The 106,102-nt window shown below is 44.8% G+C and overlaps 1 protein-coding gene, 1 long non-coding RNA gene, 1 other non-coding gene and 2 pseudogenes across 4 annotated transcripts; 3 read left to right on the top strand and 2 right to left on the bottom strand.

Moving 5' to 3' along the window:
* The first annotated feature begins 5,078 nt into the window (after positions 1-5,078).
* LOC110141059 (branched-chain-amino-acid aminotransferase, mitochondrial pseudogene) lies at positions 5,079-8,255 on the top strand (annotated as a pseudogene).
* Positions 8,256-23,578: 15,323 nt separating this feature from the next.
* LOC139030057 (small ribosomal subunit protein eS17-like) lies at positions 23,579-24,078 on the bottom strand (annotated as a pseudogene).
* Positions 24,079-29,676: 5,598 nt separating this feature from the next.
* On the bottom strand, positions 29,677-70,605 carry LOC139029928 (uncharacterized). Of its 2 annotated transcripts, XR_011482248.1 has the most exons (7): positions 70,317-70,605; positions 65,623-65,885; positions 61,169-61,271; positions 52,950-53,019; positions 35,051-35,125; positions 34,076-34,205; positions 29,677-29,899 (listed from the first exon to the last, which is right to left on the bottom strand). It is a non-coding gene; the product is annotated as an uncharacterized lncRNA (long non-coding RNA). The 2 variants fall into 2 exon arrangements; XR_011482247.1 differs by having other exon boundaries at positions 61,169-65,885.
* TRNAE-UUC (transfer RNA glutamic acid (anticodon UUC)) lies at positions 38,141-38,214 on the top strand. Its single transcript has one exon. It is a non-coding gene; the product is annotated as a tRNA-Glu (tRNA).
* A 135-nt stretch (positions 70,606-70,740) lies between the features above and the next one.
* Positions 70,741-104,979, top strand: GPT2 (glutamic--pyruvic transaminase 2). Its single transcript, XM_020899797.2, has 12 exons — positions 70,741-70,868; positions 71,102-71,365; positions 78,340-78,429; positions 80,522-80,630; positions 84,704-84,837; positions 86,972-87,215; positions 91,855-91,934; positions 93,645-93,781; positions 98,447-98,621; positions 100,111-100,266; positions 101,253-101,365; positions 102,505-104,979. The coding sequence occupies exons 2-12, from the start codon at positions 71,123-71,125 to the stop codon at positions 102,593-102,595; spliced, it is 1,572 nt and encodes a 523-aa protein (XP_020755456.1). The 5' UTR covers positions 70,741-70,868; positions 71,102-71,122; the 3' UTR covers positions 102,596-104,979.
* Positions 104,980-106,102: the final 1,123 nt, after the last annotated feature.

Genomic DNA, 106,102 nt, shown 5'->3' with positions numbered 1-106,102 from the left:
ACCCAATTGACAAGTCAATTAAAAATGGGCAATGAGGGCTTCCCTGGTGGCTCAGTGGTAAAGAATCTGCCTGCCAATGCAGGAGACACGAGTTGGATCCCTGATCCAGAAAGATCCCACATGCTGCAAAGCAACTAAGCCTGTGTGCCACAACTATTGAGCTTGTGCTCCAGAGCCTGGGAATCATGACTACTGAACCCACATACTACAACTACTGAAGCCCATACACCCTAGAGCCCGTGCTCCACAAGAAGAAGCCACCTCAAGAGAAGCCTGAGCACCACTACTAAAGAGTAGCCCCTGTTTGCTGCAACTAGAAACAAGCCTGTGCAGCCAAAAATAAATAAAATTAATTTTTTTAAAAAATGGGCAATGAACCTGAATAGATATTTCTCCAAGGAACAAATATAAATGACCAAGAAACACATGAAAAGATGTTCAATGTCTTTAATTATTAGCAAATTGCAAATCAAAACCACAACGACATCCCAGTTCACATGTACTAGGATGACTATTCTAATCCCACCTCCCCAAGGAGAAAGGACTATTTGTCTCTTTTATTCACTGTTTTATTTCCTGAACTAGAACAGCCTCTGACACAAAGCAAGTACCTAATAAATATTTGTTAAATTAATAACAAGCTCTAGGAAATTACATTTCAGAGGAGCCTCCAGAACTAGTATCCATTTTTCTCCATTGCTGGATTTGGTTAATCATTGTAAAGAGCCAACACTGCAGCTTAAAGCTTTTTGAACATGACAATTTTCTCTTCTTATTATTTTTTTTTGTGTGTGTGTCAAACTATACTACTTCTTTTAAAAAATGAAAAATAACAAGTATGGGTGAGGATGTGGGAAAATTAGAACTTTCATATGATGTTGGTGAGAATATAAAATGCAACAACTCCTGTGAACAACAGTTTGACAGCTCCTCAATAAGTTAAATGCGGATTACAGTATGATCTTGCTGCTTCACTCATGGGAATATAATAAATGAAAACAGATGTTAAAACAGAACTTGTGGGAGTTCCCTGGTAGTCTATTGGTTAGGATTCAGCACTTTCACTGCCATGGTCCAGGTTCAATCCCTGGTTGGGGAATTGAGATCCTACAAGCCATGAAGAGCAGCCAAAAAACAAAATTTGAGTAGTAATGTCCTAAAAAGAATATGTTAAACACACACATAATTTGGACATGAATATTAACAGCAGCACTATTCACAATAACCAAAAGGTGGAAACCACCAAAATGTCCATCAACTGCTGAATGGATTAACAAAATGTGATATATCCACACAATGGAATGTCATTTGGCCATAAAAAAGAACAAAGTACTGATATACAGAACAATATGGATAAACTAAATGAAAGAAGTCAGATATCAAAGGACACATTGCATGACTCCATTTATATGAAATATCAATAATAGGCAAATCCACAGAAACAGAAAGCAAATTCGTAGTTACTAGGAACTAGAGGGAGCATGAATCAGGAAGTGAGTGCTTAATTGAAAACAGGGTCTCATTTTGAAGTGATGAAAATGTTCTAGAACTAGATGGTGGTGATGGTTATACCATATTGTGAATATATTATGTCATTGAAGTATATATATATTTTTTAAAGTTTTATATGGTGAATTTTATATTTTTGAATAAAAAAATCAATTTTATTTCTATATATAATTAATGAACATTGATAAAATGAAAATTTTAAAATAATTCAACTTATAGTAGCATCCAAAAAATTAAATTCATAACAAAAAACTTAACAAATATGTACAAAATCTATACATTGAAAACAATAAAGCACTGCTGAGAGAAAGTAGAAGCAGTAAATTTCTCTTGCTCAGAGGGAAAGTAAAAAAGAATTTTAAAAGAAACATATATTAAGGCCTGCATTTTGGCATAAAAAGATGTCGTACAAATAGTTTTAATTGAGAGAACTTGAAATGAATACTTTTTCTAGTTAAAAATAATAAAATTTTACACATATCAGTTCAGTTCAGTCGCTCAGTCGTGTCCAACTCTTTGTGACCCCAGCACACCAGGCCTCCCTATCCATCGCCAACTTCTGGAGTTTACTCAAACTCATGTCCATCGGATCAGTGATGCCATCCAGCCATCTCATCCTCTGTCGTTCCCTTCTCCTCCTGACCCCAATCCCTCCCAGCATCAGGGTCTTTTCCAATGAGTCAACTCTTCACATGAGGTGGCCAAAGTACTGGAGTTTCAGCTTCAGCATCAGTCCTTCCAATGAACACCCAGGACTGATCTCCTTCAGGATGGACTGGTTGCATCTCCTTGCAGTCCAAGGGACTCTCAAGAGTCTTCTCCAACACCACAGTTCATAAGCATCAATTTTTTGGTGCTCAGTTTTCTTCACAATCCAGCTCCCACATCCATACATGACCACTGGAAAAACCATAGCCTTGACTAGACAGACCTTTGGTGGCAAAGTAATGTCTCTGCTTTTTAATATGCTATCTGCTGCTGCTGCTAAGTCACTTCAGTCGTGTACGACTCTGTGCGACCCTAGGTTGGTGATAACTTTCCTTCCAAGAAGTAAGTGTCTTTTAATTTTATGGCTGCAATCACCATCTGCAGTGATTTTGGAGCCCCCAAAAATAAAGTCTGACACTGTTTCCACTCTTTCCCCATCTATTTCCCATGAAGTGATGGGACCAGATGCCATGATCTTAGTGTTCTGAATATTGAGCTTTAAGCCAACTTTCTCATTCTCCTCTTTCACTTTCATCAAGAGGCTCTTTAGTTCTTCTTCACTTTCTGCCATAAGGGTGGTGTCATCTGTATATCTGAGGTTACTGATATTTCTCCCAGAAATCTTGATTCCTGCTTGTGCTTCATCCAGCCCAGCGTTTCTCATGATGTACTCTGCATATAAGTTAAATAAGCAGGGTGACAATATACAGCCTTGACGTACTCCTTTTCCTATTTGGAACCAGTCTGTTGTTCCATGCCTGGTTTTAACTGATGCTTCCTGACCTGCATACAGATTTCTCAAGAGGCAAGTCAGGTGGTCTGGTATTCCCATCTCTTTCAGAATTTTCCACAGTTTATTGTGATCCACACAGTCGAAGGCTTTGGCATAGTCAATAAAGCAGAAATAGATGTTTTTCTGGAACTCTCTTGCTTTTTCGATCATCCAGTGGATGTTGGCAATTTGATCTCTGGTTCCTCTGCCTTTTCTAAAACCAGCTTGAACATCTGGAAGTTCATGGTTCACGTATTGCTGAAACCTGACTTGGAGAATTTTGAGCATTATTTTACTAGCGTGTAAGATGAGTGCAATTGTGCAGTAGCTTGAGCATTCTTTGGGATTGCCTTTCTTTGGGATTGGAATGAAAACTGACCTTTCCCAGTCCTGTGGCCATGCTGAGTCTCCCAAATTTGTTGGCATATTGAGGGTAGCACTTTCACAGCACCATCTTTCAGGATTTGAAATAGCTCAACTGGAATTCCATCATCTCTACTAGCTTTGTTCATAGGAGTCAGTAAAAAAAATTTTTTCCATTGGGTTACATATGACACATTAGTAAAGGGTAAACAAAAACTCCATCATGAGAAAAAAATACCTTTGGTCACCTTTCTGTCACTCTGACCCTGTTAACCCAATAAAGATGGAATGGCAGCAGTGTTACTAAGCAATACTGCTTAAAGTAAAACTGACCCTTTGTTGGCATCTGGACTGGAAGGCTCCTGGTGAGAAGCCACAGTTTTGGGTTTCGCTAAATGCAGTATAATCATTCCATTCTCTGCAAAACCTTGGAAGTTAAGGCTTTGCTCATGGGCTAAGAAACATGAAATTACCAAGCCATGATAACTTGCAACCACTGGCATGAGCTTTTTTTTTTTCTTCTTCTTTACACCTGGACTGTCATTTAAGGAAGCAGAGAAAGCCTCAGGAATGCTGTGAGGATCCTTACTGACCACAATTCTGATGCTGTTCTCATCACATGCAGTGTTTATTGTCATAGCTGAGAGCTTTTAAGTTTAAATGTCAATCTGATCCCCAGATCAACAGCAGTCATAAAGCCACTTCATGACCTAATGAATTTAGTTTAGAAAGCAGATATTGAAAGTTCAAGAAACCACATAAGGCAAACTCACCTCTTAAAAAGTTAGAAGAATATGCAACATTATAGAGAACTCAGAAAAATAGGACTTTAATGGGGTCTTAGTATTTTAAAGTGTTCTACTAAAAACTAGACCAAATTAATGACTATTGATACTATGCAAATTATTTAAAAGCATATAGATCACTAATTACTTAAGTCCAAAAGGAAAGCATCATTACACTGCAGGCCTTATTTATTATCACATTTAAGCATCCACCCAGGTGGCGGGGGAGAGAGTTTGAGGGGTCCACCGTACACATTTGAAATGGAAACAAAGCAACCCTGACTGGCAGGAGGGGGATTTGGGAGCCAGGAGCCCTGACTTGGGAGTTTGCACATCAGGCACTCTCGTCGGGGCAGCAGGGGGCTGGGGGTCCGTTCTCGTCCACTTGGGCCGCTGCCCCACACTCCTGCCGCTGTCACCGGAGCCGGACAGCTCCTCGAGGAGGCTCCGGACAGGTCGCCCCGTCTGCTCAGGATAAACCCACGCCCCCTCTCACGCAGCCCAGCCACAGGGCAAGACGTTCGCCCGTCTGACCGCCGCCAGGTGGACACCGGCCGGGCCGCGGCTCCGGGCGCTTTCCCGGCAACCCCTCGGCTCGGCCGGGCCGGTTCGGGGCTCCCGCGGTGGCCACAGAGCCCGAGGGCTGGCCCACTCGCTCGGCCGCCGGGACCCCGGCGAGGCGGCCTCTCCACAGCCAATGGCCACGGGCAACGACCGCCTGCCCGCGCGCACCCGCTCCGCTGGCCCGCGTGTTCGGTGCCCGGCTCCCGGCGCCCACCTGTTAGTCACACTCGGGGCAAGATTTGGTGGCCATTTTCACTTTCTTGGCTCAAATTGCAGACACGCTTTTTTCCGAAGGCAGCGGCGGCAGCAGCGGCTGCCGCGGCTCAGGCTCCGCCCCTCGTACCTCAGCCGCCCAGCCTCAGCCCACCAGGCCCAGGCTAGCCAGACCCAGGCTCTGACGGGTGAGAGAGGGCGCTCTCACTCAGAGCCCGCGGGCCGAGGGGGCGAGGCGCGACGTGCGCCGGCTCTGAGGGTCTGAGGAACAGGCCCCCATTCACACCGATCAGCTTCTCACAAGACTGCTTGGCCTGGATCTTCTGGCGCAACAATGGGTACGCCCCCTCTAGGCCGGCATGGGGGCGTGGCTTGCCGCGACTCCACTGTGAAGGGCGTCGGGTTCGACCAATGAATGGGTCGTGGTATTGAGCACAGACAGGATCATGGTGCTGAGCATGCCCGCTCTCTGAGAGGAAGAAGAGAGAGTGAAAAGCAGGTGGACAGTGAGTTGCTTGGCACAGATCCTCATGTTTGATAAACTTCAGTTTCGCAAGTCTAATCATTGAGGAATTGGAGTAGAGATGTCATTAACGCCCTGGACCCAGCGGTGGTGATTAAAAATTCATTCGTTTAACGAATAATCGCCTAAGGCCCTATCGGGCAAATCTGAATAATATGCAGTTGGTCTGCCCTCCAAAACCGTCTAGCTGTTTAGATCTGTTACTACTTGAGTCCACAATGATAAGACCAGTTTGTTTTAAATTCATCATGTATTTTTAAGAAAAAAAAATTACTCGTAAAATGAAGTGAAAAATATAGATACAAAATACAAGTTTATTTATAAATGTGGAATTCGACAGCCATAAAATTACACTTAAAAAAATTACACTTCAACAATCGGAGCAAACAAAGAAAATAATTTAAGAAAGTAAACTTCATTCTGACAAAATTTGCCAATGAGCATTTATTACAATGGCTATTGCACTGATATCTGTTCTATAATTTTAAGGAAAGCAAAGACATTAGTGAAATATCTATTCTACATGTTAATGCCTGTAAGCACACTTTGAATGAAGACAAAGTATATAAATATTTAAAGCTTTCAATGTGACAAATAAGGTTGTTTCTTGTTTAGTCATTTACCTAAATGAGTTTGGATTGATAAAAGCACGACTTGTAGACAAAAATTTACGTGGAAACCGTCTGTGGGTTCTCGTGGCAGGAAAACTATCTTAAACCATTAAACTATGTTAATGGTGATGGAAGAAGAGATTTTAAAGCAATTTTAGTAAATTCATGATTCATTCTTACCCTTTATCCAAAATGAACTGATGATGTAGTTTCATAATTCATATTCGGAGGAGGAGGGGCCCCCTCAGAAAGGAGCACGAGGCTTTAGAGGGGATGAAGGGAGAGAGATTTGGACCCCAAATTTTCTCCCTGTTCTTTGGCTTCTGTGTGGTCCCAGACGATATGCCTCATCCAGCCTCAAAGCTGCTGACGGGCAGCTGGAAATGACACAGGAGCCGCGAAAGAAGCCTGACCCCTGCTGTTCAGGAAGGCGTTCACCGATCACATGCTGATGGTGGGACCGAACAGGGAGAAGGGCTGGGGTCAGCGCCAGATCCAGCCCTTCCAAAACCTCACTCTGCTCTCCACTACTCCCTGCAGCTCTTTGAAGACCTGAAGGCGTTCAAACGCGGGGAACCAGCGCATGCGCCTCTTCCGACTTTGGCTCAACATGGAACTCAGGCTGTGTTCAGCCCTGCGCCTCTGCCTGCAGTTTGGACAAAGCTGAGTTGTTGGAGTGCATCTGCCAGCTGGTGGAAGAAGACAAGGACTGGGTCCTGAGGACGTGGGCTCCAGCCTCTCTGTGAGGCCGGTGGTAATCCGGAAGGAACCCTCGCTAGGTGTCTGCAATCTTCCCTGGATAGGCCTTGAGCCCTGTCTCCCTCCTGGCGGATCCATCCTTCATCTGAGCCTGGGTAGGTGGGGTCGGCGACTGCAAGCTGAGGGAAACTTAAGCGCCCACCGCGTTCGTGCAGCAGGAGGCACAAAAGAAGGCTGCGAACAGGTCCTCTGGCTATACGGGCCTGACCTCCAATTCACCAAGGTGGGCACCATGAACATCTTCGTCTTCTGGACCCACGACGATGGGGCTCTGGAACTGGTGACTCAGACACTGGACCGTGTCATCCTGCCTTGACTAGTCCGACAGAGTCTGCTGGACCTGGCTCGGACCTGGGGTGAGTTCCAGATGGTGGAGTGTAAGATCACCATGAACGTGTTCCTGCGGGCGCTGGAGGAGTCTATGCTTCAGGAACTGCTTGTCAGGTCTGCCATGAGCATCAAATCCTGTACCAAGGCAAGCATTTCCACATTCCCACTAAGGAAAATGGGGCTGAGCTTATCCTCCACTTCCACAAGGAGCTGAAGGCGATCCAGTACGGATCAAAAGCCCACAAAAGGATGCTTCGGGTGCAATGCTGCTGGCTATGCCGGACCACTCACTCCAGGGACCACCCACCTGTAGCATCCACCCCGGTTGGACCTTCACCTCCATACCAATGACTCACCTGAAGTGATATGAAATAAAAGACGGAGGAAACTGGGTCTCTGGTGTGCCCACAGTACACTCCCAAAGTCATAAGGGCCTGACCCAGGCATCTTGGCCTCTAGCCCTGCCACTCAGGCCTTGGGGATCTGTACTGCCCTCTGCTCTGTACTGTGTGGTCGAGGACTGTGGGGTCAAGATGTTTAGGAAACACTTTGACCCCAAATCTGCATCTCTGTTTTCAGGCTGGATCTCCCCAGGGCTGCCATTGATTTTTTTTTTTTTTTTCCTTTAGCTGCAATTTTGAAAAAAAAAAAAATGCCAAGGAACAAGGAAAGAAATTCATATTCAGTCTTAATGAGTAGCTAGAGCTAACAATTTATCCAAGAGTAATGGTTAGAATTTAAAATGTCTTTCAATGAAATAAATTGATTCCAGATCCATGATTTTCCTGTATGGGGATCTTCTTTTGAGGGTAAGTGCAATTCAAACGGTTCTATAACATTTGTATAATATTTAATTATAATTTTTCACATATGTGCAATGTCAAGTTCATGGTCTCTTTCACTGATAATTTTTGTTGGAATATGAAATAACAATACATGAAACTGTTCTTCCAGCTTTCTAACTTAAATTTTTGTTCTTCAGTCTTAACTGCTGTACTTACATTCCTTCCTTCCACTGATACATTAAAATCCAAAAAGCTTCCCTGGTGGCTCAGATACTAAAGGATCTGAGACCTGGGTTTGATCCCTGGGTCAGGTAGATCCCCTGGAGAAAGGAAGGACTACCCACTCCAGTACTCTTGCCTGGAGAATTCCATGCACAAAGGAGCCTGATGGGCTACAGTCCATGGGGTTGCAAAGAGTTGAACACAACTAAGCTACTACCACTTGCACTTCACTACTTTCATCCTTCACAAAATACTAACAAACCAAATTTAGCAACATATGAAAGGTTTATATGTCATGACCCAAATGAGATTTATTCTCAGAATTCAGGGATGTTCAACATACAAAAACCATTCAATGGAATAAACCACAGGGGTATCAGCAACAAAATGGTGAAATAGGAGTTTTCTACCATCCTCCCTTCAAAGAACACTAGTTTTGACAACACGCACAAGTGAAGGTATCTTTGTGGAAATCCAGGAGTCCAGTGAAGAAGTTCTAGCACTTCCTTGGAGCAAAAAGCAAATCCAAGACTGGACACATTAAAGAGGACCAAAAAAGCAGTTTTACATGATTTGTCATTCCTCCCTTGGTGTAGCACATCTCAGAGGAAAAAGAGACCTCCTAGGACTGGAATTTCTTTCACAGCAGCAAGTGAGAGCATGTGAGTGAGTGCCCAGTTTTTCCCCCAGCTGTGCAGGACACTCCCAAAGAGGCCCACTTCTTCCTTACCCTATCCAGAATATGAGGTAAGTTACACAGCTAAGAGTGAGGAGAGGCTGGGAACACAGCAGGCAGTGCTTGGAATGCGTCAGAGAGATGTGAATTCTTCTGTTTTGCAGACTGCATTAGAGGATCATCCACAGACCTTATCAGCAGGTCCCCCCAACTGGCCCAAAGGCATTCCCAACACTCTTCACACCTCACCCACACAGTCTTCTGCCTTGCAGCCAGCATCCTGTACCCTTGAGGTGGCAAGTATAAGCATTGGCAGAAAGCTTGTGAGCACATGCAGAAAGCTGGCCCAACTCTGCAAAACTGTGAGAAAGCAAACTTCAACATTCCCTGATAGCTCAGTTAGTAAAGAATCCACCTGCCATGCAGGAGACCCCAGTTCGATTCCTGGGTCGGGAAGAGCCCCTGGAGAAGAGAAAGGCTGCCCACTCCAGTATTCTGGCCTAGAGAATTCCATGGACTATACAGGTCACAAAGAGTCACAAGTGACTGAGCTATTTCCACTTTCTTAGGAAAAGTAAAATAGATTTTGTCAGTACAAGGTCTAGACTGGATCATGAAGAAATTAAAAATCTGAACAAACCAGTAACAAGCATGAAGATTGAATTAGTAATTTTAAAATCTTCCCAAACAGAAAAGCTTAGGACAAGATTGTTTCATTAGTGAATTCTACCATTTAAAGAATTAATTCCAGTCGTTCTCAAATTCTTGCAAAAAACTGAAGGCAAAGGAATACTTCTAAACTTATTTTAGAAGGCCAATTACCCTGACATCAAAACATGAAAGGAAAACTAGAAAATAACAGTACAATATCCCTGAAAAACATAGATGTAAAAATCCTCAGCAAAATATGAGAAATATGAATTCAACAGCAGAGTAAAAAGATTATATGATGATGATCAAGTGGAATTTAACCCTGAGATTCAACATATACAAATCAATAATGCTAATACACCACTTTAACAGATTCAAGGATGAAAATCATATGATCATCTCAGATGAAGAAAAGGCATTTGCCAAAATTTATCATTCTTTCATGATAAACTCTCAACAAATTAGGTATAATAATAATAAAGGCCACATATGGTAAACCCATAGCTAATAACTTTGTTGCTGTTATTGTTGAACTGCTCAGCTGTGTCTGCCTCTTTGTGACCCCGTGGACTGCAGCACACCAGGCTTCCCTGTCCTTCACTAGCTCCTGGAGTTTACTCAAGCTCATGTCCATTGAGTCAGTGATGCCGTGCAACCATCTAATCCTCTGTCATCCCTTTCTCCTCCTGCCTTCAATCTTTCCCAGCATCAGGGTCTTTTCCAATGAGTCAGTTCTTTGCATCAAGTGGCCAAAGTGTTGGAGCTTCAGCTACAGCTTCAGTCTTTCCAATGAGTATTCAGGGTTGATTTCCTTTAAGGATTGACTGGTTTGATATCCTTGTTGTCCAAGGGACTCTCAAGAGTCTTCTCTAGCTCCACAGTTTAAAGCATCTATATTTCTGTGCTCAGCCTTCTTTGTGGTCCAACTCTCACATTCGTACATGAATACTGGAAAAACTACAGCTTGACTATATGGGTTTTTGTCATTCCTCTTTCCCCTGGGTCCTGGTGCCCACTTTTGTTTGTGTCCTCCAAAAGTCTCTGTTTTCACCAATCCTGTGGAAGTTCTGTAACCAAATCCCATTGACCTTAAAAACTGGGGATTCCCAGTCTTTTGCCTTAGTTTGGGAAGTCTAATGTGGGGCCTAGAACCTTCACAACCATGTGAGATCTTCTTTGGTATAACTGTTCTCCAGTCTGTGGGTCACCCACCCAGTGAGTCTATGGTAGGACTAATGGTGACCTCTTCCAAGAGGACTTATGCCACCACTCCACGCATCCCAAGACTACTGCTACCAGTGCCCCATCCCTGTGGCAGGCCACTGCTGACCCATGCCTCTGCGGGAAACCCTCAAACACTCACAGGCAGGACTGGTTCAGTCTCTTGTGGGGGTCACTAGTCCCTTTCCTTGGGTACTAGTGCGCACAAGTCTTTATCTGTCCCCTCCAAGAGTCTCTGGCAAGTATGAGGTTTGATTTTGATGTGATTGCAGCCCTCCTACCATCTTGTTGTGGCTTCTCCTCTGTCCTTAGACATGGGGTATCTTTTTTGGTGGGTTCCCTTGTCTTGACCTGATCTTAGGGGAGAGATCAGGTCAAGACAAGGGTGCCCACTCTCACCACTTCTATTCAACACGGTACTGGAAGTCCTAACCAGAGCAATTAAATGAGAAAAAGATATATAGCCTACGTAAGTGGAAATTATTTTTGGAAAATTCTTAAAGAGATGGGAATACCAGACCACCTTACTTGCCTCCTAAGAAACCTGTATGAAGGTCAAGAAACAGCAGCTGGAACTGGACATAGAACAAGAGACTGGTTCAAAATTGGGAAAGGAAAACATCAAGGCTCTATATTTCCACCTTGCTTATTTAACTTATATGAACGTTATATAAGTTAACATGTATAATATAAACTTATATAAGTTATGTAACATCATGCAAAATGCCAGACCAAATGAAGCACAAGCTGGAATCATGATGCCAGGAGAAATGTCAACAACCTCAGATATGCAGATGACACAACCCTAATGGCAGAAAGTGAAGAGGAACTAAACAGCCTCTTGATGAAGGTGAAAGAGGAGAGTGAAAAGGCTGCCTGAAAATGCAACATTCAAAAAATGAAGATCATGGCATGTGGCCCCATCACTTCATGGCAAATAGATGGGGAAACAATGGAGACAGGGACAGACTTTATTTTCTTGGGCTCTAAAATCACTGCAAACGGTGACTGCAGTCATGATATTAAAAGAAAACTCCTTGAAAGAAAAACTTTGACAAACCTAGGCAGCTCATTAAAAAGCAGAGGCATCACTTTGCCAACAAAGGTCCTTATAGTCAAAGCTACGGTTTTTCCAGTAGTCATGTAAGGATGTGAGATTTGGGCCACAAAGAAGGCTGAGCACCAAAGAATTGATGCTTTCGAACTGTGGTGTTGGAGAAAACTCTTGAGAGTCCCTTGGACGTCAAGGAGTTCAAATCAATCAATCCCAAAGGAAATCAACCCTGAATATTCATTGGAAAGACTGATGCTGAAGCTGAAACTCCAATACTTTGGCCACCTGATGTGAAGAACTGACTCATTGGAAAAGACCCTGATGCTGGGAAAGATTGAAGGTAGGAGGAGAAAGGGATGACAGAGGATAAGATGGTTGGACGGCATCACCGACACAAGGGACATGCATTTGAGCAAACTCCAGGAGACAGTGAAGGACAGGGAAGCTTGGCATGCTGCAGTCCATGGGGTCACAAAGAGTTGGACACAACTGAGTGACTGAACAACAAAAGCAAATAGTAAAGGAAGAAGAAAAATTGTCTCTGTTTGCAGATGATACGATCTTTTATAGCTAGAACTACAACAACAAAAGTCATTAGAATTAGTAAATTAATTCAATAAAGTTACAGGACAAAAATTTCAATATGCAAAAAATCAATTGCAGGGGACTTCCCTGGCCATCCAGGGAAAGTCCTGTGCTCCCAATGCAGGGGCCCCAGGTTCTATCTCTAGATAGATGTGGGAACTAGATCCCACATGCTACCACAAATATTGAAGATCCCATGTGCCACAGCTAAGACCCAGCATAGCCAAATAAATTAATTAAATAAATAAATATTTTTAAAAATCAGTTGTATTTTTAAACACAAACAATGAACTACAGGAAAGATAAGTTAAGAAAGCAGCTCCATTGACAGTAGCATCAAAAGTAATAAAATATTTAGGAATAATTTTACCCAAAGAGGTGAAATATCTCTACATTAAAAATTATAAGTGAAAGTGTTAGTTGCTTATTTGTATCTCACTTTTTGCAGTCACACCATAGACTGTATCCCACCAGACTCCTCTGTCCATGGAATTCTCCAGGTAAGAATATTAGGATAGGTAGCCGTTACCTTCTCCAGGGGATCTTCCCAACCCAAGGATCAAACCCAGGTCTCTTGTATTGCAAGCAGATATTTTACTAGTTGGTATAAAAATTATAGGAGTTTCCTGGTGGTACAGTGGATAACAATCTGCTTGCCAAAAATTCACATGCAATCACAAAAGATGTTGAATGGCCAGATGAACCCAGAAAAAGAAGAAAGCTGGTGACACTGGGGAAAGGGGAGAGGCAGATGCAGATGAGAGACAGACGGCATTGGTGGGTGACTCCATGAGCCCCTTTCCCAGGGAGGGAATGCAGGGCCAGGAGATGGTGGTTGTATGTGCATGCCACCATACTAATCCATGCCTGGGTCCTCCACCATCACTGGCACAAGCGTGGGCCAGGGGCCTGGTCATCATTGGCTCTTGCTCTCTTCCTTTCCATAGTGCAGGTCAACCAGCAGTCCTGGCAGGCTTGGGCTGAATGTCCCAGCAGACTGGCTAAACGGTAACAAAACAAGACATATATATATGCTATCTATAAGAGACCCACATCAGATCTAGAGACACATACAGTCTGAAAGCAAGGTAATGGAAAAAAAGTATTCCATGCATACGGAAATCAAAAGAAAGCGAGAGTAGCAGTACTCATTTAAGACAAAATAGACTTTTTAAAATAAAGACTATTACAAGAGACAAAGAAGGACATTACACAATAATCAAGGGCACAATCCTAGAAGAATATATAACAATTGTAAATATATATGTATTCAACATAGGAGTACCTCAATATCTAAGTCAAATACTAAGAGTTTAAAGGGAGAAATGGACAGTAACACTGTAATAGTGGAGAACTTTAGCACCCTACTTCATGAATGAACAGGTCATCCAGACATAAAACCAATAAGTAAACAAAGGCATGAAATGACAAATTAGATCAGGAGGACTTAATGGATATTTATAGAGCATTCCATCCAAAAGTAACAGAATACATATTCTTCTCAAGTACACATGGAACATTCTCCAGAATTGACCATATCCTGGGCTAAAAAGTGAGCCCCAGTGAACTTAAGAAAATTGAAATAAAATCAAGTATTTTTTCCAACCACAATTCTTATGAGATTAGAAATCAAGAATAAGGACTTCCCTGATGATGCATTGGATAAGAGTCTGCCTGCCAATGCAGGGGACATGGGTTCGATCCCTGGTCTGGGAAGATTTCACATGCTGCAGAGCAGCTAAGTCTGTGATTCACAACTATTGAGCCTGAACTCTGGTCTGTGAGTCACAACTACTGAGTCATCCTAAGGCCCACTTGACTTTGCATTCTAAAATATCTGGCTCTAGGCTGGTGATCACACCCTTGTGATTATCTGGGTCATGAAGATCTTTTTGTATCGTTCTTCTGTGTATTCTTGCCACCTCTTCTTAATATCTTCTGCTTCTGTTAGGTCCATACAGTTTCTGTCCTTCATTGTGCCCACATTTGCATTAAATGTTCCCTTGGTATCTCTAATTTTCTTCAAGAGATATCTAGACTTTCCCATTCTATTTTTTCCTCTATACCTCTATACACAGAAGAACTATAGAAACTATACAAAAAAGATCTTCATGACCCAAATAATCATGAGGGTGTGATCACCAACCTAGAGCCAGACATTTTAGAATGCAAAGTCAAATGGGACTTAGGAATCATCACTACAAACAAAGCTAGTGGAAGTGATATAATTTCAATTGAGCTATTTCAAATCCTAAAAGATGATGCTGTGAAAGTGCTGCACCCAATATGCCAGAAAATTTGGAAAACTCAGCAGTTGCCACAGGACTGGAAAAGGGCAGTTTTCATTTCAATACCAAAGAAAGACAATGCCAAAGAATGCTCAAACTACTGCACAATAGCACTATCTCACATGCTAGTAAAGTAATGCTCAAAATTCTCCAAGCTAGGCTTCAACCATACGTGAACCATTAGCTTCCAGATGTTCAAGCTGGATTTAGAAAAGGCAGAGGAACCAGAGGTCAAATTGCCAACATCTGTTGGATCATTGAAAAAGCAAGAGAGTTCCAGAAAAATATCTATTTCTGCTTTATTGACTATGCCAAAGCCTTTGAGTGTGTGGACCACAAGAAACTCTGGAAAATTCTTAAAGAGATGGGAGTACCAAACCACCTGACCTGCCTCTTGAGAAATCTGTATGCAGGTCAAGAAGCAACAGTTAGAACTGGGCATGGAACAACAGACTGGTTCCAAATAGGGAAAGGAGTACGTCAAGGCTGTATATTGTCACCCTGCTTATTTAACTTATATGCAGAGTACATCATGAGAAATGCTAGGCTGGATGAAGCACAAGCTGGAATCAAGATTGCCAGGAGAAATATCAATAACCTCAGATATGCAAATGACACCACCCTTATGGCAGAAAGCAAAGAACTAAAAAGCCTCTTGATGAAAGGGAAAGAGGAGAGTGAAAAAGTTGGCTTAAAGCTTAACATTCAGAAAACTAAGATCATGACATCTGGTCCCATCACTTCATGGCAAATATATGGGGAAACAGTGGAAACAGTGACAGACTTTATTTTATTGGGCTCCAAAATCACTGAAGATGATGACTGCAGTCATGAAATTAAAAGATGCCTGCTTCTTGAGAAAGAGCTATGACCAACCTAGACAGCATATTAAAAAGCAGAGACATTACTTTGCCAACAAAGGTCTGTCTAGTCAAAGCTATGATTTTTCCAGTAGTCATGTAAGAGAGTTGGACTATAAAGAAAGCTGAGCACCGAAGAATTGATGCTTTTCAACTGTGGTGTTAGAGAAGACTCTTGAGAGTCCCTTGGACAGTAAGGAGGTCAAACCAGTCCATCCTAAAGGACATCAGCCCTGTATATTCATTGGAAGGACCGATGCTGAAGCCGAAACTCCAATACTTTGGCCACCTGATGCGAAGAACTGACTCATTGGAAAAGACCCTGATGCTGGGAAAGATAGAAGGTGGGAGGAGAAGGAGACAACAGAAGACAAAATGGTTGGATGGCATCACCGACTCAATGGACATGGGGTCGCAAAGAGTTGGACACGACTGAGCGACTGAACTGAACTGAACTGAACGCCATGATCAAGTGGGATTCATCCAAGGGATGGAAGGATTTTTCAGTATATGCAAATTAATCAATGTGATACATCACATCAACAAATTGAAGAATAAAAGCTATATGATCATCTTAATATAGAAAAGGCTTTTGATAAAATTCAATACCCATTTATAATAAAAACTCCAGAAAGTGGGTATAAAGGGAACCTATCTCAACATAATAAAGGCTATATATGACAAACCCACAGCAAACATTGTTCTCAGTGGTGAAAAACTGAAAACATTTCCTCTAAGACCAGGAACAAGGCAAGGATGTCCACTCTCACCACTATTATTCAACATAGTTTTGGAAGTCCTAGCCAAAGCAATCAGAGAAGAGAAATAAATAAAGGGAATCCAAATTGGAGAAAAAGAAGTAAAACTGCAACTGTTTGCAGATGGCATGATACTATACACAGAAAATCACTAGAGCTCATCAATGAATTTGGTAAAGTAGCAGGATACAAAATTAATACACAGAAATCTGTTGCATGTCTATGCACTAACAAAGATCAGAGAAAGAAATGAAACAGTCCCCTTTACAGGTGCATCAAAAGCAATTAAATACCTAGAAATATACCCACCTAAGGAGGCAAAAGACCTATACTTGGAAAACTTTGAGATACTGATGAAAGAAATCAAAGATGACATGGACAGATGGCGAGATATTCCATGTTCTTGAACTGGAAGAATCAATATTGTGAAAATGGCTAAACTACCAAAGGCTATCTACAGATTCAGTGCAATTGAGTTAAATTACCAATGCCATTTTTCACAGAACTAGAACAAAAAAAAAAATCTTTTTAAAATTTGTATGGAGACATGAAAGACCCTGAATAGCCAAAGCAATCTTGAGAAAGAAAAACAGAGCTGGAAGAATCAGGCTCTCTGACTTCAGACTACACTAAAGCTACAGTCATCAAAGCAGTATGGTACTACCACAAAAACAGACATATAGATCAAGGTAACAGAATAAAAAGCCAGAAAGAAACCCACACACCTATGGCCAATTAATCTCTGACAACAGAGGAAAGACTATGAAATGGAGGAAAGGTAGTCTCTTCAACAAATGGATCTGGGGAAACTGGACAGCTACATGTAAAGAAAAATGAAATTAGAACATTCTTTTACACAATACACAAAAACAAACTCAAAATGGATTAAACACCTAAATGTAAGACTGGATTCTATAAAACTCTCAGAGGAAAACAAAGACAGAACATTCTTTGACATAAATGTTGACACTATATTTTTGATCTGTCTTGCAGAGTAATGGAAATAAAAACTAAAATAAACAAATGGGACCTAATTAAATTCAAAAGCTTTTGCACAGCAAAGGAAACCATAAACAAAATGAAAAGACAACCCACAAAATGGGAGAAAGCATTTGCAATCAGTGTGACCAATGAAGGATGAGTCTCCAAAATTTACAAACAGCTCGTGTAGCACAATATCAAAAAATAAATTTTTAAAAAAGTCCAAAAATGGGCAAAAAACCTAAAGAGACATTTCTCCAAAGAAGGCATACAGATGGACAAGACACACATAAAATGAGGCTCAACTTTTAGAGAGCATTGCTAATTTTTAGAGAAATGCAAATCAAAACTACAATGAGATATCACCTCACACCAGACAGAATGGCCATCATCAAAAAAGCAGCAAATAGTAAATGCTAGAAAGGATGTGGCAAATAGGGAACCCTCCTACACTGTTGGTGGGAATGTAAATTGGTACAGCTACTATGGAGAACAGTATGGAGATTGCTTAAAAGACTAAAAATAGGTCTACAATATCATCCTGCAATCTCACTCTTGAGCATATATCTAGAGAAAAACATGGCTTGAAAGGATACATTTACCCCAATGCTTATTGCAGCACTGGTTACAATAGCCAAGCCATGGAAGCAACCTAAATGTCTATCAGCAGTTGAGTGGATAAACAAGATATGATGCAGATATATGATGGAATATTACTCAGCCATTAAAAAGAATGAAATAATGCCATTTGCAGCAACATGTATGGACCTAGGGAGGGTCACACTGAGTGAAGTAAGTCAGACAGAGAAGAATAAATATCATATAACATCCTTTATATATGAAATCTAAAAAGAAATTATACAAATGAACTTATTTACAGAACAGAAAGAGACTCACAGACTTAGAAAGCGAGCTTATGGTTGCCAGTGGGAAGGGATAGTTAGGGAGCAGGGGATGGACATGTACACACTGCTATATTCAAAATGGATAACCAACAAGGACCTATCATATAATACATGGAACTCTACACAATGTTATGTGACATCCTGGAGGGAGTGAGGTTTGGAGGAGAATGGATACATGTATATATATGGCTTAGTCCCTTCACTATTCACCTAAAACTACCACAACATTGTTAATTGGATATACCCCAATAAAAAATTAAAGTTTTTTAAAAAAGAATGAAATAATGCCATTTGCAGAAACATGGATAGACCTGGAGATTATCTTACTAAGGGAAGTAAGTCAGACAAAGAAATGTCTTGTGATATCACTTATATTTGGAATCTTTTTTAAATGATACAAATGAACTTATTTACAGAACAGAAAGAGACTCACAGACTTAGAGAAGGAACTTATAGTTACCAAGGGGAAGGGTGGATAGACTGGAGTTTGAGATTGACATGTACATTCTGTGATACTTAAAATGTGCTTTCCCATGAAAAAAAATTTTAATAAACTATATTATAAGGACATAGTAATCAAAACTGTAAGGTTCAGGAGTTCCCTGGTCTTCCAGTGGTTATTCCAGGCTTTCACTACTATGGTCCATGTTCAGTTCCTGGTTGGGGAACTGAGATCCTTTAAGCCAAGCAGCATGTCCAAAAATAAAACAAAACAAACAAAGAAACCAGTATGGTATGGCCATAAAAGTAGGCACATTGATCAATGGAACAAAATAGAGTGCCCAGGACTTGCCTGGTGATACAGTGGATAAAAATCTGCCTACCAATGCAGGGGACACGGGTTTAATCCTTGGTCCAAGAAGATTCCACATGTCCATGTCACAGAGCAACTAAGCCACAACTTACACAACAACAACCACAACTACTGAATCCTGAACACTCTAGGGCCAACAAGCCACAACTACTGAGCTTGTGTGCTGCAACTGAAACCTCTGCACCTAGAGCCTGTTGTCCATGACAAGAGAAGCCACTACAATGAGAAGCCTGTGCACAACTTGAGAGTAGCCCCCTCTCTCCACAACTAGAGAAAGCCTGCACACAGCAATGAAGACCCAGTGCAACCAAAATAAAATAAATTATTTTTTTAAAAAATAGAGGGCCCCCAAATAAAGCAACATATATACAGTCACCTGATATTTGACAAGGGCACCAAAGAGCATACAATTGGGAAAGGATCATCTCATCAGTAAATGGTGTTGGGAAACTGGATAGTCACATGCAAAAGAATGAAACTGGACCCCCAGACTATGCCAAACATCTTGATTTTAAACTATACTACAAAATTATCTTGAGATGGATTAGACACTTAAATGTAAGACCTGAGACTGTAAAACTCCTAGAAGAAAACATAGAGGGAGTTCTCCTTGACACTGGTGCTGGCAGTGATGTTTTGAGGCATCACACCAAAAGCAAAGCAACAAAACAAAAAATAAACAAAAATACATCAAATTTGAAAACATCTGCTGCACAACAAAGGAAACAGTCAACAAAACAAAAAGGCAACTGGAAAATGGGAAAAAAAAATTTGCAAGCTATATATCTGTTCAGTTCAGTTCAGTTGCTCAGTCATGTTCTACTCTTTGCGACCCCATGGACTGCAGCACACCAGGCCTCCCTGTCCATTGCCAACTCCCAGAGTTTACTCAAACTCATGTCCATTGAGTCGGTGATGCCATCCAACCATCTCATCCTCTATCGTCCCCTTCTCCTCCCACCTTCATTCTTTCCCAGCATCAGTGTCTTTTCAAATGAGTCAGTTCTTCACTTCAGGTGACCAAAGTATTGGAGTTTCAGCTTCAGCATCAGTCCTTCCAATGAACACCCAAGACTGATCTCCCTTAGGATGGACTGGTTGGATCTCCTCGCAGTCCAAGGGACTCTCAAGAGTCTTCTCCAACACCACAATTCAAAAGCATCAATTTTTTGGCGCTCAGCTTTCTTCACAGTCCAGCTCTCACATCCATACATGACCACTGGAAAAACCATAGCCTTGACTAGACAGACCTTTGTTGGCAAAGTAACGTCTCTGCTTTTTAATATGGTATCTAGTTTGGTCATAACTTTCCTTCTAAGGAGAAAGCATCTTTTAATTTCATGGCTGCAATCATGATCTGCAGTGATTTTGGAGCCCAGAAAAATAAAATCAGCCACTGTTTCCATTGCTCACCCTTCTATTTGCCAGGAAGTGATGGGACCAGATGCCATGATCTTAGTTTTTTGAATATTGGGTTTTAAGCCAACTTTTTCACTCTCCTCTTTCATCCTCATCAAGAGGTTCTTTAGTTCTTCTTTACTTTCTGCCATAAGGGCGGTATCATCTGCATATCTGAGGTTGTTGATATTTCTTCCAGGAAACTTGATCCCAGCTTGAGCTTCATTCAGCCTGGCATTTCATGTGATGTACTCTGCATATAAGTTTAATAAGCAGGGTGACAGTATACAGCCTTGTACTCCTTCCCCAATTTTGAACCACTCTGTTCTTCCATGCCCAATGCTGGCTGTTGCTTCTTGACTTGCATACACATTTTTCAGGAGGCAGGTAAAGTGGTCTGGTATTCCCATCTCTTTAAGAATTTTTCAATCATGGAGTACTAAAGTCCCCTATGATTATTTAAGGGAATTCCCCTCAATTATTATTATATCACTGTATATTTCTTCTTTTAGTTCTGTTAGTATTTGCTTTACATATTTAGGTTCTCTAATATTGGGTACATCAAAAATTAAAATTTTGGTATCTTATCAATGGATTGATTCCTTTGTCACTATTGAAAAATTCAGTCTTAAATTGAAAAAAATAGGGAAAACTACTAGGCCATTTAGGTATGACCTAAATCAAGTCCCTTAAGATTATACAGTGGAGGTGATGAATAGATTCAAGTGATTAGATCTAGTAGATAGAGTGCCTAAAGGACTATGGACAGAGGTTAATAATAGTAGGTAGTGACCAAAACCATCCCCAAAAAAAGAAATGCAAGAAGGAAAAGTGGTTGTCTGAGGAAGCTTTACAAATAGCTGAGGAAAGAAAAGAAGTTAAAAGCAAGGGAGAAAGGGAAAGATAACTGAATGCAGAGTTTCAGAGAATAGCAAGGAGAGACAAGAAGGCCTTCTTCAATGAACATGCAAGAAGTAAAGGAAAACAATAGAATAGGAAAGACTAGAGATCTCTTCAAGAAAACTGGAGAAATCAAGGGAACATTTCATGCAAGGATGGGTGCAGTGAAAGACCTAACAGAGGCAGGAGAGATTAAGAAGAGATGGCAAAAATACACAGAAGAACTATATAAAAAAGGTCTTAATGACCAGAATAGTCATAAAGGTGTGTGTGGTCACTCACCTAGAGCCAGACATCCTGAAGTGTGAAGTCAAGTGGGCCTTAGGAAGCATTGCTACAAGCAAAACCAGTGGAGGTGATGGAATTGCATCTGAGCTATTTAAAATCCTAAAAGATGATGCTGTTAAAGTTCTTCACTCAACATGTCAGCAAATTTGGAAAACTCAGCTGTGGCCACAGGACAGGAAAAGGTCAGTTTTCATTCTAATTCCAAAGAAGGGAAGTGTCAAAGAATGTTCAAACTACTGTACAATTGCACTCATTTCACATGCTAGTAAGTTTATGCTCAAAATCCTTCAAGTTAGATTTCAGCAGTATGGACATCAAGATGTACAAGCTGGGTATAGAAACAACCAACTAACCAGGGATCAAACATTCTTTGGATTGTAGAGAAAGCAACGGAACTTCAGAAAAACATCTGCTTATGCTTCATTGACTATGTGAAAGCATTTGTATGAATCACAACAAATTGTCAAAAATTCTTTAAGAGATGGGAATACCAGACCACATTATCTGCCTCCTGAGAAATCTCTATGCAGGTCAAGAAGCAGCAGTTAGAACTTTACATGGAACAACTGACTGGTTCAAAATTGGGAAAGGAGTACAACAGGCTGAATAATGTCACCCTGCTTATTTAACTTATGTGCAGAGTACATCACATGAAATGCTGGGCTGGATGAATCACAAGTTGAAATCAAGATTCCTGGGAGAAATCAACAACCTCAGATATGCAGATGATACCATGTTAATGGTAGAAAATGAAGAAGAACCAATGAGCCTCTTGATGAAGATGAAAGAGGAGACTGAAAAAGCTGGCTTAAAATTCAACATTCAAAAAAAAAATTCAACATTCAAAAAAAAAAATTCAACATTCAAAAAACTAAGATCATAGCCTCTAGTTCCTTCACTTCATGGCAAGTAGAAGAGTGAAAAGTAGAAGCAGTGACGGATTTTATTTTCTTGCATTCCAAAATCACTATGGATGGTGACTGCAGCCATGAAATTAGAAGATACTTTCTCCTTGGAAGGAAAGGTATAGCAAACATAGAAAGTGTACTAAAAAGTAGAGACATCACTTTGCCAACAAAGGTCTGTATAGTCAAAGCTATGGTTTTTCCAGTAGTCATGTATGGATATCAGAGTGGGACCATGAAAAATTCTAAGCACCAAAGAATTGATGCTTTCAAAAAAAAAAAAAGAACTGATGCTTTCAAATTGTAGTGCTGGAAAAGACTGCTGAGATTCCCTAGGACAGCAAGGAGAACAAACCAATCAATACTAAAGGAAATCAACCCTGAATATTCATTGCAAGGACAGATGGTGAAACTGAAATTCCAATACTTTGGCCACCTGTGCGATGAGCCGACTCATTGGAAAACACCTGGATGTTGGGAAAGACTGCAGGCAAAAGAAGAGAGCAGCAGAGGATGAGATGGTTAGATAGCATCATTGACTCAGTGGACATGAATTTGAGCAAACTCCTGGAGCTAGTGAAAGACAGGGAAGCCTGGCATGCTGCAGTCCTTGGGATTGCAAGGAATTGGACATGACATAGCAACCGAAAATGACCTTTTGTATCTTTAGATCATTTTTAGCTTAAAGTCTGTTTTGTCTCATAAGAACAGCTACCAAATAGAAGGCTAATAGGAACCAGCAGTATAGCACAGGGAACTCAACTTGGTGTTCTGTGGTGCCCTGTATGTGTGAGATGAAGGGGGATGAGAGGGAAGTCCAAGAGGAGAGGATATATGTATACATATAGCTGATTCACTTCACTGTATACCAGAAACTAACACAACACTGTAAAGCAACTATACTCCGATTAAAAGATAAAAATGAAAAAGAGGCCTCTCCTTTGGGGTAGGCCTGTCCTCACTCCTCGAGGGTATACTATCCTTTTTTTGCCAAATAAAACTCTGAGCTGTAACCGAGCTGTAACATAGTCCATGGTAAAAAATAAATAAACAAAAATAGAAAAGAATAGTTACCCCTGCTTTCTTTTGGTTACTGTTTGCTTGAAACATCTTTTTCTATCTCTTCACTCTCAGTCTATCTACATGTATCTTTATTTTTTTTTTTTTTTTTTTTTTGTTGTTGTCCGAGGTTTATTGAAAATATTACAGCACAGCAGAAAGACTCAAACAGCTCCACGTGGTGTTTTGAAGTTCATCCCAACTGCAGGCTGAGTGACCTGCAGGTTGGACAGACTGCCAAAGTCCAAGAGCTTCAGCATTTCCTTAGTGTCAGGATCTACTTCAATGATTTTCTGATCCAGGGCTGAGACCTCAGGGACGTAATTGTCTCTCCTCTCTCTCTCCTCCTCCTGCAGCTTGATGGAGATACCTCTCACCGGGCCTCTCTGAATCCGCTTCATCAGATGTGTGAGCTAGCCTGCGATCTTATTGCGGAGCTTCTTGCTGGGAATAATGGCGATTTCCTCGCACACCCGCTTGTTGGTGTGGAAGTCATTGCCCAGGCGCGTGTAGTACTTCTCAATGATGACCCGGGCCGCCTTCTTTACGGTTTTGGTGCGAACTCGGCCCATGTTGGCGGGTCCTTGGTAAAAGAGTACATGTATCTTTAAACTAGATGTCTTGTAGACAATATTTCCTTGGATCATCTTTTGATTGGATAGTTTAATCCATTTATGTTTCAAGCAATGATTGGTAGGTAAGGACTTCAGTTCAGTTCAGTGGCTCAGTTGTGTCTGACTCTTTGTGGCCCCATGGACTGCAGCATGCCAGGCTTCTCTGTCCATCTCCAGCACCCAGAGCTTGCTCAAACTCATGTCCATCGAGTCGGTGATGCCATCCAACCATCTTATCCTCTGTCGTCTCCTTCTCCTCCTGCTTTCAATCTTGCCCAGCATCAGAGTCTTTTCCAGTAAGTCTGTTCTTCGCGTCAGGTGGCCAAAGTATTGGAGTTTCAGCATCAGTCCTTCCAATGAATATTCAGGACTGATTTCCTTCAGGATTGACTGGTTGGATCTCCTTGCAGTCCAACGGACTCTCAAGAGTCTTATCCAACACCACAGTTCAAAAGCATCAATTCTTTGGCACTCAGCTTTCCTTATAGTCCAGCTCTCACATCCATACATGACTACTGGAAAAACCATAGCTTTGACTAGACAGACCTTTTTTGGCAAAGTAATGTCTCTGTGTTTTAATATGCTGTCTAGGTTTGTTGAAGATTTTCTTCCAAGGAGCAAGCATCCTTTAATTACATGGCTGCAGTCATCATCTGCAGTGATTTTGGAGCCCCCCAAAATAAAGTCTGCCACTGTTTCCATTGTTTCCCCATCTATTTGCCAGGAAGTGATGGGACCAGATGCTGCAATCTTCGTTTTCTGAATGTTAAGTTTTAAGCCAACTTTTTCACTCTCCTCTTTTACTTTCATCAAGAGGCTCTTCAGTTCTTCACTTTCTGCCATAAGGGTGGTGTCATTTGCATATCTGAGGTTATTGATATTTCTCCTGTCAATCTTGATTCCAGCTTGTGCTTCATCCAGCCTGGCATTTCACATGATGTAGTCTGCATATAAGTTTAATAAGCACGGTGACAATACACAGCCTTGACGTACTCCTTTCATAATTTGGAACCATTGTGTTGTTCCACGTCTGATTCTAGCTGTTGCTTCTTGACCTGCATACAGATTTCTCAGGAGGGAGATGAGGTGGTCTGGTATTCCCATAATATTGCCATTTTGTTAATTGTTTTCTATTTTGTGGATCCATTACTCCTTGATTCTTATCTTGCTCTTTTTATGATTTGATATCTTTATGTAGCAGTATGCCTTGACTCTGTTACCATAATCTTCTTGTAATTATAACGGAGTTTCCTTTGTGGTTACCATGAGGTTTACATAAAATATCTTACATTTATAACATTCTATTTTAAACTGAAGACAGCCTAACTTTGATAGCATTCCCAAGCTTGACATTTTTACTTTACACTTGGGCTTCCCTGGTAGCTCAGCTGGTAAAGACTCTGCCTGCAATGCAGGAGACTCTGATTCAATTCCTGGGTCGGGAAGATCCCCTAGGGAAGGGCTAGGCTACCCACTCCAGTATTCTTGGGCTTCCCTGGTTGTTCAGTTGGTAAAGAATCCGGGACACCTGGGTTTGATCCCTGGGTTGGGAACACCCCCTGGAGAAGGGACCAGTTACCCACTCCAGTATTCTGGCCTGGAGAATTTCATGGACTGTATAGTTCATGGGGTTGCAAAGAGTTGGACATGATTGAGCGACTTTCACTTTTATTTTAAATTTTAGGTTATTGATTTTATAGTTTACATTTTTATAGTGTGTATTCATAAGCAAATTATTTTAGTTATGGTTATTTTTAATATGTTTGTTTTTAACTTTATTTTTCAGGCCATGCTGTGCAGCATGTGGGATCTTAGTTCCTTGACCAGGGCTCAAAACTTTGCCCCCTGCATTGGGAGTGTGGAGTCTTAATCACTGGACTACCAGGGAAGTTGCTGTTTTTTAACTTTTAAACTAGAGCTGTAAGTGAATTACACACCACCATTGCAATATTAGAGAATCTGACTTTGACCTCATATTTACTATTCACAATGAGTTTTACACAACTACCTTCATGTATTTTTATGATGTTAGTTAGTGTCCTTTTATTTCCACTTGAAAAACTTTCTTCAGCATTTCTTGTAATGAAGTTGTAGTGGTAAGGAACTCCCTCTTGCTTATTTTAGAAAGTCTTTTATCACTCCTTCATTCCTCACAGGCAGCTTTTCCAGGTATAGTATTCTTGGCTGATGTTGGTTTTTTTTTTTTTTTTCTTTCAACATTTTGAATATCCCATCCTATTCTTTCTTGGCCTAAAATGCTTTTGTAGAGAAATCTTCCAACGGTTCTGTGGGATTCCCTTATATGTTTGTGATTTGTCACTTTTCCCTTGTTGCTTTCAAAATTCTCTCTCTCTTTTTTTTTTTAGGTAAGAAGTAGATTTATTTAGAGAGAACACACTCCACAGACAAGACTGCAGGCCATTGCATAGGGTGGGTACAGCCCAAAATTCTCTATCTTTGACTTCAAATAATTTAAATCTAGTGAGTCTCTGTGGTCCTTTTCCATTCAGTTTTGAGGTATTCTTTGGACCTATTTTGGATGTCAGTTTCTCTTCCCATGTTAAAGAAGTTCTCAGCCATTACTGCTTTAAATATATTTTTGGTCTCTTTCGCCTCTCCTAAGATTCCCATAATGTGAATGTGGTTTCTCTTGATAGTGTCCCATAAGTCCCATAGGCTTTCTTAATTTTTTTTGCATATTTACCTGATTCTTCAAGGTCCTTGATTCCTTTTAATTGGTATAAGCCCATTTGTGTAAACTCTCTCCTCTTTCAGACTTCACAGATATGTTTTGGCAGAGTCAGTTCTTCACCAGTCAGCTTAACTTGGGGTTCCAGATGGGTCACTTGGTATTGTCCTTGAGAAGATTGGGCATGCAAAGCTTTTATGGGCTCAGAAAGTAATGGGGAAATTACTTCCACAGTATTCTGTTGGTAACACAGGGCTGGGCCATATTCACTGTGAAAGGAAACTACACAAGGACATATCACTAGTTGTCATTATTTGCAGTATTTAAATTCTCTAAGTTTTGTAAATTAACTATAATTAACTAAAGATAAATTTAAATAAATAGATGAGTTCAACAAAGTCACCATGAACACTGAATTAGTGAATACTGAACCATTGCTTCTAGAGGAAATATAAGGTTGGGTTCCTGCAAGCCTCTGGTCACAGTATTTTTGTCTACTGATTAATCCATAACCTATTTTTATGTTTGTTTCCTTTTAAAGACACCTTATTTACTATATATTGTTGATCCTTCTGCATTAATCTAACAGTCAATGGCACTCTAACTCATACCAGAACAAAGCTTTTCTAATACGCTTATTTCTTCCATAAGACAATCACAGACTTCTTGAGCTTCAGCACTCAACACCAGACAGCACTTCAACACTCTTCTTGGGGACTACCAGACTAACAAAGGCCATCTCTAATCTACTTTTAGTCTCTATGAACTTAGACCTTTTCTGATTACTTTGTATAAATGAAATCATATAGCCTGTAGTGTTTTCCAACACCCCTTCTGGTACCAAGGGTGAGGGGAGTTTTTTTCCCCACATTAACCAATTCCTTAGCTCACTAGACACTATGGGTGTCCTACAGTTATACGTTTATTCTTTTTGGCCACTCTGCACAGCTTGCAGGATCTTAGTTCCCCAACCAGGGATTGAACCCAGGCCTTTGGTAGTTAAAGTGTAGATTCCTAACCACTAGACTACCAGGGAAGTGGATAGGACAATACATTTCTGACACTAACATTTCTGATGCTAACTGGAGTTAGCACAGAACCCACATTTTAAGAACTTAGTCCCATAAGACTACCCCAGCTTTAGATACCAGTTGCAAGTTTCTGTACTTCTGACCAATCCACTATAAATCCAGAGTCCCCATGATCCCCTCCAGAGTTTCAGTTATTTTCTAGAAAAGCTCACAGGACTCAGGAAAACATATCACTTACTATTACCAGTTTGTTAGAAGAGGATACAGCTCAGTAACAGTTAAATGGAAGAGATGCATAGGACAAGGTATGGGGCTATGGGCACAGGGCTTCCATTCCCTCTCTGGGCACACCACCCTCCTGGTACCTCAATGGGAAAGCTTTCCAAACCTTATCATTTAGGGTTTTTTATAGCGGTTCCATTACATAAGCAGACTGATTAATTCATTGGCCATTGGTGATTGAACTCAGTGTTCAACCCTCTTCCTCCCAAGAGGTCCAGAGATGAAATGAAAGTTCCAACCCTCTGATTCATATGTTTGCTAATGCAACCAGCCTCCATACTGAAGCTACCTAGAGCCTAACCAAGAGATATCCTACTAGCATAAAGCTTGGTATAGTCAAAAGGTGCTTATGAATAACAAAAGCTGCTCCTGTGTCGCCCTTATCACTCAGGAAATTCCAAGGGTTTTTGAAACTCTGACAGGAACTGGGGAGAAGACCAAATACAATTCTTATTGTATCACACAGAGTGTATTGTCTTTTATGACTATCTTCTTTTATGTAACATAATGTTTTCAAAGTTTTTCTCTGTTGTAGCAAGTACCAGTGTTTTGTTTCTTTTTAAAGCTGTATTACATTCCATTGTATGGGTATTCCACATTTTGTTTATCCATTCACAGTTGATGGGCATCTTTTGTGATGGAAGGGTTGTTTCCACTTTTTAGTTATAAATAATGTTGCTATAAACATTCAAAAGCTCCTATGTAGACATGTTTTCTCTTCTCATAAGTATATACTTCAGTTTGGAATTATATGATAATATGGTATCATATAATTATGATTATTATCATATATTATGAATTATCAATTGATAATTGATATTATCAATTATCAATTATCATATAAGATAATATGGTAACTTTATCTGGAGGAGGGCATGGCAATCCACTCCAGTGTTTTTGCCTGGCGAATCCCCATGGACAGAGGAGGCTGGCAGGCACAGTCCTTGGGGTCACAAAGAGTCAGACAAGACTGAAGGACTAAGTACACATGGTAACTTTACATTTAACTTTTTGGGAACTGCCAAACTGTTTTTCAAAGCAGTTCAGCTATTTTTCTGTTGCCTCTTTAATTCAGTAATCTTTCTTTTGAAAGGTTATTTTGATAAGAAAGGAAGATTTTGTAACTATGTATGGTATTGGATATTAACTAGACTTATTGTGGTGATCATTTAATGATTTGATATTTAGTAGTATTTACAAAATATCAAATCATTGTGTTGTATACCTGAAACAATTTGTTAATTGTACTTCAATTTAGAAAAGATTATTTTTATTTTTAACTTATTTATTTGCATTTTGTTTGTATATGCTATTTAAGTTTTGACAGTTTCATTGTTTCATTGGTCAGTATACCTCCACAAATAATACACCGCAGCCTTAGCTCTTAACTGTTAAGTATGGCATATATATGGACAAAAATAACCCAGAAATAATAAAGTTTGTTTTGATACATTAGAAGTGAAAATAAATAAATTTTCCTTCTCTAATTTAGTTAATGGTATCAATATTAAACTAGATATGTAGATTTAAGACTTAATTAAAAGCTTAAATGACTATAAATTTGTGAGCAGCTTAACCACATGGTTCTGGCACAGAATGTCTCATAAGGAGGTGGCAATCAAGCTGTCAACAGAGCTCCAGCCATCTGACTTGACTGGAGCTAGAGGATATGCTTCCAAGGTGACTCACATGTGGCTGTTGGCAGGAAGCCCCCGTTCCTCACCTCGTGGTCTTATCCGCAGGGATATTTGAGTACCCTCATGACATGTCAGCAGATTCCCTCCAGATCAAGTGATCTAAAAGAGAGGGCTCGGGTCAAGTTGCAGTTTCGCTCACGACCAAGTCTCAGAAGTCACAAACTATCCTGTCTTCAATATTTTATTTATTAGAAGTGAGTTGGGACTTCCTTGGTGGTCCAGTGGTTAAGACTCTGTGCTTCCATTGCTGGGAGCAGAGTTTCAATCCCTGGTCAGGAAACTAAGATCCCTCATGCCACAGGGCATGGCCAGAAAAAGAGTTGTAATTCTTACCTTCGTTAAAATACTGTGGTGAATAAAAATTCCATGCCCATTAGTTTAGGATACAAAAAAAAAAAAAATGCTCAAAATAAGCAAAGACAGTATAACAATGTAAATAATTATTTTAAAAAGAAGTGAGTTAATAAGTCCAGTCCATACTCAAGAAGGGAATTAAGCTCTACCTCTTGAGAGATGTATCAAAGAAATGGTGAACATCTTTTAAAACCACCACACTGGCTAATGGCAAGAAGCCTCAGTTCTTGAAAAGCCATGTGGACTTCTCCATTGGGTGCTTGAGTGTCCTTATGACATGGCAGCTGGTCTTTCAGTGTGGAAGTAGGTGGAAGAACAATAAGGAATCCACAGTATCTTTTATGGTCTAACTTCAGAAGCTACACTCTGTCATTTCTGCAGTTTCCTATTGGTTATACAGGTCAGCTTTATCCAAGGTGGCAAGACTTTAAATGAGGGCATGTATCCCAGGAACATGACTAAGAGCCATCCTGGGTGCTGGCAACCACAGGGATCCAGGAAGTAATAACTAACTCTGCCAGAAAATTCTGGGGTGGGCTTCATAAAGAAATTATATACAGGTGGGCTTTTGGGGTCTCACAGATACTGAGAAAAATGAGAAGGATCAGTAAAGGTCATCTGGTTTATCCCTGACTTAAAGACAGAAAGTAAGAAAGAACTAGGACAGATGGCAGAGAAGTCCACTTTCCTCTGGCTTTTGTTGTTATTTCTAACTTTGTTCAAGATCTTTCACGTGTGCTGCTAAAATACCTGTAGTTGCTTTAGTCTCACGATATGCAATTAGACAGTCAGAAGCTTCTTTAATAATAGGTATTAAATACTTGATGAACCAAAATGGCTATTCAAAGCCACTTTTTGTTCGCTCCTGTAATTAGGACATGTGCTTCCTCAGGGAGATTGGGAGAATTGAGATGTAACAATGCCTTCTCTCCCCAACTCCTGTCATTGTTTTAACATTCAGAACACAAAATCTCTACTGGGGAGTCAAAGTTTTTGTAATTTTGGTGGGAGATGAGAAGAACAGTAGGAAACTCAACAGATCTTTAAAATATAAAATTTCTTATTCCTCTTGGAAAACCAAAAATAACTCGAGTTATAAATTATAGGTCTTTGTTCTTTCTTGGTTTTCCCCCCTAAAGCTTTGGTATCATCACAACACTGCAAAGGTAGTCATTTCATATTTATTCTTTTTATTTTGTTATAAACTTCACATATTTCCACAAAGGAATAGTCTACAAACAATAATAGTAACAAAAATAAATACAGAGAACTGTCCATATAAAGAAAAAGAGAGTGAGAAGACTCTCTCATCTTGTCCTGAAAGAGAGCTTTTCTTTTCTTCCTATGAGGCCAGTAACACACTGAATCAGGGAGCATTCACTGCAGGGAAGTCACAGGCTCGAAGCAACTTAAGAGACCAGCCCTGTTTTATAGCTGAGTACCTCTGGAAAGTGCAAGACAGGTACCAGCCTTTGCTGAGCACCGAACTCAGCCCACTGGCCGGCCCTGGACACAGAGGGCCCTCCAGAGGTGTCCCTGCCTCGCTTTGCCTCCTTTTCCTTTTTCTCTGATAGTTTTAAATACTATTTGGGGACATCTATTCTGCGCCTGTGCTTTTTCATTTGTTGTCCTTCTTCCTTCTCAAACCCCAAGTCACATTTTACAGTCAAGGAAAGTAAAGCTCAAAGAGCATATTAATCAGGAAGTTTTCTTTTGCTGAAAAAGAAAACCCAAGCTCAAACTGGCTTCAGCAGAAAGACTGTTCACTGGTTCACATAACTAAAAAAGCCAAGCATGCGACTGGACTTCAGGTATAGCTGCATTTATGTACTCAAGTGAGCCACCAAGACAACATTTCTCTCTGGGCCTATTGTTTCTTTTGTTTTCTTTTAGTGTTTATTTATTTCATCTATGTGGCTGTGCTGGGTCTTAGTTGCAGGGCATGGGATGTTTTTTGTGATGTTTGGGCTTCAGTTGTAGCATGTAGACTCAGTCTTAATTCCCTAACCAGGGGTCGAACCCATATCCTTTGCATTGGCAGGCAGATTCTTAGCCAGTGGACCACCAGGAAGGTCCCTCAGCCTTTTGTTTCTCTATTCCGTGCAGGCAAGCTCTTCTTTCCTGATGTTGAGGGGGTGGCTGAGACAACAGAAACACCGCATTTGATTAAGTGTGGCAGCTGAGGGAGTGCTCCATTTGGACCTCCCTTGTAAAAGAACTTGCCATTCGGCCACAAGGAGCACCTTTATCCAAGAGCCTCCAGTGGTACCACCTTCAGGATCCGTGCCCTTCCCGGTTGGCTACCAATCAATTCCTGGACATGCAAGGGGTATGAGGGCCTGGTCACTTCTGCCCACTGCATAATTCCTCTAATGGACAATCTTTGTTTTAGAGTTTCCATGGGATTGGCTGAGAATGTCAGCTCAGACTGTGTTGAGGCCCCCCTTTATCAGGCATTACCCTCTCCCCTAAATAAACCTCTTGTACCCCAAATCCATCACAGTGTCTTCCTCCTTCAGGAGTTAACTAAACCATCATGTCTCACTGACTTAATCCCCGGTAGAAACAGATGCTCTTGCTTCACACAGATCCCTTTGGATGACTTTGTAGTGATTTTCAGCATGCTCTTCTAACACCCAGAACCTTCAGCTGTGCCCAGGTGGTGCTCTCAGAGCCCCGGAGTTAGCGCTTCACCCTAACTGAATATTTAGACGGTCCAGGTCCTATGTAATGCCCTGCTTTCTCATCCCCATCCACCTGACCAATGACTGCAAGTTAAGAGTCTCAGTGCCAAGCCTCTTTGCCTCCAGGCAGACCTTCCGAGAAATAACCTACCCCTCAAATTTCCTCTGAGGGGTCAGGCTAACACCGTCATGCACAGAACTCTGCCTGAGAGAACATCCTGCTGATCTCTCCTTCTCTGCCCCGCTTCTGCGCCCCCACCCCTTCCGATCTGCCCAGGGATTCCTTATCACACTGCTTTCATGTGACTCCTCCTCTAAGGGCGTGCTTCCCAACCAAGAACCGCAGCTGAGGCCACAGCAACTGCTGAGTGGCTCTCTCCCTGGAACAGTCCTTCTGGGCCCTCTGATGCTTTTGCTCCATCTGGCCTATGAGTGCTGGCTGCTTCCGACTGTCACTAACTCTAGAGTACTTTCCTGGTCTTGATTGTTTCCCTGAGCCCTTTCCCATCCTTTCTGACCAGCCCTTTCATTAAACTCTTCCCAGCCACCCCTTTGAAGTGTGCTACCTGTTTCTACAAGACTCCTGAATCATAAATGTGACCATTCCAGGATTTCTTTATAAAAAAGATTATCTATCATCTATGAAATTCACAGTAACCTAGAGGTTTGAAATGAGACACAAATTTTATATTGTAGAATGATTGCCCTTTTATTCCATCCAATCAGTTTGATTCTGGACTGTATGTATAATAAGATAAATTAGAGATAATATCAAAAGCCTGATTTTAAGTTCTTCCTGATGATAGAGGTAATGACCTCCTACCTCCATTTGGCTCCCAAAATGCCCTTCAGCTGGAAACAGCAAGTAAACAACTTGCAGAAGGTGACATCTGGCACTAGATGGCAGTCATACCCACTGGTGCTGCTGCTCACGGAAGCCACTGACAGTCCAAAGCTTCCTGGCCCTGCAGGTTCGATTCACACAGTCCAGCAAAAGCCAGTTCGCCTGCCAGCTCTCCACTCTTAAATCAGGGTTATTCCACATTCCTCCAACATAGAAGCAGCTTGTGGTTTTTCAGAACCTCGGGCCAGGGCCTGGGAAGGTTCCTATTTGCATCTCCTTCTATCAGCCCTCCCTCAATACATCCATCTATTGCTAGACCCTTGTCTTGTATCTCACTGTTCGCTGAACCCACGGTAGGCGAGGCGAGAGTGGAGAAGCTGGAAGAAAACTCACCTGACTAGCACCGCAGCTGTAGCGGCAGACATGCTGTACTCTCCCACAGTGGACCCAGCAGACGCAGCCATGATGCAGCCACGAGGGCTTTTCAGGTGGAGCTTATATAGGCAAACAGAACAGAAGCGACCTGTGGCCAAGTGAGTACATTGTGATGCACACATGCAGTGGTATAAGTGATCTCAACCGTTACATAACCACGTGTTTACAAAACGTGGGGCGAGAGGCTGTGGGGTGAGAAAGCCTGACCACCACTATCTTGGCTAATTTGCTGTTTGCTTTCAACACTCAAGGGCTTCCCTTGTGGCTCAGCTGGTAAAGAATCTTCCTGCAGTGCAGGAGACCTGGGTTTGATCCTTGGGTTGGGAAGATTCCCTGGAGCAGGGAAAGGCTACCCACTCCAACATTCTGGCCTGGAGAATTCCATGGACTGTATAGTCTATGTTAACATTCCCTCTTGCCATTTCCTGCTTGACCACTTCCAAGTTGCCTTGATTCATGAACCTAACATTCCAGGTTCCTATGCAATATTGCTCTTTACAGCATCGGACCCTGCTTCTATCACCAGTCACGTTCACAACTGGGTATTGTTTTTGCTTTGGCTCCATCCTTTCATTCTTTCTGGAGTTATTTCTCCACTGATCTCCAGTAGCATATTGGGTACCTACTGACCTGCGGAGTTCCTCTTTCAGTGTCCTATCTTTTTGCCTTTTCATACTGTTCATGGGGTTCTCAAGGCAAGAATACTGAAGTGGTTTGCCATTCCCTTCTCCAGTGGACCACATTATGTCAGACCTCTCCACTATGACCTGTCCATCTTGGGTGGCCCCACATGGCATGGCTTAGTTTCATTGAGTTAGACAAGGCTGTGGTCCGTGTGATCAAATTGGCCAGTTGTCTGTGATTGTGGTTTCAGTCTGTCTGCCCTCTGATGCCCTCTCTCAGTGCCTACCATCTTACTTGGGTTTCTCTTACCTTGGATGTGGGACATCTCTTCATGGTTGCTCCAGCAAAGCACAGCCACTGCTCCTTACCTTGGACGTGGGGTATCTGGCAAGATGACAAGAGTGAATGTCAACATTCTAAGAATCAGCGAACTAAGATGGACTGGAATGGGAGAATTTAACTCAGATGACTATTATATCTACTACTGTGGGCAGGAATCCCTTAGAAGAAATGGAGAAGCCATCATAGTCAACAAAAGAGTCTGAAATGCAGTACTTGGATGCAATCTCAAAAATGACAGAATGATCTCTGTTCATTTCCAAGGCAAACCATTCAATAATATCATGGTAATCCAAGTCTATGTCCCAACCAGTAATGCTGAAGGAGCTGAAGCTGACGGTTTTTGAAGACCTACAGGACCTTTTAGAACTAGCAACTAAAAAAGATGCCCTTTTCACTACAGGGGGCTGGAATGCAAAAGTAGGAAGTCAAGAAACACCTGGAGTAACAGGCAAATTTGGCCTTGGAGTACGGAATGAAGCAGGGCAAAGGCTAATAGAGTTTTGCCAAGAGAATGCACAGGTCATAGCAAACACCCACTTCCAACAACATAAGACAAGACTCAACACATGGACATCACCAGGTGGTCAATACCAAAATAAGATTGATTATATTCGTTGCAGCCAAAGATGGAGAAGCTCTATATAGTCAGCAAAAACAAGACCAGGAGCTGACTGTCGCTCAGATAATGAACTCCTTAATGCCAAATTCAGACTTAAATTGAAGAAAGTAGGGAAAACCACTAGATCTTTCAGATATGACCTAAATCAAATCCCTTATGATTATACAGTGGAAGTGAGAAATAGATTTAAGGGGCTAGATCTGATAGACAGAGTGCCTGATGAACTATGGACGGAGGTTTGTGACATTGTACAGGAGACAGAGATCAAGATGATTCCCAAGAAAAAGAAATGCAAAATAGCAAAATGGCTGTCTGAGGAAGCCTTACAAATAGCTGTGAAAAGAAGAGAAATGAAAAGCAAAGGAGAAAAGGAAAGATATTCCCATTTGAATGCAGAGTTCCAAAGAATAGCCAGGAGAGATAAGAAAGCCTTCCTCAGCGATCAATGCAACAAAATAGAGGAAAACAACAGAATGGGAAAGACTAGAGATCTCTTCAAGAAAATTAGAGATACCAAGGGAATATTTCATGCAAAGATAGGTTCGATAAAGGACAGAAATGTTATGGACCTAACAGAAGCAGAAGATATTAAGAAGAGGTGGCAAGAATACACAGAAGAACTGTACAAAAAAGATCTTCACGACCCAGATAATCACGATGGTGTGATCACTCACCTAGAGCCAGATATCCTGGAATGTGAAGTCAAGTGGGCCATAGGAAGCATCACTATGAACAAAGCTAGTGGAGGTGATGGAATTCCAATTCCAACTGAGCTATTTCAAATCCTAAAAGACGAGGCTGTGAAAGTGCTGCACTCAGTATGTCAGCAAATTTGGAAAGCTCAGCAGTGGCCACAGGACTGGAAAAGGTCAATTTTTAGTCCAATCTGAAAGAAAGACAATGCCAAAGAATGCTCAAACTACTGTACAATAGCATTATCTCACATGCTAGTAAAATAATGCTCAAAATTCTCCAAGCCAGGCTTCAACCATATGTGAACCATGAACTTCCAGATGTCAAACTGGTCTTAAAAAAGTCAGAGGAACCAGAGATCAAATTGCCAACATCCGCTGGATCATCAAAAAAGCAAGAGAGTTCCAGAAAAACATCTATTTCTGCTTTATTGACTATGCCAAAGCCTTTGACTGTGTGGATCACAGTAAACTATGGAAAATTCTGAAAGAGATGGGAATACCAGACCACCTGACCTGCCTCTTGAGAAACCTGTATGCAGCTCCAGAAGCAACAGTTAGAACTGAGCATGGAACAACACACTGGTTCCAAATAGGAAAAGGAGTATGTCAAGGCTGTATATTGTCACCCTGCTTATTTAACTTATATGCAGAGTACATCATGAGAAACGCTGGGCTGGAAGAAACACAAGCTGGAATCAAGATTGCCAGGAGAAATATCAATAACCTCAGATATGCAGATGACACCACCCTTATGGCAGAAAGTGAAGAAGAACTAAAGAGCCACTTGAAAGTGAAAGAGGAGAGGGAAAAAGTTGGCTTAAAGCTCAACATTCAGAAAACTAAGATCATGGCATCTGGTCCCATCACTTCAGGGAAATAGATGGGGAAAGAGTGGAAACAGTGTCAGACTTTATTTTGGGGGGCTCCAAAATCACTGCAGATGGTGATTGCAGCCATAAAATTAAAAGACGCTTACTCCTTGGAAGGAAGGTTATGACCAACGTAGATAGCATATTAAAAAGCAGAGACATTACTTTGTCAACAAAGGTCTGTCTAGTCAAGGCTATTGTTTTTCCAGTAGTAATGTATGGATGTGAAAGTTGGACTATAAAGAATGCTGAGCATCAAAGAATTGATGCTTTTGAACTGTGGTGTTGGAGAAGACTCTTGAGAGTCCCTTGGACTGCAAGGAGATCCAACCAGTCCATCCTGAAGGAGATCAGTCCTGAGTGTTCATTGGAAGGACTGATGCTGAAGCTGAAACTCCAATACTTTGGCCACCTGATGCAAAGAGCTGACTCATTTGAAAAGACCCTGATGCTGGGAAAGATTGAGGGTAGGAGGAGAAGGGGACGACAGAGGATGAGATGGTTGGATGGTATCACCGACTCAATGGACATGAGTTTGAGTAAACTCCGGGAGTTGGTGATGGACAGGAAGGGCTGGCGTGTTGCAGTTCATGGGGTCACAAAGAGTCAGACACGACTGATCGATTTTCACATCTACAACACTCAAACACTGATGCAGACCCAAGGGTCTGGGTCCATGGGAAAGAGACTGTAGAACATACAACCTGAGGAGGACTCCCTCCTGGTGCAGGAAATATTGGTGTGTTTGGGTTATGCTCTTCCTGGCTCAATGACCTCCTCAATTGCTTTAGCAGGCCTCCCCTACTACCTTTGGATATAACAAACAACTGACATTAGTTAAAATCATTGTATTAAAAAAGACACTTTAGAGAATTCCCTGACAGTCCAGTGGTTAGGACTCTGCACTTTCAGTGCTGAGGGCCCAGGGTTCAATCCCTGGTCAGGGAACTAAAATCTCCACAAGCCACGTGGTATAGCCATAAAAAAAAAGAGAGAGACACTTTAAGTTGCAAGTAACTGAAGCCCTATGAATATGAGCTTAAGCCAAATAAAGAGAATTGTTTAGTCAATAGACTTAAGAGCCATACATATATGAATTTAGTCACAGCTGTATCTACATGAGTTTCAGGCATGTCTGGATTCAGGAGGTGCTAAAGAAAAGAATTATCAGTAATCTGTTTGTCTCAATCCATCTTTTCTCTTCTCTTTTGAGCAGAAACTCCCAAGTGCTCAAAGAAAGAAATGTTTTTCTCCATAGTTTTGCCAAGATCCCTAGACTAATCACATGGGAGAGGGCCTGAGAGATGACATATCCAATTTGTTTAGGTCAAGTACCCATTGCTAGAAAGAGTCATAAGTCAGGATGAAAATGAAAGAGGCTTGGATTTCCAAGAAAAAAATTGAAGTACTCTCACCTGAACAAGGTACACAGGACAAGCCAAGTCAGCTTGTCCTATGAAGTTCCCTTTCCCCTTCACTCCCTCACTTATCTATCGACTCATCCAGTACACCTGCTAACTTTCCCTCTCCATTCCTGCCAAGGTGAAAGTCCTGAGTATTCAAGGACTCCTACCACACAGTCTTCTAACATCCTGTTCTTTTCCTTCAAAGCACAGGTCAGTTCAAGATTATATAGTGACATGTATGATTATTAATCTTGTATGTATCTTTCCTCTAGATTTTGGTACCTGTAGATCCTCACACAGTGACTGACACATAGTGGGTACTCAGTAAACTTGTGCTCATTCATTGATTTTATATTTTCTATTAGGGGACAGTAAGTCCAACCAGCATGGCCCCCACCTGGCTTCTATCCTAATAATGGAGACCGACAAGTCAAGCAGTGTTCACAGTCCAATTGCAATGATTTCTGCAAGAGTGGTGGACTCAAGCGAGCCTGGGAGAGGAAAGTCTGAATCAGAGTAGTCCAGGAAATTTCCCTGAAGTCATCATGTTGAGTTAACTTTAGAAAAATAAGAAGGCATATGCAGCAAGGTGAAGATGCCCTCAGAAGCACATTAGAAGATGAGAAAATGTGACATAGTCTGATGTAGTCTCAGTCTCAGAGCACTGACCCTTCAGAACAGGGAGTAATCAAATCGGAATTATCTCTTTTAGCTAAACCAACCCCTTTTTAAAAAAGAAAGAAAATAAAAGGGGGTAGAGGATGACATCAAAAGCAGAATTTTTTTGGACAAAAAACTAGCTTAAAAGAATATGGAGAAGCCCTCTGATTATAATAGCATCTGGCAGGGCAACTGCCAACGGTAGGCCCTTGATAAATATGTGATTACCTGGATGAAAGTCATTTTAATTGGTATATTTACCTGAAACAGAAAACAAAACCAACCATGGGATATGGCACGTAAAGAATCCAAGCAAACTGCTGAATGAAATAAAAGGCAAAAAAAAAAAAATACTGTAAAACAAGATTTATATAACCCTATCTGTGTGGAATAAAAATGTGCCCAGTTTTACATGCCGTTTGTTTGCTGCCAGGATCGGAGACTGTTGCTGAGAAAGGGGTGGGAGGAGGCTGTTGGGGGAAATCACATGCCAGGCCAAGAAACAGGGACAGAGAATTCAACGTTTAGGGGTTTGAAAAGAAGGCTTGGAACACAAGCCTCTTTTGTTCCTCAGGCTTCTCTTAATTGCCATGTTTGAGATCCGGGATTTATGATGGAAGCACTATTCAAAATGACACTTTCCACTTCATTACAAAGAAAGTTCAATCACAGTCCCGTCTCCCCTTAAGTTGTGTTACCCTAAAACCAGTGGGTGTCCAGCCAAAAGACACAACAAAGCCAAAGACTTGAAGAAGGAAGGATTTATTATTGTTTGCAGCAAGTAAGGAGAACTTCAGGGCTCTTTCCCAAAGCAGTGTCTCCCTTAACAGCAAAGTTGGGGAAGTTTTAAGCTTAGGGTATATGCATATTCATGAAGGGGCTTGGGAAATAAGCAGAGTCCAAGTTTCAGTTGAATGAAGTCACAAGGGTTAGAAAAGGTCAACATCATCACCCCTCAGTTTCCAGTTTATCTGGGGGTTGAGTGCTTCAGGCTAATTTTTACTATTGAAACAGAATTGGGAGTCTTTGCAACTGATATCTTTGCTATTGCCAAGATTCTCTTGCCAGATAACAGTTGTTTGTTTCTGCATTCTTTTGTTCTCTTAAGATCATTAATTAGAGATTTGTTCAAGGACAAGCATTGTGGCCAGAATTAAATCACAAAATGTGTGTGTGTGTGTGTGTGTGTGTGTGTGTTCAATCATGTCCTACTCTTTGCAAACCTGTGGACTGTAGCCCGCCAGGCTCCTCTGTCCATGGGGTTTTCCAGGCAAGAATACTAGAGTGGGTAGAGTGGATTGCCATTTCCTGTGCCAAGGCATTTTTCTGACCCAGGGATCGAACCGGTATCTCTTGCATCTCCTGCATTGGCAGTCAGATTCTTTACCACTGCGCCACACAGGAAGCCCATAACATAGCAACTTAGGCCAAAAATGGTTTCCCTTGTGTCAAAAAAGCCATGCCTGGTTCTCTTTCTCCAGGGAACCCTCCATCAGCTTATAGTTGCAACCCAAGTCATTTGTGGAATGGCTGTGTTAAGAGGAGAGGAGAATTATAAATAAAATCAGTGTGTTTTGTCACAAACTGAAGCAGTTGCTGCTCCCCAGGCTGGCAGCAAAATCATGAATCAGAGTCTAAAGTTTAGAACAATGTTTGTGAATTGTCTCACTCATTGCAAATCCCATAATGAATTGCTCCCCCTGGCATTCAGCAGTTAGGCCCTTACCCCCAGATCTCTGTGAACCACCCCCAAGTATACACTGAACCTGGAAGCTCCTCATTCCAAACTAAGCTTTTGAAAGGGACCTCTTCCAGTTACTGTATCACAGCCTTGGGCCAAAGAACCCTACCCTCTTTGTTTAGTACTTGCTATACAGAGAATTTTTCTTACTCTCACCTCCAGATCATTAAATCTCTCTCAGTAATAGCAAAGGCTTCTCTGGATCTTGTCCCAAGCCAGTCACTCTTGTAAGTGTTGCTGCTGTTTTGTTGTAAATTAGTTGCTCAGTCGTGTCCGACTCTGCAGAGATCAAACCCGGGTGTGCTGCGTTGCAGGCAGATTATTTACCAACTGAGATACCAGCGAAGCCTCTAAGTGCTGTGTGCATAGTTAATTAATTTGATGTCACAAAAATCTTGTGGGGGATGTGCTATCATCCCCTACTTTTCAGATAAGAAAGCTGAGGCCAGAGGTTTGTTAACTTGCCCAAGGTCATACAGCCCTTAAATGGCAAAGCCAATATTAGAACCAGAGTCATTTGACTCCATAGCCCACATTCTCAACCACTGTGATACCTCATAAGAAGGGGTGCAAAATAAGCAGAGCTGAGCTAGCCTTTGTCATAACCCACTCTGTTAACCATGCCTGATTCCCTTCTCCTTCCCTCATCACTCAAGGGATTCTGAAGAAGATGCTAACCTTGACCAGGCATGAGCCAATCATCCACGTTCCTGCCTCAGTGACTGGCTCAGGGCTGGTCCTGTGACCGAAACAGTCAGTGAGTCTTGACCAGATTTTCCTGAGGCTTGGAAGGGAGGCCTTTAAGGGGGAGTCAACAAACAGAGAAAACAGAACAAAGAGGGACCCAAAGCACAGGACTCCAGGGACACTGCCAGAAGCACACAGTGTTGGTCTCATGCCACACAATATAATGAGGCCCTCCAGAGCTGGCAAGGCATATTGCCAAAGACCTGATTTGAGCCCTGAATCCAGTGACTCCTGAAGTGCCAAGTACCTCTACAGTTTTTAGTTCCATGAGTCAATATGTCCCTTTTTAATAGCCAGTTTTTTTTTTTTTTAAGTAATGGACTTTCCTGGTGGAAAGTGAAAGTGAAAGTCACTCAATCTTGTCCAGCTCTTTGTGACCCCATGGATCATACAATCCATGGAATTCTCCAGGCCAGAATACTGGAGTGGGTAGCCTTTCCATTCTCCAGGGATCAAACCCAGGTCTCCCTCATTGGGGGAGGATTCTTTACCAGCTGAGCCACAAGGGAAGCCCAGGAATACTGGAGTGGGTAGCCTATCCCTTCTCCAGAGGATCTTCCTGACCCAGGAATTGAACCATGGTCTCCTGCATTGCAGGCAGACTCTTTACCTACTGAGTTATCAGGGAAGCCCTTCCTGGTGGTCCAGCCGTTAAGAATCTGCTTTCCAATGCAAGGGACATAGGTTTGATCCCTGGTCTGGGAACATAACACAAGTTATGGGCTTCTAAGCCCATGTGCCATTGCTACTGAGACTGCACTCTAGAGCCTGAGAGCCACAACTCCTTTAGTCTGTGCACCCTAGAGCGGATGCTTTGCATCAAGAGAAACCACCGCAATGAGAAGCCCCTGCACTGCAACGAAGAGTAGCCCTGCCCCACTCGCCACAGCTAGAGAAAGCCTTCTTGCAGCAACAAAGACCCAGGGAAACAAAAAATAATAAACAAATAATACACACAAAAAAATTTTTAATGAAAAAAATAAAAGTCAATGGGGGACTTCCCTGGTGATCCAGTGGTTAAGAATCTGCCTGCCAATGCTCGGGACATGGGTTCAGTTCCTGGCCTGGGAAGATTCCATATGCCACGGGGCAACTAAGTCCATAGGCCACAACTTCTGAGCCTATGCACCATAACAAGAGAAGCCACTACAACGAAAAACCCGAGCACTGCAACTAGAGTAGTCCCCCTCACACCTAAAGAAGCCTGCACACAGCAACAAAGATCTAGCATAGCCATAAAGAAACATTTTTAAAATAAAAAGTCAACCTGAGTATGATTTTCTGCAACTTGAATCAGAATGCACTCTAATTTAAACAGTCTCAATAAACCTTATGATGGCTAGGTCAAAACGTCCAATAGTTACCAATGCTATGATGAAACAGTAGTCTTGCTGATCAGAGATGAATCATGCCTCAAGGTGCCCACCCTGCTAGACAACCGAGAAAAGGCTAAATTCCTAACATTCCCGACTGTTCTCAAGTTTTACATTTTTGTACAAATGGAGGACAAGAGCAGCTCAAATAATTCTCCAAAATAGTTGTTAATGGATTCACTTTTCTAACTACATTTAACTCTGGTTAATGTTAAAATGACTTTAAACTCTCTTCAGCAAGGCAGAGAGTCATGGATCAGAAGTCTGTTGAAGAAGGGGCAAAGTCAACCAGCCATCAAGAAGAAAAAGCCAGGAGACTCGTGTTGGTGAGGAGTGTCCAAACAGGACTTTAGCCTTATGTATGTGTTGATCTCTTATAAAGGAATGCATTTGTAAATTATTTGTTCATAAATAAAAATTAACTTTAAAATAGATAGGGTTATGGACTTCCCTGACAGTCCAGTAGTTAAGACTCCACACTTCCACTGCAGGGGGTACAGGTTTGTTCTCTGGTTGAGGAAAGAAGCTGCATGCTGTGCCATGTGGCCAAAAAAATTTTTTCATTAAAAATTTTAAAAAAAATAATAAATAGGTTTAAAGGACAAGTCATGTAATTGCATGATCTTAGATGAGTGTTTATGTTTTTTCTTTTTTTAATAATGGGACTCATCAAATGAAACATTACATGAAACACTGTAGTGAGCATCTGTTGGGTTTCTCCTTCTTTGGTACAGAATTTTAAAAACGTGATAGTTTGTCTTCTGGGAAACACCTCCTCTTCACACCTAAATGTGAGTCAGGTACTTGGTACTTGGTCCTGGTCTGGCCTGAGCTCTCCTGGCTTTTTTCCTCCCTAATACTGGAAAGACAAAGCAGCAGTGTTGCAGGAAGGGGGACCCCTTCCAGGGCCCCAAAACAGACTCTCGTCTAACACTGGAAATGAAGTGTCTGAGGAGACACATCTGCTGACAAAGCAACAGACTTTATTGGGAAGCCATGCCCATGCTGAGAGCAGCAGGATAAGGGAACCCAGAAGAACTGTTCTGCCACATGGTTCAGAGTCTCGGCTTTTATGGTGATGGGATTAGTCTCTGGGTTGTCTTCGGCCAATCACTCTGACTCAGGGTCCTTCCTGGTGGTGCACACTTTTCCCAGCCAAGATGGACACCTGCAAGGATTCTGGGAGGTGGTAGGACATGTGGCCTCTCCTGTTGACCATTCCTGAATTCTTCCTGTAGGTGGTGGCTTATTAGTTCCATGCTCCTTACCAGGACCTCCTGTTGTAAAATAACTCATGCAAATGTTACTGTGGTGCCTGGCCAGGTTGGGCAGTTTCAGTCAGTGTGCTTCCCCTAACAGTAGCATAGTTTGTAAAATCTCCCTGAATCTTCTCCCCAACAAAAAGAAAAGAAAAGAAAAAAGCAGACAGAGCAACTAGATGGTAAACCCCAAACCTATGGACAGCATCTACAACAAGCCCAGGTGGTAAGGTTGAAGTCCAAAATACAAGAGAGGGAGAACAACCGCTACCACTGAAACCCTGCAACTCAGACTGGGACTTGAACCTATGGCTTTTTTGTTTTGTTTTTGTTTGTTTGTTTGTTTTCCATTTATTTTTATTAGTTGGAGGCTAATTACTTTACAATGTTGTAGTAGTTTTTGCCATACATTAACATGAATCAGCCATGAATTTACATGTGTTCCCCATCCTGAACCCCCCTCCCACCTCCCTCCCTATCCCATCCCTCTGGGTCATCCCAGTGCACCAGCCCCGAGCACTTGTCTCATGCATCCAACCTGGACTGGCAATCTGTTTCACCCTTGATAGTATACTTGTTTCAATGCTGTTCTCTCAGATCATCCCACCCTCGCCTTCTCCCATAGAGTCCAAAAGTCTGTTCTCTACATCTGTGTCTCTTTTTCTGTCTTGCATATAGAGTTATCGTTACCATCTTTCTAAATCCCATATATATGTGTTAGTATATTGTATTGGTCTTTATCTTTCTGGCTTACTTCACTCTGTATAATGGGCTCCAGTTTTATCCATCTCTTAGAATTGATTCAAATGTATTCTTTTTAATGGCTGAGTAATATTCCATGGTGTATATGTACCACAGCTTTCTTATCCATTTGTCTGCTGATGGGCATCTAGGTTGCTTTCATGTCCTGGCTATTATAAACAGTGCTGCAATGAACATTGGGGTGCACGTGTCTCTTTCAGATCTGGTTTCCTCGGTGTGTATGCCCAGGAGTGGGATTGCTGGGTCATATGGCAGTTCTATTTCCAGTTTTTTAAGGAATCTCCACTCTGTTCTCCATAGTGGCTGTACTAGTTTGCATTCCCACCAACAGTGTAAGAGGGTTCCCTTTTCTCCACACCCTCTCCAGCATTTATTGCTTGTGGACATTTGCATAGCAGCCATTCTGACTGGTGTGTAATGGTACCTCACTGAACTTTTGATTTGCATTTCTCTGTTAATGAGTGATGTTGAGCATCTTTTCATGTGTTTGTTAGCCATCTGTATGTCTTCTTTGGAGAAATGTCTGTTTAGATCTTTGGCCCATTTTTTGATTGGGTCATTTATTTTTCTGGAATTGAGTTGCAGGAGTTGCTTGTGTATTTGTGAGATTAATCCTTTGTCTGTTTCTTCATTTGCTATTATTTTTTCCCATTCTGAAGGCTGTCTTTTCACCTTGCTTATAGTTTCCTTTGTTGTGCAAAAGCTTTTAAGTTTCATTAGGTCCCATTTGTTTATTTTTGCTTTTATTTCCAATATTCTGGGGGGTGGGTCATAGAGGGTCTTGCTGTGATTTATGTCGGAGAGTGTTTTGCCTATGTTCTCCTCTAGGAGTTTTATAGTTTCTGGTCTTACATTTAGATCTTTAATCCATTTTGAGTTTATTTTTGTGTATGGTGTTAGAAAGTGTTCTAGTTTCATTCTTTTACAAGTGGTTGACCAGTTTTCCCAGCACCACTTGTTAAAGAGGTTGCCTTTTTTCCATTGTATATTTTCACTTCCTTTGTCAAAGATAAGGTGTCCATAGGTTCGTGGATTTATCTCTGGGCTTTCTATTCTGTTCCATTGATCTATATTTCTGTCTTTGTGCCAGTACCATACTGTCTTGATGACTGTGGCTTTGTAGTAGAGCCTGAATCAGGCAGGTTGATTCCTCCAATTTCATTCTTCTTTCTCAAGATTGCTTTGGCTATTTGAGGTTTTCTATATTTCCATACAAATTGTGAAATTATTTGTTCTAGTTCTGTGAAGAATACCATTGGTAGCTTGATAGGGATTGCATTGAATCTATAGATTCCTTTGGGTAGTATATTCATTTTCACAGAACCTATGGCTTTTTAACTGAGATCACACACCTGGACTCAGAACTAAAAGCTCAGGTGCTTGATGTCTCATTTCAGAAAGTAAAAGACAAACTGATAGGTAAGAAGTGGACTTATTTAGAGAGAAACACACTCCACAGAGTATGGGCCATCTCCCAAGGTGAGAGAGTGCCAAAATATGGTGTGATTAGTTTTGTATGGGCTGGGTAATTTCAAAGGCTAATGAGTGGGGGGGATTATACCAACAATTTTGGGGAAGGGGGAAGAGAGATTTCCAGGAATGGGCCACCACACATGTTTTGGTCTTTTATAGTTAGCCTTGGAACTGTCATGGCACTGGTGGGTGTGCTGTTTAGCATAGGCTAATGTATTACAGTGAGCTTACAATAAGGATCAACAAGGTCCATGGAAGGCCAATCTTCCACCATCTTGGATCTAATTGGTTCTAATCAGCTTTTGTCATGTCCTATGTCTATGTCATTCTTTTGAAAGGTATGACAGATCCCTTTCCCTCCTGTTTCACCAGCACTATAAGATCTGTGGGTATTTACATTTATGCAGAAGAAGCACAGGGCAGAAACAGAGCATCTGAGGGGCCAGCAAATGGGTATTCACATGAAGGCAGAATGGGCTGATTTGAGCAAAGCAGTTGAAGCAACAGGCCTTTTGCCAGCTCCAATATTGAATGAGTACAAAGGGTCTCTGATTCAAAAGATACAAGATATCAAAAGTTAACATAAGAACTAGAAAATTAGAGCAATTAAGCAATAAATCTCAGGAAAAATTAAGAATAAAAGTTATCTCAGGAATGAAACTAAATAAAAAAGAAAACAAGAGTGAATACATATCATAGATATTGCCTTATGGGAAGTAGAAAGTGAAAAAAGTTTTTAAATTAAAAGAATAAAAGAAAAAGGATTCAAGAGACAGTGACAAATATTGAAACCACGTAAATGAGATCCAACATATTGTAACAGGGCTTCCCTGGTGGCTCATTTGGTAAAGAATCCTCCTGCAATGTCGGAGACCTGGGTTCGACCCCTGAATTGGGAAGATCCCCTGGAGGAGAGCATGGCAACTCACTCCAGTATTCCTGCCTGGAGGATCCCCATGGACAGAGGAGCCGGGAGGGCTACAGTCCATGGGGTAGCAAAAGGTCAGACACAACTGTGCGACTAAGCACAACTCTGAAAGAAAATGAAACAACGGAACAATATGACAAGTACTAAAAACTGTAATTCAAGAAAATTGTCTTGAATTGAAGAGGCACACCTTTACCTGAAAATATTGACCCAGAATGACCGACTCCAAGAAATATTTTAGACCTTAAAGGAAAAGAATTAAATTGCCCCCCCCCTTTTTTTTGCATCAAGGCAAGAGGGCCAAGTGAACTTTGATGGAAAGAAAAGATTTTCATTAAACTTTCAACAACAGTGGTTTATGCCAAAAGAAAATGAAAAGTCATATATATAAGATAATCAAGGAAAGAAAACATGAGTCAAAGGCTTTGTATCCAACTGAATTGAGTATCCAACTGGGTAAAGGGGCAAAGAAACGAAGAACATGCTATCAACATGCAAAAACTCAGGGAATCTTGCTTAGATTTCTGGTCTCTTTGAAGAAGCGGTGTTTGTGATGGAGATGAGTCATACAGATGACTTCTAAGGAGGCCAGCAAAGTTTTACCTCTTTTCCCTAGTGGTGGCTATAAGAGTATTCATCTTACAATAATCACTAATCCATATGTATGTTTGGTATAGCTTTCCGTAAATGTGTTTTAGTTGCTCAGTTGTGTCCGACTCTTTGCAACATCATGGACTATAGCTCGCCAGGCTCCTTGGTCCATGGAATTCTCCAGGCAAGAATACTGGAGTGGGTTGACATTCCCTTCTCCAGGGGATCCTCCCAACCTAGGGGTCTAACCTGAGTCTCCTGCATTGCAGGCAGATTCTTTAGTGTCTGAGCTACCAGGAAAGCCCATACTTTTCACTTTTCAAATGTGGTTTATTTTATAATAAGGTTTAAAAAAAAGAAAATAAAATAGATAATTACTGTTTGAGAGATTTTAATATGGGCTAAGGAACTATTGGTAAATTTTAGGTATGCTATATTAGTACTGTAGTTATGTAGTAGAATATTCTTATTTTTTGAAGATGCATGCTGAAAAATTTACTGTAATTTACCTTAAAACATTCTAGTAAAACAAAACTGATTATATGCAATTTGTTACTTTAATTTTTAATTGAGGTGTAAAATAAATTATATATTACATAAAGACCTTAAGTGTTACAGTTACATGAGTTTTGACAAATGCCATTACTCTATCAAAATACAGAATATTTTCCCCAGAAAATTTTCTCTTGGCTCTTCCCAATAAATCCCCTCTCCTGCCCCCACTGAGGAAACCACAGTTCTGATGATCGCTTTCACCATAGATTAGTTTCACTTGATCTAGAATGTCACATAATGGAATTATACAATACATACTCTCTAGACACACTTTTTTTTAACACTTTTAATATCCCTGAAATTGGAATGTATCTTAGAAATTGGTAGTGTTTTAACAATTAAATGGCAGTGTTTTCTTCTTTTTATTTTTTTTTATAAAATAATGGAGTATCTTATAGTCAATGTCACCTTCAATCTGATGAAGTGTATTATATACAGATGAAGCAAATATGGCAAAAATATTAACAGTTGTTGAAGCTGGTTGGTGGTATATATGGGTGTCCTTTTCTGTGAGTCTGAAAATTTTTATATAAAAGAGTTTACTGAATAGATAAGCAAATGATACCACAATTGTGATATCTTCCTTTGTCCATGGAGGAGGAGAAGGTGACTCCACATGGCATATATCACTTTAGCCACTAGCAGAATTACAGCTATGGTCACATATTATTAAAATATCTTTAGAGTTGAAACTATTTGGTGTCATTTCTGGGCTCCGAAGAGCTTCAATACCATAGTCCTTTATGTCTCAGCATGGAAAATAATTCAGCAAGGGGAAACCTACAGAAATAGGTTTTCAAAGGGAAGTTCTGACTCTGCCATTAGACAAACTATGTGGCCCAGAAGAAATCTGCAGCTCTTCCACTCCCAGTTGCCTCATCTGTATGACAGATTAATAGCACCCATCTCTCAGGGTGGTTGAAAACTGAGTAAGAAAACAAAAGGGAAAGCATTTAGCAGAATGTAAAATTACTTTCAATGTGAGCAGTTAACTATTTCCTGAGAAGCGAGAGAAAAACATTTGTTGACTGAAAAATAAAAACTCAATCTAGGAGGTAAGAATTATGTTTTATTTGGCAGACAAGACTGAGGACTTAAGCCTGGAAAACAGCCTCTCAGATAGCTCTGAGGGACTGCTCTGAAGAGGTAAGGGAGGAATCAGGATATATAGGAGTTTCTGCAATAAAAAGCAGGTGGTTGGAACTGTCCATGGGATTCTCCAGGCAAGAATACTGGAGTGGGTAGCCATTTCCTTCTCCAGGGGATCTTCCAAACCCAGGGATTGAACCCAGGTCCCTTGCACTGCAGGCAGATTTTTTACCATCTGTACCACCAGGGAAGCCCATTAAAAGATTACTGTTAATTAAAGAAAACAAGACATCTCAAGTTAATGAATTTAGCGATTTTCTATGTTTAGGAAGATGCAAGAGTCTGGGCTCATTGAAATCATTCCTTTCATGGGCATCTTAACTATCTAGTGCCAGTGTCCTGCTTTCTCCATTCTGAATTCCCTCAGGGCACACAGTGGGAGGTGACTGCGGTGGTTACTAGTTTGATGGATGAAGCATGCTTTGCTTACTGATCTGGGAGATGACATTTTTCGTTCACACACTTTATCTCAGATCTCAATTGGCTCATGGTATGGGGTGGGGGCGGTGATAACCCTCATTGGCCCCTATCTTCATGGGGGTGGGGACTGGATAACCCAAGGCCCTTTCGGTTCTGACATCCTGGCCTTCTCTAAGTATGGAGGATTTATAGACACCAACTTCGTGGTGTTTTTACCAGGGCCCTGGTTTGTCCCACTTCACCTGTTACCTACCTAGTGGAGCCCACAGGGAATTTGCTATGGTCACATAATATTAAAAGATCTTTAGAGTTGAAACCATTTGGTGTCATTTCATGGCTCTGAAGAGCTCCAGTACCATAGTCCTTTATGTCTCAGCACAGAAAAGAATTCAGCAAGAGGCAAAGTGACAGATAAGAAATGATTTATTAGAATAGAATGCTTGTGAGGCTAATGAGCAGGAGGGCAAGAGGATGCTGTGCCCAGGAACTTACTGTGCTTACAGTTTTATAATCAAAGGAAAAGTCAGGGGCAGAAAAATCTTTGTCTCTCTTGAGTAGACATCATGCTTCCACCATCAGCTCCTCCTCCTGGATGGGCAGAGGAGTTTTCTTGTCCCTACATGTTCAAGCTAGGTCCACAAATTATTGCTTTTTATGTGTGCAAAGAGCATGCCCTAGGGATCATTAACTTATTGAGCTCATTGGGCAGGATGCGGGTCTCATGCCACCATTGTTTTGTGGTTTGGGAGCATGTTTCATGCTTCTGTTGCATGGTTTTGTACCTAAGCAAGCCTGCTTGGTTTCATGGTTAAGCAAACCTGTGGTCTTTAGTAATCATTAACTTACAGGGGTGTCCCATATTTTTTTACTTACAATCCTCTAGTGGGATTAACTATTTAATCACCTGTTTTTATCCATTCATTCTGTTTCATCAGACTGACATCAGCAAGACGGTGGATGAGTAGGCTCTAGGCCCTTATTTCCCCCCATGCAAACATTAAATCAACAATCAGAGATTGGGTAAACTAGCTTAATAAGAGCTCTCCACATCAGTCCAAAAAGCCACATTCAAAGTATAAGTTTTATGACGTTTTTTACTTGTCCCTGCGCCACCCTTTCCTCATCATAGCAGATAGTGGTTTAGGGAGTAACTACCCAGTCCCCAGTTTTCTTCTGTGAACTAGAGAAGGAAGAGTGGACCTAATTTTCAATATTTTAACCAGTGTGGGAGCTGTCTGCTTGGTCTCTGTGTTGCCTAACTTGAAGCTCAGATGAACAAATATGGCACAGCTCAGATCTCAGGTTGGGAAACGCTGTGGGAAGTAGTGGACTTGGCTCATGAAAGCCACAGCGGGACTACAGACCCACACACTCCTGGAGCAGAAGATTACTCATTGAGAAATTCAAGAGACCACGTAGATCCCCTTAGGGCTTCCCTCAAGGCTCAGAGGCTAAAGAATCTGCCTGCAGTGCAGGAAACCAGGGTTCAGTTCCTAGGTCAGAAAGATCTCCTGACAAAGGGAATGGCAACCTACTCCAGTATTCTTGCCTGGAGAATTCCATGGACAGAGGATCATGGAAGGCTACGCTCCATGGGGTCGCAAAGGGCTGGACACACCTGAGTAACTAACACTCACTAGAGCCCCTTGAAAAGCAGAGTGAGACACTTAGGGAAATTAAAACATTTTAAAGCTACCATATATATGGGAGAATTGGGAATCAGAGTTTTCTGGTAACAAGGTGGCTCAACATGAGCCATTAGATGGTTTCAAGAGAGGAGCTAGCCAGTCACACGCTTGATTAGAGAGTTGGAAATTTCAGCCCCACCTCCCAAACTCCAGAGAGATGAATGAGTCTAGAGATTGAGTTCAATCACCAGTGGTCAATGATGTAATCAATCGTGCCTACATTACATTGATTGATGTAATCAACAATCAAAAGTTCAAAACTTTTTAACAAGGAGCCTTGGGGAACTTATAAGCTGGTGAACATGAAACCAAGTCCCACCCATTACTGAGTTTGTGATTATCCAAAACTTTATTATTTTCTTATCCCCTCTGACCTCAATTCTGTGCTAACGGAACACTAATCAAACAGTCAGACGACTAAAATTGCTGTTGTCCATAATATCATTAAGCTGTGCTATGCTCAGTTGTGTCTGACTCTTTGCAACCCCACGGACTGTAGCCTGCCAGGCTCCTCTGTCCATGGGCTTTCCAGGCAAGAATACTGGAGTGGGTTGCCATTTCCTCCTCCAAGGGACCTTCTCGACTCAGGGATCGAAACTGAGTATCCGGCATCTCCTGCATTTCGAGCAGATTCCTCACTGCTGAGCCATTGTGGTGGCCCCCAACATCATTAAGATAACATCATCAATGTAACATTGCTATTATAGGTATCATCATTAACGTACAAATTTAGATTGTTTCTCCAGGGCAAGATGAACCCTCCCAACTGTTGGATCTCCTAGCCAGAGAATTGTAAACCAGAGACATCCTCACCCCCAAAACTATGATTACGAAATGTCACAGAAATGTCAGAAGATGATGATTAACCCCACCCTCTTCATTCTTCCTCTTAAAAAAAAAAAGAAAAAAAAAAAAAAACCCATAGACTTACCTGGCAGTCCAAAAGTTAAGACTCTGTGCTTCCAATGCAGGGGCCACTGATTTGATCCCTGGTCAGAGAACTAAGATCCCACATGTTGCATGGCATGGACAAAAAACAGAAATAAAATAACAATAATAAAAAATCAGAGAATATTTGCATATAAGTTTAAAAAAAATTTTTTTTAAAAACCCAAACTTCAAAGATCAAGTTGGAATGGTTCTGTGGTTTTTCTCCCCACTCCTTGGCTTTGGTGCCCTACAATAAATGCTATGCTTTCCTTCACCACGACCTGGTATCAGTAGATTGGCTTTGCTGTGTGTCAGCAGGTGGACTCTGGTTAGTGAGCAAACACATCCGTGTGCTAGCAGGATGGTGTGCCATCCTCTACCTCTTGTGCTGCTCCCCTCCGCCTACCCACCCTATGCATCTCTTCTATTTGGCTGCTTCTGAGTTATATCCTTTATAATAAAACTATAATAAGTATAGAATCTTCCTGAGTTCTGTGACTCATCCTAGAGAATTACTGAACCTGAGTGAAGAGTCTTGGCTGGTGTCAAAAGTGGGGGCAGTCTTGTGGGACTGAACCTTTAACCTTTGAGATCTGAAGTTCAAGTCTTAGTGCTGCCACTTATTAGCTATGTGATCTTGAAAAGTAGCCCAATCTCTCTGAATATGAATTTTCCTATCTGTGTAATAGGGATTATAGTAGTCACTATGTCATAAGGTTGTTCTGAGGGTTGTTTGATATGATGCAGTAAAGCACTTAGCACAATATCTGACACATTAAAATTTTTAATAGCTGTTAGCTTTAACTGAAACCATTTGGTGTCATTTTGGGGGCTCTGAAGAGCTCTGGTGTTCATAGTCCTTTATGTCTCAGCACAGAAAGAATTCAGCAAGAGGCAAAGTGATAGATAAGAAATAACTTATTAGAATAGGTTACTTGTGAGGCTTACAAGTGAGCAGGTGAGAGGATGCCATGCCCAAGAACCTGTGGTCTACAGTTTTATAATCAAAATAAAAGTGGGGGCAGAAAAATCTCTGTCTTTCTTGAGTAGACATCATGCTTCCACCATCAGCTCCTCCTCCAGGTTGGGCAGAGAAGTTTTCTTGTCCCAGCATGGTCAAGCTAGGTCTACAAATTATCATTTTTATAATAATGTGCAAAGAGCATGTCCTAGGGATCATTAACTTACTGAGCTCACTGAGCAGGATGTGGGTCTCATGCCACCATTATTATATTGTTTTGGAGCATATCTCACATTTGTGTTGCAAGGTTTTGTTTCTAAACAACCTGTTTCATGGTTAAGCAGACTTACTTTTTTGAGTAATCATTGACTTACAGGGGTATCCTGTATTTTTTATACTTACAGTCCCCTAGTGGAATTTAATCATCCACTTTGTCCCTTTACTCTGTCCCTATTATAATAATATTATTGCTAATGAAGAAAGATTTTTCCCAGGCCACTCTGGTGCTAAAACCAAATCACAAATAATTTATGCTTGTTTCTCCAGGCATAAAATAGGAGACAGATTCCCTTTCTCATTTGTTTTATTTATTTATGTTGGTGTATAATTGCTTTACAACATTGTGTTAGTTTTCTGCTGCACAACAGAATCAATCAGCTGTGTGTGTACATCTATCCTCTCCCTCTTGGGCCTCCTTCCCACGTCCCCAGTCCCACCTCTCCAGGTCCAGATTCCCTTGTGCAGGGTTTTAGAACACTAGTCACCCATACTCCTTGTACTGGTGCCTTTACAATAAATGCTGCATTTTCCTTCACCAAACACACACACAGAATTAGAATCCAAACCCCCACCCCCAAACTAAAGGAGTAAATGAGAACAACAAATGACAATGGGTTATGATATCACCTAGACATTTTTTCTCCAAACTTCTGAGGTCCCAAAACTATTTTGCAAGCTTCTCTAGGTGAAAGATTCTGTGGCTTCATGAAGAAAATATCTGGGAAACTGAATGAGTAAACCAGTTGAAAGTATTGATTTGAACCATTGCTTACTTAATATTCTGTCTACTGAATAGCTGAAGTCATTGAGTTTCCTGCTAAGTATTCTCTTTATATTAATACCTAGGGCTATTTCTGAAATTTTTCCCAAATGCCCTCCATGGAAAAAGTAAAATCCAGGGAGCAGGAAATCAAAGGATGTAGAACAATAAATACCCTCTGAATGACCGAGGTTATGTTTGCTCCTGAATCTTAGACAATTGTTTTCTTTCAGTCCTCTACCCTTCCCTACCCCTGTTCTCTGATACCTGGTTTTGTTGCGTCAGCTGCTAAGACCACAACGTGTCTGCCTCCGTTTTGAAATGTTATCAGTGCAATACTGAACTGCAAATATGGCTTTTGTGAAATGTCTCTATTTGGTCCCAATCTCCACAAATTCCACTTGTGTCAAATGCACCAGTTGCCTGTGTCCAGCTTGGCTTTGAATCACAAGTTTATCTTTAACCCACTTTGCACGTCATTTTGAAAGCTTACTAGTACATGTGTCCTGGCTATCAGCCCACCTAAACTAATATTTACTTGTTAGAGAGGCAGTTAGTTGTTCCAAAGCCACTCAGAGCAGGTAGGATCTCAATGAAACCCTTCCCCTAAATTTCCACTAAAAACTGAAGCCCAACTTTTCAAAAATGAGGTTCTTATTTAGAAAGGAAAACACGAGGACCAAGGATGGGAGCTGACTGGTCTGTGGCGGAAAGAGAGAGGGGGTGGGGAGGAAAAGGGAGAAACCCACATAAATGCCTCCAGAACCACCTCCGTAGCCACATCTGAAACCATCAGCATTTATTTTGTTTCCTTCTTAAATGTTCTTGCATGGCACAGGAAATCCTTGTTCCTTCTTTTTTGTGGCAAAATATACATAACATAGGATTTACCATTCTGAACATTCATAAGTGTCCAGTTTAAGAACATTTCCGTTGTTGTGCAACCATCACCACCATCCGTCTCCAGAACTTTCTCATCCTCCCAAGAGGAGACTGTGCCCCTCTTAAAAAGTAACTCTCCATTCCACCTTTCCATCCAGCCCTTGGTAATCTATTCTAATTTTTGTCTCTATAAATTTGCTTATTATAGTTACCTCTTTTAAACACAAAGTAATACAATAATTGTCCTTTTGTGTCCATACAATGTTCTTTTCACTCAGCATAAGGTCTTTAAGTTTCATCTATGTAGTAGGGTATGTCAAATTTTTCTTCCTTTTAAGGGTTGAGTAATATTTCATTTTATTTTGTTTATCCACATTTTGTATATCCATTTCTCTGAGATTTGGGTTGTTTCCACCTTTTGACTATTGTGAATAATGCTGTTTCGAACACTGGTGCACAAATACCTGTTCAAGTCCCTGCCTGCCTATATCTCTTTTGTGTATATATCCAGAAGAGGAATTGCTGGATTATATGATAATTCTATGTTCATATTTTTTTAATTTATTTTTATTTTTAACATTCCTTTTTAAATTTATCATTTATTAAAATATTGATAATACATTAAGCAAAAAGAAGGCTTAATCACCAATAATCCCACCACTCAAAGATAAGCATCTTTAACAATAGAGTGTGTATCCTTTCAGACTTTCTAATCTACCCAAATATACACAAGGAAAATAAATTTTTTAAATGTCATTTTAATCCTCTCAGTAATTCTCTGAGGCAGATAATGTTGTCACCTCACTGACAGGTAAGGAAACCAAGGTGAACAGAGGCTGCATCTGTGACTGGGGGAGTCAGTTGCAATGGAGGGGGAAGCTTGACTGTCTTTAAGCTCTCAGAAGAGCCAGTAACTTAGAAATCACGTAGAAATGCAAGTAGTTCTGCAGATGAAGCATTTAAGCCTCAAGAAGAGATAGTATTGGTTCAAGGTCATACATCTGATTAGTGATAAATTTGGAACCAGAATCCAGACCTTCCTGAACTGGACTTTTCCCACCATGATAGTGCCCTGCCTTGCCCTGCACCTGTGGTTCTCAAATTTTAGTGCACATCAGAATCCTGATTATAGGAAAATCTCTGGGTAAAACTATTCCCAGAGTTTCAGAACCAGCAAGTCTGTACGAAGGCTCTGGAAATTAAATTTTAAGCAAAAACTCTGGGAACCACTTTAGAATCACTGGCCTAGACCATTGTTGTTCAGTTGCTAAGTCATGTCTGGCTGTTTGCAACCCCTCCATAGACTACAGCATGCCAGGCTCCTCTGTCTTTCACTATCTCCCCGAGTTTGTTCAGATTTCTGTCCACGGAGTTGGTGATGCTATCTAACCATTTCATCCTCTGCTGCTCCCTTCTCCTTTTGTCTTCAATCTTTCCCAGAATCAGGGTCTTTTCCAGTGAGTCACCTCTTAACATCAGGTGGCCAGAGTATTGGCGCTTCAGCTTCAGCATCAGTCCTGCCAATATATAGTCAGGGTTTATTTCCTTTAGGATTGACTGGTTGGATCTCCTTGCAGTCCAAGGGACTCACAAGAATCTTCTCCAACACCACAATTCAAAAGCATCAAAATTCTTTGATGCTCAGCCTTCTTTATGGTCCAACTCTCAAAGTATATGACTACTGTGAGAAACCAAAGCTTTGACTATACAGAACTTTGTTGGCAAAGTGACGTCTCTGCATTTTAATACACTGTCTAGGTTTATCATAGCTTTCCTTCCACGGGGCAAGTCAAGGTATTTGATTACTGAGAGTGCTAACTGCTACCAGCTTCCCAAGAGTCCTTGGGAGCAAAGGACTAAGAGCTACCCTTAAGCACTCAGCCCAAGCATGATCTGACATTCTGAGAGGTCACATACCTCTCCCTACAACACTACAGTGCCCACCTGCTCTTCCGGGAAGAACCTCTCACCTTCTGTTCTGTGGTTACTTATGAAGGTCTCTCATCATCCTCACTGAGTGGAATGGCCCTCATTTACTCCAACAGCGGGCTGTACCACACTCTTAGGAGCTGCCTTTTCCACACTTACCATGAGCTGCCCAACTCCTACTGGACTGCAAGCACTTTGAGAGCCTTGTAGAATCAACTTCCACATTCATTTAATGAAAACCTCTATGTGCCAGGTATTATACCAGGTTCTCAGGATGCCTGTCCATTTCCCATCACCCACACTCTAGTCCAGGCCAACCCTGGACCTTATCTGTGCCATAGGTCATCCTCCTGCACCCTCCATTGTCCTCCTCCAATTCATCTTCCATTCAGCAGAATTTTAGATATAAAATATGATCATGTAATTCTCTTATTATTTTAAGCCTTCCAGGGGCTTCTAATTGTTCTTAAAATGAAACCAAAATTATTACATTTAGAACCTGGCCTATCTGTCCTAGCACAGCTGACCTCTGACCCTTGTCTTCCAGTCCTGCCCCTCCCTCATGTCTGAACTCCAATCACCCTAGACTTCTTGGAGCTCTTCAGACATCTCAGCCTCCAGCGATCCCTAGCTTGTGATGCTGTCTACCTCCCACCAATGCTAAGATGGAGTGTGAGGTGCAAGATGAACATTAAGAATCCACTGCTGTACGACCAAGCAGAAGGAAGCATGATCAGGCAGAGAAAGAGAACCCATAAGGCAGGCCTGCCAAAGATTCAGCCAACATCCTGGAGAAGCCCTGGAGCAAACAGCGCTCCAGCACCTCCCTTGGGCTTCTGCAGTTAGGGTGTGGCAGTGACCTCAGGCAAGGCAGCTCTGTGCAAATGCTATGCAAGGCTGTCTGCTGACTACACCCCTTGGTTGAAGGCAAGTTCTCCTTGATAGGTGAGGGCACATCTCTGTGTCTACCTCACCTGCCAAGACTGCTATCCCTCATCATCTGTCAGGCAGGTCCAGCTTGCAGGCCACTTCCTCTGGGAAACTTTTGCTCAGATCTTTGGGCTATAAGTGCTCATAAATTTCAGCAATTATCAGTTTGTAATCATGGTTGTGTGTACAATTATCTAATCAACAGCTGCTTTCCCTAATAAACTATATGTTCTGTATAGGCAAGGATGATCTGCGAGACTACAGACCCAGAGTTCAGCAAGTACCTGGCACCTTGTAGGTGCCCAGTAGAAACTTGTTGAGAAAAGGATTAAAGACTGGTACGTCTTGCACAATATGATTCTCTTAACTGTGGATCAACAAGAGCTTGCTGTGTATTTGGAGTTCTCAGCTCACAGGGAGGGCATTTATGACCTTTGCAATCAGGTTTTATTTTTAATATTTAGGAGCCTGTTTCCTGCTCCACCCTGACCTGGTCTAGAAGGCAAAATAAAGGCAGAATTCACACTATTACCACCACCATCATCACAACTATCACCTAAAAGCTTTTTAAGGGCTCAGTGCATTGCAATGGGTAGCTCAAATTTCCAAATCCAGAGAGCTATGTAAGCCTGGTTCCTGCATGTATAGGCTGCAGCACTGTGTTAGGAATCCCACTTCCTGGGGCACTCTTAACTGTGCCACCTGAAGTCACTTAATTTCTCAGAACCGCATCTGTAAAATGGGGATAATGCTTGTCCTTTCTCTTTCATTTAGGTCAGGTTAAAATGCAGTGATAGACAAGAAAGTGTTTTGCAAATTATAGTGTTGTTTACAGGAATGCAAGGGAACTTCTCATGCAATCTTGGCAGGTTGGCAAAAGGCATTTTTGGAACACTGTTTTGTTTTCTACAATGATGACCTGGGAGCCCAAGTACATGGGCTGTGCTCTGGAAGTTTGCTTTTCTCAGTTGCACAAATGGATTTGTGCTCACCTAAACTCACCCTGCCTCCCAGCCCACTGTCCTTCTGATCAGGGGTGAAGACAGCAGGAAGGGACTGTGTTTACAGTCTAGGCAGGTCAAGGTTAAGTGTGTTTTGGAGATGGAGAGGAATGCATGGGTGTGGTATCTCCCCAACTGAGCAGAGCAGGTAAGAATATGACATTGAAGGCAGTGGCATCGTTAGAGAAGCTAAGTTCCCTGAGGGAGAATCTTCTACCTGGAGACTGAACACCTATCCTTTGAGACAGGCTGGGAAGGAGCTAGTGCAGACACAGGTGCTGAAGGTGGAACCAGTGATGAAAAGCCCTCCACAGGCCAACTCAGTTTGCTAACAAAGAAACACTCAGAGCCACCTTTGGTTTCTATTGCTCTCCCCATCCTCCTTTCCTCTCCACTGGTAATCAATTTATTTAATTAAAGTTTACGGCATTCTCTTGACAAAGAGGAATAAGAGTGATCCATAGCACCAGGTTCCAAACTCTTGACTTCTACAGTTAATTCACTGAACTTTCCCCACAGTCTCATGAGGTAGGCGTGTTATCTCATTTCACAGATGGGGAAACCAGGCTTACAAAGGCTAAGTAACGTGCTCAGTCAGCCAAGTGATAAGTGGCTATCTGTACCTATATTCAAACACATAGTTTCTAGTACCTTCTCCCCGGTACTGCTGTGTTTAAGTGCCCCTGCCCCCCACCCTTCACAAAGCTAATGTGAGTGGGTGTTTGTTGGGGTGAGGGAGCTCTGGACTGTTTATCTGCCCGAAAACACCTACAACACAACTTCCAAGCCCAGAGGGACCGGAGAAGTCAGTTAATCCAACTTAATCTGTAGATAGAGACTCTGAGGCCCTGAGAGGGGACGTGACTTCTCCCACATCCTTTCTGTCCACTTGGCTGTCTCAGCACAGGTGTCTTCCATTCCTGCTCTTGCCCTGCACTTACTCTGGGTGAGCCAGGATGCTTTGGCCTGCAGTGTCAACTACAAATTGGCACTTACCAAGAGCATTGCCAATGACTGAACAACAAGGCATTTGCCATCTGCCTCTACGGAGATTGAACCCGTGCTGCTATAGCTGCTGACCTTCAACAACCCCTGCAGGAGTTCAGGGTGGAGTGAGGCACTCTGTGCTCCAGGGAATCTGGTGGGACAGGTCTTTTAGTTAGTTGGATGTTTTTAGGAACAGATTTTATCATCTCAATCCTTGCATCTCCTCATATCTAGAGAAGCACTAAATCCCTTCATGGTTACACCAGACCCTCATGACTAATAAAAAAACCCTTTGTAAATTGAACACTTCATGGTATTGAACTTCCCCTTCACCAAAACCTTATATATTGGCTTTCCCCCACTGCTGCTTTGGAGCAGTCTCTCAGAGCCATCTGAGATACTGCCTCCCGGGTTACAGTCCTCATTTTGCCCCAAATAAAACTTAACTTACAACTCTCAAGTTGTACATCTTTTTTTAAGTTGACACTTACGGTGACCATGAAGGGACCCAGAGTGGACTTCCTTCCTTTGACTGGACTTCATGAGGAACCAGAGCTTTGGTACCAGCAGCAGCCCCATGTGCCCATCTGCCTCCTAGGGGAGTGCAGACAAATTTGGGTAAGTCTCTCCTGGTTCTTGAATCTCTCGTATGGTTGAGATTCTGAGTTTTATTTGGCAGTGGAGCAGGTTACCTGCCCCCTCCTATTAGGAAAGATACTGGGGGGGCCCAGGTGAAACATCCGGGGCATACCCACTCATGGTCTAGACACGGAGTGGGGCTCGGTTGAAAGATACTGAGAAATTCCCACCTAGTCAAAAGATCCTTTGGTGGGCGGCTGACTGAAAGATAACAGGAGAATTGCCCGCCCAGTGGAAAGGTACTGGGTAGGGAGGGCTTGATTGGAAAAAAATCAAGGAATACCCAAGGCTCAGCTGAAAGATGCTGAGGTCACTCCATTGTAAGGGACTGACAAATTCAGCTTAACATGAGAAACAGAATCTCTCAACAGAAACAAAGGGGTGTCAGAAAGTCAGCCTCTGACTAACACTCGAGCCAGATTCATGTACAACACATACAGAGCTCACACTTGCAAGTACTTAGTTAATCGGAGAAATTATACTAAAAGAGATCTCAATCTAAAATGGCCAAATTTGGGTTCTTTTAATTTATAAAAAGGACTTTTGGATAAATACCAGTTTCTGAACTGAGTAAGGATTCTAATAGAAAACCTGATGGCTTCACAAAGGTTAACAAAAGGACTGAATGAACTGGTGAATATGCGTATAACTTTTATGGTTTCTATATGAAAAATTCCTGATTTGAATCTGTGAATTCCAGGTGTAAGAAAAAAAACCTTCCACTCAAACTAATTATGACAGTAATTTGGTAAAATTACATTTTATAAACAAATTGAAACATTTATCTTTTCTCTCTATCTGAACCCTCCAGAGATCAGAAGCTCTTAGTTTCCAGTAATTTTATCAGATAAGTTAGGAAGGTTGTCTCAATAACAGGTAGAGAACTCAAGGAATTTTGGAAACCTTGAGAGGGGAGGAATTTACTTAGTTCTATTAGGCAAAATCTGTGATAAGCCTTTGGCATGACTTTCCTAGGCCCGAAAGGTTTTATTTTAAAAGTTCAGTCTGAGACTATAAAAGTCTCAGCAAAGCAAAAAAGTCTATGATCAATTCAGTTCAGTTCAGTTCAGTCGCTCAGTCATGTCCGACTCTTTGCGACCCCATGAATCGCAGCACACCAGGCCTCCCTGTCCATCACCAACTCCCGGAGTTTACCCAAACTCATGTCCATCGAGTCGGTGATGCCATCCAGCCACCTCATCCTCTGTCAGCCCCTTCTCCTCCTGCCCCCAATCCCTCACAGCATCAGGGTCTTTTCCAATGAGTCAACTCTTGGCATGAGGTGGCCAAAGTACTGGAGTTTCAGCTTCAGCATCAGTCCTTCCAATGAACACCCAGGACTGATCTCCTTTAGGATGGACTGGTTGGATCTCCTTGCAGTCCAAGGGACTTTCAAGACTCTTCTCCAACACCACACACAGTTCAAAAGCATCAATTTTTCGGCGCTCAGCTTCCTTCACAGTCCAACTCTCACATCCATACATGACCACTGGGAAAACCATAGCCTTAACCAGACGAACCTTTGTTGACAAAGTAATGTCTCTGCTTTTTAATATGCTATCTAGGTTGGCCATAACTTTCCTTCCAAGGAGTAGGCATCTTTTAATTTCATGGCTGCAATCACCATCTGCAGTGATTTTGGAGCCCCCCCTCAAAAATAAAGTCTGCCACTGCTTCCACTGTTTCCCCATCTATTTCCCATGAAGTGATGGGACCAGATGCCATGATCTTAGTTTTCTGAATGTTGAGCTTTAAGCCAACTTCTTCACTCTCCTCTTTCACTTTCATCAAGAGGCTTTTTAGTTTCTCTTCACTTTCTGCCATAAGAGTGGTGTCATCTGCATATCTGAGGTTATTGATATTTCTCCCAGCAATCTTGATTCCAGCTTGTGCTTCATCCAGTCTAGCGTTTCTCATGATGTACTCTGCATATAAGTTAAATAAGCAGGGTGACAATATACAGCCTTGACATACTCCTTTTCCTATTTGAAACCAGTCTGTTGTTCCATGCCCAGTTCTAATTGTTGCTTCCTGACCTGCATATAGGTTTCTCAAGAGGCAGGTCAGGTGGTCTGGTATTCCCATATCTTTCAGAATTTTCCACAGTGTATTGTGATCCACACAGTCGAAGGCTTTGGCATAGTCAATAAAGCAGAAATAGATGTTTTTCTGGAACTCACTTGCTTTTTCGATGATCCAGCAGATGTAGGCAATATGATCTCTGGTTTCTCTGCCTTTTCTAAAACCAGCTTGAACATCTGGAAGTTCACAGTTCACGTATTGCTGAAGCCTGACTTGGAGAATTTTGAGCATTACTTTACTAGCGTGTGAGATGAGTGCAACTGTGCAGTAGTTTGAGCATTCTTTGGGATTGCCTTTCCTTGGGATTGGAATGAAAACTGACCTTTTCCAGTCCTGTGGCCACTGCTGAGTTTTCCAAATTTGCTGGCATATTGAGTGCAGCACTTTCACAGCATCATCTTTCAGGATTTGAATTAGCTCAATTAGAATTCCATCACCTCCACTAGCTTTGTTCATAGTGATGCTTTCTAAGGCCAACCTGACTTCACATTCCAGGATGTCTGGCTCTAGGTGAGTGATCATACCATTGTGATTATCTGGGTCGTGAAGATCTTTTTTGTACAATTCTTCTGTGTATTCTTGCCACCTCTTCTTAATATCTTCTGCTTCTGTTAGGTCCATGATTTTTCTGTCCTTTATCGAACCCATCTTTACATGAAATGTTCCCTTGGTATCTCTAATTTTCTTGAAGAGATCTTTAGTCTTTCCCATTCTGTTGTTTTCCTCTATTTCTTTGCATTGATCTCTGAGGAAGGCTTTCTTATCTCTCCTTGCTATTCTTTGGAACTGCATTCAAATGGGAATATCTTTCCTTTTCTCCTTTGCTTTTCACTTCACTTCTTTTCACAGCTATTTGTAAGGCCTCCTCAGACAACCATTTTGCCTTTTTGCATTTCTTCTCCATGGGGATGGTCTTGCTCCCTGTCTCCTGTACTATGTCACGAACCTCCATCCATAGCTCATCAGGCACTCTGTCTATCAGATCTCAGATCTAGTCCCTTAAATCTATTTCTCACTTCCACTGTATAATCATAAGGGATTTGATTTAGGTCATACCTGAATGGTCTAGTGGTTTTCCCTACTTTCTTCAGTTTAAGTCTGAATTTGGCAATAAGGAGTTCATGATCTGAGCCACAGTCAGTTCCCAGTCTTGTTTTTGCTGACTGTATAGAGCTTCTACATCTTTGGCTGCAAAGAATATAATCAATCTGATTTCAGTGTTGACCATCTGGTGATGTCCATGTGTAGAGTCTTCTCTTGTGTTGTTGGAAGAGGGTGTTTGCTATGACCAATGTGTTCTCTTGGCAAAACTCTATTAGCCTTTGCCCTGGTTCATTCTGTACTCCAAGGCCAAATTTCCCTGTTACTCCAGGTGTTTCTTGACTTCCTACTTTTGCATTCCAGTCCCCTATAATGAAAAGGACATCTTTTTGGGGTGTTAGTTCTAAAAGGTCTTGTAGGTCTTCATAGAACCATTCAACCTCAGTTTCTTCAGCATTACTGGTTGGGGCATAGGCTTGGATTACTGTGATACTGAATGGTTTGTCTTGGAAATGAACAGAGATCATTCTTTTGTTGACCATGATGGCTACTCCATTTCTTCTAAGGGATTCCTGCCCACGGTAGTAGATATAATGGTCTTCTGAGTTAAATTCACCCATTCCAGTTCATTTTAGTTTGCTGATTTCTAAAATGTCGACATTCACTCTTACCATCTCCTTTTGACCACTTCCAATTTGCCTTGATTCATGGACCTAACATTCAAGGTTCCTATGCAATATTGCTCTTTACAGCATCGGACCCTGCTTCTATCACCAGTCATATCCACAACTGGGTATTGTGTTTGCTTTGGCTCCATCCCTTCATTCTTTCTGGAGTTATTTCTCCACTGATCTCCAGTAACATATTGGGCACCTACCGACCTGGGGAGTTCGTCTTTCAGTATCCTATCATTTTGCCTTTTCATACTGTTCATGGGGTTCTCAAGGCAAGAATACTGAAGTGGTTTGCCATTCCCTTCTCCAGTGGACCACATTCTGTCAGACCTCTCCACCATGACCCGTCCGTCTTTGGTGGCCCCACACGGCATGGCTTAGTTTCATTGAGTTAGAGAAGGCTGTGGTCCTGTGATCAGATTGGCTGGTTTTCTGTGATTATGGTTTCAGAGTGTCTGCCCTCTGATGCTCTGTCACAACACCTACCATCTTACTTGGGTTTCTCTTACCTTGGATGTGGGGTATCTCTTCACGGCTGCTCCAGCAAAGTGCAGCTGCTGCTCCTTACCTTGGACGAGGAGTATCTCCTCACGGCTGCCCCTCCTGACCTTGAACTTGGAGTAGCTCCTCTCGGCCCTTCTGTGCCTGAGCAGCTGCCGCTCCTTGGAAGTGGGGTTGCTCCTCTCAGCCACCACCCCTGACCTCGGGCATGGGGTAGCTCCTCTCGGCTGTGGTTATGTAAATCACCAGGTCAAGTTTCTCGAGACCAGACCTACATTACAAACAGGTCTTAATTAGGTTATATTTGGTAAAGATGATGGTGAATTTAGAAAGAGATGTTTTGATGAATGTTAAATCCCAGTTTGTTAATGCAGGTCTGTATCTACTAAGACTTATTTCCTGGATAATTCTTTGCTGTTAGGGTATATTAATATAAAATTTAATTGAATTATTAAAGGACATTCTAGGGTTGTTTCTGAAGCTTATTGCAGTAATCTCTCTTTGGATGTAGATAAGATGCCTTACACATGACCTTCAATCAAGACTGGAAGAAGACATAATTTAAGCAACTGTCTCCAACCTGGATGGAAGGACCTTTCCATCAGGTACTCTTAACTAGCTCATGCCCAGTGAAATTGACTCTCAGTTAACTTCCACTTCCAAAGGCCCCTAAGTTGGACTAGTCCATAGAGAGGCCTGCTGACCTCAAACTCACCTTAAAACAATGCTCAAACAGAGGAAACTCCACTACACTAGGATGAGAAGATGATGACATCAGAAGTACACAGCTTGCCCAAAATGCTAATCCGACTTTTATGATCATTTATGATGTTTTCTTGATTCCTTGTACCTATGCCTATCAATCACATGTTTTCTATCATGGACATGATTCTATGCTAGTTTAAAACTCAATCTAATTGTTGGGTTGTGACCAATTACCTGTGCCTATTACTTCTGGGTTACCTTGGTAGATTTCTCTTCTTTAGGGCTCTGACTGGATACCCCCTAGGAAATTTCTTTTAGATGAGTGTTTAGCCCGTTCTATCTATTCATAATAATTCTAGATGGGATCCTCTCACCTAGCCAATTAAAAATACCCACTCTGAGACTGGCCATAGATTTAAGTTTTCTCTTAGGGTCAATTAAACTCAATCGGAATGATGAGCTAAGTCTCAATAAAAAATTAACTTCTCATCTATTAAAAGGAAAACTCCTACAATTATGTGGAGGATCTACATGGTTAACACCAGGCTATGGTCATTTAAGTTTATAGGCTCCTCAATGTTGGGAATGGTTAAATCATACTAAAAATGATCAACCTGGTAATTATGGGCCAAGGCTGGATGCTTTATAAACTATGCCTATTATTACCCTTAGAGAGAGTGATTTGTACGGAACTCAGTGGATTTGTGGCATTAATTTATGGCCTTGACCTCTACAGGGATGATATGAAAGTGTAGCTTGAATTTAAGGTCATACATGTTAACAAATTACAGGTAACCCCAACCAATCTACCATTGGTATGATCCCAATGGGTCAAAGATCTGTATTCTACTGGTATGACAATTTAGCAGCTTGTGTGTGTGTGTGTGTGTGCCTTCAATGGGGTTGGAGGATGTAATTGACCATATCTAAGCCTTGACAAGGCTGTGATCCGTGTGATCAGATTGGCTAGTTTTCTGTGATTATTTTCATCCCAATGAAAATTGGAACAGTTTTCATTTCAATCCCAAAGAAAGGCAATCCCAAAGAATGCTCAAACTACTGCACAGTTGCACTCATCTCACACGCTAGTAAAAGTAATGCTCAAAATTCTCCAAGTCAGGCTTCAGCAATACGTGAACCGTGAACTTCTAGATGTTCAAGCTGGTTTTAGAAAAGGCAAAGGAACCAGAGATCATATTGCTAACATCCACTGGATCATCAAAAAAGCAAGTGAGTTCCAGAAAAACATCGATTTCTGCTTTATTGACTATGCCAAAGCCTTCGACTGTGTGGATCACAATACACTGTGGAAAATTCTGAAAGAGATGGGAATACCAGACCACCTGACCTGCCTCTTGAGAAACCTATATGCAGGTCAGGAAGCAACAGTTAGAACTGGGCATGGAACAACAGACTGGTTTCAAATAGGAAAAGGAGTACGTCAAGGCTGTATATTGTCACCCTGCTTATTTAACTTACATGCAGAGTACATCATGAGAAACGCTGGGCTGGATGAAGCACAAGCTGGAACCATGATTGCTGGGAGAAATATCAATAACCTCAGATATGCAGATGACACCACTCTTATGGCAAAAAGTGAAGAGGAATTAAAAAGCCTCTTGGTGAAAGTGAAAGAGGAGAGTGAAAAAGTTGGCTTAAAGCTCAACATTCAGAAAACTAAGATCATGGCATCTGGTCCCATCACTTCATGGGAAATAGATGAGGAAACTGGGGAAACAGTGTCAGACTTTATTTTTTTTTTTGGTGCAAAATCACTGCAGATGATGATTGCAGCCATGAAATTAAAAGACGCCTACTCCTTGGAAGGAAAGTTATGGCCAACCTAGATAGCATATTAAAAAGCAGAGACATTACTTTGCCAACAAAGGTCTGTCTAGTCAAGGCTATGGTTTTTCCAGTGGTCATGTATGGATGTGAGAGTTGGACTGTGAAGAAAGCTGAGCACTGAAGAATTGACGCTTTTGAACTGTGGTGTTAGAGAAGACTCTTGAGAGTCCCTTGGACTGCAAGGATATACAACCAGTCCATCCTAAAGGAGATCAGTCCTGAGTGTTCATTGGAAAGACTGATGCTGAAGCGGAAACTCCAATACTTTGGCCACCTCATGCGAAGAGTTGACTCATTGGAAAAGACCCTGATGCTGGGAGGGTTTGGGGGCAGGAGGAGAAGGGGCCGACAGAGGATGAGATGGCTGGATGGCATCACCGACTCGATGGACATGAGTTTGAGTAAACTCTGGGAGTTGGTGATGGACAGGGAGGCCTGGTGTGCTGCGATTTATGAGGTTGCAAAGAGTCAGACATGACTGAGCAACTGAACTGAACTGAAGCCATGACAACTTTCATAAGCTTTAAATGATAGTAACCAGGCTATTAGCCTATTGAATTCTGAGGTCTCTATGATGAGAAAGGTAGTGCTACACAAGTGCTAGACCCTTGACACCTTACAGTATCTCAGAGAGATATCTGTGCTATAACTGAAACTAAATGCTGTATTTTTGTACCTGATAAATCTTTTAATGTAACACATTTGAACCACATGAAAAATCAGATTTCTGCTCTACATGATCCATTCCCTAGTCTTGACGATCTTAAAAAAAAAAAAAAACTGGTGTGGGAGGCTCATGACTATTTACTTTTAATTCCACTAATGTTATTGATTATACCATTTGTATTTTGCTTGTTTCACAAGATTATTATCTCTTGTATTACCAAGTATATGACTGAGCCTTCAACGGAAATGATGACTAGACTTGAAGCAGTTGACCAAATGTACAGTTCGATATATGATCAATGATTGTAATAGTGTAACTCTAGGTATGAAAAGATGCAATAAGAGGGAATACTTTTTTGGACCGTAACTAGAAGACAGGTGTCTAGAGATATTTGACAATTAAGACCTAGTCCAGTAACAGCACAGAGTGTCTTATCAACAAAAACCTTCTTCAGAACTGGGTATGAGCCTTCCCAGCAATATGACAAAGTGGTTATGAAATGCCCCCCAAAGTATGGTCGGATTTATGACCACAAGGGGACTGTGCCAACTATAAATTGACACTTACCAAGAGCATTGCCAATGACTGAACAACAAGGCATTTGCCATCTGCTTCTACGGAGATTGAACCCGTGCTGCTATAGCTGCTGACCTTCAACAACCCCTGCAGGAGTTCAGGGTGGAGTGAGGCACTCTGTGCTCCAGGGAATCTGGTGGGACAGGACTTTTAGCTAGTTGGATGTTTTTAGGAGCAGATTTTATCATCTCAATCCTTGCATCTCCTCATATCTAGAGAAGCACTAAATCCCTTCATGGTGACATCAGGCCCTCATGACTAACAAAAAGCCTTTTGTAAATTGAGTGCTTCATGGTATTGAACTCCTCCTTCACCAAAACCTTATATATTGACTTTCCCCCACTGCTGCTTTGGATCACCTCTCAGAGCCATCTGAGATGCTGCCTCACAGGCTGCAGTCCTCATTTTGCCCCAAATAAAACCTAACTCACAACTCTCAAGTTGTACATCTTTTTTTAGTCAACAGCAGGTACCTCTACAAAAAAAAACACAAAAACCTACCAAGAGCTGAACATCCATTCTTCAACAAACGTTTACTGAGTTCTTACTATGTGCTGCTAACACTCAGACGTTGTGTGAATACGTTGTGAATACAATGAACAAGAAAAACGCTGCCCCAGCCTTCTGGAGCTTACATGGTTAACGGGGGAGCCAGTAAAAAGTATCTAAATTTCTGATGCTAGAGAGGAAATTAAAAGAGGTAGTGAAGGTGGGGTGGCGTTTCACATGGAGCTGTCAGGAAGCCTGACCACCTGGTACATACTAGCTGTTGGTCCTTTAATTTTCACTACAACCCTTAAAGGCTGAGAGCTATCTCCCTTTTGACAAGGAAACTGACGTTGAGACGGGTAAAAGTGGCAGTCAAGTCGCAAACTCCTAACCCCCCACCCCACCCCTGCTTCCTACCAGCCCCCGTTGAGCGGCCACTTGCCACCGTCGAAGACTGGATGATGAAACTTGGGGCGAGGACTGCACCATCTCTCCGCCTATGTCCTTGCAGATGTTGGGGAAAGGGTTGTGTGGGGGAATGCACGACGCGCTTCCAGGGAGAAGCACCAAATCGCTCTAAATTCGCAGAAAGCTGCGAGGAGAGACCCGGCCAGACCCTCTCCGGGATCCCCAACCCTTCAGCCAGACAAAGAGCCCGCCCAGCCCACGGCAGAGTCAGGCCCTCGCTCCCGCCTCCAGCCCGGCCCCCAGATCAGGCCAGCGCGGCGTACTATGGGACTTGTAGTTCAATCAGTTCGCCACACCTGTTCTGAAAAACGACAAGGGAACTACAAGGCCCAGGAGCCAGCGGGCAGGCCCGGGCGGACTCGCGGGCTGTGGGTGTGTGAGCGCTGGGGGCCCGGTGCTGCGTGTGGGAGCTGGGATGCGGTTGCCGGCGCTTGAGCCGAGGAGCTGCTCTAGGCGAGCTTTCTAGCCGGACTCGACGAAGGGGTGACCAGGAGGCGACAGGCACGTTGCATGCATGCATTGGGCTCAGCCATTGCAAAACCCGGTTGTGCAGCGCTTTGGCTCTGCAGAGGCGAGGTGCAGGGTTCGAGTCGCCGGGGGATGGGCACCCGTCCCCGAAGCCAGGCTGGCACCACTCTCTGAAGGAGCCTTTGGCTGAGCTTGGGGGCGGGTGCCCGCGTGCCTGCCTTGGGCTGTGCGCGACGTGTTTGTTCTCTTTCCCTATTTGTCCCAAGGTTTCTCTCGGCGGCCGCGCGATGCAGCGAGCGGCGGCGCTGGTCCGGCGGGGCTGCTGCCCCCGGACCCTCGGCCCCTGGGGCCGTAGTCAGAGCAGCGCGGCCGCCGAGGCCTCGGCGGTGCTCAAAGTGCGGCCCGAGCGGAGCCGGCGCGAGCGCATCCTTACGCTCGAGTCCATGAACCCGCAGGTGAAGGCGGTGGAGTACGCGGTGCGGGGACCTATCGTGCTCAAGGCCGGCGAGATCGAGCTCGAGCTGCAGCGGGTGAGCGCGGGCGCCCGGGCCCGCGGGGGGCGGGAGGGCCCCGGGAGGCCAAGGGGCACTGGTGGGGGCAGGAGGGAGAGAGTAGCAGCTGTCGCCTCCTGGGGTCCAAACGCTGTACTTCCTCCAGCCGCGTGGCCAAGCTCCTTCATTCGGCCAGTCTTGACTGAAACGGGAGAATGCCCTCCCCCCAACCCTTCCCTCACTAGTGCCCGGCACCTGGCACAAAGTAAGGCCCTCAGATATGGTTCACTTGTTGAATTGAATTCATCAATTATAATTGAGCTGCCCTTAGCGCCAGGCACTGCCTGCTATGTGGCTGTCCTACTTGCGTGGAACCAAGATCCACTGGGGGGTGAGGGTGAGGACCCAACAGGCAGGAAGGAAAGAAAGGAGAATTTCAGAGATCACGTTAAGTACCAGAGGTACGATGATGGCTCGGAAGAGACTTGGGTGTTCTCCCGAAGCTTTCTCTCTCTCTCGGAACTTCTGGGTCTTTCTTCCAGTAATGATTCCCTGACAAAAGTGGTACTGCACGATTCCTTCCCTTAGGTCCCCTTTGGGACCTTGACTGACAGCCCTGTTTTGTCCTGAGGATACAGTCACCCACAGTGGGTAGCAGAGGCTTGGGCCTTTGGGGCCTTGGCAGGGTGACCCTGGGGGTTTTTTCCTCCTGGCGGCCGGCAGACTAGGATTTTGAGTTCACAGCTGTGTGTAAAGTGACCACACATCTGGTTGTGATTCCTGTCCCCCCTACAAGGAGGGTGGCTGGGGTGGATGAAAGAAACTATCAGAGTTCTAACCCTGGTGGAATTCAGGAGGCAAAGTCCAGAAGGGTAATATAAAAAATGTATACATTCCTAAGATTTATAGGAGCAGATGAAGTAGTCACCCAGCTGTTTGCTCAAGGTAGCCCTAACCTAGAAGGGGGGAAGGTTCTTTGATCTCACTCTCATAGGCACCAGAACTGAATGTCCTGGTGGTGAGTTGGTCACTTAATGGTCCTTGAATCCTCTGGAAGAAGCCATGATGGGACCATGACTGTAACTTGGGCACTTTGGGGCGTTTGATGAGCTCACGCTTGCTGAGACTTCACTGGGACACCCAGTTCTGCTGACTCAAAACAGTGAGTTGAACAAGTCAGAGTCCAGTGTCTCCCTTTGACTCCTTGCAAGGCTAAGTTTAAAGCTTGGTCCTCGAAAGCCTGGCTTGGTTGCTGTGCCTCCTTGTCCCAAAAGTGGACCACAGGCAGAAAAGAGATTTTTGCTGTTCTGCTCCTTGTTGATATCTGGCAGACTGGAGCTGGCCCTCCTTGAGACAACAGTCTCCCTGTTAAAGCTGAGATTAAATTGTTTCCGGTTGAGCACTTTACAACTGATTTCTCTGGTTCCAGAGCTGGTAGGGGTTCCAGGGATTATCTCTACCTCTTGTTAAATAGCATGGACTCCATGGAGTATGAGGATGGTTAGAAGAGAAGGGAAACAGTGTCTTTGCCTTCACAGAACTGATTGCCATGTTGTTCTCTGCGCCTGGCCTTCTCTTCCTCCAATTCTTTAAGGCTTGGAGGTTATTATTATTATTATTATTTAGCAGATAGAGAAAATGTGAGAGCATTCTAGGTGGAAGGAGGGCTGGGAGCGAAAACAAGGTTGGGAAGTTCTGGGCAAATAGGGGAGGGGTTTGGTGCTGTTTGGAGAGCACTGACTGGCAGAGGGATGTGGTAAATGAATGCAGTGGAAATAAGGAACTGGAGGCTGGTGTGCTGGGCTTAGGACTTTATAGCGCTAAGTTTGGTGTGCAGTGGGGAACTAAGAAGGTGTTCCAACAGTGTATGATTTCATCATTGAACTAGAGAAATTTCTTGGTCATTTGGGCTGGAAACACGCTGTGATGGCCCCACTGCCTTGTCCTACCCCGAATAACTTGCGACATTCTTTCTGTCCATCTACATTCTCCAGTTCAAATTCATCCCTTCTTGTTCTCTCCTCACTTCCTTGAGTCTCAGCTGCCTGACTCTTGCTGCTGGAGATAATAGCCCCAGCCAAGACAGCATAGCCTCGCTTAAATCTTTCATTCTTGAGAAACAGCCTCTCCATTTTGCTAGCTTAAGCAGGTCCTCTTCTGAGAAAGCCATGTTTTCTCAGGATTTCTCATTCTTTTTTTTTTTGGCTTAGCTTTGCACAGTTTCAGGTTTTTACTTCTGTTTTGAACTCAAATGATCGCAACTGGACTGGTGTTATTTTAAAGGGCTCGATTTGGTTAGAGATGGGATTTGTAGGGAGTTGAGTGACTTGGGGGTAAATCTCTTGTCCTCTTTGGGCTTTGGTTTCCCTAGTCTGTAAAAGAAGAGTAGTGGTCTGGTGGGCCCAGGGTTTCCCCACGCCCTGACTTCTGTGCCTCTTCGTCCATCTGAAGGCCTTATACTGCCTCATGGAATCACTTTACCAGGTGCTCTGTTAACAGTACCCGGCTGTTTGGCTGGACCCGTGGCCCTGGTTTTCGACTGTGGGGTGGCATGCCAGACAAGTCCTGTCCATCTTGCTTTGTGGCAGGAGTGGGGGAAACGCTCAGGAGAGCCTGAAGGAGGAGGGGCACTTGGCTAAGAGCGTGTGAAAGGGGCCATTCTCTGCCAGCCTGGTCTATGTGCTTTCAGGGAGGCCCTGTTTCTCCCCGACAGCAGCTCCAAGGGGGAGTACCTATCAGCTTTTCAGATCCTGGTGTTCCCTGGGAGCAGCACTTAAAAATAAACTCCCTGTAGTAGGAGTTTTGAAAAGATCTGTCAGTTCCTCCTCAACCTACTTCTTTTTCCCTCGTTTTATTGGAGGAGGGAAGGAGGTTGATATAAGTGGAGACAGAAATGGCTTTTGTTTGTAAAAAGTACACAGTGTCAGGGCAAAACACTCATGAAGGGAAACACTGACTATGTTAAAATCAATGAGTGCTGCACCTAGAAACAGATGAAAATGGAGAATGCTGGAGCACCTGCTGATAGTTAGCTAAGAACTAAGAATGGAAACTCTGGATGTGCAAGGCACAAGCAGTAAAATCTCATAGGCCATTTTCTTTAGAGCTTAGACGCTAGTTTAAAATAAGAGAAATTTGTAACACAGGCTTCCGTTTGGATGAACCCTCCACCCACCCACCCTGCCCAAGTCACCAGGGACCTGCATCCTTGCCTTTATGTGCTGTGGGCCTCATGTCGTTCAGAGCACCTTGGCCTCAATTACTCCTCTGTAAAGTAGGGCCAATTTATTTCCACTGAAGACTAGTTGGAGCTGTTTAGTGATGATGGTTTGAATAGCTAGAACCCTATCAGAATTCTGGCTGTCTGGGGAGAAATAACTGCACCAGAGACTTTCCTCTTTTAGGTCAAAAGATTATGTTAGTTTATATGAATATAAGCAGTTTTTCTAAAATAACTTTATGAGAAAGCAAAGGCTAGTTTTGCTCTTTTTTTTTTTGGCTTGTGCTACATGGTTTGCAGGATCTTAGTTCCCAATCCGGGACTGAACTCATGCCCTCAGCAGTGAATGCGTGGAGTCCCAACCACTGCACCACCGGGGAATTTCCCAATCAGAACTCTTAAGGGTCTTGTTTTCAAGCTAACGAGAGTTGCTTGGGGGAGAGGGGCCGAGGGTCCCTCTTTCCTGGCCTTCCTTCTGAGTCTCTGGGTCTAGGAATGCGCTCTATGGGGTTGGCGCTCTCCTGCCTGGAACTTAGGCTTGCTGCCTTGAATTATCCTGTTTGGAGCTCATTCACCTTTCATCCCTGCTCTGCCCTGCAAATCTCCGCTTCTACAGTTGACCCTCTCACAGACCCCCGCAGTTCAGGAGCCTCTTGTCCAGCCTTCCCTTCTTTCATGGTTAGAAAATTCAGCCCCTGGAGTTCCCACCTCCTCTTAATCTCAGGCCTGTGTAGGTTTGGCTCAGTTTTGCTTCCAGGTTTGCTTATCACAATGGTTGGGGCCAGACCCTGTGCTAAGTCTGTTTCTTCTGCTATGCAGCGCAGCTGTTTTTAGGGACCCTGGAGACTAGTCGGGTTTGTCTCTGAGACTTCCTTCTGGAGCTCTCTGGGGGGTCTTCAGGCCTGCCCCAGTGCTGCTCACTGGTCCTGAATCAGCCAGCGCTCTGAAGGTGGTGGCCTCTCTGGTGGTGCCCATTTCTGTCACAGAGCATGATTCATAAGTGTTCATGAATGAAACAGAGGTTCTCTGGGGAATAAACATCCTACCAAGCCTTCCCACTGGCATGTCACATGAAATGACAGGAGCCACCCCTACCTTGAGGAAAATGCCTGTGCCTGTTAGAATTGTCCATTGTTCTAATGCTGCACCTGTGAACTGGAAAGGACAGTGATAACGATGATAAAGAGTTGTCATTGTCCTTCCTTTATCCTACTTCCCAGTAACACCCCCTGAAATATGCCATCTCCAGAGCCTGGGGGCCTGCTCCCTGAGCCTTCCTGAATAGTGGGAAGGGAGCCCCCCTGCGATGGATCTCAGTGCCCCCCGGTGAGGCAGCTCTGGGCAGATGAGTTAGACACGTGGGCTCTAGGATGCTAGGAATTGGAACTAAGAAGCTACGTGCTGACCTGGCAGGCTCCTGTGGGCAGGGCTGAGGTGAGGTCTCCACTGGGTGTGCTTGCCAGACATGGATGAGTCACTGTGGGCAGAAGTCTGCCCCTGGCTCCTTGGTATTTCCCAACCCACATAGAACTCAAGTGCATAGATACAGGAGTCTCCTTTGTATAGTGACCCTTGGCTGGGCAGCCTGGTCCCCTGTCCATTCAGAGGAGGCAGTTTCCCACCCACTAGCTCATCCATCATAGCAAAGTATCTGGAGCCTGTGGGTACCCAGACCCAAGAAAGGAGGTGCTCCATACTCCCAGGCTGCTTGTTGGCGTTCCCCGAGTTTATTGAGCAGTGCAGGGTGGGTGGGGGGGCGGGGGGACACAGGAAAGGAACATCCAGGGATCTGTTCCAGGCATTATTTTCTCCCTCCATGGGGCTGGCCCAGGGCCCAGCTGTGTGCTGTATGTCCTGCCCTCGGGGACAGATTTACTCCCCACTGAAGAGTGGGCTGTGCCCACACCATGGAAATCACCTGAGTTCAGCTGGCCAGGCCTCGGGGGCCATGGACCCTTAGCAGAGGGTCCCGCGCCAGGAGCCTAGGCCAGTGTGGGTGGGTGAGTCCTGTCCTTTGCACAGTGGCCTGGGTTGCTCAGCCTGTGGGCTGAGCCCTGAGGCCACACACCCCACAGCCTGTCCCCAGGGTGTCTGTCTTCACCCCTGCCCCAGTCCTGGCCCGTAGGCGGTCTTATCCCCTTCCTTGCCCCCCACCCCCACCCCAAGATGTCTTTCCATATTGGCCAGCTATGAAGAACTTGGTAAAAAGGGAAGAAGAGAATTCTACCCCCTCCACCCCAAACAGAACTTTTCGACTCATCAGGCCCGGTTTATGGAAGTCCAGGGCTGCCTCCAGGCTTCCCTGGTGCTCAGAGGGTAAAGAATCTGCCTGCAATGTGGGAGATGTGGGTTCAATCCCTGGATTGGGACGATCTCCTGGAGGAGGGCATGGCAACCCACTCCAGTATTGCCTCGAGAATCCCCATGGACAGAGGAGCCTGGTAAGCTACAGTCCATAGGGTTGCAAAGGGTTGGACACGACTGAGCGACTAAGCACAGGGCTGTTTCTGGGGCGCCCTCAGCCCCTTGTGCCTCCTGGCTCCTAAGGCAGCCAGAGAATTTCCATATGGGAGGGGCTTAGGGCTGGCAAATGAGAGTCAAGAAAACTTGTTTGGCAGCTGCTTTCATTCCTTAAGCCCACTGGTCTTTACTTAAGGTGTATATTACTGAGTTTAAAAAGGGAAAGTTTTCTAAAGTTGCTTTTATTCACACATTGTGTGAAACGGAGAAGACAAGTATCAAAATCATAGAATTGTACCTTTAAAACTTGTATTTAGGATGCCTTTGGGAACAGGGCAGCTGGAGATGGGAAGGTGGCCATTCCGCGCAGGCCACCCCTTGCCCCACCACCTTCTTCTCCCGCGGTGACCCTTGCAATCTTGCTCCTGGTCCAGCTTTGTAACATGATGATATTTGTATTCTGCCAAGTGCTTTCATACTGTTTGTCTCAGATAATCCTTTCAGCTGCTCTGGGAGGTTCTTGAACCTTCTGTTGATTCTCTCTTGTAGTGGCTAATTCTGGATTTATCAGGGAACTGGGTGGAGTTCCCACATTTCCAGACCCCCACAGTTTTCCATCTGAACCACATTTTCTCCTTTGCAGCAGCCAGGGTGTCCTGTAGTCACTGCTCAGTGATATTGTTGCTACGGTTTCCGAGTTCCTTCTCTCTCTGCCATCTCTGCTCCGTGCTAAACACATTGCTCAGTCAGTGGCCTCACTTTTGCTCTTCAACCAGACATTTTTATCCCTGATGCTTTTTTTTTTTTTCAATATGAAGCTCAGTCCACATTCTTCATTTTGCAAAGACAGAGTTGCAAGAGAACAGCCCCCGAGAGGTCCCTGCGGATCGGCGTCTTCTGGCAGGAAGGCCGGCTGCAGTGTCCCCTCAGTCACTTAAGGGTGGAGGTGGAGCTGGCAGCTGCGGGACCCTCTCCCTGATGCTTCCTGCAGCTGACCCCATCCCTCCTTCCCACTACATTTGCCCCGGGGTCAGCGTGGACCTACAGCTGCCTCAGGGTTCCCTGGCAGCCCAGGGAAGTTCTTCTAGCCTTCCCAGAAAGTGGGTAACCTTTTGAAGCCTTAATTTCCCAATCTATAAAATGGGATTAACACAAGTCCTTCCTCATGGGGGTGGTTGTGAAGGTCAAATGGGACCAAGCATATCAAGCGCTTGGCACCTGGCAAGGCTCAAAATAGGGCTACTTACTAATATCCTGTTGACCATTGCTTGGCTTCTGAAATCTAGGGTCTGAGAATCCCTAGGTAACCACTTATTGCGTTCTTTCTACTCAGGGTATCAAAAAACCATTCACTGAGGTCATCCGTGCCAACATCGGGGATGCCCAAGCCATGGGCCAGCAGCCAATCACCTTCCTCCGACAGGTGAGCTGGCCCTCAGGAACCGAGGCCACTGGGAGAGCAGGGAGCCAACCCGACAGCCAAGCCCATTAAATTACCTCTGCCTCCTTGCCTGTCCAGCCCCTCAAGACCCAGCAGGCCCTAGAATCCCACAGGGAGATGCCACTGAAGTAGAAACCCCCTCCAGCGCCTGACGTCCCCTCTGGTTCTCTCCAGCAGGCTCCTCCTCTTCCTTCCAAGGCTGTCTAAAATCCCTAAGCCCATTTTGAGGTAACTGTAATATACAAGACTCCCAGGTGAATGGTCCTGGATGTTGAATTCGGACCCGGGTTGGTGAGGGCATCAGAGAGTAGAAGGGAGACATGAAGGCTGGGAGGTGGTGTGTGGGAGTCTAGATATGGTTTCCCAAGTGAGAATCCCCAGGTTTGAGTGTTGGCTCTGTTGCTGATCAGCTGGGTGGCTTTGGGCAAGTGGAAGTCTCCAGAGCACTGCCACAGAGGACTTCTGGGGGCCTCCGTGAGATGATGAACATGAAGGCCTTTGAGGCACATTTCCATGTTTCAGTTTGAGTGCCAACTGCAAGGATGCTGCAGGGGACCAGCTTGTGAGATTGGTGGGCTTGTGGGAAAAGAAAAGGTGAGAGAGTGCCATAGCGTCTGCTAGATGGAGGCTAGAGACCAGCTGTGCGGAAAGCGTTTTCCTAGAGAAGAAATGGGGCCCATTCTGGAGCAAAAGGTGGTCTCTGTGTGGTTAAGGTTCGTAGGCTGAGGCAGGCAGGAAAGCTGAGTGCTGCACGCCCCCGGTCTTCCTTTCCTGCCAGTATTTCCTGCTGCAGGAGCTGGCACACAGGAGCGGCAAACTTTGCCCCGCTCTCTGGATGGCAGGTGTTGGGGGCCCCAGGGCCTCAGCCTACAGCCCCTCAGGAAATTCACACAGGGTGTAGGGGAGAAGAACTGGGGCTGGCGATGACCTCAGAAACGTCCACTGAAGTCAGCATTGCTGCTGACTCAGGAGTGTGCCGGCTGCCTATGAGTGTCAGAGGCCTCAAGCTGGGCCCATGATGAGGAAGTGGATCAGACCAGACAGAGTGGTTCTGCCCAGGAGGTGGAGGTGGGAGGAGATTAGAGCATCCTGCTTGTCCTGAAAGCTCGTTCTGGAAGCACGGAGCTTAGGAGAGGAGAGGCCCAAAGTGGCCTCGCTCTGCACCGGCTCTCCACACGTGCCTGGGGCTCTGGGTGTGAACAGGCTCCTGTTGCCTCAGCCTTTTCTGACTGGTGGGCACACTCCCAGATCCAGCCCTGTTGCTGGCCACAGCAGACCCAGCCTCTGCCACCTGGTGCTGGCTTCCCCCAGCCTTCATAAGCGCCCCAGAGCAGGAGGGCAAGCCAGGTCACCGCCCATTGCACACATTTATTCGAGGCAAAGCCAGGCTCCAAGAAGCCTGAGCCCGCCCGAAGCCCCCAGCTGGTGTCAGAGCTGTGAGCCCCAGCCCATCTCGTTGCTCCTGGCACTGCTCCTAAGCTTCCAGCTTAGACTTGCCTGCTGAGCAGGGGTTTACTGACACTTTTGCAAACATTTCCTTGCGTAATCCTCTTAATTTGTGAGGTTAGAGTGATTTTCTCTGTTACAGAGGTGAAAAAGCTGACTCGGTTTTCACTTCTGGCCAGGAAAGGGGGTGATGGTGTGGAGGGGTAGGGGTGGGGCTTGGGGGGCGCTCAAGCCGTAAGGAGGGGGTCTCTGCAGTCCTGTCAGCTGGGGTGCACCTGCCTGCTCAGTCCCAGCTTCCTGCTCTGGAACCCCGGGTTCTATGGCTTTGGCTATGTGAGCTGCTGGCCTTTATGGAGGAGGTGGGCCGAGTAGCAGCCTCGTTTTGTTCCCTGGCTCCTCTGGTGGCCCACCCTTGGCCCGAGCCCAGGTCATCAGGGACCCTGCCTCTCACCGTCTCCCTTCCGCTGCAGAGCGTCCACTGTCCTCCTCCCCACCTGTCCCCAGACCCTCCCCACAGGCGGGGGCCCTCGTGGAGAGTCCTGCGGGGACACTGTCCCTCAGAGGCATCCTTTGCGCCCCTCTGGGGTGGGAGGTGCGGGGAGCCCAGCCCATGCCACTGTTCCCCCAGGTGATGGCATTGTGCACCTACCCGAACCTGTTGGACAGCCCCAGCTTCCCAGAAGATGCAAAGAAACGAGCCCGGCGGATCCTACAGGCTTGCGGCGGGAACAGCCTGGGTGAGGCCCCGACTTGCCAGGTCCCGGCGGGCATGAGAAGAATGTGTGTTCTCAGCATGGGCCTGGCCCCGGCCCCTGATGGAGGGTTATGTGTTGAGCGAGTGTGTGAATGTGTGTGAGGTGGCCGACAGGCTGAGTCAAGGAAAAATACTCTCCTTGTCCGTGTTCTGTGAGCCTCGTGTTTGCCAAGCTGATGGGGTCAGTGCTGGCTCTTGGTGGATTGGGGGCACTTCAGGCGCGAGAGTCTGCATTTAGCTGGATTTGGGGTTTACAGGGGGAGCCGGCTGTAACGCTGAGCCCACTGCACCCTCAGAGCAGAAGGCTGAGCTTGAGCCGGGAAGCCAGAAGGAGCTACATTGCCCAGTTGGTCCGGCTTCTCACTCTGCTGTGGCCAGCCGTGGGGTGCCTGTGGCCCCCTTTGGTGGCTTCCTGGCTGTGAAGGTGGCCCCCCCTTAGCCACCACGTGTGTGGTGTGTTCCTGACACCGGGCGTGCGCTCCTTTGTGTCCGGAGCCCACGCCCGGCCCCGGGGAGCTCTGAGGGGGGAGGCCCTGTGACGTGAAGGCGTCTTCTCTCCCTCCCCTGCTGAGGTGGATTTCCAGCCTCTGGGCCGCTGGCTCTTTGCTGTCATCTCGTATTCTCTTTCCTGTTTATTTGTGCCTCATTCCTCTGCCCGGCGGAATACATAGGGAATGCGGCTCCCCTTGTTCAGAGGAGAAGTCGTTGCCCATAGGGCTTTTTAGGAAGCTTGCCTGAATGTTCCAAAACATGGGGCAGGGATTCCTGTGGCTCGTTCAGCAGGGTATCAGCTGCCCTTGGCCTCTCGGTCACCCCCCCGCCTTTCCCCTCCCCCTTTCTGCTCTGTCCCTTTATGGACATCACTAGGCTTAACCTTCCTGGCTGTGATCACCCCACTAGCCCTCCATCCAAGCCTGTGTCCTTCACGCTGTCCCTCTCAGGAAGGGGCCAGCTGCCCTTTGCTTCCCTGCCAGTCAGCCTGGGTGGGGTGTGGGCCAGCACCTTGTGAGGCAAGGCCTAAACCACAGGCTGGCAGAGGTCAGCGCAGCAGCTCAGAAGCCCGGCCTCCAGGCTCTTTCCCTCTGTACCCTCTGCCCAGCCCAGAGGACAAAGGCGCTTCTCAAAGATCCGGGCCATGGGCCTGAGGCTCCAGGAAGCGCAACCCAGGGCTGGGGGGAGGGGTTGCTGTCTGCGTGCATGTTTGGGGAACTGGGAAGGGATCTTGTTCTAGGGACAGGCCTCATCAACAAGTTTTTTCTGTGTCAACCAGGCAGGGCTGGGGGAATGATGTTGGGAGGCCATGTCCATGTGAGTCAGGACTGTCTGAGCTCTGACTGAGGAGCTCAGCAGGATGGGTGAGGGAAGTGCTCTCTGAGCCTCTTTCCTCATCCTTGAACTAGGAGATACTTTGTACCCGCCTCCTGGCCTTGCAGGCAAGTTGCTGTTTGTGCTTCAGGTGTGGAGAAGCCCCACCCTGGAGGTCACTACCTGCTGTGCGAGGAAGGGCAGTGTTCCAGCAGAGAGTCGAACAATGGGGGTGGCGCTCTGTCAACTAAGGCTTGGGCAGCCTGAGCACTGCCCACAAAAATGAAGGAAATGGAAGATATGCCCAGGGCCACCCTGACCCAAGAAAGGGTTATAAAGTGTGTACCCAAGGGCTCACCTGAACGTGTTTTTATCATGCCCTTTAAAATTATTTTTTATTGGGGCTGCATTTATTTTTTGTGTGAGTAATCAGTTCTCGGGTTGCATCCTGAATCTTGAGTGGGGTTGAGGTGAAACCTAGATACACCTGGGGTGGTGGGAGATGGAAGAGAACGCCCACCTCCAGCCCCTCTGGGGGCCTGGGCTGTGGGCTCTAGGCCCTGAGGGACACTGGGGAGCAAGGCAGGTGGAGTTTCTGTGCTCATGAAGCTCACGGTCATATTTGGGAGAAACAAACATTAAAAAGAATTAACACAAAAACATAATTCCCAGTTTTCATGAGTTCCTGGTGAACAATCCCTTTTAACAAGGGATTCTAATGGAGAGGGAGGGTTTAAGGAGAACGAGTAAGAGAATCTGCTAATGAACACCAGACAGAGAAAATGGTGTGTGCAAAGGCCCTGAGGTTTAAGAACTGAGTGTGACTGAGTGAAAGGGTTTGCATGCGATGACGCTGGGTGATTTGGCAGATGTCGCCAGTCTGTGGATTGTGGGAGGCAGGTTGCCATTGGTTTCAGGGCAGAATGTCCTACACAGGAGTGTGGTGGGGCGGGCCTAGCTACGGGTGGGTGCTGCAGAGATGCACAGAAGAAATAGGTGATGGTTCCTGCCCACAAATCAACATGGGGAGGCAAGGATTCAACTGTGCAAAGTCACAGGAGAAATCAGAAAGGCTGGGGTGAGGCCATTTCTCAGACTTCTTCAGAGTCTAGATCTGAGCTCTGAAGAATCAGGGTACTTCAGAACAAAACAGATGGAAAGTCTGAGGCCGGCAGGAACAGAGAGTTTGCTAGTGGGGAAAGGCTTGGGAATTCAGGGAAGCAGATGAACTAGAGGCAGGAAGACAAGGAGGCTTAGCTGGTGTGGAGATGGCCAGGCCGCATGGAGTAGAGCAGAGGGCAGTGAAAGAAGGCAGAGGGAAATAGCACAGGAAGCTTTCTGGGCACGGGAGCCCAGGAAATATCAAGTAGGACATCCAGCGGAAGGAGGATTCTCTAACAGTGGCATCTGCAAGTGCCCTCGAGTACCTGCCAAAGAACGTGACAGGACTCTGTACTCTCCACCCAGATTTGCTGTGTGTTAATGTTTGCCACCTGAACTTTTAAAGAAGTGGTGTAGCTTCCCCTGCCCCAGTTACAACTAGTCCCAGGGGATAGGCCAGCCCCGTGCTGTACAGACCCTTAATCCCAGCGCCTCCTGGTGGTGCTGTTGCAGTCCTTGGAAGGAAATTGGCTGGTTTTCTTTAAATGTGGTATAGAACTCAAATGGGATAAAAGAATATAGAGTGAAAGATCTGCCTCCCACTTCTGACCCCAAGCCGCCTGGTTCCCGTCCCCAGAGAATTCACCTGGCCAGTTTGAGTCTTCTTCCAGAGAAATTTTGTGCATGTGCAGGTACCTATTTTCAGTTTCTTTTAAAAAATGTAAGTAGTAGCCTAACATACTGAAAACACTTTCATGCCCACGGTAAATGCACAGATATTAATGTACAGCGCCTGTGTGTGCGCACCTGTGTAACCCGTGCCCAGATCATGAGAATGAACTCTCGGCACCACAAAAGGCTCCTGTGTGCCCCTTTGCCGAAAATACTCCCAAGCCCAAAGTGGTCACCACTGTTTTTGAACTTCACTTTTAACTGGTGGTTTGGATTTGGCTCCTAACTGGCGGTCTGAGCATGCTGTTGCCATAGGGCAGGGGTAGGTGCGTCTTGCCCAGCAGCCCCCAAGAACCTGTGGTTAGTGCCTGTCAGGGCTCTGGATTCCTGGGATGGCAGATGGTGCCATTTTGGGGTGACCTTTCTCTCAAGTTCTTTGGAACCGTGTGTAGGCAACAGTGATAAAAGCATAGCAGTCCCAACTGTAATGGTCTGTACTGTCGTGGAAGGTGTGTAAATCCCAGTAGGGTGGGTAAAGCAGGTATGAGCACCAGTTAACTGGTTAGAAGTCAGGGCCTGGAATAATGCTTGAGATATAAGTAGGTTCTCGGTAAATACTGAATGGATGAGTGGGTGGGTGGGTAGATGAACAGAAGGGCAGATGGGTGGGTGAGTAGGTGGGCAGGTGAGTGGATATATGGATGAATGGATGGATATGGATGGATAGCAGATGAGCGAATGGTTGGGTGAGTGGGCAGACACTTGGGTAGGTGGATGGATAACAGGATGAGTGGATAAAGCCCAGATAGGTGGTTAAGCAGTTTGCCACAATTCCAGAACCTAGAGCAGTGGGAATAGGGCACCACTGAGACTCCTTGACCTCCCCCACCCTCCCACCCGCAGTTAATTATATGGATATCTCAGACTGTATGGAGCCAGATCTTCCTTCTAGTCACTGTCTTGCTTGCTGTCTTACAGGGTCTTACAGTGCTAGCCAGGGCGTCAACTGTATCCGTGAAGATGTAGCTGCCTACATCACCAGGAGAGATGGCGGTGTGCCTGCAGACCCGGATAACATTTACCTGACCACTGGAGCTAGTGACGGCATTTCTGTACGTGTCAGAGCGGCTCGTTGTTGTTCACTGTTCACCCACACCAAGAACAGCCTTGCACATTAGGGCCGATGCATGAGCCTGTGGGCTGTTAAAGGGGGACAGGCCTGGGCAGAGAGGTTGGCCACCCTCTGCTCCCTGCTGTCTGCCCCAGCCTGGTAGCCTGTGGTCCTTACCACATTCAGTCTTTGTGAACCTGGACACTCCTGCAGCCTCAGTTTCCCTCCTCTAGCTGGGAGGAGTCACGGGGCACTCGAGGATGTCCATCTTTCTGGCATCATCAACCTTTCTCTTACTCAGCACATACGGTGTCTCTCCTCTGCCAGGCACTATGCCAGGTGCTGGAGAGATCGTGGGGAACCAGACACATTTGGTCTCTGCTTAGACATCAGTACTGGATCGGACTAGCACTAACAGCACATAAATATATGTCAGATCGCGAGCTTTCAGTTTCTCTTCTGGATGAGGGCAAAGTGTTAACAGAAGGGAGCAGCAGGAACTCTGACCTGGGGCTAGTGAGGGCAGGAAGGTTTCTCCAAGGAAGGCTGAGCAGATAGAGATCTGGAGACTGCGTAGATGTGAACTCAGGGAGGCAGGAGAGCGACAGATTCAGGGCAGAAGGTCAACATATGCTGAGGCCTTAAGCTGGAAGGAGGCTGCATGTTTGGAAATGGAGCGTTGCAAGGGCAAACACAATGGGGAGGGGCAGTTACCAGCAACCTGCTAGGAGGCAGGTGCGGCCTGAGTTCTGAAGTGTTGTCCTGAGAGCCGTGGGAACCACTGAAGGATCTGAAGCAGGTGGAGGGTCATAATTAGATTTAGGTTCTTAAGCTTTAACTGTGGCAGAAGAGAGCATAATAGATGTGAGAGTGTTTAGGAGACAAGAGAAGAGGCGGCTTGGGCTGGGCATCAGCTGTGGATGAGGTGAAGAGGGGCTGGTATCAAGGGGTCCGTAGGAGAAGGGGCTGAACCTGGGGTCTCAGGTTCACCTGTAGCCTCTGTTCCCTTCCAGCACCCTCCCCCACGCACCCAGTCAGTGCTGGGGGCCGTCCGCTCACCTGTCCTCCCTACTCGGGGGGGCTTGTCCTTTCGGGCCTTTCTTAATAAGTTATGTTTGTCTGTGTCTCTTGACCTCCAAGGCTCTTGTTTTGGATGTTTATTAAATGATTTAATCCTTTGCTGAAGCCTCTCACGTGCATTAAACTTCTTCTTGAGCCCGGGAGGAAACGGAGGCCCAGAGACCTTAGGTGGCCTGCGAGCTGTTAAGAGCCTCTCGAGGCATTGGAGATTCTAGTGTTGGACTCAGGCCCCCAGCCACAGCATCTTCCACTGTATTCTGCCGTCATGGCGCCTCTCTATTCCCAGAGAAGCCCAGGTATGGGTAAGGGTTACAGAGGCGGGTGTGGGGAAGTCTTTAAGATTTAGTGAAAAGAATCAGGCCATTACATTGGCATTGTTGTAGCAAGGAACTGAGCCTGAGAAAGGAGCTAAGTCTTCATGTAAGACTTAGAAGAGTAAAACTCACCCAGAAGAGTTTGGGCTTGTTAATTCAGTGAATTATTGCCACCTCCTCTAATGCCCCACAGTACTCCCCAGGCCTGATTTCTCAGGAATCCTATGAACTTCGGGCCCATTCAATTTTGGAAACAGCCAGGTTGATACGCCACCTGGTGGCAGAAACTGGGTATTTTATCGCATTTTCACACACCTTTGTTCACTGGTCTTTCCAAGTCTTGGGCTCTGATAAGTTAGTGAGCAGACAGATTCCGGGCTCCACCCCAGACATATAGAATGGGTTTCAGGGGTGAGGTCAGAATAATTCTGAGACAGGCCTAGTTGGTGGGCTACTTCTTTAAAAGATCTCTTTAAAAAATACAAGTATCAAGTCTTTAGGTACCATGCATTGTGCTAAAAACTTTAAAACATTTTGCCTATTTCTCATAGCAAACCTCATTTTACAGATGAGGAGAGGTAGACTCAGGGGAGTTCAGAAACCTACATGGGGCTGCGCTGGAGGCAGGCACTGGGTGACTGGTGAAAGGCGGGGTTTGGGGTCTTCCGGCTTCTGCCGCTGTTCAGCCCCCGGGGGTGGGAAGTGGTAATGGCCCTGTAAGACGTGACTTCTCTGTTGCAGACAATCCTGAAGATCCTGGTCTCCGGGGGTGGCAAGTCACGGACAGGCGTGATGATCCCCATCCCACAGTACCCCCTCTACTCAGCGGTCATCTCCGAACTCGATGCCATCCAGGTGAACTATTACCTGGATGAGGACAACTGCTGGGCTCTGAATGTGAACGAGCTCCGGCGGGCCCTGCAGCAGGCCAAAGAGCACTGTAACCCCAAGGTGCTGTGCATCATCAACCCCGGGAACCCCACAGGTCTGCTTTACTTCCTCGCCAGTTTCTTGGGGAGCGGGATGGTTGGTATATTGGATGTCTGGACACTAAAGAGCTAAGAAATAATGAAGTCCTCTTTGCTCCCAGGTTCCAAATCCAACTCCAGATTTGCTAACATAATACCATAAAGTTGGCCACCAGCCACCTTAGGAGGTGAGCAAATACAGGCCTTTTCCTGGGCAGGGTTGTACTGTAATTAAGACCAGTTCTTTTTCCTGTTCTTCCTCGTACAAAGAACCTGCTCTTGGATGTCACACACAAACCATCACCATTAATTATAGGCCTAATTTTACCCTTACTCCTACTTGTTTTTCTGATCCAGTTTTTAGATTGCTGGTGTGAGCGTTTTTGTTTTTCTTTGACACAGCATTGCTGTGTACTTTGAGGCCTGAAAAGGAAATGCCATATTAAAAACAAAAGCAAACAAACCAAAAAAACCTGTTTCCAGAAGTTGGAAAGCACTCCTAATTTTGCATATTTTTCTTCACACAAAAAAAATGCACAGTTCTGCCTGTTTTGATCTTTCCAGGCTGCTGGCTTCATGTGCCCCAGATGCTATTTGGATGCTGAGAACAAGGGCTCCTCTTTCCTCCTTTGTTGAGATAAACTGGGTCAGGGCCAAAGCGTGATGGAGCTGATTGTGGAATCTGCTCCTTGGGAACATCAAATGATGCTTCGATCAGCTGGAAACTCCACTTGAATTCCTGGGTGCAGAAAATGGGTGCAGCTGCTCGCCTAGTTTATTTACACCGACTGCCTGGGGGAAGGGGTGAGGGACCTAACCAGGGTACTGTAGGAAAATGACAGAGCTGGGTTCTCAATCCTGGTTGCACATTAGAATCAAAAAGTAAGCTTTTAAAAATGGCAAAGGCCAGGCCACACCCCAGAATCTCTGGGGATGGGGCTCAGGCATCAATATTCTGTGTAACTGAGGATGAGAAACACTGACCTAGGATAATGCTTCTAAAACTTCAGCTTGCTAAAAACAAAACTGCTGGGCCCTACGTCTAGATATTCTGATATAATTAGGCTGGAGTGGGACTTGACAATTTGCATTTCTAACAAGCTCCTGGGTGATGCTGATGCTACTGGCCCCAAACTTGTAGTAGTAGGTCCTATATCTTAGGAAATACTCTGTATACCTAGTTTATATCATAGACTTGGTAACTTCTTGAACAGAAACTTACATAAATCTTCTCCTGGCTGTCTGGAGAGAAGTAACTGCACCAGACTTTCCTGTTTGGGGTCAAAGTGGGAGTCATGTGAGTATGATATTAATATAAGCAGTTTTTCAGTAGTCATGTTCAAATGTGAGAGTTGGACCATAAAGAAGGTTGAGCACTAAAGAACTGGTGTTTTTGAACTGTGGTGATGGAGAAGACTCTTGAGAGTCCCTTGGACTGTAAGGAGATCAAATAAGTCAATGCTAAAGGAAATCAACCCTGAATGTTCATTGGAAGCTGATGCTGAACCTCCAATACTCTGGCCACCTGATGTGAAGAGCCGACTCATTGGAAAAGACCCTGACGCTAGGAAAGATCCAGGGCAGGAGGAGAAGGGGGCAACAGAGAATGAGAGAATGAGATGGTTGGATGGCATCACTGAATCAATGGACATGAGTTTGAGCAAACTCTGGGAGATAGTGAAGAACAGGGAAGCCTGGTGTGTTTCAGTCCATGGGATTGCAAGGAGTCGGACAAGACTAGCGACTGAACTACAAGAACAAGCAGTTTTTCTAAAAAATAAGTTACGAGCAGGCTCAGGCTGGTTTTGCTCTGTGAGGTTTTTTTTTTTTTAGTTTCTGGTTGTGATACGCAGCTGTAGGATCTTAGCTTTCTGACCATGGATTGAACTCGGACCCCAGCAGTGAAAGCATCAAGTCTTAACCATTGGACTACCAGGCAGTTCCCCTCTGGGGTCTTAATGCGTGAAAAGCAGTTGTTGGAAGATGGGGGATGGAAAATAAAGACCTGCCTGTGATGAGCGTGTATCTCATCTGGACCACACACTGTGACCACTTTGTCTGAAAGGTGTCGAAATGGAGTGGAATATTAGTGGCTAACAGGGCTCTTTGGGATTCGAGACAGAAACTCACCTTGAGGCTTGAAGGGAATGGACCTGTGAAGTCCAGGGTAAGGGAGCACACTTGAATCAACACCGTTGTCACGGGAACCTCAGGCCATGACCCAGCTCTGCTCCGGGCTGGAATCCTCCTCAGGAAGCACCTGTCCTGGGAGTGGCCTTCCGAAGGTCCAGTCAGTGCCCAGCAGCTGAGCATCCTCCATAGGGAGCCTCACCCCTGGTTTCAACCGAAGCTCCAGGCCAGACTCTGTTGGACCACACTGGGACACCTGCCTGTGCCTGACCTAGTTAAATCACTGAGGCTGATTGGCTGGGTCTGTGTCCCTGTTGGAGTTTAAAGAGAGGGAGTTCCCCTAGGACAGCTGTGTGCTGTTGCTCAGAGAAGGGCAGGACACTGGGCAAGCAACAGGTATCCCTATTAGTGTGTGGGTCATTCCCTTGGCCCGGCCTCTGGCAAGGGGCGCTTGGAAGCCCCCTCCCCAGTCTTTGGGGCCTACAGCAGAGCCTCCTCTCCTCTGCGGTCCACACGTGTCTCCCCATGCTAGGCCCAGTCATGCCCTGCCCTCTGGAGATTATGCAGCTCCTCCTGCTCCGCAGGCCTGTTCTGAGTGACTGCTTCATCCCAGGCACTCGAGAGAAATAAATTCTGTCCTTATCCCACAGTTTGCATCGATCCACGTGGGGGAATATTTGTGCACAGCAGGTCTCCTTTCCTCTCCTGAGCTGCAGGCTTCCTGAGGCCCGGCCCTTGTCCTCCCCCTGGCGTTATGGAGAAGACTCTTGAGAGTCCCTAGGACTGCAAGGAGATCAAACCAGTCCATCCTAAAGGAAATCAGTCCTGATTATTCATTGGAAGGACTAATGCTGAAGCTGAAGCTCCAATACTTTGGCCACCTGATGTGAAGAGCTGACTCCTTGGAAAAGACCCTGATGCTGGGAAAGATTGAAGGCAGGAGGAGACGGGGATCACAGAGGATAAGATGGTTGGATGGCATCACCAACTTGATGGACATGAGTTTGAGCAAGCTCCAGGAGTTGGTGATGGACAGGGAAGCCTGGTGTGCTGCAGTCCATGGAGTTCGCAAAGAGCCGGACACAACTGAGTGACTGAACTAAACTGGCATTATGTACCCCTGGTTTGATACTCTGGGTGCTCAAACCTTTGCTTGCATTCTAACAGGGTACACTTTGTGGCATCGCAGCCCTGGGAGGGAAGACCAGGAGCATGTGGTAGGCAGGACAGGCTGCCAGGATGGACAGCCCCTGTCTGTCTATAGGAACAGCAGCTGGTTACTTGTAGCATCCAGAGTTGCTGCCCTTCCTAATTCCCAGAACATAAGCTTGCTTCATAGGAAGCCTGCGTGGCCCTTGTTTGGCAGGAGACAGGTTGGTCCCTTAGTAAAGGAACTGGTTTGTTGCTTAGATAGATTTAAGTCTGAAATCCTGGCTGAATCATACCATACTCATAAGATACATCAATATATTTTTCTAAGACTTAGTCTTGTTATTCTTACATGGACAAGAATATGGTTATTTTTATTTTTAACAAAAAGGTAATATACTCTCCATGCTGCTTTGCATCAAGATGTAGATACGTATGTCAGTAATACATGTGCACATACATACACATGTAGATATATACATATGTAACACCCATAGGTGCACATTTATGTCTTTAGTGAGCATCAGCAAGCCTGCCTAGTACTTTTCCAGAAGCTGTGTGAGCGAGTCCAGCATCCCAGGACCACATCGTGGGCCTCGGAAAATCTGGGAAAATGTTTCTTTCTACCTTGTGGCATTTGTTCCTTTCCCCACTGAAACCCGCAGTATTTCCTGTGAGCTGATGGGTGAATATTTTGCTGCCGGCACTCGTTTCTCTAAGGTGAATGAAGTGTTGCGTCCAGCCCTGAAGGGAGACCCTGGCAGGGACACCGTGGGTGCCTGCCAGCTTCCTCAGCAGGCTGGGCTCCCACATGGTCACTGGAGAAGCCAGAGCTGGTAGGCAGGCTCATTCATTCATTTAGAACCTCTTCCACTATGCTTACCAGTGAGGGCCCTGCTGGGTGCCGGCTTTGAGATGCTGGGCCAGAGACCTTGTACCTGAGCTTGTGTGGGGAGAAGGTGAGGTCAGTGCACGTTTCATGGTGTGGCTGCTGTGGGCGAAGGAGGGGAGCAGGGCTGAATGATTTAACTCCTTCAGTTTTATTTTCCTGCTGTTTGTGATACGTCCATGTCTTCTTGTCCTCTGGCACATAATAACACACATATATCCTCCTCCCGCCCCCCACACACACCTCTGAGAAGAATAACAAGAAAGTTGGGTGTGAAACACCACTCCTTCCATATACCTGGCTTAAGTGAGTCAGAGGGATGGAGCTGACCCTAGGGGCTCCCTGGAGGTTCACAGCAGCTAGGGAGGGTGGTCCTGTAAGATCATGAAGGAACATAGACATCTGAGTGATTCTGGTTGGAATTCTCACGTAGGGACGATCGAAACACCACGACTACCTACCTTCTGCTTTTGTTTGGGACTTTTTAGGTCAGGTGCAGAGCAGAAAGTGCATAGAAGATGTGATTCACTTTGCCTGGGAGGAGAAGCTCTTTCTCCTGGCCGATGAGGTAAGAGCAGCCTGGGCTGTCAGAGGGGAGGGTATGCTTTCTCTTCTGGGGGAGGGAGCCAGGTCTGTTGTTCTGTAGACAAGAGAACTTTCTAGATATTGGAGGAGAGATTCTAACAAGGTTGAGGATGTTCAGTGTTAAGCAACCTGTGAGCCTGTGACCGAAATCATCCCATATTGGTTTGGAATCTTGGTTATAAGTTTCAAAAATCTAACCCAAACTACTTTAAACTTAACACGATGGTGGGGTCTCAGGAGTGGGGCTGGATTCAGGGACTCAAATCATATCTTCCAGCTCCTCTTGTTCTATCCTGCTGCCTTGGCCTCAAACACCGGCCTGCTATCTTCCCAGTCTAGAAAGAGAGCTTATCTTCCTGGTCGTTTCAACAAAGCTCAGAGTTAAGCTTCACTGGTGCAGTTTAGGTCAAATACCCATCACTGAACCGATTATTCTGGCCCAGTGGTTGCAATATGCAGACTGACTAGGCTCTAGTCAAGGATCGGGAGCTCTCTCCTATGCCCCCAAACCTGCAGATAGAGAGCTGGGGAGGATGTTCCTTGAAGCAAATCAAGGGCCCCTTTCTCAAGAAGGGAGAGTGGGTGCTGAGTGGGCTGAATGCAGTGTCCTGTGAGGAGGGGAATCTTATCAACCCCAGAATCACTGCTTCCTAAACCCTAGATCTGGAGACAAACCTGCCTATTCTTTTCCTGCTTAGCAAGAAGAAATTAAAGACCTGTCTAATCCTATTTTCATTTCTTCATTTCTGCATGATTTCTGGTTAGTCATAGCTTCTAGCACATGTGCTTCCTTCCTTTGCTCCTTAGCACCACCCCCACCCCCACACACAGAGGTTATCCACCAAATCACTGCTGTGATTAATAGCAGATAGACGGAAATCTTCATTTCTAAAGGAAAGAAGGGGCAGTAGAATGACCTGGTGCATGAACCTCTTCCCTCAAGGTTGGGGAAGCAAGGGGGGGTTGGTGAGGGGGAGAGGGAGAGTCCATGGAGGATTTGGGGAGGGGAGGAGGCTCTGCCTGGCTTGTTGAAGGTGGAGCTGGCCTGACCCTCCTGCTGACCCACAGCGCCTCAGAGAGCCTCGGTTTCCCTGGTCTCCAAACTGGGCATGGGAAGTTCATCTCCAAGGGCAGATGGAGCGCTTGCCTGCTAGACTGTATAGACGGGGAGGGACAAGGGGTGTAGGCGCTGCTCAGTGCAGGGAGGAGAGAATGACAGTGATGGTGGATGGAAAGCTGGGTGAGTGCCGCGAAGCACTGAGGAGCACGGTTAGCTCTTCATATGGGGATGTCAGAGGACAGGTCCATGAACTGCTTTCACCACTCATCTTATTGACGGGGTGAGCATCACGCTCTGGGATGAAAGCCTGCTCGGGCCGGCAGGGTAGCATGATGTCACTGGCACGTGAGGCAGAAAGGCGATCTGGAGACTGGGTGGGGCTCATGTGGGAGAATCCAGTGGGCATCCAGCCCGTGGCCTCCCCCCCCCCCCCCCCCCCCCCCGCGGCCTTGCTTGTTCTGGAAGGTTCCCTCGGGCACATCTGGCTTAGAGGTGACATCTCAGGCCAGCTTCATGGCAGGCAGCCCTGGCTGCAGGTTGTCCCAGAGCCCCTGCGCCCTCGCTTGGCCACAGCCAGGTGGCTCAGCTTCTGGGGCACTTGGCTGACTGTCCCTGTCCTGTCCCCTCCTGCAGGTATACCAGGACAACGTGTACTCCCCGGACTGCAAATTCCACTCCTTTAAGAAGGTGCTTTATGAGATGGGGCCTGAGTACTCCAGCAACGTGGAGCTCGCTTCCTTCCATTCCACCTCCAAGGGCTACATGGGCGAGTATGTGGGCCCCCGCCTCCCTCCCATGCTCCTGGGCCTGCCTGGTCCCACTGCTTCTCCACCCTGACGAGAGGTGGCTACTCTCGTCTACAGCCTCTGCTGATCTAAGAAGCAGGAGGTGACAGGCCATGTCTCCCCAAGGGGAGTGATTGGCATGAGGGCATCCCCTGTGCAAGGACTCATGTAAAATAAGACTGTGATGCAAATGAATACAGGACCAACAGCAGCTTCCAGCCCTAGTGTTTTCTGCCAGCCTTGTCGCTATTACTCTGACACTCAACTGGAATCTGAGGGCCAGGGATGGCAGGTTGAGTGGACAAGTGCTGTCAGGCCAGTGGCCAAGCTCTGTATGCAGGAGTTCTGTATGCACCCTGCCTGAGCACCCCGTGACCTGTAGGGCCAGAGCATCAGCTTCAACCCTGTATTCGTTCATTCAGCCAATATTTATTGAGCACCTGCTATGAGTTCAGAAGCTCAGCAGTGAGGTTACAGCAGTGAGCAAATCACAGCCATTCTGCCCTCACAGAGTCATCTGTAGTGAGGTCAGAGGCAATAGACAAATGAACATGATGTGTCAAGTGGACAGGAATAATCAGAGAAGAGGTAGGAATGCAGAGAGGCAGCGTCTGGTCACTAAAGAGTTGGACCCAGGGAGGGGAGGTGGGGAGCTATGCAGACGTCTAAGGAAACAGCTTCTGCAAAGGCCCTGAGGTGGAAGGAGCAGCTCGAGGAGCAGCAAGGAGACTAGAAAAGAGTGAGAGGGAAAGTGGCAGCAGTTGAGACCAAAAAGTCACAGGAGGCCAGATCACCTGGGCTGCTTAGGTTATCTTTTACTCAGAATGAGATGGGAGCCCTTAGAGGGTTTGCACAGAGGTATGACTTCTCCTGGTTGCTGTATGATGGGGGCAGGAAAGGAAGCAAGCACTCAAGTCAGGAGGCTGTCACAGTCCAGGGGAGATACTAGGGGCCAGGGTAAAGATGGGGAGAAGATGTTGGATCCTGGGTATGTTTGAAGGTGAAGTTGACGGGTGTTGCTTGATGAAAAGGAGGGTGTGAGAGAGAAAAGTCAAGGATGACTCCCAAGTTTTTTGTTCACACAACAGGAAGCATAGAGTTGTCCTCAATAGATGAGGATGTCTGTGGGTGAAGCAGGTTTGGGGAGGGATTTGGACATTGGTTTTAGATGTGTAAAATTTGCAGATGCCTGTTGGATGTCCAGATGGAGATGGATATGTGAGTCTGTGGCTCAGGGCTGATATCCAGCTGGAGATTCAAGTTTGCGAGATGTCAGTATTTGAGTTGTTAGTTATATCTCCGAGCCTAGACATCTCATTGGGAGGAGTATAGATAGAGAAGAGGTCCAGGGACTGGGCCCGGCCGTCACTGCTTAAAAGTCAGGGGAGGAGAGGAGGAACCTGCAAACTAGACTGAGATGGATAGGACCATGCATTTATAGCTAAGGACATTCATTCCCCAGCATTGTGGGAGTTCTACTATGTGCCAGGTGTCAGGGTAGGGGAGAGGGTCTGGAGGCCAGTGTAACTATGAAGCTTCAAAAAATATATTGACCAGGTCAAGCGAGCTTCCCAGGTGGCACTAGTGGTAAAGAACCCGCCTGCCAATGCAGGAGACGTAAGAGACACAGGTTCAATCCCTGGGTCAGGAGGATCCCCAGGAGGAGGAAATGGCAACCCACTCCAGTATTCTTGCCTGCAGAATCCCATGGATGGAGGAACGAGCCTGCTGGGCTACAGTCCATAGGGTTGCAAAGAGTCGGACACCGACTGAAGTGACTTAGCACACTCACACACGCAGGGGAGCTGTCCCCTTGGGATGGTTGCCCAGCTGTTCTTGGCTGTTTTGTTGCAGGCAGGAGTTGATTTATGCTGTTCTTTCTGGTTTACCCTGGTAGTTGTGGTGCCTCCTTGCTAAACTTTCGTGTGTTGTATACCGCTTTTCCTAAACAAATATGTTCTCTAGTAACTCATTTTTCAAACTCAAGTGTGTTTATTACATACCTACCCATCTCTCCCTCTGTGTTATGAATTGCCCTGGATATTGGTAACCTGAGTTGGTATCCTCTTGCCCATAGATCCTGATTACTTAGGATTAGACTGATTTACCCAATTTGATTTTCTGCTCATCAGCAGAGAGTAAAGCAGAAAAATTCTTCTTTCAACTTTTGTTACGGAAAACCTTTCCAAGAGGTCAGAATTTATCTTCCTGCCTTGGAAAGGCCAGTTGATGGATCAGATGGGGATCTGTCTTTGCCGGTTCATTCTACAGCCTGATCCCAAAAGTGTTTTATTGAGTTCTCATCGTATCAGGTGGTCTGAGGTTGGGTGGGTGTGGTGCAAATATACAGAGGAAGGTAGGAGCTGATGCCATTATTTCTGTGGTCATTAGTCTGAATGTTATCAGTCACAGTCCAGAGAAGGAAGCATAGCTACAGAAAGTGTGGCTATTGGAGCTGATTTGGTTCTGAAAGTTTTTTTTTTTTTTTTTTAACGATTTCAGCTTATTTTCATGAGATTTGACTCTGTATCAGTCAGGATCCTTTTGGCAATAAGTAGCAGAAACTCAACATGAAAGAGGGTTTAAAAAAAACACATATAAAGTGAAGTCAGTCAGAAAGAGTAAAAACAGACACTGTATACTAACACATGTATAGGGAATCTAGAAAGATGGTACTGATGAACCTTTTTGCAGAGCAGCAATGGAGACAGAGACATTGAGAACAGATTTATGGACACAGCTCAGGGTCGGGGGAGAAAAGAGAGGTGGGATGCATGGAGACAGTAATGTGGAAACACACATTACCATGTGTAAGTAGATAGGCAATGGGCATTTGCTGTGTAACTCAAGGAGCTCGAGCCGGGGCTCGCTGACAACCTAGAGGGGTGGGATGGGGGTGGAGGAGGGAGAGGTGTTCACGTGAAAGGGGACATGGGCAGACCTATGGCTGATTCACGCTGATGTTTGGTAGAAACCAACACAATACTATAAAGCAATTATCCTTCAATTAAAAATAAATAAATTTTTTAAAAACCCATATCAGTGAAAAGTCAAGGAGTAAACTGGAATCAGGGGGCTTAAAAATGTCAGTGGATCTCTTTCTCTACTCCTGGCTTTCTCCTGTTTTCTTTCCCAGCTCTGCTTTCCTACCCCCTCCCCTTTTTTTCTCTTCTTTCTTTCTTTATCCTTTTTTTTTTGACCATACCATGCAGCTTATGGGATCTTGTTCCCTGACCAGGAATTGAACGAGGGCCCTTGGCAGTCAAAGCACAGAGTCCTAACCACTGAACTGCCAGGGAATTCCCTGCTCTGCTTTCCTTTGGGTTGGCTTTGTTTTCAGGCATCAGAAAGTTGCAGCAAAATCCTCAGGTTGCTGCTCACATGCCCACTTTTTGAACCTATGCAAGGGGTGCCTGGCCTTAATCACATGCCCCTTTGGAGCAGAGCTGGCATAATACTAGTTAGGGGTCAGGCTAAGCTGCTGTAACCAAAAGGCCCCAAAGTACCGTGGCTCACTGTAGAAGACTTACAGACCCAAAGTATAATGGCTCACTACAAAAAACTAGGAATAAAACCACCATATGACCCAGCAATCCCACTCGTAGGCATATACCCTGAGGAAACCAAAATGGAAAAAGACACATGTACCCCAGTGTTCATTGCAGCACGGTTTACAATAGCTAGAACATGGAAGCAGCCTAGATGTCCATTGACCGATGAATGGATAAAGAAGCTGTGGTACATACGTATAAAATTAGTCAGCCATGAAAAGGAATGCATTTGAGTCAGTTCTAATGAGGTGAGCAAACCTAGAGCCTATCATACTGAGCAAAGTAAGTCAGAAAGAGAAATGTGAATATCGCATACTGATGCATATATATTGAATCCAGAAAGACGGTACTGATGAATTTATTTTCAGGGTGGCTGTGGAGAAACAGACACGGAGAACTGTCCTATGGACACAGGGGGAGGGGAGGAGAGAGGGCGAGCATATGGAGAGAGTAACTTGGAAACTTACATTACTGTATGTAAAATAGATAGCCAACGGGAAACTGCTGTCTGACTCAAACAGGGGCTCTGTGACAATCTAGAAGGGTGGGATGTGGAGGGATATGGGAGGGAGGTTCAGGTGGGAGGGGTCATGGGAGTACCTATGTTTGACAGAAAACAAAATTCTGTAAAGCGATTATCGTTCAATTAAAAAATAAAGTGGCAAAAACAAGAAAATGACAGGGAAAGAAAAAAAGACTACAGTGGCTCAAACAAGGTGGAAGTGTGTCTCTGTGATAACAATTCAGAGGCAGGGGGAGTCCAGGACTGGCTCTGCCCCACGAGGTCATTCAAAGATAGGCTGCTGGGCTGGCTCTGTCTTCTCAACATGCGGCATCATCTCTAGCACTGAGGCTGCTTGCTCTGGTGTCTGCCTTTCTTAGGAAGTGGGAGAGAGGAAGGAGAGAGCATGCTTTTAAGGAAGTGATGTGGGATTTGCACCTATCACTTCTATTCACTTTCCATTGGCAAGAACTTGGCCATACCTGGCAGCTCAGTGTTGAACATGGGGCTGGTGACAGGAGATTCTGGCCAGCTGGGTGCACTTAATAGAGGTCTCTCTGTGACTGGTGGGTCCTCTCTCCTGCTTCAACATTCTAGGTGTGGCTACAGAGGAGGCTACATGGAGGTGATCAACCTGCACCCTGAAATCAAGGGCCAGCTGGTGAAGCTGCTCTCGGTGCGTCTGTGCCCGCCAGTGTCTGGGCAGGCTGCCATGGACATCGTTGTGAACCCCCCGGTGCCAGGAGAGGAATCCTTCGAGCAGTTCAGCAGGGTGAGTCAGCTGTGTCCCGTGGCCTGTCTGCATCACTGCTGTGGCCAGCGTTCACCATGTATGGTCTCCATGGCCAGCCTCTCTCCAGATGACCTCCAGGGCACACTTGTGGTTCCACACGGTGCCTGACCCACCCCAGTAAAGTTGTCTCTGGATGTAGCTGGGCTGTATTTGAAGTGGGAGGACTGTTCACAGTGTGGGTGTGGGTACCTCTTCTTCTTCCTCACCTGTGAGCACCGCGGATGGGCAGGTGCTCAGAGGGAATGGCCTTGTGTCCTGAGAACATGGGGGGCCGAGAGCGGGGTGATGATTCTGTTACTAATGTAAAAGGGGGAAATGGATGAGCATGCCATTGATTCTAGACCACAGACCTGCCTGTGGCTTAACCAGATGTCCTTGCAGCTTGAAGTGATGCAGACAGACCCTTTCAACTTCAGATGACAAAAACCCAACTCTAATAAGTTTAAACAAAAATGGCACTTATTGAAGAAGTCAGCTCCCAGCTGTTTTAGATTCACAATCTTTCTTTTTAAATTGTGGTAAATTACACAGAACATAAAATTTGCCACTTTGATCTTTTTTGACTGAACAGTTTAGTGAATAAAGTACATTCACGTTGTGCAGCCATTACCAGCATCCATCTCCAGAACATTTTCCCAAACTGAAACTGTACCCATTAAACAATAACTCATCATTTCCCCCTTCCCCAGCCCCTGGTAACCTCTAATCTACTTTCTTTCTCTGTGAATATGACCACTCTAGGTACCTCATATATAGATAGCATTTGTCTTGTGGCTGGTTTATTTCGATTGGCACTATGTCTTCAAGGTTTGTCCCTGTCACGGCGTGTGTCAGAATGTGCTTCCTTTTGAAGGCAGGGTAACGTTCCACTGTGTGTATGTGCTGTGTTCTGCTTATTCATTCATCCACAGGGCACACCGCTTCACCTCCCAGTCCAGCAGAACTTGCACAAGTGTTGGGCTGCCTGCTCCAGCTTTGGACACATGTCAAGCTCTCAGCCTGTCACTGATGTGCTTTGCCTGGGTTGTGTGCCCCAACACATCACATGGACTGGGGAAAGGGTAGCTCCCCAGAATCAAATGGTGGGGCTGTCTTCTAGAAGCATGTTCTAGGATGTTCCATCCAGGGCCAAGTTCGTTCAGGCTGATGGGGAGGGACTGGTTTTTCTTGTTTTCAGGAATGACATCTGGGTACGAGAATAGAACCCATGACACAAGCTACTTGGCACCTACTTGTGACTCATGTGTCCCTGCCCAGGGCCTGTGGCAACCTCCTGGGCTGAGTGTCCATGGAGGACATTCTGCAGAGGGACACGTGTCTTGCCCACCTCCCTGGTTTGCTGCTGAAGCACACAACAGCTTGCCTTTCACCAGTCTGCCTGGATGCCCTAGTTTGAAGGGATGGTTTTCAGTGTCTGGAGCCATGATGTCTGGAGATGCTGACTCCTCTGCTTTCTCTGTCTCCTCAGGAGAAAGAGTCCGTCTTGGGTAATTTGGCCAAAAAAGCTAAACTGACAGAAGACATGTTTAACCAAGTCCCAGGAATTCACTGCAACCCCTTGATGGGGGCCATGTACGCCTTTCCTCGAATCTTCATCCCTGCGAAAGCCATGGAGGCAGCTCAGGTCAGAGGAGCCGGGTTGGGCTGGCTCTCTCAGCAGGTTCACTTGGAACTCTTTCTTGCCTCGAGGAGCACAAGTGCTGGCCCTTGAGGCTCTGAACTTGGTGTATCCATTGGTCAGATGGTACTTAACGTGTAAAGATGACAGGCTCCTGGAGACCCAGCCCTGCAGCAGCTGTGGTGATGGGGTGGGCGTGAGGTCAGACCCAGGTGTGATGTGATGCATTTCAAACTGAACAGACACTGGAGAAGCATCAAGAGCTCTCTCCTCCACCTGACCACCATACCCTACAGTAGCGCTTCTCAAACTTGAATGTGAACATGGATCACCTGAGACCCTGTTAAACATGTCAGTTCTGGCTCTGGAAGTCTATGGAGGGGCCCAGGGTTCTGCATTTCCATAAGTTCTCAGGTGGTGCCACTGACCGTGGTTTGAAGCTCAAGGGCCAGAGCCATATCTCTGAAAGTGTCCTCACACCCCCTTACCTACCTTGTTAGACATTTAAAATCTGGCCCCATCCCCCAGCCTGTTGAGTCAGAATCCCTGATTCTGAGAATCTATTTAAGAGGTAGCCTGGTTGTGCAAACCAAAGTGTGAGAAGCACCATCAGCAGGGGCCCTGAGAGGCTTGTTCCTTAAGGCTCCCCTGGGCACAGACCTCAGGGCCCTGGCCTGGTGTGCAGGAGGCCAAGGCCAATGCTTGGGGAGCTACTTTGTGGAGGCGGGGCACATAGGACTCGGGCTGGCACTCCCTAGGGGACAGCAGAAGCCCCACCGCCGTCCCAAAGCGGCCTTTGGGTTCTTTGCTCCCGGCCCCAGCTGCCTGCGCACCCAGTGTCTTGCCTTGTTTCTCGCAGGAAGAGAGGGTGGAGGGGCCCTGCCACGGGAAAGAACCCGCTGTGGCAAGCATATTGGGCTTTGAGATTGTAGTGGTGTGTCTGTGCAGTGTGAAATCGGGAATGACTCCTAAGTTCTGTCCCGTGTCCGCAGGCCCATAAGATGGCCCCCGACATGTTCTACTGCATGAAGCTCCTGGAGGAGACGGGCATCTGTGTCGTACCTGGCAGCGGCTTCGGGCAGAGGGAAGGCACCTACCACTTCAGGTACCACTTCCTCTGCACCAGGGGGCGGGTCCAGGTTTGTCTTGGGAAACTCGGGCTTCTTAACAGCAAGGCAACTTCGGAGACTGAGATGCGTGAAGCCCCTGTGCCCTCGTCCCACGCCCATTCCATCCTGCCGCAGAGATGGCTGAGACCCTGCACAGGGACTCAGGAAGACTGGGTGGACTCCAAGGTCGTCTGCTTGCCCCCTGGCTCCCCCTCCACTGCCTCCATCTATCACATGCTGTCAGCAGTGTTCCCAGTGCTGTGTTTTCTTTTCTTCCCTTGTGCCTTTTCAACTCCATGATGTATCAGTCTGCATCCAGGAGCTCAGTAGCTTGTCCACTGAGCCAAAAACCTGCTGAGATGTTGCCTCTGAGATACGGTGGAATTGCTGTGCCACCTTTCACAGGCATGGGACTCTACCCGGCCATCTGAACAGCTCAGCCAGGGCTTCCCACCAAGGCCAGTTCTGTTCTGAAAAGCCTCTCCAATGTTTCCTGCAGCAGATGTCCAAAAAAAGAAATGTCTTGGGCTTAGCACCTGGGGCCAAGTTTTGAGCCAGTGAAGGTCATGGGCAGTGCCCCTCAGTGGACAAATGTGCATGGATAGCCTTTCCATCCTAGTTGGGCTTCTTGGCAATTTGTGGCTCACTGAGATATGCCCTTAGGAATGGAAAGCAGGTTGCCAGGACTGGAGAGAGAAGTTAGTTACCATGACAACATGGAAATTCCTATGGAGGGAAGTTGTGACTGGAAGTTCTCCCTATGAGACTGATAGTGGAGATGGAAAAGGCTTGACTAGCAGGACTAAGGGCAGCCCCAGAGAAAAGTTCTGGGCACCTGTCAGAGTGTTGGGTGGGCCTTCTGTGATTATTGGTGGATGGGTTAAGTAAGCTGAGATGCTGCCACCAGCTTACTGCATTTGTTCACATGTATGAGTTGGCTAAAAGAATATGTGAATGATGAGGGAACGTGGTTCAACAAGTACCAGGTGCTGTCCAGGGCCTGTCCCTCCCCAGGAAGCTTGCCTGCATGGTGTGGCTTCCACGGCTGCAGGTAGAGGAGTGACCTGCCAGATTCACCTCTCTCCCCTTCTCCAGAGCAATTCGTGTCCAACTGTGCTGCTCTCCTTCCTGACAGGATGACCATTCTTCCTCCGGTGGAGAAACTAAAGACGGTTCTACAGAAGGTGAAGGACTTTCACATAAAGTTCCTGGAGAAGTACGCATGAGGACTCCTCGGGCCCCAGAGGGAGACTGGGCCCTCGGCCTGCTTCCTGATATGCCCGCCCAGCCCAGACTCGCCTCCCCCAGCGACTCCGCCTCAGGCCTTACGAAGGTCACTGGTCGCTTTCATCGTCATTTTGCCCCAGGAGACTTCTTTCTTTGTGCCTTGATGTTGGGAGCACCTCTCTTCTGAGCAAATGTGAATTGGGGATGCCTCAGAAGCCCTGTTTTTTTGATGCAACCAAAGTAGAGGGGACTTGCTCAGCGTACATGTGGTAGTGTTCTCCGAATCTGTTGTTGTTGCTTGTGGAAAATTCATTTGGGGTTTAAAACAGCCTGGGTGTGTTGGGTGAGCTGCTTCAGGTTTGCAGAAGCAAGGCATCAGGAAATGGATAACTTAACCGCGATGAGGACTGGAAATCCCAAACTCACCGCCATGATCTGTGAAATAAAACCCTTAGCGGTGTGAACATCTATTCCTTCAAACAGGAGAGCCTGGAGTCCACTGGAGGCCCAGAGAGGGCCCATCCTTCTGACCTGGAGGCAGGCATCCTGCTCGTATACTAGGATGGTGAGGCTAGCAGCACAAGGATGCCAGGCTAGGTGGTGGTGGGTGTGGGGACTGTGGTCAAGGCCAGAAGGTCCTGCAGGGGAGGGGTGGGTGTGAGCCAGGCTCCAAGTTGAACCAGGCCTCCGTCTGGGAGCACACAGCAGGTAGTGAGGACTCTGCCCCCAGGAGGGCTGCAGGTGAAGGGTTCTCTTGAGCTTTCTTAGCCTGGGACACCCATCTTGAGGTCTCCCTGAGCTCCAGGGGCACAGGGTTCATCAGCCCAGCAATATCTCAGTTGTGGGGGATTCTGCCTGATGGTGTGTGGATCTATCCCACTGTTACCCAACAGCCAGCCTCATCCAAGGGGCTTCAGGGAGCTTTTAGGCAATAGTAGAACAAGGAAACTGAAAATGTCCTAGTGAAGGAGGGTATCCTTAGGGACATGAAGACCACATGCCCCTCCTGCAGTGTTTGTTGTTTGGACCAAGCGGAATTTGGTCCATATCCTAGCTCTTAATTGGTCCAAGTGCCTGGTAGCTTGGCTGCTCTGTACATGTGATCCGATTCAAAGTTTATCAAAGTGTTCGATGAGTAAAGTGTTTTGCCTCCATGTCTGCTGCTGGCTCCCCTCCCAGGCTCTGTAGACTGTCCCATGGCATCAGTCATCTTTTGGGAGTAGGTGTGGGGGATCATCCCCCAAGCCTGCAGCTTCCCTGCCATGAGCAAACCTTGGTGGAGCACCTGACCCACACTCCCCGGAAGTAGGCACTACAGGCCGGAAGTAGGCACTACAGGCGGAAGTAGGCACTACAGGCCGCAGCAGGCTTATGGCCTCTTCTCCTTCTCTGGGCCATCCTTGGTGGGCTTCCCTGAGAAGCCAAGGCCCCCTCAGGAGTCAGGGGATCCAGCAAGTCCTAAAGTGGAATTGAAGGGACTGAAGAGAGAAATCTGAAGAGGCTAAAGGATTGAACTTTGAAAGCAGCCTTGCCCTGTAATCCCCACGCCAGGTCCATGCACGGGATGCAATAGGAAACTTCAGACTGCCCCGTCCACTAGCATCACAGTCCCTATGAAGAAAGTAGCCACAATCTCAAATAACAAAGGGAATGTTTTAGAACTTTTTCTTCCTTAAAACTTCGAGAAAATTGCACTTGTGCTTGCTGATGGTATATAAGCCAGGATGTGTCCCAGAGTTGTGAGATTTCTGGTGGAAAGGTTAAATAGTAGAAGCTAGTATATTTTCTATATTTTTGTAACAATTGCTTTTTTCATGGGGGGAGTTGGGGTTAGTATTTGTAGTTTTAACAAGTCCAGTAGTTTTTTTAAATAAATCTCTTCAGATTATAAGTAACCCCTAAAAACTTTGCAACGTTTACATGATTTTTTAAAAAAGATGCCGTATACATTTGGTTTGCTTTTAAAAATAAGTAAATACTTAATAAGGTCAGCTAGCTGGTTTAGGAGGTTAACTTGATTCAGGTAGAAACTCTGATCATGATAGATTTGATTTTCTGCAGATTGTGGTGTCTTGCTTGGGCACCACCAGAGTAAGTTGCTTGTCATTTGAGGTTGCACTTTAAATCTTTGCCTGTGAAGTTTTCTGCTGTTCGTCTAGGTCTGCACGGGAGTTGGGGGGATGCTGGGCTATTCTGTGGTGGCCCATCACCTCGCACCTTGTGGCCAGACTGGTTGTCCCCGTGTTTGAATTTGCAGGAAGAGCTGACAGGCCTACATGTCCGTTTTCCAGTCTGGATTCTCATAGGCGTCTCCTGACACAGGTACTTCATGATAGCTCTGGTGGGAATTTCTAAACAATAAAATATATGTCCAAAACGGTGACTGTGTTTAACTTCCTTTGTATTTTAAATATCAAATGGACATCACTAATTGTACACCTTCATTCTTCTGTTCCTAAGTCACAGCTTTTCAGTTTCCGTTTCTTCTTAGGTGTCAACCCTAAGGACCCTGGGCTGCTTTCTATTGCTTATGTATTCTTTTAAAATAGAATGCTGTTCAAATGGAAACAGACCTTTGATTTTCTCATGGGAGTGAAATGAACTAGCAGCTTCTTCGCAGGGTGCAGGGGACCCCAGGCAGGCAGGGGGAGCTGGAGAAGCAACCCTGAGGCCAGAGGGAAGGAGCAGCTGCCCAGACAAGAGGTTTCATTCATTGCCCCAGGCTTTCCCAGGCCCACGTCAGTTTTAATATGTGGTTCTGGAATTCAAAACTTTATTCACTTAAAACTGAAACTTCTTTTTTAAAGGAAGTCTGGAAATATATATATATATGTTTTGAAAAGTAAGATTCTTTCGAGTGGAAGGCTTGGAAACTTACTGAAAGTAGCTTAAGTAGAAGAGAATTTATTATGTCATGTAAAAGGAATTTATTGAAATCCTGGAGGGATGCTGACTGTAGTTTTGATGTACACTGTTCAGTGCAAAACCTGCCTGCCTGTCCAGCTATATTGAAAAATCTTATAGAAGGGCTCTGCCTTGGTCCACATGCTCTTCCCTGAACAGTAGCTGTGGCCTTTGAGAATAAAGTGTTTTGTCTGGCCCTGTGTATGAGCAGAGGTAGAGAAGGGCCTAGAATTGCCAGCCCCATCAGGGCCTTTGGAGGAGAAGCTGCTCTCCATAGGAATTGTGTTCAAGGCAGGTTGAAAGTCATTACTGGTTGATAACACAGGGGACTGAGATGCTCTGCATACGCACACTCTGCACATACCCCAGAAGTGTACATCTTGTCTGGTGAGCAAACTTTGTGTAGTGTATTATGCAAAGAGTTTATTAAATAGACAAAGATCGGGAGATACAGTTATTCTAGATCAGTAGTTCCCTTGTCACTAGGGACTGATTTTGTGAAAGACACTTTTTCCACGGATATGTGGTAGGGGAGGGAAAGTTCAAGCGGTAATGCAAGAGATGGTGGGGATGGATGGTTCAGGTGATAATGCAAGCTGTGG

The sequence above is a fragment of the Odocoileus virginianus genome, chromosome 20 (genome assembly GCF_023699985.2).
Source record: "Odocoileus virginianus isolate 20LAN1187 ecotype Illinois chromosome 20, Ovbor_1.2, whole genome shotgun sequence".
Lineage (NCBI taxonomy): Eukaryota > Metazoa > Chordata > Mammalia > Artiodactyla > Cervidae > Odocoileus > Odocoileus virginianus.
This window is presented reverse-complemented; position numbering and strand designations above follow the sequence as displayed.

What these genes read in the sequence shown, in the direction of transcription:
- GPT2 (XM_020899797.2), top strand. Translation starts at nt 71,123, where the DNA reads ATGCAGCGAGCGGCGGCGCTGGTCCGGCGGGGCTGCTGCCCCCGGACC. An exon ending in TTGCGGCGGGAACAGCCTGG is followed by an intron (nt 80,631 to 84,703) that starts GTGAGGCCCCGA and finishes GCTGTCTTACAG; the next exon opens with GGTCTTACAGTGCTAGCCAG. An exon ending in TCTTTCTCCTGGCCGATGAG is followed by an intron (nt 91,935 to 93,644) that starts GTAAGAGCAGCC and finishes CCCCTCCTGCAG; the next exon opens with GTATACCAGGACAACGTGTA.